Source organism: Loxodonta africana, chromosome X (assembly GCF_030014295.1).
Source record: "Loxodonta africana isolate mLoxAfr1 chromosome X, mLoxAfr1.hap2, whole genome shotgun sequence".
NCBI classification, from domain to species: Eukaryota; Metazoa; Chordata; class Mammalia; order Proboscidea; family Elephantidae; genus Loxodonta; species Loxodonta africana.
Genome location: NC_087369.1, coordinates 128,143,601 through 128,262,084, shown reverse-complemented (window position 1 = coordinate 128,262,084; position 118,484 = coordinate 128,143,601). Strand labels below are relative to the sequence as shown.

The following is a 118,484-nucleotide window of genomic DNA, read 5'->3' as shown; positions in this document are numbered from 1 at the left end:
GCCTCTTGATCTACATACAGGATCCTCATGAGCACAATTAAGTGTTCTGGAATTCTAATTCTTGGCAATGTTACCCATAATTTGTTCTGATCCACACAGTTGAATGCTTTTGTATAGTCAATAAAACACAGGTAAACATCCTTCTGGTATTCTCTGCTTTCATCCAGGATCCATCTGACATCAGCAATGATATCCCTGGTTCCACGTCCTCCTCTGAATCTGGCCTGCATTTCTGGCAGTTCCCTGTCAATATACTCCTGCAGCTACTTTTGAATGATCTTCAGCAAAATTTTACTTGTGGGTGATACTAATGATATTGTTCTATAATTTCTGCATTTGGTTGGATCACTTTTCTTGGGAATAGGCATAAATATGGATCTTTTCCAGTCAGTTGGCCAGATAGCTGTCTTCCAACTCTCCTGGCATCCATTTGTTGAAACATCTCAGTTGATATTCCATCAATTCCTGGAGCCTTGTTTTTTGCCAATGCCTTCAGTGCAGCTTGGACTTCTTCCTTCAGTATCATTGGATCCTGATCGTATGCTACCTCTTGAAATGACTGAACTTTGACTAATTCTTTTTGGTATAATGACTCTGTGTATTCTTTCCATCTTCTTTTGATGCTTCCTGCATCATTTAATATTTTCCCCATGGAATCCTTCACTATTGCAACTCAAGGTTCAATTCCAAGCCAATGCACCTCAAGTGCAAGCACTATCCGTCTGTCCGTAGAGGCTTGTATGTTGCTATGATGCTGAATGGACTTCAGGGGAGCTTCCAGACTAAGGCGGACTAAGAAGAAAGGAAGAAAGGCCAGGTGATCTACTTCTGAAAATCAGCAAGTAAAACCCTAGGGATCACAGCAGTCCGATCCACAACCGACCATGTGGATGGTGCAAGACCAGGCAATGTGCCCTGTTGTGCATGGGGTCCTCATGAGACAGGGGCCAACTGGATGGCAGCTAACAACAAAAACATGAGGCCATGAAAAATGCAATAAAAATGAAAGGATCTGGGAAGGGACGTCTTGAGGGTAGAATGCAGAGAGAAGAAAGGCTAGGGGCAAAAAAAAATATATGCGGTGCAGGAAGGTCTGTTGGACCTCAGGCATGAAAGGCAAATAGAAGCCTGTGATGGTCAGTTTGATGTGTCAACTTGGCTAGGCTGTAGTCCTAGTTATCCAGTCAAATGCTTATCTTGGTGTCGCTGTGAAAGGATTTTGTAGATGTGATTAATGTTCATAAGCAGTTGATTTGAAGTAAAGGAGATTATCCTAGGTAATCTCGGTGGGTTTAATACAACTGAAAGGCCTGAAGAGTAGAACAGCGATTTCCTTGAGGAAAAAATTCTGCTTGTGTACTGTAGCTTCAGCTCTTGCCAAGAGTTGCAGCCTCCCCTTCCTGACTGCCTGCCCTAAGGATTCTGGACTTAAACCAATTTTTTGCAATAAATCCCTTAATGTATATCTCTTATTGGTTCTATTTCTCTGAATTCTGACTGATACAAAACCAATTATGGAAACGTTTGGATGCCAGTTTGAGGGTGCTGAGGGTAAGGGCTGAAGTCCTGATGAAGGGATTTCTGATCCCTGAGGTGGAGGGAAAGGGTGGGGGAAGACAGTGGATTATTTTATTCTAGAAAATTCTGAGGACTGCCTTCTTGCCCGTATTTTATGTTTCTAGCTCCGAAAACTCAGGAGAATTTTGTAAACATCCTCTTCATTGGAAGTGCTCACTCCCTCTGCCCCTCTCCGGGGGGTGTTTCTGCCCTTCTAGTTTCATCTCTCTCTGAGATCCCAGGCATTCTAAAATCTAAATTCATCCATTTGTTCAATCAATCATTTCTTCCGCAAACATTTCTTGGGCAACGACTATGGGCAAAGTACAGTGCTCAGACTTTGGATTATAGAAATGAATAAAACACAGTCCTTTTCTTCAAGAAGTCACCTCCTAATATATCTTTAGGTCCCTGGGTGGTGCAGCCAGAAAAAAATCCTCTTTCTGTCCTCCCAGCCCCCATCCTCGCCCCGCAGAACTAGAAGAAGCTTCTTGCAGCAAAATCTTCCTTCTCTGGGCCTGCCACTTCAACCCCAGAGCACTGGGCTTTTTCTAGCATCAGCTTTAATTGATTGAGCTTCCTTGGTATCTTTAGACAACCTTTGCTGCTACTTCTGGGTATTATCCTTTCTTTCAAGATACTTTCTCTTTTCTGTCTCCTGCCTATGTCTGCGTTGATTTTTTCCTCTCGAGGCTGGTGTGACCTGTGCTCATTGTTTGTATTCTCTCTTCCTCTTCTCAACCAACTCCCAATTCAGTGCTAAAGTGATGGCAGGTGGGTGTCTCACTTGTGTAAGCACACCAGAGATCCTTCAAAGGCCACCACAAATCCCATCACATCTGCAGAGACTTTTCAACCTGCTGCAGCCCAGGTTGAGCTCACCAGCTCTCAGGAGTCAGCCCTTCAGTTGAACCCCAGACTCCCAATCTCACAACCACTGTGTCTTCAGTAAGAATGGAAGTTGCTTGAGGAAGAGGCCATGCATATCTCCTGCTGTCTGTAGCATAAACCCAGCCTCAGGGTGGTTGTATTTTAAATGCTTAAGGATTTGAATTGAAAATCTGGATTGACACTGAAAATAACATTAAACCATTTGCCATTCAGTCAACTCTGACCCATGGGACCCCACCTGTGTCAGAGTGGAACTGTGCTCCACAGGGTTTTCAATGGCTGAGTTTTAGGAAGTAGATTGCCGGGACTTTCTTCCAAAGTGCCTCTGGGTAGACTCAAATCTCCAACCTTTCTGTTAGCAGCTGAGTGCTTTAACCATTTGCACCACCCAGGGACACCTGAAAATATACTTCACAGAAACCAAACCCATTGCCATGGAGTCCATTCCAACTCAGGGCGACCCCATGTGTTACAGAGTAGAACTGAACTCCATAGGGTTTTCTTGGCTGCAATCTTTATGGAAGCAGATTTCTATGCCTTTCCTCTGCAGTGCTGCTGGGTGGGTTCGAGCTGCTAACCTTTCATTTAGTAGCCAAGCAAAAACCATTTCGCCACCCAAGGACTTGAAGATACATTAGCAGGTGACTATGAATGCTTTGCAAAAGGATTCAATGTAGGAGTTCTCTGAAAGAGCAAAGGACTTTGTTATGGATTGAATCGTGTCCCCCCAAAATATATGTTGTAAATCCTAACCCGCATACCTATGGTTGGAATCTTGGTGGTGAAGTGGTTAAGAACTTGTCTGCTAATCAAAAGGTCAGCAGTTCGAATCCACCAGCTGCCCTTTGGAAACTCTATGGGGCAGTTCTACTCTGTCCTATAGGGTTGCTATGACTCGGAATACTCAATGGCAGGAGCCCTGGTGACACAGTAGTTAAGAGCTCAGGCTACTCACCAGGCAGTTCTACTCTGTCCTATAGGGTTGCTATGAGTCAGAATTGACTCAACAACAACAGGTTTAGTTTTGGGTTTTACGGTTGGAGCCCCAGTGCATAGTGGTTGAGAGCTATGGTTGTTAACCAAAAGATTGGCAGTTCAAATTCGCCAGCTGCTCCTTGGAAACCCTGTGGTTATAACTATTATTTGGAAATGGATTTTCTTTTTTATGTTAACAAGACATTATTAGTGTAGGGTGTGTGTTAAGTCAGTCCCTTTTGAGATTTATAAAAGACATTAAACAAGCAAGCAAGCAGAGATGGGGGAAGATAGATGCCAAGCCACATGAAGATCGCCAGGATCAGAAGCTCAAAAGAGACAAGGACCTTCCTCGTGAGCCAAGAGAGAAAGCCTTCCCCTAAAGCCGGTGCCCTGAATTAGGACTTCTAGCCTTCTAAACTGTGAGAAAATAAAGTTCTGTTCCTTAAAACCACCCACTTGTGGTATTTCCATTATAGTAGCACTAGACAACTAAGACAGAATTATATTATGTAAATTATGGTTTTTATTAACAAAGTCTATCTTTACATGGAATCTTGTTCTGGAAGAAGTACCTCATTTTACTTATGCTTATTTTTACCTTAGGTAGGATTTGACTGAATCCTTTAGATGGTGTGTCATTCTCCTCAGGTTTCTGTGAGTTGGTTTCTTGTGAATGTAGGCTTTATTGTGCAAGGTCAGTACCACAGGGAGCTAGAATCGTCTAGGGATTTAAACAATTAGAGATTTCTGACCCCCTTGACAGAAGTAGAAACCCTGGTGGCATAGTGGTTAAGCGCTATGGTTGCTAAGTAAAAGGTCAGGAGTTCAAATCCACCAGGCGCTCCTTGGGTTTTTTTTTTGTGTGTGTATGTGTGTGACAAAAGTGGCCAATGAAAGAAGGCAATTAGATGAAAACAGTGGGGCCATGTGGGCTTTGTGGTTTGTTCTGGTAATTTTTTTTTATGGGCTGGACGGTTCTCCCAAGTTAATTACTGACATAGGGAATGCTTTCGAGCCCTGGTAGCACACTGGTTAAAAACTCAGCTGCTAACCAAAAGGTCGGCAGTTTGAATCCACCAGCTACTCCTTAGAAACCCTATGGGATGGTTCTAGTTGGAATCGACTTGATGGCAGCAGGTTAGGGAATGTTTGTGTGTTGCTAGAAGTACTTGCTCTTGTTTAAAAATGTTTAAATGAAAGAATGTAGAGAAAAAGCTTTTTTTTTTTTTTTAAGCTAATAGGCCCTCCAATTCATCCCGCTTATTTTAGAGAGCTAGAAATTGATACCCGGAGAAGGGATGTGAATGTCCAAGGTAACACAGCTAGTTCTTGGAAGAGGCGCAAGTAGACCCAAGTCTTTTGGATCCTGTAAAGGGCTCTTGCTTGAAGCCCTGTTACAGAGCCAAACTAGCCTGGGCTCAGAGCTGCAGAAACTGCAAGTCAAATAAAAGTCCCTTCCAATTTCAGCAGGGAAAATCGTCTGTTTTCTACTTGGTTCTCTGAATTTTTTCAGGTCCCTGGGGGAAATTGGCATTGTACATTCCCATTACGCCAGATAAGGAGAGGGGCAGGAATGCTTATCCTTGCTCTATTGCTTTTTACCAATTCCTCTGTCCTTGGTGATCAAGAATCCTGCCATTGCTATATAGCTTTTTTTTTTTTTTTTTGGTCTGTGAAGTCGTACTTGTTGTTAGTTTGCTGTGGACTTGATTCTGACTCATGGAGAACTCACAGGGTTTTCAAGACTGTGACCTTTCAGAAGTAGATCACCAGGCCTGTCTTCTGAGGTGCTTCTGGGTGGATTCAAACCAGCTAGTAGTAGAGCGCTTAACTTTTATGCACCATCCAGCCACCTAAAGTCATACTAGGAAGCAGGACTTTCAAGAAATTGCAAATAGCTTACTCATACTGCAGATTTATCCTCAAATCTATATGAAGTCGGGTGGGGCAAATGACCACATTTAGTTCACATGTGGGCAGGCTGAGGGGTGGAATGGTTAGGATATGAGAGAGGGCAAAGACAGTAGATGTTATTTTAGTGGTCAGGGTACTCCCCACTGTCATAATCCCATAACTGAGAGGAGGAATTTCTGACAGCCACATTACCAAGGTCACAGGGCATGCAATTAAAAGATTGGATTGACTGCATCCTGCATTGGGTATGGCTAAATTTGACAAAAAAATTGGTTAATGTTCAACCATTTCAGGGGGTAGCATATGATCAGGAACCAGTGGTACTGAAGGAAGATGTCCAAGCTGCACTGAAGGCACTGGCAAAAAATAAGGCTCCAGGAAATTGATGGAATACCAACTGAGATGTTTCAACAAACAGATGCAGCGCTGGAAGTGCTCACTTGTCTATGCCAAGTAATATGGAAGACAGCTCTCTGGCCAACTGACTGGAAGAGATCCATATTTGTACCCATTCCAAAGAAAGGTTATACAACAGAATGCTGAAATTATCAAACAATATCATTACTATCACACACAAGTAAAATTTTGCTAAAGATCATTCAAAAGTGGCTGCAGCAGTACATCGATAGGGAACGGCCAGAAATTCAGCCGGATTCAGAAGAGGACATGGAAGCTGGGATATCATTGCTGGTGTGTCAGATGGATCCTGGATGAAAGCAGAGAATACCAGAAAGATGTTGACCTGTGTTTTATTGACTATGCAAAGGCATTGAACTGTGCAGATCATAAAAAATTATGGATAATATTGAGGAGAATGGAATTCCAGAACACTTAATTGTGTTCATCAGGAACCTGTACATAAACCAAGAGGCAGTTGTTTGAATAGAACAAGGGGGATAATGCGTGGTTTAAGCTCAGGAAAGCTGTGAGTCGGAGTTGTATCCTTTCACCATACCTATTCAATCTGTGGAAACCCTGGTGGTATAGTGGTTAAGTGCTATGGCTGCTAACCAAAGAGTCAGCAGTTCGAATCTGCCAGGTGCTCCTTAGAAACTCTATGGGACAGTTCTACTCTGTTCTATAGGGTCGCTATGAGTCGCAATTGACTCGACAGCACTGGGTTTGGTTTTTTGGGCTTATTCAATCTGTATGCTGAGCAAATAATCCGAGAAGCTGGACTATATGAAGAAGAACAGGGCATCAGGATTGGAGGAAGATTCATTAACAATCTGTGTTACGCAGATGACACTACCTTGCTTGCTGAAAGTGAAGAGGACTTGAAGCACCTACTGATGAAGATCAAAGACCACAGCCTTCGGTGTGGATTACACCTCAACATGAAGAAAACAAAAATCCTTACAACTGGACCAATGAGCAACATCATGATAAAAGGGCAAAAGATTGAAGTTGTCAAGGATCTCATTTTATTTGGATCCACAATCAACACCCATGAAAGCAGCAGTCAAGAAATCAAAAGACCCATTGCATTGGGAAAATCTGCTGCAAAAGATCTCTCCAAAGTGTTGAAAAGCAGAGATATCACCTTGAAGACTAAGGTGCACTTGACCCAAGCCATGGTGTTTTCCATTGCTTCGTATGGATGTGAAAGGTGGACAATGAATAAGGAAGGCCGAAGAAGAATTTAAGGCTTTGAATTATGGCATTGAGGAAGAATATTGAGTATATCATGTACTGCCAAAAGAACAAACAAATCTGTCTTGGAAGTACAGCCAGAATTCTCCTTAGAAGCAAGGATCGTGAGACTGTATCACACGTACTTTGTACATGTTATCAGGAGGGATCAGTCCCTGGAGAAGGACATCATGCTTGGTAGAGTACACGGTCAGTGAAAAAGTGGAAGACCCTTAAGAAAATGGATTGACACAGTGTCTGCAACAATGGGCTCAAGCATAGCAACGATTCTGAGGATGGTGCAGGACAGGCAGGGTTTTGTTCTGGGGTACATAGGGTAGCTATGAGCTGGAACTGACTCGATGGCACCTAACAACAACAACAACAAATTTGACTTTGTAGGAAGCCAGAAGCCCAGTGTAAATTATTTCATTCAGTTAATCAGATGGCTCAAAACTTAACATATGCCCCAAATACCACTTTTTACTTGGGGAGAGGAAGAGGTAATTTTGAAGGGAGGGTAGGCCTAAGAGGCATGCCTAGGGGATTGTCACCATGTAGGATACTGAGAAGCCAGAGGAACCCATGAGGACCCAGGGTATCCTGGCAAGACAGGGGTGAGGAGGGAAATTGAGGGGCAGGAGCCAAAGCCAACTTTGCCTTCTAGGCAATTTTTCCATGATCCTGGGACAGAACCCTCACCCAACCCACCCTGTAGGCCTTTGAAAAATAATTTCTCCTAGTACCCTTGGCATACTGCCATACCAACCAACCAACCCAATCTGGTGCTGTTGAGTCGATTCCGACTCATAGCGACCCTATAGGACAGGGTAGAACTGCCCCATAGAGTTTCCAAGGAGTGCCTGGCAGATTTGAACTGCTGACTTTTTGATTAGCAGCCATAGTCCTTAACCACTATGCCATCAGGGTTCCCCTACTGCCATAAGTTTGCAAATTACTAGGGCCGGGGTTGGACGCATGGGAATTAAACGCTGGGCCAAGTAGGTAGAACTCAAAGCTGTCACTGGGAATCTGGCTAAGACGTTGGAGTTTAAAACCCTTTCCTCTTAGTTGAGCTTAAATGTTGAGGGAAAATTAGAATTTCAAGCAAGAGAAAGAATCAGGGTGTTGGACAAAGGCCAAGGAGAGCCTTGGGTCTGCCTGTGTCCACCTGAGGATGTGGGTTCTCCACTGAGGTAGTAGGGGTTCCCAATTTCAAAAGAAAGGCCCAAGGGAGAGGAGGCCTTGCCTGGCCCTTTTGAGGGAAACTGACAGGAAGACAGTTTCTACTGAGAGCCATAGATATTTGGAGAGAGCAGGCCCCCAAAAGACTGCAGGCCAAGTTTCTAGTTTCAGTCCCTTGGTGAAGCTTAATTAGTTTCTGTGGACCAGCTGCAAATGTAGCAGTTCGATTTGTACTTGTTAAGCTTGTACAGCTAGGACTCAGCATCACCTCATTAATTCTCACAGCCACAGAGGGAGGCTGGAGACTCAGTCATTTTCATTTTAGAGAAAAGGCCCAAAGAGGTGAAATGACTTGTACCCCATCATATGGCAAGTCAGCAGCTAGGGTGAAAATAGAACTGAGCCCTGATTCTGGGGTGAACGGCTCAACTCCTTAGCCCACACAGCTTCCCTGCTTAGCTTGTTCACTGCAGATACAGAAATCTCCGGCTTGCAGGGAATTTGGCTTCCCTCAACTGATGCTCGAGGCTGACCCTCTGCTGAAGTGTGTGATAGGCAACACTGGGGGGTGTGGGTGTCCCTGGGAGGTGCAAATCGTTATTGTGCTCAGCTGCTAACCAAAAGGCTGGAGGTTCAAGTCCACCCAGAGACATCTTGGAAGAAATGCCTCACAATCTATGTCTGAAAAATCAGCCATTAAAAACCCTATGGTGCACAGTTCTACTCTGACACACGTGGAGTCACCATAAGTCGAAACTGACTCGACAGCAACTGGTACTGGCACTGGTGTGTGTGGGGGGGGGGCGGTGAGAGTTGGGGGAGAGGAGGGATCCTTTTAAAAAATTATTTCTTTTCTTTTTGTTGTTGTTGACAATATACATGGCAGAACATTCACGAATTCAACAATTTCTATATGTACAATTCAGTGACATTGATTACATTCTCCAGGTTGTGCAACCGTTTTCACCCTCCTTTTCTGAGTCACTCTGCCCCCCATTAACATAAGCTCACTGCCCCCATCTAATCTCTTGAGTTGCTGTTGGCAATTTGATCCTATATAGATAGAACTTAAAAGAGCACAATGCTCAAGGCAGACATTCTTTACTAGTTAAGCTAAACTACTGTTCGGTTTTAAGAAGACTTCAGGGGATATTTTTGGTTAGAGGTTTAAGGTTTAAAGATTATCTCAGGGCAGTAGTTTCATGGGTTCATCCAGCCTCTATGGATCCAGAAAGTCTGGGTTCCATGAGAATTTGAAATTCTGTTCTGCATTTTCCCCCTTTTGATCAGAATTCTTCTACTGAATCTTTGATTGAAATGTTCACCAATGGTAGCTGGGCACCAAGGACAGATTACCCAGTAAGCAAGGTACAAACAGGCTTACTTGTGCTTACTTACTAATCCATAGTGCACAATTTCACCTGTTTTTCCCCACATCAAAGATGTGCTGAAACCCATGTAAAATTGTTCAGTACAGATTAGTAAGTAAACACAAGTAAGCCCATGCATACCCTGCCTACTGGTTAATCTGCTCCTGCTGGGCACCATCCAGTTCTTCTGGTCTCATGGCAAAGGAAGAGGAGGGATGCTTTGATAACACTCTCCTATGTCTTTCTGGTGTCCCTCTCTGGCATCCTGTCACTCCAGGTCTCTTATCCCTGAAGAACTGCTGTCACCTCACACCCTACACTTACCCACCATCTGTCTGTTGCACAGGCTGCCTGGACCCCGAGCAACAATTACAGATCATCTTTTGTAGAGGGTGTCTGCATCCGTGTCTCTGGAGGTCCATGGGAAGTGCTTCAAAGGTGAGGTGGGGTTGGGCTGTAGGGCAGTGATTGAAAGCATGGGCTGGCCTTGAAAACTGGCTGGCTGCACCACTTACCAGCTGTGTGACCTTGAGCTTAACCTCTCCAGGCTTCAGTTTCCTCATCTGAGAAATGGAGATGATAATAGTACCTCTCTCAAAGGATTGTTCTGGATTAAAAGCGATGGCACAACGTAAAGTACTTAGCATGGTGCCCGGCATATGGCAAGTGCTCATCCACAGTTGGTTTTGCATATTTAGGGGCAGAGATCAACTTTTCTGTGTTGTGGAAGGCTCCCAACATAGTACGGACACATCTTTTCTTTTAGCCAAAGTCTTGAAAATAAGAATTAGGACTAAACACCCAGAGGGAAAGACATCAAATCAAAGATAGAATAGGGAAGCAAAAAGTGAGCTCGTCCCTAAGTGGTAGGTCTATAACCTGCAGTGTGAGCACTGGAACGTGTCCCTGGGATGCTGCGAGTGTGGGCAGTGCCCAAGGACTTGGTGTGTGGGTGCTTGGGCATGGCTGGGAAGGAGTCACTAGAAACACTCAAGTGAAACAAGCAGTTTCAAAGGCAGGCCTCTATAATTTTCCCCTAACATTGGCTTCCAGCAGGTCAGGACCCTGGAACAGAGCCCCACATGGACTCTAGAACATTTCACCAAGGCCCAGGATTGAACTCTGAGGGGTCATTTCCCCCCATTCCATGAAGGACCTCTTGACCCTAGACACATCCCCACAGCCTGCTTTTCAGCCTGCAGGATGGTGAAGGGGATGCAGTTATGACTGGAGAAATTTGATTCTAAGACATAAATTTATGCCCCCTTCCAGTGCTGGCAGCTGATTCTCCCCTACCCTTTTGGCAGGAAAAGTTCTGGCTGAGGCAGGTCCTTTCAATTCATTGTTGATGAAATTGCCTATTATTCACAATGCCTTGACAACAGCTTGAAAATATGTGACTGTGCCAGCACCGCTGGCATCCTGGGCCTGTGCCAACAGTATGAACCCATTTTCCTTTAATTGGCTGAAGCCGGAAAGGCAGGATTCAGACTCTGAGGGACTCATTTCTGGTATGCAGTGGCTGGAGAGCATCAGCCTTGGGCTCCAGCTCAGGCTGCAGGAGGCGAGGAAGATGTGGGTGGAAGTAGAGCCTCCCTCAGAGCTCCAGCTACTGCAGAGAATGACCCTGGGTCCCCAAAAAGGGAGACCATCAGAGTCACCTTAAGAGAGTTTCAGAAATGTTTGGAAAGTAGTTGGTGAAACTCAGCTGAGTCAGCGGGACATTTGAAGATGGTCTCAACTCCTCATCCTTTGACAGGAGGATGCCAGACTGACTAACTAAAAAGCAAACCAAACCTATTGCCGCTGAGTCAATTCCAAGTCACAGTGACCCTACAGGGCAGGGTAGAACTGCCCCATAGGGTTTCTAAGGCTGTAAATCCTTATGGAAGCAGACTGCCACATCTTTTGCCCATGGAGTGGCTAGTGGGTTCAAACTGCCAGCCTTTTGGTTAGCAGCCAAGTGCTTTAACCACATGCCACCAGGGCTCCTCCTCCAGACTGCCTAGTCCCATCCAAATGCCCAACTGTGGTGCCCTGGGTGAACCATTCCCAGGGGAGTGAGAACTCTTCTCAAAAGTTACAGAGTCTGGGAGAGCTCTCTTGTGACAGTCACCTCATTTAACATTCATCCATTCTTCATTCATTCAACATTTATTGAAGACCTACTGTGTTCCAGAGAGGCAGCGGTAGTGCCGTGGGGGAATTCTCACCTTCTATGTGGGAGATCTGGGTTCAATTCCTGACCGGTGTACCTCATGCGCAGGGACTGCCTATAAGTCAGCAGAGATTTATGTGTTGCTATGATGCTGAACAGGTTTCATTCAGTACAGCTTCCAGACTAAGACCAGGAAGAAAGCCCTGGTAATCTACTTCTGAAAATCAGCCAGTGAAAATCCTATGGATCACAATGATTTGATCTGCAAGGGGTCATGGGGATGGCCCAGGACTGAGCAGTGTTTCATTCTGCATGGAGTCGCCATAAGCCAAGGGCTGACTTGATGGCAGCTAACTATGTGCCCGGTCCTGGTGTGGATATCCAGGATCTAGAACTGAATAAAAATGCTTTCTGACCTTAAGGAGCTACCAGGGTAGCAGAGGGCCATAGGGGCCCAAGTTTCTGGACTGCCCACTTGGGTCATTTTGAGTGGTAGCAGGTTTTACTTTACACTGGTATTGACTTCCACTGGATACCAACCTTGAAGTTGGCAGGCAGCACCCAGATTTCTGCCACCCTTCCTAGGGCTGTCACCCCTGGTTCCCTCCCATGCACAGAGGCAAAGCTCTGATTTGTTGCTGGGGAACACACAGGGCAGCCCAGCCTGATTATGCTGTCTCTGGCTCCTTCAGAAGGCTTTGCTTCTAAATTCTAAATCTCTTGTAGACATTAAAAAACAAACAAAAAACCTTCAATCAACCTTTGAGGGCAAGTGACTAATCAGGGCCACTGCAGATGATTATGTAGTTTGTGCACCCAGCCAAAGAGGCAAGCAGGCTGGAGAAGGCTGAAATTACCAAGCCATGTACCCACAGGGTTATCACCTAGTTGTCATTGCTGTTAGTTGCTGTTGAGTTGATTCCAACTCATGGCGACCCAAGTATACAGAGTGGAACTGCTCCATAGGGTTTCGAAAAGATCGCCAGGCCTTTCTTCCGAGGCACCTCTGGGTGGGTTTGAACCACCAACCTTTGGGCTAATAGTCAAGCACTTAACCATTTGTGTCACCCTAGAAAGTGAGTCTTTTTCTAATTCGTCCTCAGGGCATGGTGGTAGGGGGAGGGACAACTTTTTCTAATTTGCACAGAGGCTCCACATTGGTGAGTGGTGGACCTGTGACTAACAAAAGGAAATCAGAGAACAGGAGAAACAGAGTAATTTCTCACCATTAGGTCACTCTCTGCAAAGCCAGAGCAAGCTACTCTGCTTAGGGTTGGGCTGTTTCTATCCTATCCAAGCCACCCTCCCCACCTGCCTCAATGAATTGCCAAAGGCAGTTGCAAGGGATTCATTAGTCTAAACTACAAGGTAGTCAGGTAAGCTCTGAGGCAAATGGGCAAGTTTCAGAGGGAGAGACCCCATTTCCCAATCCCAACCTGATACCAAAACCCAAAGCCTTTGCCATCAAGTCGACTCCGACTCACAGCAGCCCTACAGGACAGAGGAGAACTGCCCCACAGGGCTTCCAAGGCTGTAATCTTTACAGAAGCAGGCTGCCACAGCTTTCTCTCCTGGAAAGGCTGGTGGGTTCGAACTGCCGACCTGCTGGTGAGCAGCCGAGCACTTATCCACTGTGTTACCAGAATCCTCCTCATCCTGATAGCTGGCCTAAAACCCTGTCTCCTAAGTCCCAGGCCATCTGGTATACTAGGCATGCAGCACATAGTGTTCCTGTGCTTAAACCCTTCAGCTCTGAGGTCACAGGCATGGTGGCCAGGTGAGCCAGAGACCTCATGGGCCAGAGAAAGGAGTAGATGATATCCAACTCCTATGACAAACAGGCAGCTTCTAAGAAAAGCAAAAGGGGATCTCTTGCATGTTGGGGAGTTGGGAGGAGCTGGGTCCTCAGCTCCCATCACCCATCAGTGCCCAGGTACATGGGAGCAAAGGCCCAGGAAAAGCACTCAATGGGACCACCACCAACCAACAATTCAAGGACACAAGGACACTCACAAAGAGGCACCGTGAAGCCTTACTGGGATAGTAAGATGAATAGATTTATTTGTTCTTGTTTGAAAAACAAGACATAAGTTAGTATATATATAATTTATATATTTTTATGTAGTATATATACTATATACAGACATTAGAAAATGTTTCCTCTCCATGAGGCTGAGGGAGAGGTGAAGGATGGTGGTGGGATGACACAGGTGGGAGCTGAGTGGCAAATGTGTAGGATCAAGAAGTTGGGAGAAGAGGGAGACCAAGTCAGCACTCTGGCTGGCAGTGGTCGCGGGGGAAAAGGATTCCCCACTGGCTGCATCTCTGGCCCATTAAACAAGTTGGTCCTGTGGGATGAGAGGCACGGAAGAGGGGGGCTGGCTTCTGCAGAAGGAGCTCCCCGCATCCCTGCCCTGAGAAATCACCACTCAGAGGGGCTTTATTGCACTGGGGAGGGTACCAAGGACGGGCAGAGGGTGGAGGTTAAAGCACAGTGTATATTTTTATAAAACTCACAGAAGAACGAGCGATTTCACATGGGTCTGTCACATAAGGGTGGAAGAGAGGCAGACACAGGGGATGAGTGTGTGGGAACAAAGGGAGAGATGGAGAGGTGAGCGGTAAGCAATCTGTACAGAAGAAACATTGGCTTTCTTTGTTCCCTACAGTGGGGTCATCCGTAGGGACTCCGTGTCTTCACTCCCAGGAAAGTAGAGGGGTGGGGGGTGGGGGGGGTGGGAGAGCGGGGAGGGGCAGCGGTGGCAGCAATAGATGTGTGTCAAGAAGGATGCTAAACAGTGTGAACCCCCTTCCAGATTGTTCTGGAGAGGGGGAAGAGAGGTGCAGGACTGCACTGGGTAAGGCGCTCAGCTGCTTTTCTTAGAGAGACAAATCCACAGGGTCAATACACAGCCAAAAGCGTATACTCGGGATTAACATATCACGCTAGCTTCCAGAAGTTTAAGATATAGTGATCAACACCCCCCACCCCACCCCTCCCCTCCCCACCCCTCTCCCTCCCCACCCCTCCCCCTCCCCCCCTCCCCCCCACCCCCCACCCCCCACCCCCAATCCAGAGCTAAGTCAAACTCCTAAGGACAGTCTGTCTGGTAGAGATGTTAAGGGAGGTGCCACAGGCAGGCAGCAACAGCCCTTGGGCTGGGCTGGGCTGGGCGGGCTCCAAGGCCTGCGCTGGGTCTCCCCAGGGCAGAGGTTTTCACCTTACCCAAAACAACTGGGGTGATCCCAGACGCTTGCTCCCTAGTGGACTGAGTTGCCCTGCCCACCAGTGAGCGGCAGGGCACTTTGGGGATGGCTGGTGTGGAGCTACGGGACCTGGGGGCGAGAGCTCCCAAGGTTGCCAGCAGTGAGGCCGGCTGCGAATAGCCCTGTGTGGCTGCTTTCTGCAGATATACCACCAGGGCATGTGCCCTCTGCAGTGGCTCCTGCCAGGTGACTGTGAGCCCAGGGTGGGTGGGCACATCTGGCTAGAACGCCCCCTCCCCTCTGCTCTGCGCTGTGGCCTGCTGCTACTGCCACTGCTCCCTGTCGGAAAGCAGATATCAGGAAGAGCGCAAGGCCCTTGGGCCTGCCTGCTTCAGGCCCCGGCCCCCCTGGTGGAGCAGGAAGTGAGCCTGATGTCACCTCTCAGCCCCTGGGAAGAGAGAAAAGATAGCTTTGCCAGTGGGCGTGGCGACAAAGGGCCTTTGCCCTCACAGTGACACACAGAGGCCAGGGAAAGGTGGAGGACACCCAGGGCAAGCAGCTGCCTGGAGCCTCAGGGAGCGTCTCAACCAAGGGAGTTGTCACTCCCTGGAGACTAAAGGGCTCTTGGACCCTGACAGGCCCAGCAGATACACACACTCACCACAAGATGCAAAGACCACAAAGCTCAAAACCTGGGGCCTTGGTTCGGGGAGGGCAGGGTTGGGCAGATGCCCTACTGAATAAGGGTTTTTAAGGAGCGGGTGAATGTGCTCATAACAGTCGCTGAGGTTGGGGAGCCTGGTGGGTGCTCTGTGGCTGCCCCTATAGCTGCTGCCTGCTGCTGTTGTTGCTGCTGCTGGTTCAGGTTCCGGGCTGTGGACTCCTCAGCTGCGCGCAGCAGGAAGGTGTAGTTCCTCACCACCTCTTCTACCTTGGCCAGCAGCTCTTGGCGCTGGGCTTCAGAGCGCACGATGAACACCAGCCGCACAAAGGTTTCGATGAGGCTGCTCAGCACCTGGAAGCTGCCTGTGATGGCTGCCAGCATGTGAGTTGGGCTCTTGTCCACGTTGGCCACACGGCGGCAGGAGGCCCGGAGCTCCTTGAACTTGAGAGCCAGCTCGAGCTTGTACTCGGAGATCTGGGAGACGTAGGGCTTCGGGGCGCGGGCCTCGGGGCTGGCCACACATTGCCTCAGGACTGTCAGCAGCTCATTGGTGTCCAGCTGGGCAGCCAGGAAGCCATCGGGCAGGCCATAGGCATGGGCCCGCAGAGCATTGATCTTGGCCAGGCTCCCCTCAAAGGTGGACACCCGCAGGTCAATCTCCTGGGTGCGGGCAGCCTCGGGGCTGCTGCTGCTGCAGGTGGCTGCATCCAGCACCTGCAGGGTTCTGCTCACCACAGGCACCACCTGCTCATCCAACTTCATGCCTGGCAGAATCTTCATGGGGATGGAGTAGGAGAGCTCATCCCTGCCGTCACTCGCATCATCGGCCATGTCGCACTTGCGGTAGTAGAAGCAGTAGCGGATGGAGCAGCACTTGCTGCTCTCACTGTCCTCGTCCAGCTCGGCAGGCTTGCGGTACACCTCCTCTGGCAGTGAGAACATGGCCATCTGCCTGGGGCCTTTGGTCTCAGGGGCAACCTGGACATAGGAGGGCTCTCCTAGAGTTGGTGACTCCAGAGACTTGCTTTTGGGACCCAAGGCTAGGGGGAGGCCTGCCTCTACCTCCTTGGCCTCCCTGGGCAGCATCCCCAGGGGTGGGTGAGGGTAGACATCCGAGGTCAGCGAGGCCCTGTCGCCCTGGTCCTGCTCACTAATACTGTAGCGGCGCATCAGTTTCCTGTAGTTGGGAGCTCCCAGACACTCGCCCCCTGAAGCACACGTGCTCAGGCATGAAACACCGCTCTCAGGGTCTGATCGGCACTCCCGGGATTCCAGGCTGGTGGAGCGGATGCGCTGCATGTTGGTAGGGCTGCTGAGGCTCAAGCCTAGGCCAGCCTCTGGCTGCTTCTGGGTAGGGGGGACCTTGTCCCTCTCCCTTCCCTGGAGGCTGGGCATGGGGGTCTGGGCGGCCTGAGGCCGGCCCCCCCGGCAGATGCGCTTGCAATCGCAGCTGCGCCTCTGCTCCCGCGACATGCCAGGTCCCTGTTGCACAGGGCTGCTGCGTAGCTGGCAGCTGCAGCGGCCAGGTGCTGGAGGTTGCAGGTACTCAGTGCCCGGCAGCTCCCCCTGGCTTGGGGGCTTTAGAAGTTCCTCTAGGAACTCCAGCTCATACTGCTTTACCTTCTGCAGCTGGGCCTGCCGCTCATCTGTCTCCTTCTTCTGGCGGGTTGGGAAGGTGGCAGAAAATAAATTGCGCAGCCGGAAAGGACCTCGGGATGACTTGGGCTTTACAGGGCCTTCAGAGACTGAGTGGGCTCCATCCAGGGTTGTTTCAAGCTTCAGGGAGGGCATGGTGCTCACCTGTCGGCTGTCGACCTGAGGCCTCAGTGGACTCTGGCCTCGCGGCTGGCAGCTGGGGCTGTGGCCTCGTGGCTGGCTGCTGGGGCTGTGACCACGGGGCTGGCAGCTGGGGCTGTGGCCACGAGGCTGGATGCTGGGGCTGTGGCCACGGGGGTGGATGCTGGGGCTGTGGCCACGGGGCTGGCAACTGGGGCTCTGCAGCGCTATGGGGTAGCCAGCTCGGGGAACCAGGCTGGTCTCCTCGAGCTTGCTGCTTTTGGCTGTGTTCTCCAGCTGCCCCTTCTCCCCCTGGCCTGAGGCTGTGCCTGGCTTGTGCAGGGCTGGCTTAGTACCCTCAGGCCCACCCTTGCCTGCCCCCTCCCCTGCAGCCTGCTTGCCCAGTGACTCTCGACTTGCTCGTGAAAGATAGCTCTTGGGAGGAAAACTTTGACCTAGCATCCTGTCCTCTTGCGGGGAGATGTGCAGGCTCTCAGCCCGGCTGCCTGTGAGTGCTCTGGGGCTGGAGGAGGTGCTCTGCTGCTGGGAACTCTGTGAGCGCTCTGGACCACCGGGATTCATTTTGAACTTAAGATTCTTATTGGCACTGCTGCTTGTCATGCTGACCTCTGGCCTCGCCATGCTGGCCTCCAGCCTCCTCTCCCCCCTACTGGGGGGGTTCCCTAAGGGCCCCCCAGGGGTGGCTAGACTTTTACTGTGAACCACCTGCTGTAGGGCAGTGGAGATGATGGCTGGGGTCACACTGCCCTTGGGGTCCAGGATAAGCTTGGGGCTCAGCCTGACTTCCTTGGGCAGGTTCTCCCTCAGCTCAGAGGTCTGCTCTTCACTGAGGGATGGTGTGGCTGCCCTCAGTGACATCTCTAGGCCTGCCCTGGCATGGCCAAACCCTTTGTCCTCAGGAACTGGGGGCAGCAGGCTCAGATTCTTCTGCTCACTAAGCTGGGGGGGCAGCGCTGGGTGCACTGCCAGGGCGTAGGTTCGCTCACCCTGTAGCTGGGCCTCGGACTGAGGCAGCTTCCTCCGAGCACCAGGGGGACCTGGACTCTGGCCTGTGACAGCCGGCTGGCGGGATGGGTTGGGATCCGGGCGCCCAAGAGAGTAAGGGGCTGTGAGAACAGCCTGGGCTGCACAGGTCTGGATCCGGAAGGGCAGGTCCTTGCGGGCAAGGAGGCTGTCCTTGTTGAGATGCTGGGCCAGGAAGTAGGTGGTATTCTGATGTTGTTTCATGGCCGACATCATCTCCGACATGTCTGTGAGCTCTGATGAGTTGGTTTCATGGCCCGAGTCCAGTGATGATTCAGGGGTGATTGTGGCCAGCACAATCAGACCTGGAGGAACAGGGACAGGGCTTGTTACACTGACTGAGATCAAGTCCCTTTCAAAACAGAGAGAGGTAGAGAGCTTATGGAGGCCAAGGCCAGCTAGCAATGTTTCAAGCCGAGTAAAAACACTAAGGCCTAGAGGCACTGCAGGGCTGAGGGTGGAGGGGCGCAGAGAGGCAAGCTGTGACAGGGATTGTGAAGGAAATCACAAGAGAAACAAAAGATGTAGAGACTATCAGGGCAGATTGATAGCAAATTAACATGCAAATCACACACAAAACAACATGCTAATCAACACTATTTTTAGATTCAACAGCTAGGAAATTTTTTGTTAATTGCCCTGAAGAGGGCTGGCAAAGAAAGGCCCCTCCGTATCCCTCCTCATCTGGACAAACTTGCTTACCGTCCTTGCAGCTGAGGCCATTTAGCTTAGCTTGTTCTCTCTCTGGCTGCCTCAAGCCTGGGAGCAACTAGTGCTTGGAGCTCCAGACTTGGAGCAGAGAGAAATGCCAGACCTAGGGCCAAACATGTGGGGTGGGTTCCAATGCCAAGGATGATGCTCATGTGCACAATAGGGTGGCAGGACCCTCACACCCAGAAAAGCCAGGAATTGGTACTCTCCCTGGTCAGCCAGGCTCCCTCAGACCCCAGTCTCTTTACCCTCTCTTCCTGCCACCTCATGTGCTTTCTCATATTCCTTATTCCTCCATATTTATCTTTTGTTTCTATGTCATTGATCTCTTCCTCTTTGTTTTCAGGTGTACATGTATGGAGGTAGGTATGTGCGACTATAGGTATATGTAGGACATGTGTGTTTGTCCACAAGATGTATGTATGTATATATATCAAGGAATAGCATGCATGTTGCATGATTCTCCTACCAAATAATCATTAATAATGACAGCTACAACTTACTGAGTCCTTACCATGTGCTTAGTATAAGCAGTGGTTTGCATGAATGATCTCATTTAATCATCACAACCCTATGTGATATGACTATCATCAACTCCGTTTAAGATGACAAAACTGAGGCGCAATGAGGGCAAGTGCCTTGCCAAAGGTCACACTGCAAGTGAGTCAAGAGGCCAAGACTTGGATGTTTTTGACTCAGAGCCCATGCTCTTAGGCAGGATAAGACCTCAGCCCTGAGCAGTGATGACTCTTGACTCCCCTGATCCCAGGTCTCTAGGTGGTTAGTTGGTTGTTTTGGTTTTCTTCCAATCATATGCATATTGGATGATCTTTGCCCGTCTTCTATATCTCTCACAATTTTTCTCTGATCCTCCATCCTTGCCTGGCTCCGTAGCTGTCATGGCCCCAATCCCTGAGGTCCATCTGTTAGGCATTTCCAAAGAGACAGAATGGTGAGAGCAGAGCTCTAGCTAGAGCTGAGCAGCCAATCACTGCTGCAGGATCACTGCCCCCTTGACCCTATCTGAACTACCTCTGGCCCATCCACTGCCCTGACATACAAGGGTGACTTTGACATCTACTTGGGAAGAAGCAATGTCACCTGCTGGCCCTGCCTGGCCAGGAGAGGGGAGGGGAGGCAAGAGGGAGGAGGAATTGGCCATTACCTGCAGTCTGTGGGGGTGGGGGGTGTGGTCCATCCTCTGAAGCAGCCAGGGCTTCCAGAGCCTGCAGAGTAGACACCAAGGCATCATCTAGCTCCTGGGCATGATCTCGGACTGTCCGGGTCTGCACGCTGTCAATCAGTGTCACTGGAATCTCATCGTACAGGAGCCCACGCAGGTGGCGTCCTTGTTCTTGGCTCTGGACGGCCCGGCGCTTGGTGTCATCCTCGTCAGAACTGTTGTCTCGGAAACCAGGGGGTGGGGCAGCAATGGCAGGCAGCAGAGAAGTGCTCTCATCTTCCTCCTCCTCCTCCTCCTCACTCCCAGGAGGTGGGAGGGACATTAAGTCTACCATATTGTCACGACAAGAGCCAGGCCTTCCACCTTTGCGAGGGCCCAGCTGCTCCTGGAGTTTGGCTTTGCAAGAGTCACAGTAGAAATTCAGGGATTCAGCCCCAAGGGAATTGTCCAAGGTATAGGACCTGGCCCTGCTGGCACAAGGCTCGTGGTCTAGGCTGGCTACGTCAAAGTCATCTGGGATCACCTCATAGCCTTGGCCAGAGCTTTTGGATGTGGGGTCAGACTTGGTCCGGGGCCTGGTCTCCTCAAAGAAGATTAGGTTCTCGTTGACATCCATCCGGCTTTCCTGCTCCTTCCTTTGTTCGCGCATATGGAGGTAGCAGAAGCTGACAAGCTCAGAGTCGGCAGGCGGGGGCGTACAGTGGCTCGACCTCCTGGGGCTGGTGGCCACGCTGCCCAAATAACTACTCTCCTTTTTCCCCAGGTGGCCCCCAGTGACAGGGCGGTGGGCGCTGTGCATGTAATCTAAACTCAGAAAGAGAATCAATAGATGAGCCCTGGTGCTGAGGATTGTGGCAGAACTCCCTTGGCATCTCTGGCCCATGTCTCTGCAGCACAACTGGGTGGCAGGTACCAAGACCAAGCATTACCTGGCTGCTGGTGATTAGGGGAATGGGAGTTGATGAGTTATGTCAGTGCTGACCCTGGAAGCAGAGTGAGTAGAATATAATGGACTGTGCTACTAGTAGCCCCATTCACCTCTGAAATGGGAAAAGGCATGCAGTGAAGTAGGGTGGGGGTGAACACTTTGGAATCTGGGCCCAGCTGGACTCTTGCATGGGTATGTCTGGTCTGAGAGTCAGCTGTATGCATACTGAAAAAGGTGAGATTTATTTTATGCCCCCTTTGAAACTGTCCCTGCCCTCGCCCTCATCCTTTTCAGAGTCTTTCCAATCTTCAAATATCCAATGCTTTAGTGTTTTCTTGAACCTCTTCTAGAAGAAGGAAATAAATCTGACAAGTACTAATGCTGGGTGATACAAATAGTTAAGCATTCCCTACAAACCAAAAGGTTGGCAGTTAGAGTCTACCCAGAGGTGCCTTGGAAGAAAGGCCTGGCAATCTACTTCTGAAAGATCACAGCCATTGAAAACCCCATGGAGCACAGTTCTACTATGACACACATAGGGTCGCCACGAGTCAGAATCAACTCGATGGCAGCTGTTTCATTTTTTAGTAGAATTCTAGGCACTAGTACGTATGAAGTGTATGGGAGATATGCCATGATATGCCATGAGATATGGGGGAAGAGAGTCGGGAGAGTAGTCTTATAATTCCTCAAATCGTATCAGTAAAGTGATGGGCTTCTTTGCATTCATGCAGGGCCAGCTCTGTCTGCTACACATGCATGTGGTAAAATGTTCTTAGAATTGTCTTTAGGCAAATGCTTTATCTCTGAATGGCTTCTCTCTCTCGTTCTGTTTTGGGATCCCCTCCCTATATTATCTATGAGAAAATATGCAGAAAATGCCAACTCACTTTGCTATTAGCAGACAGGCAGACAGATGGCAAGCAAATACTAACTTAGGCTAAGATCATTACACACGATCCCATGTAATCCTCACAACAACCCAATGAGGTAGGTACTAACATTGTCCCATTTTACAGAGGAAGAAACTGATCCAGATGGCTTTGTGACCGATATAGGTCATAAGTAGCAGAGTCTGAATTTGAGCTCAGGTCTGAGTGACTTCAAAACCCATTACTCATTAGCTTAACATGGTGGTCAAGATGCTGGAAAACAAAACTTCAAAATATCTTTCAAATTCCAGTTCAGCAAGGTCAGTGTGTCAGTGTTGCCTTTCACTAGAATTTAGAGGCATCAGAAAAGCACAGTACTGGCACCTAACAATAAAAACAACAACAACAACAAAAAAAAAAACAATAGAACTCCAAAATACATGAACCAAAAATGGACAGGATTGAAGGGAGAAATAGACATCTCAATAGCAATACTTGGAGACTTCAATACTCCACATTCAATAATGGATAGAACAATTGGGCAAAAAGGATCAGTGAGGAAACAGAAGACTTGAACAACATTTTATAAACCAACTAGACCTAGGAGAAATTTATAGAACACTCCACCAAATAGCAGCATTCTTCTCAAGCACACATGAAACATTTCTAGGACAGACCATATGTTAGGTCACAAAACAAGTCTCAATAAATTTAAAAAAGACTGAAATTGTAAAATGATTTTTTCTGACTACAATGGAAAGAAAATAGAAATCAGTAACAGAAGAAAAACTGGAAGTTTCACAAATATGTGGAAATTAAACAATACACTGTTAAAGAAGTTAAAAGAGTCACAAAAGGAATTAGAAAATACAGATGAATGAAAATGAAAACACAACATACTAAAACTTATGGATGCAGTGCTCAGAGCGAGATTTATAGCTGTAAATGCCTACATTACAAAAGAAGAAAGATGTCAAACCTATAACCTAAATTTACACCTTGAAAAACTAGAAAAAGAAGAGCAAACTATGTTTTCTGATCACAATGGAATTAAATTAGAAATTAGTAACAAAAGGAAATTTGGGAAATACACAAATATGTAGAAATTAAACAGTACACTCTTAAATAACCAATGGATCAAAGAAGAAATGACAAGGGAAATTAGAAAATACTTTGGGATGAATGAAAATAAAAACACACATACCAAAACTTATGGAATACAGCTAAAGTAGTGCTTAGAGGGAAATTTATAGCTGTACAAACCTACATTAACAAAGGAGAAAGATCTCAAATTCATAACCTAACCTTCCATCTTAAGTATCTACAAAAAGAAGAGCAAATTAAACTCAAGGCAAGCAGAAGAAAGGAAATAGTAAAGTATAAAGGGTAGAAAAACAATATAAAAAATCAATGAAACTAAAAGTTGATTCTTTGAAAAGAACAGCAAAATTGACAAACCTTTAGGTAGATTGGAAACCCTGGTGGCGTACTAGTTAAGTGCTATGGCTGCTAACCAAAGGGTCAGTAGTTCGAATCCACCAGGCGCTCCTTGGAAACTCTATGGGGCAGTTCTACTCTGTCCTATAGGGTTGCTATGAGTCGGAATTGACTCGACAGCACTGGGTTTGGTTGGTTGGTTTCGGTAGACTGAACAAGTAGAAAAGAGAGGAATCAAATTACTAAAATTAGGAGTTAAAGAAGGGTATCACAATGGACTCTATAGATATGGGAACCATTATAAGGGAATACTATTAATAAGTTCATGCCAACAAAATAGAAAACTTAGATGAAATGAACAGATTCCAAGAAAGACACAATCTACCAAAATTGACTCAAGAAGAAATGGAAAATTTGGATAGACCAATAACTGGTAAAGAAATTGAATTAGTAATTTAAAATCTTCCCATAAAAAAGCCCAGGCCCAGATGGCTTCACTGGTGATTTCTACCAAACACTTTAAAAGAAGAACTTATACCAATCTTTCACAAAATCTTCCAAATAACAGAAGATGAGGGAACACTTCTCAACTCATTCTATGAGGCCAGTACTACCTTGATATTAAAACCAGACAAATATGCCACAAGAACACTACAGACCAATATCCTTTATGAATACAGATACAAAATTTCTCAACAAAATACTAGCAAATTCAATCAAGCAACGTATAAAAATAATTATATACCATGACTTATCTCAGGAATGCAAGGTTGATTTAGCACCCAAAAATCAACTAATGTAATACACCATGTTAATAGAATAAAAGACAAAAACCACATGATCTCCCAATAGGTGCAGAAAAAGTATTTGACAACATCCAACACCCTTTCACGATACAAGTCAACAAACTAGGAATAGAAGGGAACTTCCTCAACCTGATAAAGAGCACCTACAAAAAACCCACAGCTAACATCATACTTGGTGAAAGACTAAAAGCTCTCCCCCTAAAATCAGGAAAAAGTCACGGAGGTCTGCTCTCCCCATTCCTATTCAACATTGGACTGGATATTCTAGACAGGGCAATTAGGCAAGAAAAATAAATAAAAGGCATCCAGATTGGAAAGGAAGAAGTAAGACTCTCTCTGCAGGTAACATGATCTTGTATATAGAAAATTCCAAAGAATCCACTAAAAAATTATTAGAACTACTAAATAAGTGCAGCAAGGTTGCAGAATACAAGATCAATGCACACAAATCAACTGTACTTTTATACACTAGCAATGAACAATTTGAAAATAAAATTAGGAAGACAATTCTATTTATAATAACATCGAAAAGAATTAAATACTTAGGCATAAATTTAATAAAAGTATAAGATTTGTACACTGAAAATGACAAAATATTTGTGTAAGAAATTAAAGAACATTTAAATAAATGGAAAGACAATTCTATGTTCATGGACTGGAAGTCTTAGATGGCAATACTTCCCGAACTGATCTAAGGATTTGACACAGATCCTATTAGAATCCCAGGTGACTTGTTTGTAGAAATTGACAAGCTGATGATTCTTAAATTCATATGGAGTTGCAAGGAAGGAAATGCTAATGTACTTCCAGAATAAACTAAACAATCTTGAAAAAGAATAGCAAAGTAAGAGGACTCACACTTCCTGAGTTCAAAACTTACTATAAAGCAATGGCAATCAAGATAGTGTGATACTGGCATAAGGACAGACATATAGATAAATGGAATAGAATTGAGTATCCAGAAATAAACATTCACATTTATGGTCAAATAGCCCAATTTAAAAATGAGCAAAGGATTTGAATTGACACTTCACCAAAGAAGATATGCAAATGGCCAATAAGCACATGGAAAGATGCTCAATATCATTTGCCATCAGAAAATTGTAAATCAAAACCATGAGATACCACTCCACACCTACTATAATGGCTATAATAAAAAAGACAGACAATAACAAGTACTGGTGAAGATGTGGAGAAACTGGAATTCTTGTACATTGTTGGTGAGAATGTAAAATGGTGCAGTCATTTTGGAAAAGAGTTTGGCAGTTCCTCAAAAAGTTAAACATGGGGTTACCATTTGAACCAGAAATTCCACTCCTAGGTATCTACACAAGGGAAATGAAAACATTTCCGCTCAAAAACTTGTACATGAACGCTTATAACATTATTGTTCATAATAGCCAAAAGGTGGAAACATTCCAAAAGTCCATCAGCTGATGAATGGATAAAGAAAATGTGGTATATCCATACAATGGGAACATTATTTGGCCATAAAAAGAAATGAAGCACTGATATATGCTACAATATGGATAACCCTTCAAAACACTATGCTAAGTGAAAAAAAAAAAAAAAACAGACAAATAACCATATATTATATGATTCCATTTATACAAAATGCCCAGAACAGGTAAAATTACAGAGACATAAAGTAGATTAGTGGCTGCTTAGGGTTGGGTGGTAATTAGGAGGAAAATGGGGAATAGCTGCTAATGGGTACAGGGGTAAAAATATTCTAAAATTGGATTGTGGTGGTGGTTGTGGAATTTTGTGAATATACTAAACATACTAAAAAAACAACACTAAATATACTTAAAAAACAACATTGAATTGCACACTTTAAATGGGTGAATTTTATAGTTTGGGCATTATATTTAAATAAACCTGTTTATTAAAAAAGCACAGAGCTGGACACTACTTATAAAAAGAGCTAAAATGTGCTATGCGCTGTGAAAGGACCTCATGTAGTTTATCTCACATAATCCCCTCAAATACCTCACGAATTATTATCCTCAGTCTACGGACAAGGAAACAGACTCAAAGTTTATGGGCCTTACCTATGATCACACAGCTAAGACGTGGCAGAGCGGGGTGGGAACCCAAGTCTCTCTGACTTCAGATCCCAAGCTCTTGCTGTTTTCCGTAGACCATGTTTTCCCTCTAACTATAGATTCAATATAATTACATTGAGTGAGTTCATTTTGGGCCTTAGTGACTATATTAGCAAACTCTGCATCAGTTGGGGGGAATATTATCTAATAACCCCCCACCCAGGCCTCTGAGACTTAGGGAAGTAGCACTCTCGGGGAGCACCAAGTCAGGAGTATGAACTGTCATTTCAGGAGGTATCTCTATCCCAAGGCATTGTCCACAGCTCCTGGGGATGCAGCAGGTGCTAACTACCTTTGAGACAGCTGAACAATCGGGGTAGCCAGCCTGGCAGTAAGCTTCCATCGGGGGCTGGCACTCAGGGGCATGTTCAATAAGCAGGTGATGACTGTTCTCAGACAAGGGCTGGAGGTCGAAAGGTGGCTTCCCTCCCTGCAAGATGGAAACATCTCCCAGTACTAGGCTGTCAAGGCCAGGTGATGCAACAGCCCATCACTTGGTACTGGGACTTCCAGATCAGAGGAGCAGCACGAGGCTGTACAGAGGAGAAAATGTGCCTAGAGAAGCCCAAATCTCCTCCAGACAGAAGGTTAGAAGTGCCAGTAAAGCCAGGTGCAGTCGGCTGATGGCTGGGACAGCGTGCCTCCCCATTTGCAAATCTGCTGTAAATTCCTCATCAGTTTCCCCCAAGGGGGATGCTCCAGTTTATCCCTCTGTACTCAGCCACTCAGAAGACTTTCTTAAAAATGTTTGCAAGGAACAGAATGGTGTCCAACTGGAGTTATGTTCAAAAGCATATGCATATATATATGTGTGTGTGTATATATATACACACACACACACACACACACACACATACATACATACAGTCAACATGGCATCAATGCAACTCTATGACTCTATGACTTGGTCCTGTTGTATTCTACAGTCCAATGGGTGTTACTGGTCATAATGATGACCCAGCGGCCTTGCGAGAACCTTGGGTTCTTTCTGAACCATCAACAAAAGCGTCTCTTATATCCAGTCTAGCTTTAGTACTCTGTGCATGTTACTGAGTTTTAACTACAGGAAAATTAGTAGGTCATGTGTGGGATATATAGTAGCCATTAGCCAAAATATTCAGTTCACCAATCACACTGCTTTCTAATCACAGCGGAAAATGTAGAGCTAGTTCCTCCGGCTGAGAAACTAGGGCCCCAAAGTCTTATTTTCCTGGATTCCCTCAGATACAGGGAGCTCAGGACTAGAGAGACAGAGCAACTGCCTGTTGGTACAGTGGTTAGGTGCTTGGCTGCTGAACAAAAGGTCCGTGGTTCGAACCCACCAGCCACTCTGTGGGAGAAAGATATGGCAGTCTACGTCCGTATAGATTTATAGCCTTGGAAATGCTACAGGGCAGTTCTACTCTGTCCTACAGAGTCACTATGAGTCAGAATCAGCTTGACAGCAATGGGTTTGCAGTACAGATGGAAAATAGGCATGTTCTGAGACTTTGTCTAAGCTATGTCCCTCAAGCCCAGGTGCAGGTACTATTCTGTTGTACCTGTTGAAACCTCATGATGTAAATACAAAGGTACTTACCATACTCTATTGGCATTATCCCTTTAATTATCTGTTTTCCCCCACTAGATTGTGAAGTATATGAGTGTAAGGACCATGTCTATTATTCACGGCTATATCCTCAGTGTACGGCACATAATGGGTACTTGAGGAATATTTTTTGAGTGAATAAGTGATATACTTACTTTGGTGAAGCTACTGATAAAGCCCAAGAGGTAATCCCTTCCCTACCATTTCCCCATTTTCTTTTTCTGGGCCTTGAAGGAGAGGTGATAACATTCTCTTTCGAAGTTCCTGGTTTAACAGTATATATATATATTTGTTTTTTTGGCCCAGTAGTTGAGTATTGACTTGGGCTAGCTGGCAGCCAGCAGCTGCTGTGGAACAAGAATATGGAGCCAGTCAGAGACCCCCCCTTTTTAGAGAGACCAAGCCCTGAGTGGGCTGGAGCTTTGGCCCTGGAGGATGCCTGTTTCCTGTAGGCCTTTGCTAAAGAACAACAGTTGATACTGGGGCTTCTGTTCTGGGATGAAAGTGAGGACAGACAGAGGAAACCAATCTCAGTTTTGGACCTTGGCTCTAAAGGTCTGCAAGACCAGTAACTAATAGCCCCTCACTATAACCTGAAGTAAGGTCTCCTCAGTGGTGCTGCTTGCTCTCCACCTTTTCTTCTGAGGGGCCATGAGATTAAGATGTGCAAACCAGCCCCTGAGCTCTGCTGCTGCTGTGGCAGCTAAATGATCACAGGCAAGATGATGAAGCTCATCCCACCCCACCCACCAAGAGCACTTGGAGGCTGCTGTCAACCCAGCAGCCACCAGTCTAAAAGGCCAAGAAACTGGGCCCAGACCTCTAATCAAGCTCTTGGGAAGGTGGTGTCAAGCTCAAGTTCTTGCCTTTCTAGCCAAAAGAGATGGGGAAGGGAACAGCAGACTTTCTCCTGCCCTTCTACTCTTGAGCTGTTTACACATCAATGTGGAGAAACACTACAAACAGCAGAGACAGCACAGTGGTCCATCTGGCTCCTGCATGGACACAGAGTCCTTGTGCTAAAAGCAGCCCAAGTCCCCATTAATCTGCAGGCCCAAGGAGCCTCTCAGGAATCAGGACAGGGTCTCTAAAGACATTCCTAGCATTGATAGAAACCTCATTTCCAGTCAGCAGCATCCCCAAGGGAATCCAGTTAAATAGATTTTCCTTTGGAAAAGCAACAGGAAAACAAAATAGGATGTATTTAGGGAGGCTGAGTCCCTGACTTGGTGCCACTGTCCCCACTGCTAGGATAATATTTAGGGGACTGCACTGTTCTAGTGCTGTCTGTGATGTGAAGATAGAAACCCTTTGTCAGGCATGGTGGGCGTACAGAGTCATCTCTGGTGCGTTTTGACAGTGGATCCCCAAAACAACCCTCACTTCCACATTTGGTTCTTGGCTGGGCTCCAGGCTCTTCCTTCTGTCTTCCCTGTTCCCCTTCTGCCTCTTTATCCTGCTCAGTAAAAGTATAATTTCCTTGGATGTGATTACAAAAAGGTGGACCAATCACAGGAGGCACTGATAATGCTAATGTTGGCTTCACATTTGGCCATCGTTAGGTTCTGTAGTATGGCTGGCTACCTCAGAGCTATTCACCTGAATACCTGCAGCATCTCACCCGCTCACCCCCCAACCCCGGTTTTCTCCTATTCCAAGTCAGTTCCTTTGCTTCTCTATGCGTAGCCTCCTTCATATGCCTCGGGCCACCTAGCCTTTTCCAAACACAGGTGGGTTGCTTTTTAATTCCTGTAGGACATGTTATGAGGTGTAAACATGGGTTTGTCATTGAGGCGTTCATAATGAAGAGACTGCGAGGAGAGAGGAAGTGGGGGTACAATGGCCCTCTGGGTGTTGGGCCATCCTTCAGGAGCATGGTTCTGCTCTCAAACACCTCAACCTAGATGAGATGTGACCATGCTGAATACTAAGACAGTCTTGATGAGAGAAGAAATAGTCAAGTGGCAAGGGCAAGCAGACTGAGAATTTTCAGTGAGAAGGGCAACTATGGGGTAGTAAGTCTCAGCTTCACCCAACATGTTTGGGTGCTGGGGTGGGGGCAGCACTTACTGCATATACATGAGCCTTAGGTACTATTTGCGTACTTGCTTCTTTTCCTCCTGTTTCAGTTCTGGGCAGCAGTGCCTGGACTGGGCTGATTTTTCCCAAGGCCCCTGTTTGTGCCATCGCCAGGAAAGCTCTGAGGGGTGGCTGCACTGAGTTGCCTAACTGGGAAGCCTTCTGTTTGGGGGCTGCGTTTAAGCTTGTTCTTTGTGATCGTCCCCTCCTATCTCCAAGCCTCCTGCTGGGCTGTACTCTGGCCCTGCGCAGTCTTCCCTACCGCAGCCTGCCATGGCCTCTTATTTCAAGCAGCTCTGTCAATCTCCCTATGATGAACAAAAGAAAGTTTTAAACTTTATTTTCAACTCTATTCAACTATGCAAGAACACCCATGGGTCTACCCTAGATACTGTACCTATAAAGCTTTGTCTTAGAGCCAATGAAATTATTGAATTGGCTCTATTTATCACTCATTTCCTGTTTTTATCTTACGTTCATTCACTGACTCAATCACAATGTGTTGTCACAGTCATCCTTTGCATAACAGGCACATCTGAAGGCCAGCTGACTTTTCTGCTGGGTTGGGCCAGGTAGGATGCAGTGGCACAGCATTGGCTCCTGGTAAACCAGGCACTGTCAGAATGGGGTGAGCACTAAGGCAGAGGAGCTCCTCCCTCCATCTCTCCAGGGTTCAAAGGGCTTCTGGCACACTGAAAACAGAGGCTGAGCCCTACCTGCTTTGATCATCGGAAGTGGAAGAGGCTGGCTAGCAGGCCTAGAAAAGACCATCTTCCTGGAATCCAGCAGGAGGCGGCAGTATCCCGCAATCAGGCAGGCAAAGTTGGTGGCTTCTGGCCACTCCATTAACAGCACCAGAGGCTGGAGAAGAGAGGAAGAAACATGAGGACACAAGGGGGAGGGAGGCAGGTGCATTTCCAGAAGGACAGTAGTGAAGAAAAGATGACTTGCATAGTTATAGAAACCATACTTCCTGATTCAAAATTTGAGGCATATGGCCTGACAAGTAATTTCTTCTGATTTGTGAATTTATTTATAGTAAACTCTTACCCAAGTATAAAAATTAAATCAACCTTTAATTACACATTTAATGAACCACCTTTACTGAAAACACCTAAAATTACATAACATCTTGTGACTGCTGTGGGGCTGTATTTGTGTTTGTCAGGGCTTAGCAGATGTGCATGCAGGCCAGCTGAGAGAGCTGGGGTGAAGCTGGGAGCCTAGGCTAGACTAAGGAACAGCCTGGAACACTCTTTATTTATTTTATTTTGTTGTTGCTGAGAATATACATAGCAAAACATACACCAATTCAACTGTTTCTACATGTACAATTCAGTGACGTTGATTATATTCTTCAAGTTGTACGACCATTCTCACCCTCCTTTTCTAAATTGTTCTTCCCCCATTAATATAAACTCACTGCCTCCTAAATTTCCTATCTAAGCTTTCAGGTTGCTGTTGTCACTTTAATCCCATATGGTTTTTAATAGAACGTAACGCTCAAGGCAGATATTCTTTACTAGTTAAGCTAAACTATTGTTTGGTTTGAAGAAGGCTTTCAGGGGACATTTTTGGTTTCAAGTTTAAAGATTATCTCAGGGCAATACACTTTTTGTTTGTTAAGAAATTGATTGAAGTTTATTTAATATATGATTTGCAGATCAGGGTAACACTTCAGGGAGTCAAAATTGTTTCCCAGAGGATAGAACTTCTGTTTATATAATAACAATTTACCTTAAAACACAGCTTCTAGTATGAACTTAGAGTTTGTTTCTTTTTTACATAATTTATTTTTGTTGTTGTTGAGAATATATACAGCAGAACATACACCAATGCAACAATTTCTACATGTACAATTCTGGAACATTCTTTTTTTTTTTAATTTTTATTGTGCTTTAAGTGAAAACTTACAAATCAAGTCAGTCTCTCACACAAAAAGTTATATACACCTTGCTACATACTCCCAATTGCTCTCCCCCTAGTGAAACAGCCTGCTCTCTCCCTCCACTCTCTCTTTTCGTGTCCGTTTCGCCAGCTTCTAACCCCCTCTACCCTCTCATCTCCCCTCCAGGCAGGAGATGCCAACATAGTCACAAGTGTCCACCTGATCCAAGAAGCTCACTCCTCACCAGTGTCCCTCTCCAACCCATTGTCCAGTCCAAGCCCTGTCTGAAGAGTTGGCTTTGGGAATGGTTCCTGTCCTGGGCCAACAGAAGGTCTGGGAGCCATAACCACTGGGGTCCTTCTAGTCTTAGTCAGATCATTAAGTCTGGTCTTTTTACGAGAATTTGGGGTCTGCATCCCACTGTTCTCCTGCTCCCTTGGGGGTTTTCTGCTGTGTTCCCTGTCAGGGCACTCATCGGTTGTAGCTGGGCACCATCTAGTTCTTCTGGTCTCAGGCTAAGGTAGTCTCTGGTTTATGTGGTCAATTCTGAAACATTCTTGATGGTAAGTTTCTTCAGCGCAAGAACTAGCTCTTGTTCATTTCTCTACCCCCCTACAAAACCCAGAATTGCTCCCTGGACATAGAGGCCATTCCATGGAATCAAGTGTTAACTGTGCCTTCTGGGCCAAAAAGTCTTTCTGATCTGCAGCCATTCACAGATTTTCATGCTCTCCCCTTTTCCTCTATTCCCCAAAGTGTCCTAGAAATGCTATTTGGTGTTCCTTATAAAAAAAAAAAAAAAAAAAAAGAGTTCCTTGGTCAAATAAGTTTGTGAAACAGCTATGCAGATATTTTTACTACGGGAATTCTCAGACTCTTTAATATAGCAATGTGCACTGTGAAACTTCAAGGGAGGGCTTTAGTATCCCAAATTTATTTGACCAAAAAAAGTCTATTTTCACTGAACATCTCATAGTAATAGTGTTTTTTTTTTTTTTAATTCACTTTGGGAAATATTAGAATACTCTGTTGGCTTCTGTTCCTGACCCTGGGATTAACCCTGGGGTTAACTGGTTGACTGTTTCTCTGATATATATAAAAAATGATATAACAAAAGTATCAGAACCTTTGTTAAAAAAATAATTTTTGCATCATGAGATATACTGTATTTTTATGGAAATAATGCATGTTTTCTACGTTTGTTTGCCAACTTGCACCCTCCCTGTGACGTATTTTCATAAATGCTGCTATGACAATTTTTTTTACATGCTGCTGCTGCCGCAAAAAAAAAAAATAGCATAGCGTGTTTATAAAAATACCTGTGTGGGGGGGAGGGCAAAAAAACGTAGAAGGCATATATAGGTTGTTTGTGTAAAAATATGGTATTAAGAAATAACAAGACCAAATGCTGGTTTTATGAAAAATCTAAAAAATTGATAAACCACTGGCCAACCTGACAAAAGGAAAACAGGAGAGGAAGTAAATAACCCGAATAAGAAAGGAGATGGGTGATATTACAACAGACCCAACTGAAATTAAAAGAATCATATCATTACTATGAAAAACTATACTCCAACAAATTTGAAAACCTAGAAGAAATGGATGAATTCCTAGAAACATACTACCTACCTAAACTAACACAAACAGAGGTAGAACAACTAAATAGACCCATAACAAAAGAAGAGATTGAAAAGGTAATCAAAAAACTCCCAACAAAAAAAAGCCCTGGTCCGGACGTCTTCACTGCAGAGTTCTACCAAACTTTCAGAGAAGAGTTAACACCACTACTACTAAAGGTATTTCAGAGCACAGAAAAGGATGGAATACTACCAAACTCATTATATGAAGCCACCATATCCCTGATACCAAAACCAGGTAAAGACACCACAAGAAAAGAAAATTACAGACCAATATCCCTCATGAATGTTAGATGTAAAAATCCTCAACAAAATTCTAGCCAATAGAATTCAACAACATATTGAAAAAAATAATTCACCATGACCAAGTGGGATTCATACCAGGTATGCAAGGTTGGTTCAACATTAGAAAAACAATTAATGTAATCCACCACATAAATAAAAGACAAGAATCACACGATTTTATCAATTGATGCAGAAAAGGCATTTGACAAAGTTCAACACTCATTCATGATAAAAACTCTCAGCAAAATAGGAATAGAAGGAAAATTCCTCAACATAATAAAGGGCATTTATACAAAGCCAACAGCCAACATCACCCTAAATGGAGAGAGCCTGAGAGCATTCCCACTGAGATCGGGAACCAGACAGGGATGCCCTTTATCACCACTCTTATTCAACATTGTGCTGGAAGTCCTAGCCAGAGCAATTAGGCTAGATAAAGAAATAAAAGGCATCCAGATTGGCAAGGAAGAAGTCAAAGTATCTCTATTTGCAGATGACATGATCTTATACACAGAAAACCCTAAGGAATCCTCCAGAAAACTACTGAAACGAATAGAAGAGTTCAGCAGAGTATCGGGATACAAAATAAACATACAAAAATCAGTTGGATTCCTCTACACCAACAAAAACAACATCGAAGAGGAAATCACCAAATCAATGCCATTTACAGTAGCCCCCAAGAAGATAAAATACTTAGGAATAAATCTTACCAGAGATGTAAAAGACTTATACAAAGAAAACTACAGTACACTTCTGTAACAAACCAAAAGAGACTTACATAAGTGGAAGAACATACCTTGCTCGTGGATAGGAAGACTTAACATTATAAAAATGTCTATTCTACCAAAAGCGATCTATACATTTAATGCAATTCCGATCCAAATCCCAAGGACATTCTTTAATGAGATGGAGAAACAAATCAATTTCATATGGAAGGGAAAGAGGCCCCGGATATATAAGGCATTACTGAAAAAGAAGAACAAAGTGGGAGGCCTTACTTTACCTGATTTTAGAACCTATTATACCACCACAGTAGTCAAAACAGCCTGGTACTGGTACAACAACAGATACATAGACCAATGGAACAGAATTGAGAATCCAGACATAAATCCATCCACATATGAGCAGTTGATATTTGACAAAGGCCCCAAAACAGTTAAATGGGGAAAAGATAGTCTTTTTAAGAAATGGTGCTGGCATAACTGGATATCCATTTGCAAAGAAATGAAACAAGACGCATACCTCACTCCATGCACAAAAACGAACTCAAAATGGATCAAAGACCTAAATACAAAATCTAAAATGATAAAGATCATGGAAGAAAAAATAGGGAGAATGTTAGGAGCCCTAATACATGGCATAAACAGTATATAAAACATTATAAAGAATGTAGAAGAAAAACTAGATAACTGGGAGTTCCTAAAAATCAAACACCTATGCTCATCCAAAGACTTCACCAAAAGAATAAAAAAACTACCTGCAGACTGGGAAAAAGTTTTTAGCTATGACATTTCTGATCAGTGCCTGATCTCTAAAATCTACATGATACTGCAAAAACTCAACTGCAAAAAGACAAATAACCCAATTAAAAAATGGGCAAAAGATATGAATAGACACTTCACTAAAGAAGACATTCAGGTAGCTAACAGATATATGAGGAAATGTTCACAATCATTAGCCATTAGAGAAATGTGGATCAAAAACTACAATGAGATTTCATCTCACTCCAACAAGGCTGGCATTAATCCAGAAAAAAAAAACACAAAATAATAAATGTTGGAGAGGCTGTGGAGAGATTGGAACCCTTATATACTGCTAGTGGGAATGTCAAATGGTACAACCACTTTGGAAATCGATTTGGCGCTTCCTTAAAAAGCTAAAAGCTAGAAATAGAACTACCATACGATCCAGCAATCCCACCTCTTGGAATATATCCTAGAGAAATAAGAGCCTTTACATGAACAGATGTATGCACACCCATGTTCACTGCAGCACTGTTCACAATAGCAAAAAGATGGAAGCAGCCAAGGTGTCCATCAATGGAAGAATGGATAAATAAATCATGGTATGTTCACACAATGGAATATTACGCATCGATAAAGAACAGTGAGGAATCTGTGAAACATTTCATAACATGGAGGAACATGGAAGGCATTATGCTGAGTGAAATCAGTCAGTTGCAAAAGGCCAAATATTGTATAAGACCACTATTATAAGAAGTTGAGAAATAGTTTAAACTGAGAAGAAAACATTCTTTTGTGGTTACGAGAGGGGGGAGGGAGGGAGGGTGGGAGAGGGGCATTCACTAATTAGATAGTAGATAAGAACTACTTTAGGTGAAGGGAAAGACAGCACACAATACAGGGGAGGTTAGCACAATTGGACTAAACCAAAAGCAAAGAAGTTTCCTGAATAAACTGAATGCTTTGAAGGCAGGCGTAGCAGGGGCAGGGGTCTGGGGACCATGGGTTCAGGGGATGTCTAAGTCAATTGGCATAATAAAACCTAATAACAAAACATTCTGCATCCCACTTTGAAGAGTGGCATCTGGGGTCTTAAATGCTAGCAAGCAGCCATCTAAGGTGCATCAATTGGTCTCAACCCACCTGGATCAAAGGAAAATGAAGAACACCAAGGACACAAGGTGATTATGAGCCCAAAAGACAGAAAGGGCCACATGAACCAGCGACTACATTATCCTGAGACCAGAAGAACTAGATGGTGCCCGGCTACAACCGATGACTGCCCTGACAGGGAACACAACAGAGATCCCCTGAGGGAGCAGGAGAGCAGTAGGACCCAGAACCCAAATTCTCCTAAAAAGACCAGGCTTAATGGTCTGGCTGAGACTGGAAGGACCCCGCTGGTCATGGCCCCCAGACCTTCTGTTGGCCCAGGACAGGAACTGTTCCTGAAGCCAACTCTTCAGACATGGATTGGAGTGGACAATGGGTTGGAGAGGGATGCTGGTGAGGAGTGAGCTTCTTGGATCAGGTGGACACTTGTGACTATGTTGGCATTTCCTGCCTGGAGGGGAGATGAGAGTGTAGAGGGGGTTAGAAGCTGGCGAAATGGACATGAAAGGAGAGAGTGGGGGGAGAGAGCGGGCTGTCTCATCATGGGGAGAGTAATTGGGAGTGTGTAGCAAGGTGCATATGGGTTTTTGCGTGAGAGACTGACTTGATTTGTAAACTTTCACTTGAAGCACAATAAAAATTATTTTAAAAAATACGGTATTAATTAGTGGTTTTCTTTGTTTGTGATGTTTTTGTCTAATATCAGGGTGTCAGAGAAATAACCTCCTTACAGAATGAGTTAGGAAGCTTTCCCTCTTCCTCTGTTCTTAAAAAAAAAAAATCAGCACCTTTTCAAGAAACCTTCCCACTATGTGTACTATAATTTCAAAAGCACAGCTTGAAAATAAGTTTGGGTCGGATTGAAGTCGGCAGTGGGGGCAGTCTCCCTAGGATAGGGCAATGGTCTCCACATAAAGACCACTAAAGACCAGCTGAAGAGGGAGTATGGGGCTGTGGGTAGCCTTGATATTTTGGGGTTCCCAGACAAGGTATTAAGAGCTAGAAAAATTGAGAGGAGGGAATGAGACCCTCCTCTGACCAGTGAGAAGGCTACTGCCATAGTGTAGGGTAGTGACAGTACCAGCAAAAAGGAAGTGATATCATGAAGACTTGATAGAACTTGGTCACCAACTAGATTATGCTTCTTTGGCTGTATCATCATCTTGGGAATAATTCTGAATTGAAACCAGTTCAGCTTTTTAGCTAATGTTGTACCAGTTTTCTTTGCTATTTCCCAGGATCTCAACACATGAGTTGAATATTTTGTGATTCATAGAGATCAAGAGCTGTACACTTTTTCTATAAAGGGTCAGATAGTAAATCTTTTAGGCTTTGCAGGCCATATAGTTTCTGTTGCAACATTTCTGCCATTGTAGCTCGGAAACAGACACAGACAATTTGTAAACTAAACAAACAGGTGTGACTGTGTTCTAATAAAATTTTATTTATAAAAACAGGTGGTGGGCTAGATTTGGCTCATGGGCTATAGTTTTCCACCTCATCTAGAAATTAAGCTTCTTTCCAGCTAAATGCACTGGTTTTTATTTATTCTTCACAACTCTCAACTTATTTGCCAGCAGTGATCCCCTTCTCTGGGAATTCTCTTGGATACTGTTTATATGAGATGATATTATATTCTGGTTCTGTAACTTCTGACCATCCTTGTCTCTAACTCTTTGGCTAGCTTTTTGTGTGCAATCACCCAGTCTCAGTCCTCAACCCTCAGTACTTCTCCATCAGGGTGTCAACTTTTTAAAAAATTATTTATTTTATTGTAGTTGTCGATGAGTATATACACAGTAAAACACCAATTCAACAGTTTCTACATGTACAATTCAGTGACACTGATTACATTCTTTCAGATGTGCAACCATTCTCACCCCCGTTTCCTGAGTTGCTCCTCCCCCATTAACTTCAACTCACTGTCCCCTAACATTCCTATCTGTTCCTATCTAATCTTTTGAGTAGTTGCTGTTGTCAATTTGATCCCATAGAGACAGATCTTAAAAGAGCACAATGCTCAAGGCAGACATTCTTTACTAGTTAAGCAAAAATGTTGTTTGGTTTTAAGAAGACTCCAGGGGATATTTTTGGTTTAAGGTTTAAAGGTTATCTCAGAACAGTAGTTTCAGAAGTTCTTGTAGCCTCCATGGCTCCAGGAAGTCTGGAGTCCACGAGAATTTGAAATTCTCTTCTGTCTTTTCCTTCTTTTGATCAGGATTCTTCTACAGAATCATTGATCAAAATGTTCTGTAATGGTAGCTAAGAAGCATCCAGTTCTTCTGGGCTCATGGCAAAGGAGGCAGGTTGTTCATGGTGGCAATTACCAACACATTCCATTTCCTCCTCCTATTCTTGACTCTCCTTCCAATGTTGTTCCAGATGACTAGAGACCAATTGATGTGCCTCGGATGGCTGCTTGCAAGCATTTAAGACCCCAGGTGTGATGCAAGGAACCAGGAAGTAGAATAGAAACACTAAATATTGGCCCAATTAACTGGGATGTACCATGAAACCATGACCCTAACCCTCCAAACCAAGGAATCAAATCCTAGGAGATGTTTGGTTGTACATAAGTAGCCTCAGTACCTCTTCATTCTTTTTTGTCTTTGTTGTAAATACATCTGCCACAGAACTTTTGCCAATTAAACTTTTTACAGGTGTACAACTTATTGACAGCAATTACATTAATTGACTGTGCAACCCTGCCCTTAATCAATGAGATTTTTCTATCACTGTAAACCGAAACTCAGTACTCCATAAGCAATAACCCCCAGAGTGTCAACTTTTACCTCTATGCTGGGGATTCCAAAATCAACATCTCCAGACTATTTCCCTCTTGAACTCTTTTCCTATCTCAGAAGTTGTATAAACAGCACTTATGTCTATATCACACAATCTTGTGCTGGATTGAATACTAACTTGAATTACTGAATAGTTATTGTACATCCAGTTAGACTGCATACCACGGTAAGGCACTTGGATTCTGCCTTATAGATGACAAGTTCATGACGCTCCTATGGAACCCATGCAATGTGATTGAGAGGAAAAATGAACAGTCATGCTATTTTCTCCAGTGAGAAAGGGGCCAGGGATGAGATGTTGCTTTTGGGTCATTATTAAAAGGGGCAAAATGAATGTTTGTATTTTCAGTTAATGGACAGTTCTCAGTTACAACAACAATGGTCAACTTTGTATACAACAAAGTAAAGACAGAAGAGGGGTGGAACGGGGAGAGAGTAAGATACCCCTTTCTGCCTTACCCCCTTGTCACCAGTGCCAGAAGGATATGCAGAGGTTTGGATGTGGATAGCATTTGCTAGGCTTGTCTCAGAAGCTTCCACAGACATCATGGCCATCGCACTGACATTGCTTTATTTCAGGCCCTCATCATCTTCCTCCAAGACCAAAACTTCTCAAGGTATGTGTGAGTGGGTTACGAGCGTGCTGAGATACTGAGCTTCTCAGGCCCTTGGTCCTATTACCTCTGACCACAAGAAGTCTCATCTGTTTGTTCCAGTGTGCCATATAAATTGTGGCATTTTCTTATGATATGGAAAATGTTGGGACACACTAACCTAAGGAACTCCAATAGCCTCCTGTCCTAGTTATCCAGTGCTGCTACAACAGAAATATCACAAGTGGATGGCTTTGACAAACAGAAATCTATTCTTTCACAGTCTAGTAGGCTAGAAGTTCGAATTCAGGGCAGCAACTCTAGGGGAAGGCCTTTTCTCTCTGTTGGCCCTGAAGGAAGGTCCCTGTCATCAATCTTCCCCTGGTCTAGGAGCTTCTCAATACAGGGGCCCTAGGTCCAAAGGGTGCGCGCTGTTCCTGGCACTACTTTCTTGGTAGTATGAGGTCCCCTGTCTCTCTGCTCAGTTATCTCTTTTATACCTCAAAAGAGACTGACTTAAACCAACCATAAACCCGTTACTGTGGAGTCATTCCAACTCATAGCAACCCTATAGGACAGAGTAGAACTGCCCCATAGGGTTCCCAAGGAGCAGTTGATGGATTCAAACTGCTGACCTTTTGGTTAGCAGCCTAAGCTCTTAACCACTGCACCACCGGGGCTCCAAGATACAACCTAATCTTGCAGATTGAGTCCTGGCTCATTAACATAACTGCCTCTAACCCTGCCTCGTTAACATCATCAAACTAAAAAACCAAACACAAACTGGTTGCCTTCGAGTTGATTCTGACTCATAGTGACCCAATAGGACAGAGTATAGCTGCCCCCATAGGGTTTCCAAGGAGTGGCTGGTAGATTCGAACTGCTGACTTTTTGGTTAGCAGCCATAGCTCTTAACTACTGTGCCACCAGAGCTCCATAAACATCATAGAGGTAGGATTTATAACACACAGGAAGATCACATCAGATCACAAAATGGTGGGTAACCACACAACACTGGGAATCATGGCCTAGCAAGTTGACACAAATTTTGGGGGGACACAATTCAATCCATGACACCTCCTGATTGGTCTCCCTGCCTCTAGCCTCTACTCACTTCACTCCACTTCATCTCCATATTGCTGCCTTAAAGGTCTTTCTAAAACACAACTCTTATGTCACTTAAAATCTTCAACAGCTCATCACCTACAGGAAAAATTACAGTGAAGGTCCCTGGGTTGCGCTAACGGTTTGCACTCAGCTGGTAACCAAAAGGTTGGTGGTCTGAACCCACCCAGCAGCACTGTGAAAGAAATAGGCTTCTGTAAAGATTACAGCCAAGAAAACCCTATTGAGCAGTTCTACTCTGTAACACATGGGGTCTCCTAGGTCACAAATCAACAACAGACACAAAATCAACAACCAAGTGTCTTACAATGGAATGCAAAGCCCCTCAGGACTTGGACTTGACCTACATCTCCACCCCCCTCTAACTGTGCCTTCCTCCCATCACTGCTCCTCACCTTATGCTCCAGCAATGACGATCATTTACAGTTCACCAGCTATGTTCTCTTACACCTTCATACCTTAACCTATGCTGATCCCTCCAGCTGAAATGTTTCTGCTCCCCACTTTGTGCACCTGGCAAGCAGCTACCAACTGGCTAGAGGACTCATGGGCAGAATGACTGAAAGGTGCATCCGTTTATTCTAGAACAAGGCCAACACAGTTCCTGCTCTCATGGAGTTTATACTCTAAAAAAAAAGATAAAACATAAAATTATCACACAAATGAATATGACTGCAAGCCATGATAAGAGCTATGAAGGAAAAGTACAGCGAGCTATTAGAACATAGAAAGTCCTGGAGCGGTGGGTGTGTGGGGTGGGGGGCATGAACATGAGCATGTGTGGCTAATTTGAATTCAGAAGTTGAAGAGAGCTTCTTTGAAGAAATGGCAATGGCTGACAAATGGAATGGGGGACCATTTGAAAAAAGGACTGGCTGACTAACTGATGGACAGACTAAAGGGCTGACTGGCTAAAGGGCAGTCTGGCTCACTGACAGACTGGCTGACAAGCTGGCGACAGGATAGGCAGAACGCCTAACAGCCTGACATTCTGACCAGTTAGCTACGTGGCTGGCTAGTTGGCTGGCTAATGGACAGAATTATTGACTGGAGGCTGAGTGACTAATTGGCAGATCGACTTAACTGTCTGATTTCACTGCAGCTTCCCCTCTTATTTCTTATCCCTAATATAGCCCCGTGTCGGTAATAAAACAGTATGATGGTAAAATCCTGTGTACAGAGAGGGCCAAGCACATCCTCAGCTGGCTCAGCACAGCACATCGGGGGCCTCTGCTCTGCATCCCCAAACAGCCAACTAGGCCCCAGCACAGGCCAAATGCAACTTGTAAAAGGAACACAGATGTGCTTATTGCCAACAGGGGTAAAAACCAAATCCAAGGCAGGCGAGCAAAGAGGATGGATAGATTTTCTTAGAAACCTTCAAAAAACATTTTATTTTAAATAGAATTTTAATGATCATGATGTCTAATGTAATGCTTGTCCCTGCAGAAAGCACTAGAGCAATAAAGCTCAAACACAAGAATAGCAGACACACTGGTCCACAAGAGATCCCTTGGGACCTTCCTTTGATGCTTTCTTTTCCCCCTTATGTGCTTCTGTAGTAATGGGGTATGGTAATGGCACAGTGATGTCTCAGTCCCAGACTGCTGTCTCTTGGAGAAAGATATTTGAACACTACCTCATGTTCGCTTCACTACAATCAAATAAGCTGAGTGAAAACTGTAACTAAATATGCCTGGGCCATTTTCAAATGGAAAATGAGAAAAGGAGAATGGATTTTGATGCATGTGTCAGCTGTAGGAAGGTACAGTAGGGATTAATTTGACATGCTCCAGCCCTGTCTCCTTCTCAGGGTGCTCTGGGAGCTTTAAGGCACCCAGAACTTTGGGATGCCAACCAGGGAGAAGATTGGCCCTGGGGTAGCCTCAGCTCACTCTAACATCCCCAAAAACAGGATAATGGTGGGAATACAAGATACTGAAAGGGGAAAGGGGAAAGGGTCTTTGAGCGCAGGAGACTGGTACATTCGGGTTCTTGCCTCCACAGCACTGGGAAAGGCTAATTGGGCACAACCAACAAACTTGGAGGCAAGGCAGAATATCACTTTAAGACAGTGGTTCTCAGGCTAGATGCACATTAGAATCACCTGGGAAGCTTTAAAAACACTATACACCCTTGGGCCCCACCTCCAGAGATTCTGATTTAAATTATCGCATGCACACACACACACGCACACACACACAGTGGTTTATAAATCTCCTCACATGATTCTAATGTGCAGACAGGGCTGAGAACTACTGCTTTAAGTGAATAATCTTAGTTTTACCAGGGCTCTTCCAGAATACTCCCAGATCAGAGTAGCATTATCTAGGGGGAAATGGGTCAAGTTTGGTTTTTAACTTCCACGTCCCCCTGTTAAGGAATTTCAGACAGCCTTTCTTAAGCATCCCTGTGTAGCAGTGTACCGGTAAATATTTAACAACCAGTTCTCTGAAGTCCTGATCTGTAGCGTTTGCCAATTAAAAAAAAATTTTTTTTTTATTCAATTTACCTGGTGTAAATACTCCCACTATGGCCGCTTTCAAATTACTGTCACAAAATCTTTGAACACAGAGTTGGGAGCGATGTGCCCAACTGACTCTTACGAGCCCGTGCAAACCAGCTCCAGAGTGCTACTGGCCCTACGTGTAGACTCCTACCTTGCCCAGGGAAGCCATTCTCTAGTAAGGAGCTTCCCAGACCCTGTTCCCCCAAATCCTGCGCATTATGCACAGATATGGAGAGAGGCACCTCTCCATAACCAGAGATGCTGCTGACATATAAAGCGCCTCCAGGAAGCCTTCCTTAATCCCCAGCCAGAATTAATGTTACCCTCCTCTCTACTCCTATAACATTCTCTTGGTACCTCTCCTATGCCACCTCCTCCAGTCTGCCACATATTTGTGTACTTCTTTCTCTCATACAAAATGGCAAATTTCTTGAGGACAAGGAGCCATTTTTTGTTTTCAGCTTTGTATCCCATTCAGTGCTTAACATGGTTCCTTGTAACAATAAGTTCATACTAAATGACTCTCAAATTGAAACCTTGATTTGTTTTTTCCCTCAATATTCCCCTTTTTCTCTCTCACCACTATATCGCTGATCCTGTCTCTACTCATTTATGTGGGAAAGGGATAAAATACTGCCTTGTCCATTTCATAGGGCACTGACTTGTAACTAGTGTTGCAAATAGCAGACATCTCTGATTACAGGTGCATCAGATTTTATGTAACAAAAGTCGGGTGTGAGCAGAATGGTCATTATATTGTGAATGTGGTATCTAGGAGCTTGCTATTTAATGGAATCTCATTAGTTTTCTGTTGCTGCTGTAACAAATTAACACAAACTTACTGGCTTAAACAATACACATTTATTCCCTTACAATTTGGAGGTCGGAAGTCTGATACCAGCCTCACTGGGCTAAAATCAAGTGTAAGCAGGACTAGGTTCCTTCTGGAGGTTCTAGGGAAAGATCCATTTCCTTGTCTTTTCCAGCTTATTGTGGTCACTCGCATTCTTTGGCTGATGGCCCCCTATCCCCATCTTCAGAGCCTACAATATCAGGCTGAGCTCACATCATCACATCACATCACATCACATCACATCACATCACATCACATCACATCACATCACATCACATCACATCACATCACATCACATCACACCACACCACACCACACCACACCACACCACACCACACCACACCACACCACACCACACCACACCACACCACACCACACCACACCACACCACACCACACCACACCACACCACACCACATCAATCACATCACATCACATCACATCACATCACATCACATCACATCACATCACATCACATCACATCACATCACATCACATCACATCACATCACATCACATCACATCACATCACATCACATCACATCACATCACATCACATCACATCATATCACTACGATCTTCTTTTCTGCCTCGCTCTTCCGTGTCTAAGGACCTTTGTGATTACACTGGGCCCACCGGGATAATCCAGGATAATCTCCCTATTTTAAGGTCATCTGATTAGCAACCTTAATTCCATCTATAACTTTAATTCCCTATTACGTAGTATATTCACAGGTTTAGGGGATTCAGGCAGGGACAGCTTTGGGGGCGTATCACACGTGGTACATCTTTTTCAAAGTGGAAAAATCCTAATATAGATTATTGCCCTGAGATTTTCATCTGAATTTTATCGACTGCTTAAGGTAGGACATACCTGACTAAACTACCACCTGACGGTTGCACCTCTGGGCACTCATCTCATCTACCTACCTATTCGCTGTTTCCCACTCAGCAAAGCGCAGCCTTTTCCTGGCCCCCAGTCCATTCACTGACACATCTTTTGTTTTTCCCGTAGTGTACTTGCTCATCTCTCCCCCACCCGTGATTTAGACCCACTGTGTGTTGTGCACATAGCACTGCCCTTTGGTGTGCTTCGGCTACACTCAGTAGGGAATAAGTGATTAGATGTAATAAGACATGTGTGTGATGTCTGTGCAAGAGAGGCGTGTTGGGGGATATGTGTATCACTCTCAATGACGCTGCATGTTTCACATTCGCTCTTCCCTCTGCATTACCACTGCTGTCCCTCCAGCTCAGGCTCTGATCACTTCACCCCTGCACTGGCACCACGGACCCCTTCTTGCCTCCGTGGCTTCATACTAGCCTGACTCCCAGCCATACTGATCAAAGTCAGCTTTCAATGTGTTACTCGTCTGCTCAAGAATCTACAGTGGCTTTGCACTCTTCTCTCACATTGAATCTAAATTTTTCTAACTGGCCTTTGAGACTCTTAACCAACTTGCTCTGCCCACCCCCGATCTCTCCAATCTCTTTTATTATTCTCCTCTCCAGCCAAGCAACTATGCCTATCGACCTGCACATATGGCTTGCTTATTCCTGTGCTCGCTCTCTGCCTTTGAACACTTGCCACCTCTCTCTGCTAATTCATGCCTATCACTTCAAGATCCAGTTTACAACACCCTCTTGCAGGAAGCCAGTTCTGGTTAACCCTTTCCTGTTCTTTTGTTCCATGTATGTTCCCCTTCACACTTATCTACATGATTTACCTCATATTAGTTTTTCTTCACCGATGTTTTGCTTTTGAAAAAAATAACAGGTCTCATTTATTGAGTACTTGACTATGTGCCAGGCATGGTGCTGAGACACTTTATGTACATTTTTTTCATTTAATCCTCACAACAACCTTTAAAAAAAATTGTCATAAATATATATACATAATAAAACATTTGCCATCTCAACAATATTTGCATGTACAACTCAATGACATTAATTATGTTCATCATGTTCTCACAAGAACCTTTTGAGATAAGTGCTCATTTTGCAGTTCAGGAAATCAGAGTTCAGAGAGGTTAAGACACTTTCTCAAGGTCACACAGCTAGGAAGTGATAGAGCTGGAATTTAAACCTGGTGTATCTGATTCCAGAGCTATATACATGTTCTAAGGAGCCCTGGTGGTGCAATGGTTAAGTGCTCTGCTGCTAACTGAAAGGTCGGCAGTTCAAACCCAACAGCTGCTCTGCAGGAGAAAAAACCTGGAGATCTGCTCCTGTAAAGATTACAGCCTAGGAGACCCCATGGGGGCAGTTCTACTCTGCCTTATAGGGTCGTTATGAGTCAGAATAACATGATAACAACAACATACATGTTCTGAGGTTGTGCTTTTAAGGCAGGTCATGTATCTTTGTAAATCTGGTCTTCCCAATAAGAATGTATCCTCTCCAGGGCAGCATTCATGTCCACAACTGTGGAAGGATTGCTCCTAGAAATGAGCCCCTAGGCAGTCGCCACTGACCCCTGCTCTACCTGTTTCCTTCCAAAGCTCTGGTTCCATAGACCAGTGGTTCTCAGACCTGGCTCTACTATGGAATCACCTGGGGAACTTAAAATAAATCCTGATGCCCAGGCTGTACTGTGGCCAATTAAATCAGCCTCTGGGAGTAGGACCCAGGTATCTGTACTTTTTAAAAGCTCTCAAGGAAATTCTATTGTGCAGCCAATGTTGAGAATCACTCATGGAACATAGGAGTCTCAGCTGGAAAGCCATTTCCCTGCTATAAACCCCTTTTATTTCTCAGGAGGCCACATCTCCCCTGCATGCTGTGTCTTCCTCCCCTTTCCCTACCTGTCCATTTGGGCTTTTACCCAACGACATCTGAGGAGGGCAGCAATCATTGGTTTAGGGACTAGCCCCATGCCAATTAAACAACACCTCCAAGTGGGTTCCTAAGCCAATGGGAATCCTGTGAATCACAGGTGGAAAAACTAACATAACGAAGCTTTCTGGGTTTCACAAACACAAAAATAAAGCAAATGATTTACTCTTTTAGAAACAGCAAACACTCCACCTCTTACAACAACAACATCTGCTAACACATCTTTCCCTGGGAAATCCTTTAGAAAGACAGAAAAGTTGTGCCTCTTTGAACAGTGTCCATCAGCTGGCAAGCAGGCCTACTCCCCAACTCACACTGGTCACTAGGTATTCAAACAGGAGAACAGTGGAGGGGTGGCTGACCACGGCTGCCAGACTTTGCACAGGCAGTAGCTGCCTGCCAGTCCGAAGGAGCTGATCTATGGGAAAAGTCCTAGGGTTCTGGAAGAACTGAACTCTGGGAGGTTAAATGGGGACCAGGCTCTGTCTTCTTCTCCTCTCTCCAGGTCCCCTTGATTCTGTCCACATACTCAGACACCCTCTCCTCCATGATACAAAGTGCATGTGACTATGGCAGGGCACCCTGCCCTAGGGTGTCCAAAGTGTCTGGGGCTGGTCCATTTACCCCAATGTTCCACACACACATACATATAATTTTCTACATGTGCTATGACATAAGAAAGATTGGGAAGCACTGAGCTGGGGTATAGCTCCAAGTTCTCTAATTCCCCTGCCTTTGGACTCTGCTTAAGACCTCTCTTGGATTGATCTGGCACTCCCAAAAGCCTTCCCTAACACTGATTGACCTTACTATGTGGCCAGAATACCATGTCCCAGAAGGTTGAGAAGGGAAAGAAAGATGAGCCCACAGGGGCCCAGCATCTAAACCACTTCAGAATCACTGAACCCCTCACCTAACGAGTTCAAACTCTCTAACTTGGTCAGAGCCCCCAGTTGACTTCTTCCTCTGTTCTCAAGGCCTGGCCCTCCCCCACACTCAAGGAAAGAAGCAGCCCTTCAAAGTAGGGCTTACCTTGGCATCCATGATGCTGGTCTCCACCCGGGCCACGCCCTGGTTCTCCCGGAACAGCTGGATCTTGCTGATCTTGCTGAACTCGGACAGCACAGTGGTGAGGTTGGTTTTGAGGTCAATAACGTGGCTGATGCCGTGACGGGGCCCCACCAGGAGAGTGGTGGCCGACTGCTTCTCACCCTGGTGCCCAAGTGTGGCAGGCATATTCATAGAAAGAAGGGCAGAGGAGGTGGGGTGAGGAGGCAGGAGAAGGAAGTAGCAAACATGCGTTGGATCAGTTTTACTGGGAGGTCTGGAAACATCTAAGGCTGAGTGTCAGGGCATGAGGACAAGCTTGAGGGAAAAATGGTCTTGGACACCTCACTTCCCAGGGTAGGGCCCTAGGTCGCTGGTCTAAATGGACACTTTAGCCTCAGTAGTAGGTTGATTTAAGTGAACAGCAGCAGGGATGATTCTAGCGAAACTGTCAAATCGGTGAGGATTGTTTTGGTGCCTTTTTAAAACTCCTTTGAGCACCCTCTCCCTACCAAGCCCTGGGGACTTGTTTCAGGCCATTCAAGGCCCAGTGCTCTGCCTGCCCAGGTGGCATCCTGTGCTTGGTCTTTATCTTGCCCCCACCAACAGCCATTAAAACTTGGATTTCTCAGTCAGTGCCTGATTTCCTTAAGACCTTGCCAAAAGCTAAACTGACAAAGTAATTCTGCCTCAGGTGTTGAGGGTTGATTGGGAGCTTAACGGGTTTCTCCATCTCTAAGAAGATACTTGCCTTCTAATAGACATTATAGCAGTCTTAACCCAAAGGAATAGCCAATAAATATTTCAGCATTGGCAGGTGGGTGGAAGAGACATTTAAGGGTGTGTATGGGGGTTGCTATGAGTGGGAATCGACTCGATGGCAATGGATTTTGGGTTTATGGGGGTGGAGGAAGGGGAAGTGGACTTGTAGTGTCCCTCAACTCCCAGTACGTAAATGGCTACCAGTGTGCCTGATGAACTGGACTCCCTTAACTGGTACTGGCAGACTCCTTGGAGCCATCAAGCCTGAGCTCTCTGCCAGCCTATTCCCTGGCATTAGCATCACCCTGAGGAACCTCTTCCATCTTCTATAAACCCTTTGATAAGTGGCTTTCTACCAGTGTGCCCCACGAGCATGACAGTGTGCTCCCGAGGACATGACAAGCATCTGGATCCAGTCAGCAAGATAATTTGGATTTCTTCTCACCATGGCTCACTAGGGTAAACTAGCCTGGGGCATAGTCTTAAGGGGACAAGCTGTGACTTGCCCCAGAGGGGTATTGCTACAGTGGAGGTGCTGGAGACGCGGGGGAAGTAGGAGGACTCAGAAGCCTGGGGTGGGGGAACTGCAGGAGTATGCGTAAGGGCAGTTAAACAGAGCAGGAGTCGGTAAACTATGGCCCGTGGGCCAAATCTGGCCTACCACCTGTTTTTACACTGCTTGTGAGCCATGAAAGGTTTCTACATTTTTAAAGGGTTGGGGGGAAAAAAATCAAAAGAACCATATTTTGTGACTCGTGAAAATTACATGAAATTCAAATTTCAGTGTCCATAAATAGTTATTGGCACACAGCCACGCTCATTTGTTTATGCACTGTCTACAGTTGTGTTTGTGATGCAATGGCAGAGCTGAGTAGCTGCGACAGGGACCCATATAGCCACCTACAAAGCCAAAAATATTTATTATCTGGCCCTTTACAAAAAACAAATTGCTGACCCCTGACATAGATGAAGGGAGACACAAAACGGTCATGGAGGGATGCTGAACACAAATTTCTCCTCCTACTCTACCATTTTACCAGAGGCAGGGCCAGAGCACTACAGGAGGGGAGAGGCAGAAGGAGGAGGAAGAGGTAGGAAGGCCTTTAGAAATATTTGCTGACAGAAAATGCCACCCTAAAGCCCTAGTGAAGTCCCTTTTGCCTCCTTCCCCCCACCCCCATGGACGACTACCAAGAAAGCCTCCCCCTCCCCCACTGCCCTCACTGACCAGGCCCACAGTGTTGAACAAAACGCCCGTAAAGGTCGGAAGTTCATTCAGGATTCGGAGATACTGGAGCTTTGCCTGTATTGCAGAGCCCTGTGGAAACAACCCACCCAGAAATATGAAGAGCCTGAGGAGCACAGGAAAAACAAACCCATGTTCTCAGGAAAAGTCTTAAGATCTTAGGACAGGCACGAATCAGCAAGCTACAATGTGGGAGTGTGAGGAGGCCCTCAGTAAAATGGCAGGAAGGTTCCAGTTTGGACTGCTCTAACCTCTAGTATCCCATCTCCTCTTTCTAAACACTTCTCCTGCCTCCTCATCCTTGTTCCCAAAGTACCCAGCTTACTCATTTTGTTCTTGGTTTAATTCCAACATCTTTCCCATCTCTGGGGCAGTTCTACTCTGTCCTGTAGGGTCGTTATGAGTCGGAATCGACTCGACGGCACCGGTTTTTCGCATCTGACACTCCACCTCCCTGGACTTCTCTCCTGAGATCTTTCAGACTGTCATAGCTACCTAGGTACTGGCCATCCCCTGCCAGGGGTCCCACTCAATACCTTTAATACTGAGAACCCCTTAGTCCCAAGCCTGCTCTTTTTCTGGCATTCCTGGTATCTATCAGTGGTCCTGTCATGCCCCTGGCATTCAAACCAGAAACCTGATACTCACACTGGACTCCTCCCTTGGCCTTCACCTGAGGGCCATCAGTCATCAAATCATCTTCTGCCTCCTAACTCCCTCTCCAATCTCTCCTTCTTCTCTATCCCCACAGTCATTGCTTCAGTGTTTCCTATCTGTATCAGGGTGACAGCCAGGCTACCTTCAGTACTGACACCCCTTTCCCTCAACCTTCTCTACACTGCTGTTAGAAGCACCCTAAAACATAAATTTAATCACATCAGCTTCCTGCTTAAACCCTTCAACGGCTCCCCACTGCCTTCAGAATGAAGTACAAACTCCTTTTTACAGCACATGAGGATCTCCATGGATTGGCTCCTGCCTCCCCTCTTGCCACCAGTGCCCCCCATGCATGTTCCTTGTACTCTCTGTACTTGCTTACTCTGAACTATTTGCATTTCTTTCCATGTATCACATTCTCTCATATCTCCGGGCCTTTGCACAGACTGATCTCCCTGCCTGGCAGTGTCTTCCTCCCACCTCCACCACCCAGCTCATCTAGATAAACTCCTATTTGTCCTTCAAGACCCAGCTCTGGTATCAAAGCCACCAATTCCTGGCCTTGTCCGCCTCCCTCAGGTTGGGCTTGGTGTCCCTCCTCTGTTTCCAGAGCACCCATGCCTATCACACGGTATTGTGACTATCTGTTTTCCCAGACTGTGGCTGACTTGAGGGCAGAAACCATATCTTCTTCATCTTTGTGCCTCCAGTCTGAGCACTGGGGTGACTCAGAAAAATGTTTGCTGAAGAAATGAGTGTGAGCACTGATACTCTCAGCTGGGAAGAAAACAATTTGATTAAATATGCACAGCAAGGTAGGAATGGCTTAACTCTCTGGGGAAATTTGCATTTTAAAAGAGAAGTTAGTTGGTAAAGCAAAGAATCTGGGATGGGAGGAATATATGGGGGCAATGGTATCCTATGTTTACATCTGCAGGCTGATTCTAGCGCCTCTCACCATCCTCCTGCCTCTTCGGCAGGGAGCACAAGCTGACCGACCGACCAAGCCTTACAAGACTAAGAAGGGCCTGCGGGACTGGGGAAAGCAGGGACTGAGAATCCCTCAGAGGGCAAAGGGATATGTGCCTTAGAACGTGAAGGACAGCACAGCAGTGACCTGAGTCCTCACACACCTCCCAGTGACCTATTCTCTAGGTCAGGCCTTGTCCCACTTTGGCTGGGGTTTTATCTCCCAGAATCCCATATCCCAGGAATCAGAAAGCTAGTGAGGGACAGATCAATCATTTCCATGGAAAACAATCCCCTCCCCAGGGCCCAATCCTTTCCACACAGTAGGTGCTCAATCAGCATTTACTAAAACAGTGCAAGGACCTGAGAATTATCTCCTGAGTCTTAACCCCTTTGCTCTCTCAGTGACTTGCCATTGAGCTGTTTCTTGGAGGGGATCAGGTTTGGGGAAAACCCCTCTCAGGCCAAGCTGGATCTGTATTTCAGTCAAAGAGAGCAATGAGGTTCCCCAGAGGACCAGGCTGTGCTGGGAAACCAACCAGGAGTCCCCTGTGGCCACTAGTGCCTGAGCAGGACACCAAATGGCCTACTCTGGGTACCTTGGTGCCGCTGGAAGGATGTGTTTGGTGAGCCTTCAGTTGCTGAGAGAGAGATTTCCGGAGGTTCTTCTCTTTGATGCCCTGCAGGAGGGAGGGGGGAAGAAAGGGTTCCAGGCCCCACTCCTTCCTGAAAGCAGAAATAAAGTAAGGAATTAGTTAGAGAGACAAAGTGGGGCAGAGAAAGGAAGATGGTAAGACAGAAGTTGAATCTGAGAGACAGGAATGGAGGGATAGAGACTGGGAGAAAAAGAGGGATAGGGCCAGGGACTTAACATTGGCCACAGTTTCCTAGTAGAAGCTGTAGTTCAAAGGCATGTGGTCTAGGTGTGAGAAACTCCAAATCCTTCTCACTTCCATCCCATGCCCTATTTTCCTGAAAAGCATAGCATAGCTCAACCTTTGCATCTTCTTCCTACACAGTTATTTGCCACCCTCCCAAAGGGCCCCAGCACAACTCACTCCACATTCTTGAGTGAGATCTTCTGACTAGGTCGAGTGGCTGAGACAGTGATGTAGATGTGAAGGGCAGCCAGGCACAAAAGCATCTCTGGCTTGGGCTCCATTCCAAAGCGTTCTCGGATAACATCATTCCGACTCTGTGAGAGAGGGGAGTCCAAATCTATCAGTTAAAGGAGATGTTCCCTCCCCACCCTCCCTCGTCTATTCCCTTACATCCCAGAGAAGATTTCACGGTGTCAGTAAGCCATCCTAGATCAATGGAAAGAGAAAGATGCTGCCCTTGGGGAAGATACAACAGAGGAGCCTGGAGTCTCAGAAACACTATTCGCTTCATTCAGCAGATATTGGACAGCCTTCTTCTCAGTGACAGATAGATACAACGTCAAGGCCCAAGTGGACAGAAAGTTTAGATTGCTGCAAAAGTGAGACATGGTACCACTCCCTTTTTTCCCTCTTGTTATAAGAGACCTTTTCTCTGGGGATTCTACTCACCCCTTAACCATACAGGGCTCCTCTATTAGCTCACATATGATCAAAGGGAAAGACACATCGGGAGGGATTCTCCACAGTGCTGTGGCCCTGAAGCCCAGGGTGAAGGACAGATTGTGGGGATGGGACAGACATTCTGTTCCTTGGAGTCTAAAGGACAAAAACAGTGATGAGTCAATCTTCCCTACACTATCCTGAAAAGGGTCCCCTGGAACTACTGACCAAGGGCATGACAACCCCCAAACCCTGAGATGAGGGTCAGAGTCCCAGTTATCAATGATTCAGCTTTCGTTAGACCAGTTGTCCATTTTGTTGAGGTGGAACCAGGATGGGCTAGGGGACTAGGGACCTGTGGTGGTATCACTACAGCATAGGAGAGACTGGAAAAGAAATGCTTCATCAATGATCATCTATGTAGAAAATCCAATGGAATCTACAAAAGAATCTACTAGAACTAATAAGTGAGATTAGCAAGGTTGCAAGACATAAGATCAATATATAAAAACCAAATATATTTCTATATGCTAGCAATAAAAATTGGAAACTTAAATTAAAAATCATTACCATTTATAATAGCACCAAAATTTTAAATGTTTAGGGATAAATCTGAAAAAAGTATGTAAAAAAAACTTTGTTGTTGTTAGGTGTCGTCAGTTCGGTTCTGACTCAGGGTGTCCCTATGCACAACAGAACGAAACACTGCTCGATCCTGCGCCATCCTTAAAATCGTTATGCTTGAGCTCATTGTTGCAGCCACTGTGTCAATGCACCTCGTTGAGGGTCTTCCTCTTTTCCACTGACCCTGTACTTTACCAAGCATGATGTCCTTCTCCAGGGACTGATCCCTCCTGACAACACGTCCAAACTATGTAAGACACAGTCTCACCATCCTTGCTTCTAAGGAGCATTCTGGTTTTACTTCTTCCAAGACAGATTTGTTCGTTCTTTTGGCAGTCCACGGTATATTCAATATTCTTTGCCAACACCACAATTCAAAGGCGTCAATTCTTCTTCCGTCTTCCTGATTCATTGCCCAGCTTTCACATGCATAAGATGCAATTGAAAATACCATGGCTTGGGTCAGGAGCACCTTAGTCTTCAAGGTGACAACTTTGCTTTTCAACACTTTAAAGAGGTCCTTTGCAGCAGATTTACCCAATGCGGTGCGTCGTTTCATTTCTTGACTGCTACATCCATGGCTGTTGATTGTGGATCCAAGTAAAATGAAATCCTTGACAGCTTAAATCTTTTCTTCATTTATCATGATGTTGCTTACTGGTCCAGTTGTGAGGGTTTTTGTTTTCTTTATGTTGAGGTGCAATCCATACTGAAGGCTGTGGTCTCTGATCTTCATTAGTAAGTGCTTCAAGTCCTCTTCACTTTCAGCAAGCAAAGTTGTGTCATCTGCATAATGCAGGTTGTTAATGAGTCTTCCTCCAATCCTGATGCCCTGTCCTTCTTCATATAGTCCAGCTTCTCATATTATTTGCTCAGCATACAGATTGAATAGGTATGGTGAAAGGATACAACCCTGACGCACACCTTTCCTGACTTTATACCAATCAGTATCCCCTTGTGTTTGAACAACTGCTTCTTGGTCTATGTATAGGTTCCTCATGAGCACACAATCAAATGCCTTTCCATAGTCAATAAAACACAGGTAAACGTTTTTCTGGTATTCTCTGCTTTCAGCCATGATTCAACTGACATCAGCAATGATATTGCTGGTTCCATGTTCTCTTCTGAAACCAGCCTGAATTTCTGGCAGTTCCCTGTCGATATACTGCTGCAGCAGTTTTTGAATGATCTTCAGCAAAATTTTGCCTGTGTGTGATATTAATGATATTGTTCTATAATTTCCACATTCAGTTGGATCACCTTTCTTGGGAAAAGGCATAAATATGGATCTTTTCCAGTCAATTGGCCAGGAAGCTGTCTTCCATATTTCTTGGCATAGACGAGCAAGCACTTCCAGTGCTGCATCCATTTATTGAAACAACTCAGTTGATATTCCGTCAGTTCCTGGAGCCTTGTTTTTCATCAATGCCTTCAGAGCAGCTTGGACTTCTTCCTTTAGTACCATGGGTTCCTGATCATATACTACCTCCTGAAATGGTTGAACATTGACTAATTCTTTTTTCTATAGTGATTCTGAGTATTCCTTCCATCTTCTTTTGATGCTTCCTGCATCGTTTAATAATTTTCCCATAGAATCCTTCATTATTCCAACTCGAGGCTTGATTTTTTTCCTCAGTTCTTTCTGCTTGAGAAACACCGAGCGTGTTCTTCCCTTTTGGTTTTGTATCTTTAGCTCTTTGTGCATGTCATTATAATACTTTATTTTGTCTTCTTAAGCCATCCTTTCGAATCTTCTGTTCAGTTCTTTTACTTCATTTCTTCCTTTTGCTTTAGCTGCTTGACGTTCATGAGCAAGTTTCAGAGTCTCCTCTGACATTCATCTTGGTCTTTTCTTTCTTTCCTGTTTTTCAGTGACCTCTTGCTTTCTTCATGTATGATGTCCTTGATGTCATTCCACAACTCGTCTGGTCTCTGGTCACTGGTGTTCAGTGTGTCAAGTCTGTTCTTAAGATGGTCTCTAAATTCAGATGGGATATATTCAAGGTCATATTTTGGCTCTTGTGGACTTGCTCTGATTTTCTTCAGTTTCAGCCTGAACTTGCATATGAGCAATTGATGGTCTGTTCCACAGTCGGCCCCTGGCCTTGTTCTGACTGATGATACTGAGCTTTTCCATCGTCTCTTTCCACAGATGTAGTCAATTTGATTCCTGTGTGTTCCATCTGGCGAGGTCCATGTGTATAAAAAAAAAATGTGTATAGTCGCCGTTTATGCTGCTGAAAGAAGATATTTCCAATGAACAAGTCAGTCTTGCAAAATTCTATCATTTGATCTCTGGCATTGTTTCTAGCACCAAGGCCATATTTTCCAACTATTGACCCTTCTTCTTTGTTTCCAAGTTTTGCATTCCAATCACCAGTAATTATCAATATATCCTGATTGCACGTTGGATCAATTTCAGACTGCAGCAGCTGCTAAAAATCTTCTGTTTCTTCATCTTTGGCCTTAGTGGTTTGTGCGTAAATTTGAATAACAGTCGTATTAACTGGTCTTCCTCACAAAAGAACTAGACACTGAAAACTATAAAGTATTTTTTTTCTGGTAGAAATTGACAAGCTGATTCTAAAATTCACATGAAAATGCGAAGGACCTAGAATATCTAAAACAACTTTGAAAAAGAACAAAAAAGTTGGAGGACAAACATGACCTGATTTCAAGACTTATTATAAAGCTACAATAATCAGAAGATTGTGATACTGACATAAACATACAGAAGTAGATCCAACAGAATACAGAGTTCAGAACCAGACCTACACACATATATAGGCAGCTGATATTTTACAAGGTTGTAAAGGCAATTCAGTGGAGAAAGGATAGTTTTTCAACAAATGGTGCTAGAACAATTGGATATCCATATGCAAAAATAAATAAATAAATAAACACCCCAAACCAGAACTTTGATCCATACTTCACACCATATATAAAAGTTAACTCAAAATGGATCACAGGCCTAATGTAAAACCTAAAATGGTAAAACTTCTAGAAGAAAAAAAAAAACCAGGAGAAAGTCTTTATGAGCTTGGGTTAGGCAAATATTTCTCGGCTATGAAATCAAAAGCACAATCCACAAACAAACAAACTGATATATTAGACTTTATCAAAATTCAAACTTCTACTTTGTGAAAGATACTTTTTAGAGACTGAAAAGACAAGCCACAGACTGGGAGAAAGTAATTGCAACAAAGGACTTGTATCCAGAATACATAAAGAACTTTCAAAACTCAATAATAAGAAAACAAGCAACCCAATAAAAAAGTGGGCAAAAGATCTGAACAGACACTTCACCAAAGAAGATGTAAGATGGCAAAAAAAGCACATGAAAAGGTGTTCAACATCATCAGTCATTAAAAGAAAAATAAAAGTTGTCGTCGATTCCCAATCATAGCAACCCTATAGGACTGAGTAGAACTGCCCCAAAGGGTTTCCAAGGAGTGGTTGGTGGATTTGGACCGCTTACCTTACATACATACATACACGTACACACATATACATACACACACACACACACACACACACACACATATATATATATATATATATATATAAACCCTAGAAAATGCAAACTCATCTATAAGTGACAAATAGCAAGTCAGTGGTTGCCTGGGGGAACAAATTACAGAGGCGCCTGAGGAAACTTTTGTTAGTGTTGGATATGCTCAATATTTTGATTGTGGTGATGATTTCATGGGTATATACATATACCAAAATTACCGAATTACACATTTTAAGTATGTGTAATTTGTTGTGTGTCAATTATACCTCAATAATGCTGTTAAATTAAAAAAAAAAAAAAGAAGGAATAGATTTGAAGTCTGTATCATCACTAAGGGGAAAGACAGGCTGGACATAGTCTTGTCATCAAATTCCAAAATATTAGAACCAAGGCAAATCCCAGAAGCTTGAATAAAGAAAATTTAGGGCAAACAAAATGAGAACTAAACTTACAGAATTCATTGCTCCCTAGAGTGCTGTTAAAGGAACCTGAGGATATTTGAGAAATGTTCCTAACATTTAAGGTTGTCAGAAGGGGCAGAAAGGACAACCATGATGTCTCATAGCACATCCCCAGGAATCATCATCAAATGCAGATCAGTTTCCAGGTTTTTTTTTTTTTTCTCTCAAGTCCTCTGTATGTCCTACGGGCACCTAAACTCAACATATCCAAAAATGAACTCATGTTTTCCCAAAACCCATTGCACTTCTTGTATTCTCTAACTTGGGGGATGATGCCATCTCTACCAGATACTCATTGAGTCAAGGTCTACTGATTCTACCTCATAAATATCTCTTGAATCCCACCCCAGCCCTTCCATCATTACCCTTATTCTGGCCCTCATCATTTTTCCTCCAGATAACTGTAGTAGCTCCCTAGTTGGTATCTTTTCTCAGGATCTTTCTAAATTGTTTATCTGACCAGGTTATTTTTCTCCTTTCTGTGACCCTACCCACCAGCAGAATTTCTTGAGCTTGGCTGTACCTTAGAATCACTTTTTTGTTTTTAGGTGCCTCAGTTGACTCCAACTCATAGCAACTCCATGTATAACAGAACAAAAACGTTGCCCAGTCCAACACCATCCTCACAATTGTTGCCATCTTTGAGCTCATTGCTGTAGCCACTGTGACAAATCCATCTCGTTACGGGTTTTTCTTTTTTTCGCTTACCCTCTACTTTACCAAGCATGACGGACTTCTTCAGGGATTGGTCTCCTGATAACATGGCCAAAGTAAGCAAGACAATCTCACTACCCTTGCTTCTAAGGAAAATTCTGGCTATACTTCTTTTTTTTTTTTTTCTTCAGAATCACTTTAGGAATTTAAAAATACTCTTTGGCTCCTACTCCCATAGATTCTGATTTAAATTGTCTTAGGTGGGGTGGAGAAGTCTCTGGGTGGTACAAACGGTTAACATGTTTGCCTGTTAAGCAAATGTTGGAGGTTTGTGTCCACCCAGAGGCTCCTTAGAAAAAAAGACCTAGTAATCTACTTTTGAAATACAAGCCATTGAAAGTCCTATGGAGCACATTTCTACTCTGACACATATGGGGGTCTCCATGAGTCAGAATGCACCCCATGGCAACTGGTTTTTGGTTTAGGTGGGGTGGAATTTTTAAAAAATCTTTCCAGATAATTCTAATACGCAGCTAGGGTTAAGAACCACTGCCCTAAAGCAGTGTTTCTCAAATTCCTGCACGCCTCAGAATCACCTGGAGGGCTTGTTAAAACACAGATTGCTGGGCCCCTGCCCCAGAGTTTCGAATTCAGTTGAATTAGGGTGGGGTCTGAAAATTTGCAATTTCTATCAAGTTCCCAGGAGATGCTGATGCTATGCTGCTTGCTGGTCCAGGAATCACACTCGGAGAACCATTTATAGCATAAAATCCAAGCAGGGGCCTACCTAAGGAAAATAGCGCCTAGGGCAATTAGTGTTAAATTGCTGAATGATCTCTCATAGCTGGTGCTGGAAACTGTGATGGCCAATAAGAAACTGCTAATTGGCGAAGCAGTGCCTGGGGCACATGCCCTACCTGTGCCCCCCTTAAGCCCCTGAGCCTGAGCGTGTCACAGACGATCAAGCCTTTCCCCACCAGCCTCCTGTTTCTCTGACTTCGTTTTCTACTGCTCCTTACCTCACATCCTGTACTCCAGCCACAATAAATTACTTGCAGCCCTCCCAATACACCATGCCATTTCATGCCACCATGCCTTTGTAAATGCAAGTCCCTTGCCTAGAGAGTGCCTCCTTCACTCCATCTCTTTACATAGCAAACGTCTCCTCACTCTTCAAGGCTCAGAGCATGCACATGTCGCTTCCTCTGTGCAGCCTTCACTATCACCCTCCCACGTCAAAGTGGCAAACTGCTGCCTGGGTGCCCCCGCTGGTATTGTACTCTGCCACTATCACAGTGCCTATCACACTGCCTTATATTTATTTGTGTGTCTATCTGTCTAGTGGCATAGTCGTTAAGCGCCAACGGCTGCTAACCAAAAGGTCAGCAGTTTGAATCTACCAGGTGCTCCTTGGAAACCCTATGGGGCAGTTCTACTCTGTCTTATAGGGTCTCTATGAGTCGGAATCGACTCGATGGCAATGGATTAGATTTTTACAACAGCCTATCTGTTTATGAGCTCTAGTGAACTGGGACAGTTCTTTGTTCATCAGTGATTGCTAGCACCTAGCGTAGGGCTTGGCCCAGAGTAAGTTCTCAGCAAATGTTTCTGGATGAACTGAATTGAGAATCATCCTTATTAGAGATGGGTATTGGGGGTTGAGATCCTCTGAAACTCAAAGAGGTTTGTTAAAACCTTGGGATCCCATGAGAATGTCAGAGCTACGAGGGTTTCTTGTTCTTGAAAACTGACATATCTGGAAGATTAGACAGGACTTTGAGCCCCAGCCAGCTCAGGTCACCAGGCCAATCAACTTGGCCATGGACTACAATGGTACCAGAAGAGGAAAGGGCCTTCAGAGTTACCTGGAGGCTGAAAAAACTTACAAAGCAACTTCACTCTGATGGCAGACCAGCCTGCTAGCTTGTTTGCCCAAGCCAAACTCTACCTGGATGTACAGGTACTCAAAAGCAGCAGGATCCCGATGTAGCAGCTCCACAGGGTCTTTGGGAAAGAAGCTTATTCGGAAGAGGCATTTCATTCCTTGATAGTGTGTCCGCTGCACCACCTAAATCCCAGGGATGAGAAGTAGGAGGAAAAGAGATCCAGAATCAATGGCTGGGGTGATAGGAAGCCAGCTTGGTGGCTCCTCAAGGTGGGGTTTGCGGCAGAGCTAGGTTGCTTTTTCCCCACTCTGTCTCGCACCTGAACAATTCCAATTACCCTTAGAGGAAAGTGATGAGGAGCCACGTCTCTTCTGCAGCCCTTCTGACTACAGCTTTTGGAATCACTTATCCAGGATGTCCCCTTTATTAACAATTAGGTCTAAGCCCCAAAACATTAGGTAAGAAGAGAGGGATTCTGGGAACTTCTCAGACTCTTTTCTTGCTATGGAGCTAATGTCTTTACCTAACATAGGGGCTCAGCTTTGAGCAGTGTAAGTTACCAGTTATAAGCCAAATTAAAGATATAAAATTCCATTTGAAAGTAAAGAAATAAGTTGGCACTATATTGATAATTGTTGTAGCTGGGGATGGGTAATGAGGGTTCATTATATTATTCCTTCTACTTTTGTGTATGCTTGAAATTTTTCAAAATAAAAAGGTTTAAAAATCCCCATTTGGAACAAGAGACCAATTGAATTCAAAAGGCCTCTTGAGGGTAGGAGTGGAAAGTTTAGGACTCCCTCCAAGCAAGACACCTACAACCTTCTCTTCTTACCTGTGAGTATCTGGATTGCATTTGGCTGAGAACTAAACATGAATCTTTTTTTTTCCCTAAAATCCTTTCATGTTTTGTGTCTGATTTTGGTTTAGCTTTCATTTAGGCTCTGAAATTGTATTTCTTCCCAACTGTCCTTCTCCAACTCTTTCCCATTCTACCCTGAGAACACTGGCTGGCCCTGGGTGCCTCTGACTCTTCTTGGTGCTTCATAGTTGGTGAAACACTATCTAGCAACTCTGGATTTCTCCATCCTTTTCCCATATGGCAAGGGCTAGGAAACATACTGAACAGAAACTTTTTCCTACTCTACCTTGGAAGTTGATCTGGGTGACATGGTGCCCATTCTTGGCCCTATTCAGCCCATACCCTATCCCCACATGTTCTAGTCTCACTAGGTAGCTGTCGTAGGCAATTCCATTTCCTGACCCTTCCAGATTACAGCCTTCATCTGAAGGGCCATGTTTCCTCTCAGGAGGTAGAAAAATCTAGCAGGTAGGGCTTTTAGGAGACAAGAGATTTGACACTACTCTTCAAACTTCACATTCCTGGTACTGTGCAGTGAATAATCACCCCAAACTCTCCCTACTAGAGACCAAGACTAATAACCTTCATGCCCTTCTTGGGTCACAACAGACATTTCCAAAAGCCCATTCTTAGGTGGGTCATACTGACCTCAGTTGAAAACTGTGGGTCTGAGTGTATCATTATTAATTTTCTAGACAGGGAAGGCTTGGATCTTCCTCTCTAGTGGAGGCCACACGCATGCAAAGCAATTAAGCCAGGACAAACGAATTGCTTACATAAGCCAGGGGCTGCTTGTCCTGGAGAAGTAGGAACTTGTGATTCTGTTCTGTCCCGGCATACTCAAGGACGAGCGCAAAGTGCTCAATGTACCTCAAGGAAAGTCGGTCCTGCAGTGTCACCATAACATCCTGTGGAAGAGAAAAGAGCCCTGAAAGGGAGACTCATTTCAGCTCTAAGCCACTCTAAATGTCAAACATAGGGGAGAAGGACTGAACACCAAGAAAGTTAGTCCTGAGGAGAAAGCTGAGGCTGTGAAAGTGGGGCAAACAGAGACACAGGGGCTCTAGAGAAGCTGCCTGGGCCTCTGTGGTGGCCCAGGCCCTGTGTTCCAGGATGAGTAAAGTGACCCATCAGTGCCATCAGAAGCCTGAGCCCTGGGGAACACCAAAGGCGCAGGGGCTGGAGGGAGGTGTTTCTGAATTTTGCTTGGTCCTCCTCCTCCCTCCCTCCCTCCCTCTGGTTCTCACTCCTCCCCTTCAACAGTGCTTACTAAGTGCCAAGCCCCTTGTTGGTTCTTCCCTTACCTTCTCCGGTAAGTCAGAAATGTTAACTCTGGTTTGTCTGTTAACTATTTTCTTAGGCATTCACAAAAACAAAAGCTGCATTTACATGATTAAAAAGTTTACTATTTCTGGATTCATAATCTAAATCAAATGATTGGAGTTACTAGTGAAATGTTCATTTTTAATTGTAGCTGGCTTTTAGAGATGATCAATTTAGCAACTTGAAAAATGTATCCATGCAGAGGAACTATGTCATGTGTTTTGTGTACAGCCATAAATCTGACTACTTATGGGTTCCATCTGCTCTGCTGCCCTACTTTTTCTTTTCATTTAAATAATGTATTTTATTTAATTCATATATCCGAAGTAATTAACATTTCAACATGTAATCAATATAAAAAGTTATCAGTGAGATATAATTATGTAATGTATATGGATATATCTGCATCTTAAAAAAAAACTGTTGCCATTGAGTCAATTCCAACTCCTGGTGACCTCATGTGTTACAGAGTAGAGCTGCTCCATATGGTTTTCTTGGTTTTAATCTTTATGAAAGCAGATCACCAGACCTTTCTTCCATGGTGCTGCTGGGTAGGTTCAAATTGCTAACCTTTAGGTTCGCAGTAGAGTGCAAACCATTTGCACCCCCCAGGGACCTATCTATATCTATATAGATATATGTATATACTATGTCTTCTAAATTCAGTATGTATTTACACTTACAACATGTTTCAATTGCCCTATTTTAATATTAGGGTGTCTCGAAATGTATCCATGGGGGCTGTTCAAATGTCAGTTTTGAGATTTCTGTCATCTATTTGCTGTGACTTCACGTACACTGGGCTCCAGTGTGTATGTTTGTAGAGCTGGCATCACTGAGCTCCCAAAAGCTTGAAAGAAACAGACTTGGGAATGAGAAGCTCCCTTACAGTCAGCATTGCCAAACAAGCCACTCTGAACATTAAAATACATTTAGCCATTCAAACGTTAGCATGGAAATTGGTGGGTACTTGAGAATATCTCTTCGTATTATTCAAGTAGTCACAGAGGTGCCAGTGTTGCTGGCACTCTGGCAGGGACAGATGAGGTTTTCTTTGCAGTTCGGCTGCACTGGGATTGTAGACAGCCAAGCCAGTGATTGCCAACTGGTGTTACAAGTGTAATGGCCTCCTTGCCAGGCTGTCAATTCACCCAGGTACCTCTCTGGTATGAGTGGCTTGGCAGCCTGTCAAAGTTCCAATGAATAACCAGCACACCCTCCATGAAGTCAGAGTGAGATCACAAGCAAGGGGAACACCACTGTCCTGGAAGGCTAAGGCTACCTGGAAGCAACGATAGCTGTGATGGTGTGAGGTGGGAGAATGTTCAACGAAGCCTTTGAGAGGGAAGGGAGGTAAGTAAACCCTGCAGTGCAGAGACATAATATACAATGGACTTATCAACCCATGGGTAATCGCCAAGGAGAATTCTGACACAAAGATATGCATATCTGGAGAGGAACCCCCGGGTGGTCTAGTTCTGTTTCAATGCCTCTTCCCATAGCCTGGGACCTTCAATCACCAAGAGACATCCCATGACACCCGAAAGAATGTGTTTTGGTCCTAGGTGAGTTCCTGGTCCGGGGATCCATCCAGGCCTAAGCCTTCCAAAGAAACCCCGGGTTCAATCAATGTGGTTTGGGCACAGTGTTTCTCAACTAGGGTGCTACTGGCACTTTGAACAAGACTATTCTTCATCATTCAAGGACTATTCTACTTCCTGAAGGACACTTAACATCCCTGACCCTGAGACACTAAATGTCAGTAGGACACCAAATCATTGTGACGATCCAAAATACCGTCAGACATTTCTAAAAGCCCTCTGGGAGTAGGCAGTACAGACCCTGGTTGAGAACCACCGGTAAAGCCATTTCTGAATACCTAATAACTCTTCTTAGCAAAAGTCTTCCTAGATCAGGGTTTTTCTTTTTTTGTGTAGGGTTTTCTTTGCCCTAGCATAGGTACCTCAGGACCTGTGGGCCAAGGTGGGCTTTCTGGGTAGGCACTGCAGGTGCTCAGGAGTTTGGGTGGCACTGGTTGCATTAAAACATTCCTTCTGGGGCTGGCGTTCTCTTTCTGGCAAGAGTCCAGAAGAAGTAGGAGTGGATATTTTTGTCCCAAAGCAAAGTGAACCTGGGGGTTAATCATATCATCACCTCTACTCCTCAGGACTAAGAGACTCGCTACAACTTTTAGACGCCTGGCTGAGCTGTTAAGAATCACAGCTCAGTAATTGCTCTTCCTGTGAAAGGAATAGCCAAATGGGCAGTTGCTGGACTTTTCAAATCTTGGTTCAGTGTTTAAGGTCTGGTTGTTATTTAAAAAGCAAGGCATGGCTAAGCTAATCTCAGAGACTGCATTTGTTGATTTCTGTGTGTAAACTTGTGTAGGTGTTATTTTATCAATATAAATTGCATTTGCTTTATAAATGGCTTGCTTAATGATCTTCACACTCCTTGGCTCCTAAGAGTCTCGAAGGACCTAGTGTAACACAAACACAAAGCAGTTCACAAGTAGATGTGCACCCATGTGCTCATGAACACACACACACACAATCACCAGCACACAGCTGGGCATATAAATTTCCACCCCTCACCCCCATCTGGGAATGGTGTTTTTACAGCCTCATAAACAGCAGGGGCTAAAAGGCCACCTTGCTCCAGCAGTGAGCAGCTATGTACAGACTCGGTGGAACATGAAGACAAGCAGCTGTGTGTCCTCTGGAGAGGCTAACCCAAAAAGAGACTCTGTATGTACCTTAACAGTGGTCCGACCATCAAATGTGAATGACTTGATCTGCCCATTTTCTAAGAAAACCTTCAGGACGTTGGGGATAAGGAGAAGACCTTCTTTCTTCATCATTTTCTGTGAACAGGCAGGGAAAGGACAAGAAGAAGGGCTCATTTAGAAGGAGGAGGGAAGCCAGAGGAGGAGTGTAGAAAGGAAAAGGAGGAAGAGAAAGGAGAAAGCAAAGGAGACAGGGAGCCAAAGGTGTGGGAGGACAAAGAGACAGAGGAAAAGCAAATCAGTAATGATGTTACATGGAGACCAGAGCCAAATTCCCCAAGGAGACATTGATTGGTCTATGTCAGAAGTTCACCCTTCATTCGACATCACAGCACACCCACATGATAATGTGGTTCAAAGCTCCTTCTGAGCCCAACTCACTCACCTGACCTTGTCTCCTGAAACATCCCTACACACAACATTCTCCTTCACATATCAAGATCACTTCCACATCCATGCCTTTGCTCTGCCATTCCCCCTCCCTCATGGCATCTAAGGCTTTTTCTGGCTTGGGCCCCTTCCACCTCTCCAGCATCATGTCTTACCATTCTTGGTTTGTACACTGCTCTTTCATGCCTCCATACTTTTCAATAGGAGGTGGTACATGTTAAGTTCTCAATAAATATTTGTTAAACAAAGGCTGTTCCCTCTGCCTAGAATACCCTTCCTCTTTCTCTCCTTGGCAAACTCCTACTCATCCTTCAAGACCTAGCTCAAATATGTATTATTTAAAGCCTTGTCCAAATATCCTGAGGTACTTGGACCTGCTCTTCCCATGTGTTCTCACTGCAATTTATGTGCACCTCTCTCTCTACTCTTATATTTCTGAAGAATATTTGTCTTTCTCTTCAAATGGTGAACTCAGAGCACAATGACCATGTTCTCTTCATCTTTGTAGTCCCAACACTGAGCAGAGTTCCTGGCACACAATTGGTGCTCAATAAATGGCTGCTAAATGAATGAGCAGTAGAGTGGAAGTGCATTCCATAGGGTTCTCAAGGCTGTGACCTTTGGGAAGCAGATGGCCAAACCTTTCTTCTGAGGTGTCCTTGGGTGGGTTTGAATCACCAACCTTTGGGTTAGTAGTGGAGTGCTTAACCATTTGCACCACCCAGGGACTCCAGTAGGTGTTTAATATGTGTTTACTTGAATAATTAGGAGCCCTGGTGGCGTAGTGGTTAAGAGCTATGGCTGCTAACCAAAAGGTCAGCAGTTTGAATCCACCAGCCACTCATTGGAAATCCTATGGGGCAGTTCTACTCTGTCTTGCAGGGTCACTATGACTCAGAATCAACTGGATGGCAAAGGGTTTTTAAATCATTAGACTTAGCAGAAGAGTTCAACCATTTCTCTGAGCCTACATCGTTAGTGCTATAGGAACTGAAAAGCGGCATAAGGTGGCCAGATTCCTTAATTCAATGGACATTCATTGAGCCTCTACTATATGCCCAGCACTATGTTAAGCCCCATGAGGACTATATCAAAAATAGAAGATCTGGGCCCAGGCTTACACTTTTGTTGTAGTGACCTGGCATACACACACAAATCCACTAGGGACTAAAACAACCCAACAAGGTAGATATTAAGGATTCCTAGATAGGTTGAGGAAACCCTGGTGGCGTAGTAGTTAAGTGCTATGGCTGCTAACCAAGAGGTCGGCGGTTCGAATCCACCAGGTGCTCCTCGGAAACTCTATGGGGCAGTTCTACTCCTATAGGGTCGCTGTGAGTCGAAATCGACTCAACGGCAGTGGGTTTGGTTTTTTTTGTTTTTAGATAGGTTGAATTGGATTTTGATTTTGAAGGTGATGATGGGTGTGGATTATCAGGTCAGAAGAGAACAGTCCAGATCAAGGGACTGTCATGGACAAACCATGGGAATAAGCGAGTCCTCTTGGGTTGGGGTGTGGCTGGTAGTGGTGGGAGCCAGGAGTCAGGTTTGACTGGGGTGAAGCCAAAGGTGGGAAGTGATGGTATACTGTATCATACTGGAAAAGTGTGACTCCCTGGCTCTCTCACTGATCCCGAGAATCCTGCCAAGTTCAGAGGCCCTGGTCCCCAGGCTGATGATGCTCAGTGGTGGCAGGTTTTATTTAGCACACTGGGTTGGACTCAGATAATTACTTAATTGATTTTGCTTAAAAATAGAGTTGGCAAGGAACGCCCACAGGATTTATTTTTGCTGTGGCTGCTTAATAAAGCCTTGGAACAAGAACGGAAAAGGATGATAGGCTAGCCAGGAGTCACCTGGGCCTCGACACCCCTAGTTCCTGGCCAATGGTGAGGCTGCTACGGTCTGCACTGGTGGTAGGGAAGGGAGGGAGGTTGCTATTGTGGCATCAGGTAATTTCCTGAGCGCAGCCAGAGTCGGAAGATTGATGTCTGTTTCTCTCCCAGCCAAGAGCCTCAAACCGTGCCTGGTGGCCTGTCCAGGAGAGAAAGAAGTAACTCTAGGTGGGTCCTAGCTACTCTGGTGCATTTATGTTCAGATTGGTCTGGAGTGGGAGCTTGATTCTGCCCGTGGCCTAGCTGAGAAGTATAAAGAAGGGATTCCTAATGGGGGAAGGATAAAATGGAGAATGGAGAGTAGAGGAAAGAGAAGAGAGGGGAGGAAAAAAGGAAGGGGAAGGAGGGGAGGGGAAGCGAGGGAGTTCTTTGCTGAGTGGCTTGGCCTTGGTTGATTATTCTGTAATGTTGGGGTAGAATACGATGCATCTGCCTATACTTTCCAAATTCAAGTCACATTTCCTCTGAGTTTTCAAGGGCTCAGGACACAAACATCTGCTTAGTGACTTAGACCTCAAGGTCTGCTTCACCCTGATCTGCAGGGACTCCATACTGCTCCCTTTCCTCTCTGCTCACTAACCTACCCCCTCCCCCCCGCCCGCTTCTCTTCAACCTTTTCTGCTAGGATTGACATGACAATTTGCCTAGTGGGGTCCTGTAGTCCCCTGGACTTCCCATACTTCCTTGGATAGGGATCGGGGAGGACATGAGCTCAGTTTGGGGATAAGAGTCAGGGAAATGGGGATGGGAGACATCTGTGTCCTTTATCCCTTTTTCTGAGTGACTCTGCCTCAAAGAACTCTATAAGTGCCTGGTGCCCCAGTGATTTCCCTGTTCAGTCTGGGCTTGCTATCTTCTCTCAACAACTGCAGCTGTGCCTCAGTACGTAAATGACAAGGGCCTCCTGAGAGCCCAGCCAGCAACAGCCTGAAAAAGCACACAAGTGCCTATTAGCTCCAGCTCTCCCCACCCCCCTCCCCACCGGGATATCACCAACTTCCACAGATTCCTGGGGGACTCTGGGCCCCAATCCACTCCTGCTTAATATACATGTTTCTGCTCTCCACCCACCTCTTCACATTTGCACATCTGGGGCAGACAATTTACTTCATGCAAACCCCACAAGCAATGAAAAAGGTTGTGGGCTGCCCATGACCCTTAAAATCCGCAGGTATGTGGTATGGGCTATTGAACATTACCTGCTCCTTGAGACAATGCCACCCAGCAGTATTGTATTGTCTCAATCTGAACCACTTATCCCCCCAACATCACTGAGAGCTATCCAGTGCCAGGGAACACATATCTATTTTGCATTCTATGCGGGCCTGGGAACCCAGCAAGTGCCTCCTAAAGACTTTGTGATTTAATGAGCGTCTGTATCATTTTCCCTATGGAAGCTTCATCTACCACTGCACAGTCTTCTCCAGTCAAGATGTGGAGTTGCAGGATCACTTAAATGTGAAGAGAGCTCAATTTCACCAGCCGCTCCTCCCATGGATCTTAGGAAAACCACTCCTCCTTCCTGCTTCTTTCAAACAACCAAAATATGTTTATGGAGTATCTGTTCTGAGTATAAACTACTATGCTAGGGATGGGATTTCTCGAAGCACCATGAGGATCCTGAGTGACTCAGTACGTACTCCTTCTCCCCACCACGCCCAGGGCCTCTCTGGACATCACTCACTCCTCACTCATGACCCACCTATATAGCACTAGGGTCCTCCCACTCCAACCCCTTCCTAACACTGTCCACTTCTGAGGAAGAGTGGACAAGCAACTGCCCCCAAATGAGGACTTGACATTCAGACCAATTCTGGCCAAGGGCCCAGGAGACGGAGCTGAGGCTGCACTTACTGTATCTGTTTCTCCAAATGCCGCTTGCTCAGAAAATTGGACCTTCACAGGTTTGGACCTCAGTTTGGCCTTCTTCGCAGCACTGATGAAGGCAGATTTGGGGGACTGAAAAAAGAACAGGGGACTGGTTATTTTTCCATCCCTGAGGAAAAACTCCCCTTTATCACGTTGGAGTTAAGATGTCTCAGTACACATACACTTTCCCTTATTGATCAGTAAGTCAATAAATAAGTATTGATTACCTACTAGGTGCAAGGTAATGTGTTAAGTGCTTCCTTATATAATTGGTGTGTTCCAAGAAAACTGGGCATGAATTGAATTTGGGTAAATTGAATCCCATTGTTAATGCTCTAGGCCTAGAGGAGTTTGCAAAAATTCTTTAGTAATAACAAATACTGAATTTTTATATATTTGGTTTTCCTAATATGAGATATAGCTAAGTGGTGGTTTTTATTACATCTGAATACCAGCATCCCAAAGGATTTATAGAAACGATCTTACTCATCTCACAGATATGCCTTGCCCCTAGGAAGGAGGCTTATAGCAAATGTTATTTCAGATGTGGAAGAAAAGAGGCCTAGCACTCCAAAGTGATTTACCCACAGTTTCTATACTATTCAGGAATAGAGATGTTAGGGATTTAACCCAAGTCTCCTGGCTTTCTAGTTCTAGGCTGTACACCAATTTGTACAACCAATTCTATAAGAAATGCTCAAAGAATTGGCTAGGCTCTCTAGTTCTTGAAAATTGTCCCACAAATTCCCCAGGAAGCGTGGCTAGCAAACACTGGAAACTAAGCCTTTCCTGGGTGCTCCCTGGGTGCTTACCCCTCTCCCCACTGAGCTCTATACAGCCCATTGTTATGGATTAAATTATGTCCCCGTAAAATATGTGTTGGAATCATAACCCCTATATCTGTGGATGTAATGTAATATAGTATAATCTCCTTCCATAATGTAAATGTAATGTAATGTGATCAATCAGTTGAGGCCATACCAGTGTAGGGTATGTCCTAAACCTAATCACTTCTGAGTTATTAAAAAAAACAGCAGAGACACAGAGACAAGAGAGCACAAATGAGGAAGAGAGACACTATCTGATGATGATGGAGGTAGTTGAATCTACAACCCCAGGAACTCCAAAGACTGGAGCTACTAGAAGCTGAAATAGATAAGGAAGGACCTCCCCCTAGAGCTACACTCTGAATTCGGACTTATAGCCTCCTAACTTCTGAGAACTGGTGGCGTAGTGGTTAAGAGCTTGGCTGTTAATCACAAGTTTGAATCCACCACCTGCTCCTTGGAAACCCTATGGGGCAATTCTACTCCGTCCTATAGGGTTGCTATAAGTTGGAATTGACTAGACGGCAGTGGCTTGGTTTGGTTTAACCTGTGAGAAAATTAATTTTTGTTCTTTACAGCCACCCCCTTGTGGTATTTCTATTTTAGCAGCACTTTAGATAACTAAGACATCTACCAATCAGGAAATACAAGAGTCCTGGTAAGGGCCAGCCCCATGTCTTTGGGGCATTTACTCATTCATTCAACAAACTTATAGAGAACCTATTATGTGATGTCAGGCACTGTTCTACATGAAGGATACAGCAATGAACAAGACAGACAAAATTATGTGCCTTCATGGAGTGTACATTCTATCAGAGACAGGTGATTAAAAACAAATACCTGTTAGGTAGTATCTTAGTCATCTAGTGCTGCTATAACAGAAATACCACAAGTGGATGCTTTTAACAGATATTTATTTTCTCACAGTTTAGGAGGCTAGAAGTCTGAATTCAGGGTGCCGGCTCTATGGGAAGGCTTTCTCCCTCTGTCAGCTCTGGGGGATGGTCCTTGTCTCTTTAGCTTCTGTTTCCTGGTTCCTTGGAGAGCTCCACATGGCTTGGCATCACTCTTACCCCATCTCTGCTTCTCTCTTTTGGTTGCTTAATCTCTTTTATATCTCAAAAGAGATTGGTTCAAGACACACCCTATACTAATCCTGCCTCATTCACATAACAAAGACAGCCCATTCCCAGATGAGATTATAACTACAGCATCTAAACCCCAAACCCACTACCATCCAGTCAATACCGACTCATAGCAATCCTCTAGGACAGAGTAGAACCACCCCAAAGGGTTTCCAAGGCTGAAATCTTTATGGAAGCAGATTGCCACATCTTTCTTACACAGCAGCTGGTGGGTTCAAACCGCCGACCTTTTGATTAACAGCCAAGCACTTAAGCACTGTGCCACCAGGGCTCCTTAAACCATAGGCATAGAGGTTAAGGAGCCCATTTATGGGGACAAAATTCAATCCATAACATTCAGTTTTTTGGCCTCCAAAAATTTATGTCCTTGCCCATGCACAACACATTCACCCCATCACATCATCGCAAAAGTCTTACATCAACTCCAAATCCAAAATCTCATCTTCTGACTCATTTAAATCAAATATGGGTGAGACTTTAGGTGTATTCCATCCTGGGGCAAAATTCCTTTTCATCTGTGAACCTGTGAAATCTAGACTATAAATTATCTACTTCCAAAGTACAATGGTGGACCAGGCACAAGGTAGATATTTCCATTACAAATGGGAGAAATTGGAGGGAAAGAAGGGATAACAGGCACCCAGCAAGTCCAAAACCCAGTAGAACAATTTACATGAGCTCTCAAGGCTTGAAAATAGTCTTCTCTTCTCTGAGGCTATCTAGGCAATGGCCCTGCCCTCCAGACTCAGGGTGTTGGCCATGCTCTCTGGATTTGGGGTGGAGGCCTCTGAGCCCTGGGCTTCAACTCTGCCTTCTATGCCCACTAAGGTGGCAACTCTGCTCCCTCAGCTTTGGGGAGCCCCATTTTCCTAGTCTATCTGAATGGTACCCCAGCCCCTCGGCCCCATTCTTCTGCCCCTTGGGCATGGCAGCCACACCCCCTCAGCTTTGGACAGTGGCCTCATCCCCCTGGCACACATTAATGGCAGCCCCATACTTCAGAACCAAGCTGGCAAATCTCTGACTCTGAAACCTAGGAGGCTGTGGCCCCACACTTTGAAACTGAAAAGGCCCTGCTTCCCATATTCCTTCCAACAGTTCTTCTGCTCTCTGAGCTGCTCCAGGGATGGTCCTTTTCTTTTCTTGGAGGGCAACAGATGTAGCTCCTTTGGCCTGTTTCCTGCCTGTAGAATTCCAAGAGGCAGACAGCTTTCCTTCTTTTTGTCCTATCCCTGTCCCCTTCAGTCTAAGCTGATGGGTTTTCTGCTATGGTAGTTGGTTAGATCCATCAGTCACAGGTTTAATCTCTTTAACAAAAGATTGTGTAGTTACATCCGTGGTGAAAATTCTAGGACACATGTCCTTAGTTTGTACAACAGAATTTTCCAAATCTTTAAGTTTCATTTTCACTTTCCACGGTTCAATTTTAAGTCCATCTCTTTCCTCCCACATTTTACTATAAGCAGCAAGGAGAAACCATGTGGCCCCTTTAAGATCTTGCTTAGAAATCTTATCAGCCAGATATCCACATTTATCACTTACATGTTCTACCTTCCACCAAACATTTGAACACAGTTCAGACAAGTTCTTTGCTGCTGCATATAAAGCATTGCCCTTCCTCCATTGTCCAATCACATATTCATCATTTCCTTTAAAAGCCTCACTGGAAACACACTTAATGTCCACATTTTTATCAACTTTCTGTTGCTGGTGCCATACGTATTCTCTAACACTACAGAGACCTTCTCTATGGCTCTCCTTACTCCTTCTGGGCCCTCATCAGAATTGCCTTTGACGTCCATAATTCTACCAACAGACTCTTCAACGCAATCTAGGCTTTTACTACTAGTCACCTTAAAACTCTTCCAGCCTCTACCCATTACCCAATTCCAAAACCACTTCCACATTGTTGGTATTTGTTAGAGCAGCACCTCCACTTCTTGGTACCAAATTCTGTTTTAGTTATCTTGTGCTGCTATAACAGAAATACCATAAGTGGATGGTTTTAACAAACAGATATTTATTTTCTCACAGGTTAGGAGGCTAGAAGTCTGAATTCAGAGTGCCAGCTCTAGGGGAGGGTTTTCTCTCTCTGTCAGCTCTGGGGGAGGGTTTTCTCTTTCTATCAGCTCTGGGGGAAGGTCCTTGTCTCTTCTGCTTCTGTTTCCCGGTTCCTTGGAGATCTCCAAGTGGCTTGGCATCAATCTTGCCCCAGCTCTGCTTCTCTCGTTTGCTTGTTTAACCTTTTTTATATCTCAAAAGAGACTGACTCCAGACATAACCTACATTAATCCAGCCTCATTCACATAACAAAGAAAACCCATTCCCAGATGGGATTATAACCACAGGAATAGAGGCTAGGATTTACAACACATATTTCTGGGGGACACAGTTCAATCACAACAGGTAGCAAATAAGGACTATGAGGGCAAAAGGAGGAGTGAGTGAAGCTGGGAATGGTGGGGGTGTTATTTTAGACAGGGTGGTCGGGAAAGACTTCTCTAAGGAGGTGATATTTAAACAGAAACCTGAAGGAAGTGAGGGAGAGACAACCATGAGGCTATCTGGGGAAAGAGCCTTTCAAACAGAAAGAACAGTAAAGGCCCTGAGGTGGGTGTAGGATTGAGGCGTATGAGAAACAGCAAGGAAGCCCACTATAGCTGGAGTAGAATGACGGAGAGGGGATGGGAGGAGATGTGATCAGAGAGGCAGATGGGGGCTGGATCATGTAGGGCCTTGAAAACCATGTTAAGAACTTTGAATTTTACTCCATTGGAGGGTTGTGGAAGCCCTGGTGGTGTAGTGGTTAAGAGCTATGGCTGCTAACCAAAAGGTTAACAGTTCGAATCCACCAGGTGCCCCTTGAAAACCCTGTGGGGCAGTTCTACTCTGTCCAGTAGGATTGCTATGAGTCAGAATTGACTCGACGGCAGTGGGCTTCATTTTTTTTTTTTTTGTGGTGTAGTGATTAAGAGCTTGGCTGTTAACCAAAAGGTCAGCAGTTCGAATCTACCAGCTGCTCTTTGGAAATCCTATGGGACAGTTCTACTGTGTCCTATAGGGTTGCTATGAGTCAGAATTGACTCGACAACAATGAGTTTGTTTTTTGGAAGGTTTTGAGCAGACCTGATGCGACTTGCATTTTAAAAGGATGCCTCTGGCTGTTGTGTGGAACACAGACTGTAGGAGGTAAGGACAGAAGTAGGGAGAGCAGTTAGGAGTTTACTGCAATAATACAGTCAAAATACGATGGAGGCTTAGGCCAGGATGTTAATAATGGAGATGATAAAAAATGATTTGAGTTCTGGATATATTTTGAAGATAGAACCAAGATATGTTGATGGATTGAATGTGGAGGGTGAGAAAAAGAGAGGAGTCAACTGGAAGAATGGAGTGGCCATTTACTGAGATGAGAAAGACTAGGAGGAAAAACAGGTTGGGTGCTACTTCAAACCACCATGGAGCTTGAGTCCTACAATCAGAATTCCTTCAGGTTAAAGCCATGAAGGTCTCTGCCAGCTGGGGAGGCAAATTATTAAGCCATTGTCTATCATTAATGCTGTTGTTGAGATTCATTTACCAGATTAGCCACACGAAAGCAGGGCCCAACAATAAAGACACACCAGAAACAAACATCCTCATCTTGGGCCCTCATCCCAGCTGTGTTTTCTTTCAGGCCCAGCAATCTCATTCCCTCAGAGGTCAGATTGCAGCAGGGCTTCGGAACTGGTTCATTCCAGTTGGAGCCCCTGCTGAGAATTTGCATTCTCACCCCAGATATACTGAATCGGAAGCTACAGTGTTTATTGAACAAGATCCCCAGGTGATTCTTATCTTGTTAAAATGTAGCTTCTCCCGAAGACAACTCATCAGACATGGAAGGGACTGGACAATGGGTTGGAGAGAGATGCTGATGAAGAGTGAGCTACCTGTATCAGGTGGACACTTGAGACTGTGTTGGCGTCTCCTGTCTGGGGGGGAGACGGGAGGGTAGAGAGGGTTAGAAAGTGGCAAAACCGTCACGAAAGGAGCGACTGGAAGGAGGGAATGGGCTGACTCATTAGGGGGAGAGTAAGTGGGAGTATGGAGTAAGGTGTATAAAAGCTTATATGTGACAGACTGACTTGACTTGTAAACTTTCACTTAAAGCACAATAAAAATTATTAAAAAAATGTAGCTTCTGATTCAGTATATTTGGGGTAAAAAAAAAATGGAAATGCAAATTTTCAGCAGGGGTTCTAACCGGAATGAACCAGTTTGAAGCCCTGGATTGCAAACAGCCACCTGTTCCACCTGAGTCCAGCAGGAACTCAAGCGGTGGGTTTTAATCCTGGCTGCACTTTGGAAACACTAGAGAGCTTTGAAAAAATCCTGATGCCCAGGCCCCACCCCAGACCAATAACACCAGAATTCCTGAGGGTGAGTACTGGGCATCAGTATTTTTTAAAACTCCTAGTGATGTCAATGTACAGTCAAGGTTGAGAACCACTAAGCTAAAGGAACCTTCTTAGACTTCTCATCCTGAGCTACAGGGACAATTTGTTGGTAGCAGATGATACAGCACGATGAAATCCAGAGCTGGAGATCCTTGCAGAAAGTGATTACAGTATTCATTGTTTATGCACGTCAATAAATGCCTTTGTATGTTGCACCGCCTAGTGCTCAAATCCTAGGAGGGGGCTGGTGGGCCGGGGGCTGGTGGGCCGGGGGCTGGTGGGCCGGGGGCTGGTGGGCCGGGGGCTGGTGGGCCGGGGGCTGGTGGGCCGGGGGCTGCAGGCTGCAGCGGGAACAAAGGGAAGGGGGAAAATAGAAAGATCTGTAGCTATGCTCAGGCAGCTCTGCTTGACTCTATCCCCACCAAAACTAAACCTGTTGCTGCCAAGTTGATTCTGACTCATAGCGACCCTATAGGACAGATTTGAACTGCCCCGTAGAGTTTCCAAGGAGCGACTGGTGGCTTCGAACTACCCATCTTTTTTTTTTTTTTTTTGGTTAGCAGCCAAGCTCTTAACCACTGCACCACCAGGGCCCCCATCCCCACAGTAGTCCAAATTTCCACCAAAGGTGCCACAAACATGACGGAGGTGAAATTTTCTTTCCACCTGACGGTTACCCTTTCCTTTCTCTGTGATCAGTTACCATCGGACATCTCCATGGCTCAGTGTGAGATGAGGTATCCCTAGAGACATAAATGGGTCATGTAGTCCATGCTTCATTTTTATATGTGAAACTGAGGCCCGATAAGAAATATGGTTTACCCAAAGTAACAAAATAATTTGGTAGCAGAGCTGAAACCAGAAGCCAGATTTCCTGAGTCTTCAATTAATGACCCACTGCAGCAGCCTGAAGCTGGCAGTTTCTTTCTATTCTTTCATCCATTGGTTCTACCTTGGTCCTGGTTAATGGGTTTAACCAAATGAAGAAGAATATCAAATGGTCTCCTTTTTTGTATTCACCCACGGTGGAGGTGAGTTAGATCCTGTCCTAGAGATGCCACTACATATTATTCAGATATTTATAGAAGCAAAAGCACCAAGGAGGAAATGGAATTGCCAATATTTTCAGGGATTATAATTATTTCCAGGTGTCTGTTTTAGCACTGTTTTCAGCTTGTTTGTGCCTCATTCCACATTGACCCCTGTCCTGTTGGTCTCCAAGAGACTCCATGCTATTCTTGGACATCAGCCTTGATCACTGATGGTGATTCACTCATTGCCAGCTGGTCTCTGCTAGATGTCACAGAGTCATGTCTAGCCTTATGCTCAGACACAGATGAGGCCTGCCTTGCAGTGTAATATGAGGGGCCCTTAAAGGCCTGGGAGAGTAGGGCCCAGGAATCTGCATTGTTTAAATGCCTAACCCATGAAGCACAGATTAATTGAGTGCCTTTGGCTGGGACATCTGAGTTTTTCACTGACCGTATTTTTCCTCCAAGGAGTTGGGAATCTTTTTGCAACAGGCACCCTTTCTGGCTAAAATGAATTTTGGCTTGAAACACGGGACTAGAATGGCTAAGTACCTCCGGGGCCGTTGCAAGCCCCTTGAAGCACATATGCAGCCAGCAGCTAGGTGAAGTAATAGAAGAGAGCCTGCCTCTGCCCCAGGGCTGAATTCAGCAGATGGTGATTCTTTGACCATTTTTTAATTTGTTGGCTCTATTATTACAAAAAAAAATTTTTTTTTTATTATTACAGATTTAAGGGTTGTGATCTCTCATATCTTAGCCAATGTCAGGTGTCTGGCCAACAATTTTAGTGCAAGATAGCACTCTACTGTGATAACTATGAAAGACTTTTAAGACAATGGGGCACTTGTTAAAATGTCACCAGATCCCCAGGTATACGTAAGAATCACCTGGGGATGTTGTTAAACTGTAGATTCTGATTCAGTATATGGGGTGGAAATGCAAATTCTTTGAACTGGAATGAATGGGTTCAAAGTCTTGGTTCCCACTTCTGTGCCTGCCACATTCTATCTCCTCTCTGTCGCCACCCTTCAGGGCCCCCAGTTTCCCTTTTGCCCAGCTAAATGTCATCTCTTCCTTAAAGCCCAGCTCAAATTTCACCTCTGTCCTGAAGCCTTCCCCAACTTCTACATTCCCATCCCCTGATTTCCTACAGTACTCCTTGATAATCCACACTGCCTTATCTCATCCCCCCAACCAGGTTGTAAGAGAAGAGATGACATTTTATATTACTGTGTCTCCTCCTAACACCAGGCAAATAGTAGTAACAGAATAAAATAGATTAGTTGATTGTTATGAATAATAATTCATTAATTCAGCCAAGTATGGTTTGAGTACTTACCATCTGCCAAACATTATACCTCAAACAGCTTGTGGAAAACCAGTTCTTCTACAGCGGTTCCTAGTATTTGGGCTTTTTTTTTCTGGAGTGGTGGCTCCAAGCAGAGGGGATTGAAGCTCTTTGGGTACAGGCTAGGCTTTCAAAACCAGAAAACCAGGGTTCCATTTGAAGGAGTTGTCTGTTTTCTTTACCAGAGCCATTCTAGGTTATAACCCAGTGCTTTGTTGCTCTATTTAAAAGACACTTATTGAGGACCTACTATGTGCCAAGGTCTAAGGGTTGTTGTTAGGTGCCGTCGAGTCGGTTCCGACTCATAGCGACCCTATGCACAACAGACCGAAACACTGCCCACTCCTGAGCCATCCTTACAATCGTTGCTATGCTTGAGCTCATTGTTGCAGCCACTGTGTTAATCCACCTCGTTGAGGGTCTTCCTCTTTTCCACTGACCCTGTACTCTGCCAAGCACAATGTCCTTCTCCAGGGACTGAGCCCTCCTGACAACATGTCCAAAGTATGTAAGATGCAGTCTCGCCATCCTTGCTTCTAAGGAGCATTTTGGTTGTACTTCTTCCAAGACAGATTTGTTCATTCTTTTGTTAGTCCATGGTATATTCAATATTCTTTGCCAACACCACAATTCAAAGGCGTCAATTTTTCTTCGGTCTTCCTTATTCAAACTATTTCTGATGACCGACTACTTATTAACCTTGGTAACCCTTAGACCTTAGACAATGAATAAGGAATAAGGTCTAAGGGTTACCAAGGTTAATAAGTAGTCAATCATGGGAAATAGTTTGTCATTCAAAAATTAAGGAACACACTTAAATACATATAGGCTTAATAAGGGTCTATTTATGCAGTATGGTTTGAAGGGCCCTAACAAAGGATCCCTGTGTCCCCAGAATGCCCCCCAAATGGCCTGCCATAGTAAGAGTCACTCTGGTAGAAGGAAAATATTTTCTGAAAGAGACAGTATATTAGACCAGCAGTTCTCAACCTTGGCTACATATCAGAACCATTGAGGGAAGCCTTGTGAAGACCAATGCCTGGGCCCTATCCCCAGCTTTTAATACAGTTGGTTCAGGGCAGAGCCTGAGTAGTAGTAGTATTTTTTTAAAAGCTTCTCAGGTGGTTCTAGTGTATAACCAGGGCTCAGAACCACGGTATTAGATCATTATCAGCCACAGAATGTAGGAGCTAGAAGGAGTATTAGAGATTGCCCAGTGTTTTCCCAGATCCTACTGATCACCAGAATCACCTGTGGATCTTGTTAAACACAGATTCCAGGCCCCGTTCTTAGCCCTATCGATTCCCAGTTTCCAGGAGATTGTCCTCTGGAGGATGTGGTCATCAAACTTTAACACAACAGGAGTTTGGTGGGAGGCAGCAGTCTCCATGCACCTGTAAGATGTCAAGTGCCCACTGCGGACACAGAACTATATTCTGTGATCCAGAGACTATAACATCAAACATACGTTGGAGTCTTCAAGAAGCTTTCGTTATACCTTCAAGATACAAGATACACATGTATGCAAGGCTGACATTGTCGGGATGCACTGGTATGGCCCATTGTAAAATTTTGAGGGATTCTTTCACATTGATTGGTAAGTAGCTGCCCTAAGCTTCCTGGGTACTACTTGACCTCTCCCCTAAGACCCCCTTACCCCTTTACAAACCATCAACTGAAGGGTTAACACCTTCCACTGTTGGGAGGCCTCTAAGACTAGCTTATATTCTGAATGGTTGACCCCTGCTGTACAGGTTGTTAAATATTTTGACTATCACCCTTGTGTGTATGTGTTCACCCACTTCTATGCTTTAGGGGCTTAGAGAGCACAAAGCCAGGAACTAGAACGTAAGCTCTATGAGGGCAGGAACCATGTCTGTACCATGCACTGCTATATCATCAGTCTAGAATAGTGCCTAACATATCATAAATATTCAATAAATGCTTGAAGAAGTAATGAATGAATAAATTAGAAACTCTCATTCAGGTTAGTCTGGCAAGCCTGCTTGTAAGCCCTGATTCTCAAGCCAAGTCTTAAAAGAAACAGGCATGAATTAGAAGAGGTGTGGACCAGTATGAGGACAAAAGTTCGCAGGGCAGTTAAGACCAAAGAAATGTGCAGGGAGGAGAAGGAAAGCAGCCTGTCCATAGCAAAGAGGCTAAGGGACGGAACATGTGGAGACATTAGAAATGGGGGGCAAGGAAGTGTTGGGGGCACTGGGATGTGAGAGCTGAGATGGAGATGTGGGGGTAGGCTCTTCATTCTGCACCTTAGTTTGGGCACTAGAGTTTCATTTATTTTAAGTTGCTATAATGGCCGGATGCTGTGTTTCCTTCATTCTTTCAACAAATATTTGTTGAGTACCTACTCTGTGTCAGGTGCTGTTCCAGGTGCTGGGGATGCAGCAGTGAACAAAACACAATCCCTACCCTCATGAAACTGACATTCTAATGAGGGAGAGCACATATATATATATATTTGTTGTTGTTGTTGTTAGGTACCGTTGAGTCGATTTTTGACTCCTAGTGATCCCATGTGACAGAGCATAACTGCCCCATTGGGTTTCCTAGGCCGTAATCTTTACAGAAGCAGATTACCAGGTTTTTCTCCTGCAGAGCCACTGAGTAAGTTAGCAGGTGAGCCCTTAGCCATTGTGCCACCAGGGTTCTCTCTCTCTCTAGAAAACAAAGAGCCTGTTGCCATCGAGTCGATTTCAACTCATAGAGACCCTATAGGACAGAGTAGAACTGCCCCATAGGGTTTCCAAGGAGCGGCTGGTGGATTCGAACTGCTGACCTTTTTTTGGTTAGCAGCCGCAGCTCTTAACCACTGCACCACCAGGGTTCCTCTCTCTCTCTCTGTAAAATCAAAACCAAACCTGTTACTGTCAAGTTGATTCCGACTCAGGGTGACCCCATGTGTTACAGTGTTACAGAGTAAACTACTCCATGGGGTTTTCTTGGCTGGGTGGCGCAAATGGTTAAGCACTGGACTATTAACCAAAAGGTTGGCAGTTCAAACCCATAGGCACCTCAGAAGTAAGCCCTGATGATGTGCTTCTGAAAGGTCACAGTCTTGAGAACCCTATGGAGCGCAGTTCTACTCTGCACACTTGGGGTTGCCATGAGTCAGAATCACTTCAATGGCAACAAACAACAACAACAATCTTTACAGACTCAGAGAGCCAGAGCTTTCTTCTGTGGTGCCCCTGCGTGAGTTCAACCTTCACCTTTAATCCTTTAGGTTAGTAGACCAACCAAACCAAAAAGCAAACCCATTGCCATCGAGTCAATTCTGACTCATAGTGACCCTTTAGGTCAGAGTAGAACTGCCCCATAGAGTTTCCAAGGAGCACCTGGTGGAATTGAACTGCCGGCCTTTTAGTTAGCAGCTGTAGTACTTAACCACTATGCCAGCAGAGTTTCCAATAGACCAACATTTACCTTTAAACCTTAGGTTAGTGGTTGAGTGCCAACCATTTGTGCCACCCAGGGATTTTATATGTATCATCTTTCGTGGGAATATAAAATGGTACAGCCACTCTGGAAAACAGTTTAGCAGTTCCTTAAAAAAACGAAACATTTACCTTCCAACCTAGCAATCATACACCTTGGGCATTTACGCCATAGAAATGAAAACTTAAGTTCACACAAAAAGCCTGTACGTGAATATTCATAGCAGCTTTATTTGTAATAGCCCCAAACTGGAAATAACCCAGATGTCCTTCAATGGATGAATTGTTAAACTGGGGTACATGCATACCACGGAATACTATTCGACAATGAAAAGGGACAAATTGGACATGAAACAACTTGGATGAATCTCGAGGGCATTACGATGGATGAAAAGAGCTAATCCCCAAAGATTACCTACTGTATTATTCCATTTATATAATATTCTTCAAATGCCAAAATTACAGAAATGGAAAACAGATTAGTGGTTGCCAGGGATTAGGAGTGGGATGAAGGGAGGGAATTGGGTAGGGTTATAAAAGGGCAACATGAAGGATCCCTGTTGTGATAAAACTGTTCAGTATCTTGCTGTGATGGTGGATACATGAACCCACACATGTGGTAAACTGACATTGAACTATATGCACACATTATATCGATGTCAATTTCCTGGTTTTTATATTATACTGTACTCTTTGCAACTTCCTTATTATTCTATAATTATTTCAAAATAAAAAGCTAAATATATATATATATATATAAAATATTTTAGCTCTGAAGAAAAACTAAGCAGTATGAGGAGGTAGTGATAGGTAGATTCTACCTTAGAAAGGGTAGTCAGGGAAGGCTTCTACAAGGTGACATTTGAATAGAGACTTGATTAACAAAGCAGCCCACAACAGATCTCTGATCAGAGCAGTGAATTCTAACCAGACAGCAAGCATGTTTTTTTTTTTGAAAACCGGTTGCCATTTTCATGACAAGAGTCCAGGGGTGAGAATGGTTGTATAACTGGGAGAGTGTAATCATTGTCACTGAGTTGTACATGTAGAAAAGGCTGAATTGGTATATGTTCTGCTGTGTATATTCTCAAAACCAAAGTATTAAAAAAAAAAAAGCATATCTGCCAGGGAGCACGTGTATGTGTGTTGCTCACACTAACACAGAAGAGGGCTTGGAAGCCATGGGGTGAGGTAATTAGTACCAGAGCTTGATTTGAACTCCCATCCTGCTGACTCATGAGCCCATGCTTTGCACCTCTGCACCATTCCTGGCTTTGGACATAAACATTCTCTCTCTCTCTCAAGGCATTCTTTTCCTCTGTCTCTTCCTGGGAAATTCTACCCCATTCCTGAAGGTCCAACTCTGGTGCAGCCTCTTCCGTGAAGTCTCCCCTGATTTCATATGCCCCACCCCTACCAGATGTGACCTCCCCTGAGGCTATGGGATAGGGGTAGGGATGGGGCATCAGTGCTGTGGTGCAAGGGAGTGCTGGGGACACTGGGAAGGGACAGCTGAGTTGGAGGTGGAGAAGGGGCTCTGAGTTTTGCACATGAAGTTTTGCACCTAGGTTTGGGCACGTGAGTTAAGATTGCTATAAGGATGTAACCTAGTAATGGATACTGGGCCTTCTGAATCCACCTCTTGAGGACAGAGGCCTGGGAATTGTTATTTTTAATAAGTAGTCCTGGTGACTGTTATGATCAGGCAAGTTTGGGAAATACTGTTCTAGTCTAAACTCCTTAAAGATGAGGAAGCTGAGGCTCAGAAAAGGAAAGTGACTTACCCAAGGTCACACAGCCAGTTAGTGACAGAACTAGGACAAAGATTAACCCTTTTGTCCAATTGTACCTCCCCTAGCAACTTTATACTAAATTCCCCACGTTACACTGTCTCATACATTGAAGGTCATTTAGTAAATACTTGTATGAATGAATAAATAAGATTAGCACCCACCACCTGCCGAGACTTTACGGGAGGTGGACCCTGTGCAAGTAAATTTTGAAAAAAAGAGGTGGAAAATAAGTCTGGAACTGAGGCAGTGGGCAGTGTAAGTAGGGTAAAGCAGAGGGTACAGGGCAGAACTGCCTACTGTAAAGCCCTTCAAAATCCTGAAGTCTTGGATGTGAGAGCAGACATTATGTCCAGAAGGTATTCTTTAAGTTCCCCTCTAAATCCTTGACTCCCAAGATGTTGGTCCTAGTCTCTGCTCCCTGCTCTCCCATCACTATCTCTTTCCAATATGGGGTCATCTCTTCTCAGTCAGGAGGAAGAGCAGATGGAAAAGAGGCTCACTTACCTGATGAGTATGCAGAACTGTAAGAACGATGAGTTCCTTAGCACTCCTACAGAGAAAACAGGGAACAGAAGAGTAGTGTATCACGCACTAGGTATTCATCTAGCACAAGAAGCAACAACAGGATTTTCCCATGGGCTGCATTCACCTATACGGACTAGGAGAGAGGGCAATATGAGTATCTGTATGAATGCCTCAACTCCCATCACTTGTGGAGGCCAACATAAGCCATCCAGATAGGTTCACACAGGCACCTGAAGACGGTATTGCCATTACCTCTGGGGTTGTTATTTTTCAGGTCTTCTTTTTATATTCCTTCTTACAATTCTCTCTGTAGAAATCCCCAAACCTTAGGAGCAATTTTATTTGAAGGCTAGAATATTCTCAAGGAAAACTAAAGGTCTGAATTATGGAACTCAAAGGACATACTTTCAGGGAGTCCTGGGAACCATGTATGATGATTACTGGTAATTTGGTATTTAAGCAAGAAGAGAAATTCAAAGGAGAAACCCAAAGGAGGTCATTTGGTCATCATGACTCATACTTAGCAGATTTGTTTTAATTGAAGGACCAAAAAGTGAGAGCCAGGGAGCAACAGATGGAAGCCAAGACTCCCCAGATAGCAAATATTCAAAAGGGTGAAGAATTTGAAACTCTCCCGACAAGCATTATGCCAATGATCAAACAGGCTGTGAGGTATGAAAAACTCTCTCCCAGGAATACACAATCCTTCAACAGAACTAAAGGAATGAAAATAGTTTGCCTTGAAGCAGCTTCCTCTCCCCTTTTTGGCCCTTTTCAAATGTTTATTAGAACAAAGGTATTCAACAAGCAGAGTCAAGATGCCCTTGATTCTGGGTATTCAAGAAATGCCAAGGCCCCCTACTCAAGAACTTTGAACATTTCCTATTTTTGGTGAAGCACAGACCAGGGATAAATCAGCTCTCAGATCTGGGAAGCTCCCATGAGATGTAAGGAGTTGCGTTCCAGGAAAACACTAGGGGAAAAAAAAACCTTTATCTTGAACAGGAAAGGGGCATAATGTAAGTCAGATTAGGTGACTGGTCTGCTCCAGCCCCTGTCATGTCTCCCCATTTCATTTAGAATAAAGCCAAAGTCTTCACAGTGGCTTAAGGCTCCACATAATCTGGACCTATCTCCTACAATCCTTCCCCTTCTTTACCTCCACTCCAGCCACACTGGCTTCTTCAGACATGCCAGACACACTCTTGCCTTAGGGCCTTTGCATGCCTGTGTGCTCTTTTTTCTCCAGCACCCGCACATCCTACAAGTTTTCTAAACAAAGCTGACACTAGCCGTGTTATTTAAAATTGCATTCTGCACCCCTGCACTCCTAATCCTCTTTGCCCTGCTGTACTTTCTGTTCTTCAGTAGCATTTATCAACTTCTAATATACTGTAAAAACAAAAAAAACAGTTTCCATTGATTCTGACTTGTGATGACCCCATGTATGTCAGAGTAGAACTGTACTCCACAGGGTTTTCAATGGCTCGGATATTTTGGAAGTAGATTGCCAGGCCTTTCTTCCGAGGTGCCTCTGGGTGGATTTGAACTTCCAACCTTTCTGTTAGCAGCTCAGCATGTTAACTGTTTACATTACTCAGGAACTTCAATACAGTATACAATTATTTACAAATCATGTTTACCACTTATGGTGTGTCTCCTTCCACAAGCATGTAAATGCCAATGGGCCAGGGATTTTTGTCTGTCTTGTTCACTGCTATGTCCTCAGTGCTTAGAACAGTGCCTGATACATAGTAGACACTCAGTAAATATTCACTGAATGAATGAATAACTTACTGGCCCTGAGGTTATCAAAAGAGAGTGATTCCTGACCCAGATGGAGCTCTGAACTTCCTAAAAAAATTGAGCTGCCATTTTCTAGGGTGCAAAGAAATCCACTAGAAGCAAAACAGTTCTGAGGGGTCAGGCTAAAAGGACTCCAACATGGCCTGCTGGGGTTGAAAGCCCTCATCCCATATTGGTGTGGTGGTAAAGGGTGGAGAAATGCAATGGACAACTGAACTTGGAGAAGGGGCAAACTAAACGTTGTTAGGGACTAGACACATTCCAAGATATTCACCTGGAGGAGGAGCATGTCAAGGAAGACCTGCTCTAGCCTTCAGGAGGATGCATTCCAAACCCCTCCTGAGTTAGTGATAGGACTTTGTTCCATACACAGAATGCTAAGTCTGCCTTTGAAGGGAGAGGGGCTCTGAGGGCAGGTGGACCTTTGGGAGCCCAAGAAATATAAATGGGATGAAAATACTCCAAACCAAGAGGGGTTGAAGGAGATGGAGGCAGAGATGGAGCCAGATTACACAAGGCAGAGAAAGAGGGGGCACAAAGTTCCATTTGTGGGGAGATAGCCAAAGTCTCTAAAACTGAGGTCAGCCCAAGGACTTTAGAGCCTTCTACCTGTCTTCTCATTCCCCATCAACAAATCCATACAAGTGTTTGTGTTACGTGTGTGTGTGTGTGTGTGGTATGTGATGTGCATGGTTTGTGTGTGTGGTGTGTAGGGGTAAGGGATAGGAAAACTCAATGCGATTATTCCCCACTTACAGATGGTAGTGGTCCTCCTGATACTCCCGTCTTTCCCTCACCTGCTTCCATCTTGGGAGGGCGCTAAGGAGTAACAAACACCTTCGGCAGAACCCACTGGCCAGGGATTGGGATTTTCCTTGCCTTGTATTTTTTTGGGGGGGGGTAGGACAGGAAACAATATCTTCCTCATACATTTTCATTGGTCACTTGGTCTGTTCCACTGTGTGGTAAATCAAAAACAAAGAGGCTTGAGTGAGGGGATTAGTTGGGTGGAAAGAGGTGAGGGTGAAGCTCTAGCAGGTGGCTGTTCTTTGTGTATATTCACACTACTGGAGAAGATCAACCAGAGCGTGTGAGGGTCCTTTGTGACCCTGACTGGCTGAGCCCTGAAGTTCTAGGAAGCCAGTAGACCTGGCTAGGGCTGCTCTGCCTAGAAGGGCTCCTCTATAGGGGGCAGGTATGACAATGGTAGCCTTATACCACTGATGGAACAGGGGTCAGGGTACTGCTTAGCTCCTGCCAAGGCCCAAGAGGCCCCTATTACCTGATGAGTCTATGAACCTCTCCCAGGGGGATTCACTCCCGTCCTCCTCGTTAATAGCCACAATCTGGTCACCAGCCAGGAGCTTGTCCTCAGAGGGACCTCCTGCAGAGGAGAAGAGAGAGGCTACTGCTGGGAAAGCTCAGATCTGGGCAAGAGTCACAGTGCCAAGCCCACAGGCTGAGTGGTGGTGGTGGTAGGGCATGCTATTCAAGCTGTCTACTGCCACCACTTTTGGTAAATGGAGGGCAAAGGGATGAAGGAAGAGAATGGAGAGGACCTCCTTTAGCTGGGAGTGGTGTGTGGCAGTAAAAGGTTCAAGACTGGGCCTAGCACTCAGACAAGGTTAATAAGTACTTCACTGGCTGGGTTCTAAAGAGGAACATGGACCTCTGTTTTATTAGGAGGGATTTATTTAGGTACAAAGAATGACTCCCAGACTACTGGAGGTGGCACAGGTGACAAGAGGAGGCTGAAGAATCATCTTACTTGAATATTATTCATACTCACTTGTCTGGAATGATTTAGGCATTCACTTGCCTGGAGACAGGGGGATGAACTAAAAGACCTAAGTGATTTATTTTCTTTCAACACTGAGAGAAGCTATTCCCCAATAAATGAGAGGAGCAAGGCATAGACCCTAAATCACGGGCAGCTAGAAATTTGCTTTCTCGCCTTCCCATCTCTACTGCCAAGGTTAAGAAAGCAGACTGTCTGAGGACCATACCTTCTTGGATGGGTTGTAGAGAGGTGCAAATAAGGCTGTACTGCCTCTAATGTTTAGCAAAGTTCTTGGAGAAAAGCTTTTCAGAGACTCAGGAGGAACACGAAGTCAGATCCAGCCTAACTCAAACCCAAAAGAAATATTTAGTGACATGTCCCACTCTGAAGCCAGCCTTGACTTTTTTTTGTGTCCACTTCAAAGGGACAAATCCGATTGCTCACTTGCTCTACAAAGAAGTATGCACCCCAATTCCAAAAACATTAACATACAAAGCAAGCATGTCATTTGAGCACAGCTCAATGGCTCTGAAGTATGGGGCCTGTGTGCTGAGGGTAGGATTCACCACCTGAGCTGGAATGGCTCTAAACCCAATAGGCAAAGTCTGACAGCATAGTGACTTCAGGACCGGATAGTGTGGTGGTTAAGAGTACATTCTTTGCAGCCAGATAGGCCTAGACTCTAATCCAGATTCTGTGCAAATCATTACTTGTGTTATCTTGGGCAAGGTACTTCATCTCTTGGAGTCTCTTTCTTCATCTGTAAAATGGGAAAAATAATAGTACCTACGCATCATAAAAATGTTGGGAGGATAAATAAGATGATGGATGTACAGCACTGAAAACAGTGCCTGATGTTAGTAAGAATACAATAAAAGGCACCTTTTAGATCCTCTAAGGGACAATTTCTTTAACTCATTTTACTTATTTTATCTACTTCTGCCGAAAATGCCAATCTTTTAGATGGAGGCTATCCTTTCTTCCTTCCTTCCTTCCTTCTAAGGGGCCCTGGCTCTTTGATGGCAGCGGTAACATCAATCTACTACTGCTTTCAGGAATGGCTTGTTGGCATGCTCAACCATAACTGCTCCACTATTGGATACTTCCTGTCTTTTCTTACGGCTTCAGCTACAGCACCAAATGAGTCCTCTGCATTCAGGGACGCCTGGGCCAGCAGCAGCCCTGTGGGTCAGCCCAAGTCTTTTATGAGGCTATGCCTGCCAGCCCATGGCTTTCTGTGATGCTCACCTGTGACTTTCCTTCTCTACTCCTCCAACTCCTTCCTCTTCATTCTCTTACCTTTTGCAGCTGACGACAACTTCCCTTCTAAGCCTGGGGGCTTCCTTCAGCCCTGGGAATTCTAACTGCCTTCTTTGAAGTTGAATCAGGAGTTCCTGGTGTTCTTCACTAAGTTTTCTTTGGTCCCCCTTTCCCAGGACAAATTTGATTTCTGATCAGAGATTCAAAAACATTTTGCCCAACTGCATGACTGACTCCGGAGCCTTAGGTCAGCCACTAACTCCTGTACTGAATTGTTCTTTTTTTTTGCTCTGTGCCCTCTAGTTGCAGAGCTCACAAAATCTTTTTCTTTTCCTTTGAGGACTGCAAAATTCATCAAATTTCTGTAAGACCAGTTTGTACTCCAAGTGCTCCTCTTTACTGAGCGAGAAACTGCTGTAAACATCTAAAGCCTCAGGCCCAGCAAGTCAGGAAGAAAGCTTCTTTCCGTTTGTCTTTTCTGTCAATGCCTAGCAGATTTGGAACAAAACAGTGCTTAGGTTCTTTGCCATTTCATTCATGATGGCACAATTTCACAGTTTGGGGGGGCTTTCACTTGTTCCATACTACATGGTCCCATTCAAGCCCCACATTCCCCATGTGGCATCAGCAGGCCCAGGTGCAAATCCTGGCTCTGCTGCTTCATAGTTGCGTGACCTTGGGCAAGCCATTTTTGTTCTCTATGCCTCAGTTTCCTCCTCTGTAAAATGGGAGTGCTGTGTCACTTACCTTGCAGGCATGGCTGTGAGGATTAAACAAGGTGATATAAAGCATGTTGTGGTTGTGTGCCATCCAGTCGATTCCCACCCATAGTGACCCAATGTGACAGGGTAGAACTGCCCCATAGGCTTTTCTAGACTGTAATGTTTATAGAAGCAGGCTGCCACATCTTTCTCCCGTGGAGCAGCTGGTGGGTTCAAATTGCCAACCTTTCGGTTAGCAGCCGAGTTCTTCAGCATGTAATAGGTGTTTAATCAATGGTAGCTGTCGGTATTGCCACTCTGACATTTAGATATTTTTTTTTTCTCCTCTCCCCTCCTATGGAAACCCTAGTGGTGTAGTGGTTAAGTGCTACGGCTGCTAACCAAAGGGTCGGCAGTTCGAATCTGCCAGGCGCTCCTTGGAAACTCTATGGGGCAGCTCTACTCTGTCCTATAGGGTCGCTATGAGTCGGAATCGACTCGACGGCACTGGGTTTTGTTTTGGTTTGGTTTTTCCCCTCCTATCGCACCTATGGTCTATATTTTGATTCTGGTCTTCAGTGGCTGACCTGTTTCATGAGTACGTAACAGTTTCCACAGCCTGATTGTTAGATTCTTGAGGGCAGGAACTGTGTTTTGTACTTCCCTACAATATTTCTGGGTTTAGAGTAGGCAATCTATAAATACTTGTTGAACTGAATAGGTATCTACTTTCTCATCCAAGACATGGTGGCCCTTCTACGAATGTTCTGTGCAAACGAAAGCTTTATGAAGACCCAGACCCTACTAACCATCAACTACATCCTGACTAGGCTCCCAAAGAGCCTCAAATCTATCAGTCTTAAAAGGCCATGCTCCTTCACCAGTTATTAGTTGGTGAGACTGCACCTACTCTTCATGAATTTTTAGGCAATGGGTTGCTATGAGTTGGAATCGGCTAGATAGCAATGGGTTTTTGGTGGTCTAGGGTATACTGGGGAGCTCTGCTCCTTGGAAAGAGTGGATGTTGGGGGACAGGAGCCAGGGCTAGGGGGACACTCTGAGGGACACCTACCTGGCCTCACAGATCACACCACCACAGGCCTCTCACTGCCAGCCACGAAGCCAAAGCCACATATAGGGTATCGGTGAATGGTCACTTGTCGTAGTGTCTCTGCTGGCAGCTGCTCACATTCCATATCATTTGTGCTCTCTTCCTGCATCACATGACTGGGGGAAAAGGAAGATGGGGGCAAAACAAGACACAAAGGGAACTAAGCCTCAGAACCACCTGGGAGGGACACAGATTAGTGTTCTGGCCGTGACACCCAGGAGTTCCCACGCTTAGCTTCATACATCCTCTGGAACCTGCAGAGGCGATGACTGCCTCATTTTTCAGATTGAAGAAAGAGGAGTCTAGAAAGGAGAAGCCCACTGTTTTCAGGGCTAGGGTCAACAGAAGAAACTGGTGCTACAGAGCTTGATGTTAGAGTCAGTCCTTTCCTCTAAGATATTGGGACTCTAAGAAGGACCCTAACTTCAAATGTGTTATTCTGAAGGTTCACTGTTATCACCCACTGAATTGGACATTAACTCTCTAAGTGAGGCCAAACCTTGACAGGGCAAACCACAAAATAGGTAAGTAGGTGGGGAAGGAATGTGAAGTCATTCAGAATGTGCAGGATCTTCATCAAGTCCTTGTGCAATTTTAAACTTTAATATCTCTTAAAAACCCAGTATGGTTATGTATAAAAATAAGCTATTTAAATGGCATATAATAAGCATATTTGCTAATGTTGAGGACCATTCATTACTTTACACAATTATACATAATGCCAACTTATTTCAGTGAATGGAGCAAATGGAAAATGGCTTCTGTGGGCAAGAAGGGGTACTGCTCCTTGTGGCTGCCAGCAGATCTGGAACCTAGATGAGCTGGGAGAAGATAAATCTCTGTTCCAGCACCTGGGAGAGATTACAGAATCGTTCTCCTGATGCCTACAACTAAAATTACTAATGCTTAGAAATCACACAAGGACTTTATAAAGATTCTATATCAAGGGTCAGAGCAAGGCATATCGCAGGCAAGGATGAGCCTGAGTGCAGTATTCAAACGAAGAGCCCTGAGGAATGAGGGTGGAGAGGCATTGGGGGTTGTGAGGGTCCTGGGTGCCAGGGGCAGGGAAGGAGGTAAAAAGGAGAATGAATGGCCCTGCGAAAGGGCAAGGCAGGTAGTGGTGGAAGAGAGGGGGCCAGAGCCAAGTGACCCAGAGCCTTAGTTCCCTGATTTGGCACTACTCTATTCCCAGGCTTTCAGGCCTAATAAGCCAAAACCCATTGTGTTGGAGTCAATTCCAACTCATAGCAACCCTATAGGACAGAGTAGAACAGCTCCACTGGGTTTCTAAGGCTGTAAATCTTTACGGAAGCAGAATGCAACATCTTTGGTAACCCTTTGGTTAGCAGCTGAGCACTTAACCACTGCATCATTGCAGTTCCTTCAGGCCTAATAGATGGGGTTAAGTTCTCTAGCCTCGATATGTGCATTCTCTAAAATTAGGGCTCTAGGCAGGGCCCTTCAGAAAAAGATACCGAGGGAAGGGAGCTAATGAATCAAATAGTATATACAGCTAATAGAAGAAGTAGGAGGTTTTGACACTATGAGAGTGAGGCAATGGTTGACTAGCTAAGAATACCAAATTCTTCAGTAGCAAATGGTTTCAAGTAATTAGGTTGTTTATCGGGGCACAAATTCAGTAACTAGACAGGAGCTTTAGGACTATTAACGGGGGAGGGGGAGCAGATTTACAGTAACTGTTAAAAGAGAAATACATAGCTCAGCAAAGAACTCTGCAGTTGTCTCTATCATACAAGAACTTGGGAAGGAAGACAGTACATGGCTGGTTTGAATCCAGCCACATGAACTCTGGCTGTCCCCAAGCTGGCCTAGAATCTTTCTATCGCCCCTTAGGGAGGTGGAAGGGGCTGCTAGGATGAGGTCAAGTCCCCTGAAGGTGACTTCAGAAACTGGATCATTCCCTCCTGCTCTAGTAAGACTAATAGTCACCTTTCAACAGAAAGCCGGAATGTGGCTCGTTCGTGCTTCTCTCATTTCTGCTCCTGGTGGCAGAAGCTCAGCCTTGAAGAGAGCCAGAGAACATCTTGCAGCTGCCTTCCTGCCTCACCCCAGGGGCTGCTTCTGAATTGAGCCCTTTGCCTCCTGTTATCCAACCTCATCAGCTCTAAAGTGCCTCTTCTTGGGATGACACCAGCTCATTTCTGACATGGGCTCCAGCCAGGGCAGGATGACAGCCCGTGGGTCTGCACAGCCTGTGGCACGGGGAATAGGGACACTGGCAGGAAGATGTAGGCATGCCATGGCCATGCTCTCTCCACTGTCCTTACTCAGGGCCCCTGGCCACAGCAGCCTCAGCTTTGCCATCTCTTTATTTTTCTGAAGCTGGGGACACTTCGGTACCCACTGGGCCTTGAGGCACTTGCTAGTACTGATGAAAATGGATACTCCTGAGCCAGAGGAACCAACTAACAAAGAGCCTTTTGTGATACAAGTGTTTCGCTTTTCTTCTTTAACTGATGTTACTCAATCAACAAGTATTTATTGAGTTTTTTTTTTTTTTTTTTTTTTTACTGTCAGTCAGAGAGTCCAAAGCTTCTGGGGACACAAGAGAAGCTACAGATCTCTGCCTTCAAGGAGTTTCCAGTCTAGCTGGGGTGAAAAGACTAGTGGACTCTAAACAAGATAATTAGAGGGGTACCTGAGAATACCCAGCCCACCCAGTGCTGTCCAGTCGATTCCGACTCATAACGACCCTATAGGACAGAGTAGAACTGCCCCACAGAGTTTCCAAGGAGCGCCTGGTGGATTTGAACTGCCGACCCTTTGGTTAGCAGCCGTAGCACTTAACCAACTGTATATTCAGAAGGAGGATGGAGGAGCTGGAAAAGGCTTCATGGAGGAGGTGGAAATTGTGCTGGAGGGTCAGGAATGGCAGCAATGGGAAGAGAAACAAGAACCCAATCTCTGCCCATGGGTGACCCCCATCTTCCCATGGGGAGGGGGCAGACTATTTCTCCCTCAGCACAAATATGTCTCCGGGTGTAACTGGAGCACATTCAACCCTGGGTTGTCCCTGCATTGGACTAACTGTCCCTAACTAGATCCCCCCCCCCATCCCAAATTCTCCAAGCAGCCCTTTCCTCACACTGCCTGGGCCTTCCAAACCATCCTTGGTCAGGGGAGAAACACCTCCATTAATAGACCAGAAGGCCATTTTAAAATTCAAATGGAAGTTGTTCCTTCCTTCCTTGGCTGTGCATCTCTTAGTGTCTACAGTTCAGTCCCTCTGAAATTTGCTAAGTGCCTGGAGACTTGGGAGTGACACTGAAGGCAAGCAGTGATGGATGACAAGAGCTCAGCTGGCCATGAGTCACGTGACCGCCTTCCCGGGGGGAAACGGCCAATTTGACTTTGAAAGATGTTTGGCTTCTGGTCCCTTCACACAGGGCAACCCTGAACTAAATTATAAAGCAGCCAAAGCTATGCTCCCCAGCTTTGTTTCTGGGACCCCCTACTTTATTCCATTGTTTGTACCAAATCACAAAATGTTTTCGTTCTCCCCCCTTCCTGCCCAAAGCCTCCAAAGATACCCCCTCACCCTGCTCCAGTCTTGCCCTCTCTATTCAGTGAGCCAGGTAAAGGGCTTGCCTGTTTCTTCGGCCTGACAGTGTGATTCTTTTCATTTTTATATCCATTACCTCATTTGACAAACAGTGCTTTCACATCCATTATCTCCTCACAGCCTCTCACTGTCCTGCCAAATAGGCTAGGTGAGTGTTCTCCTCCATCACAGTCTCCAAGGGTGGAAATGAAGAAATGGAGGCCCACAGAGGCTAAACACGTAAGCAAACCAGCTGGAGCCAAAACTCACACACAGAGCCCACAATCCCCGCACCCTCACCTACACCCACTCAGTGTCCCATCCCCTCTGACTTTCCAGGGTCTCCCTTGCAGGGCTGCCCCACTCCTCTGCCCAGCAGCCTTCCACATTCTGGCCTGGTCTGGATGCTTGGCCCCCATCACAAGTAACCTGTCTCTGGTCCCATTCACTTGAGGTTGTTGGAAGAATGAAATGAGATCATGGCTATAGAGGCACTTTGAAGGTTAAACACCACATAAATGTAGAGGTGGTGATATTACTGGTTGCATTATTTGGGGTGGCCAGAGGAGCAGAGAAAGGGAGCCAAAGATAAATTTCACCTGCTTCACAGGGTCTAGGCCCTCCTCCCACCAGCTCGTTGCCTCTAAGAGACACAATGCACTCTGTTCCCTCATTTTCCAGGCAGCTCTTTCTCTGACCAAACTATCAGACAACCTGAATCTCTCTGGACTCTCTGACTCCCAATTCCTCTGTGGGCTAAACTAACACCCCCACCCCCCATCACTGTCTAAAGAGGAACTGGAAACTCGAGCTCATGCTAACAACTGTTGCTAGGCAGGGCCTGGCTAGATGGCAAGTGAACTTTGGAAAAGATGGATTGGCTCTAAGCTGATGCTTCCCCCCGCTGTGCTTTTGGGCAGGAAGATAGAAATGTAACAGCTAAACTTCCAGGCATCAGCTTTTAGGTCTCCATCCCTCCTTGCCTTTGGCTCGTTTTTCTTTACATTTGGTTGGCTCCTTAGGGAGTCTTGTCACTTCCCTTGAAATTGGCAGGGATATGGAGCCATGTGGGGCCAATTAGCCCTCTGATTCCAATAAAAGGAACCTGACTCTTCTGGAAGCTCCAGAGATCCAGCATGGCAGATGAGCAGTTGAGGCCCCATGAGATGCCATCTTCTCTTGGTGGTAGGAATGGAGACTCCATCCCTGAGGCTCTGAATTAGCATCTCTGGGTGCCCTATTGTAAGGAGCTGGGACACAAACCCTTCTTCCTATAAAGGAGCCCTCACCTGCTACTTCAAGGTAGCACTAACTCCTCCTTACATGAGTAGTGCTGCTCAAACTTTAATGTGCATCTGAATCATCTCAGGATATTATTAAAATTGTTCTAAGGCAGTAAGTTCTGGAATAAGGTCTGAGATTCTAACAAATGCCAGGGTGGTGTCCATGCTGCTGGTCCTTGACCACACTTTGAAATGCAACGATCTAAAAGAGCGCTAATCTAAGACAATGGGACAGCCAAATCTGGTGGGAAAACTGAGGTGCTTATGGCACTGAAGGCCCCAATTAAATAATACACAAATATTATCTTGGAGAAAGGATACATAAACTCATGCAAACGAAGGACTCACTGGCTCAAGCAGATTTGCCCCAGGAGAGAATAAGGAGGGCTCTAAATGGATACCAAACAAGACAGGCGAAGTCGCACTGGGGACTAGGAGAGAAAAATCTGAAAGATGGAGCATTGTTGGGGCCTACTGAAGAGTTTGGTCAGCGAAAGAACAGCCTGAGGACTTGAGACATTTGGGAGTAAGAAGAAGAAGATGCTGAAAGAGAGGTGAGTGCAGAAAACAATAATTTCAGCTGCCATTTATCGAGGACTTAACTTTGCTCCAGGCACTGTGCACATATTACCTCATTCCATCCTGACAACCCCATGATCTAGAGAGTATTATTGTCATTTTACAGATAAGGAAACTGAGATTTGGAAAGAGAGATGAAGTAACTTGCCCAAGGATATATACCTAGTAAGTAGTGGAGCCACAATTTTAACCTACACCTGACTGACTCCAGAGATACTTGTCCATCCTCCTTGACTTTTGCCAAGTACTTGTGGACTAGTTTCCCAGAAGGCAATGAGGTAGACTCAGTGGGAATATTCAGTAGCTTATTTTTCCTCAAGCAAACTGAGGGTCGCTCTGGTGCTATCTGTAAGAGCAGCCTCCCTTGAAGCCACCACACCACCAGGTAACATATTGGAGACCCCAGCCCCAGAATTGACTTCCTACATGCCGCTAAGTCCACTCTTGGGACCAATTCCATAAGTCCTCACATTGCTGTTAACCTCAGTCACCGCCAGAGAGAAGTCCAAGTCTTCTTGGACTCTGGTCATCCCTCAGAACCCAGACTCTCATTGCCATAGTGGTCTTGTTCATATTTTAATCCCACTCTTCCTCTCCCTTTCAAGCCCTCCAACTGTGTCCTCTGGAATTCACAGTCAACAGCAAACTCCTGTATGTCTTCAATATAATTTTCTGAAAGTACCCTTAACCTTCTTTTCCAATTGAAGCCTAGTTACTCCTTAAGGACACTATTTCCCCACCAGCCCTTTTAAGTGGAATTTGTTTTTTCTTCCTCTCAACTCTTAAGTCCTTCAGGACCTGGAGGTGGGATAAGGTGTCCTCTTTGCTCACCACTGTTGCCACCAGGCCATTATCACCGCTCCCGTCTGCAAAAAGCCTGTTCCTTTAAGGAACATGCCTGACCTCTACTTCTGCCACTTGTTTTCCCTCCTCATTATTATTTATGGACCTCCTGGCAGTCCCCGCATTCACTGAGGACTTGAGTTCCTAGTCACATGTGATCTTCCCCTCCACTCCAATTCTTTTTTAAACTTTGTTTTGTTGTTGTTGAGAATATACACAGCAAAACATACACCAATTCAACAGTTTCTACATGTACGATTCAGTGACACTGATTACATTCTTTGAGTTGTGCGATCATTCACATCCTCCTTTTCTGAGTTCTTCCTCCCCCATTAACATAAACTCAGTGCCCCCTAAGGTTCCTGTCTAATCTTTCTAGTTGCTATTGGCAATTTGATCCCATAGACATGGTTCTTAAAAGAGCATAATCCTCAAGGAAGACATTCTTTACTAGTTAAGCTAAACTACTGTTTGATTTTAAGAGGGCTTCAGGGGATATTTTTGGTTTAAGGTTTAAAGATTATCTCAGGGCAATAGTTTCAGGGTTCATCTACCCTTCATGGCTCCAGGAAGTCTGGAGTCCATGAGAATTTAAAATTCTATTCCACATTTCCTACCTTGTCATCAGGATTCTTTTATAAAATCTTTGATCAAAATGTTCAGTAATGGTAGCCAGGCACCATTCAGCTCTTCTGGTCTCATGGAAAAGGAGGTAGTTGTTCACAGAGGTCCACTTCAATTCTTGATAACACTACTGGTGAATTCTACATCCACATGGTGGTGAGGAGGCCTTCAACAACTGCTTCCTCCACTTAATCACTCAACTCCATCATCACACCTAAACTTTGGGTCACCATCAGATATCATACCACTTCCCAAATCTGCATCGTCAATATCCCACTGTTTACTACACCATCTAGCCTGGCAGCTTACCTCTACAGGGATTCCTACTACAGTAATAATTGGACATGTCACGATCACCTATTCAGTTCTTACTTGGTATTCCTTTTTCCTGGAAATCTCTTCCCTCATTCTTTGCGGGGCTGACTCTTTATCCTTCAGACCTCAGCTTAATTGTCACCTCTTAAGAGAGGCCCTTCCCTAAGCACTTTCCCCTAATTATTCGCTTTCTTACTTTCCTTCAAGCTCCTTCCTATCTTCAAGTCTCTTGTCCAGATTAGAACCCCTGGTCTATTATTATGATCTTTCTCTTGCAAACACCTTCAACTTCCTTGTTTCCTCTCCCTGTGTCGTATCTTCTTTGCAAAACCTCACTCCTTGATGTAGCTCTTAACCACTGAGCCTCCAGGGCTCTACCACAGGCACAGAGGTTAGAATTTACCACACATATCTTTGGGGGACACAATTTAATCCATAACATGGGGACTGCTATTATGCCATAATGACAGCATGACCACACTCTCCCCATTTCACAGATGGGGGTGTGGCAGCCTGGGGCAAATCAAAACAGCATGAGGAAAAGACCCAGTGTACCTTCCTGACTTAGGTCAATTCGCCAGTCACCAGAGGAAGAAAGGCCTGGTGATCTACTTCTGAAAACTCAGTCACTGAAAACCCTATAGAGCACAGTTCTACTCAAGTACACGTGGGGTTGCCATGAATCAGAATCGACCCCAAAGTAACTGGTTTATATGCAGATAATTCCCAAATCTGCTCCTCTTTGGTGAACTCCCGAACTTATATATTCTAACCACCTACTCTGACATCCCCACTTTTATGTCTCACAGGAATCTCAAACCTAACATGTCCAAAATTATACTCTTGATTTGTTTCCCCCTCAAGCCTAGGCTTCCTTCATTCTTCCTCATCTCAGTACATGGCACCATTATCTCTTCAATTACTCAAGCCAGAAACCTGAGAGTCATTCTTGATTCCTGCCTCTCCCTTTACATCGAATCCCTCAGTATCATCAGCTGTTCCTTCAAAACACACCCAGAATCTGACCAACTCTCTCCATCTTCACTATTATCACCCAGTTCAAGCCACCATCAACTCTCCTCTAGACTGCTGCAGCATCTCCTTACTGGTCTCCCTGTATCCATTGGTGTTGCCCCCTTCCAGTCTGGTATCTACAGATATTGCCAAAGTCCAAATCAGATCCTGTCACTCTCCTGCTTTACAAGCCTTCAGACATTTCCTACTGAAAGTGAAGAATATCCAAACTGCTTTCCATGGCCTATGAGGACCTGTGTGATCTGCTCTCACCTTCCTTACCAAACCCCTCTTATGCTAGTCTTACTCTTGCCTATTACAGTCATGACCCACTGGCCTCCTTTCAGTCTCTGAACAACCAAGTTCTTTGCCACCTCAAGGCCTTCCCACGTGGTATTCCTTTTTTTCTGAAAACCTCTTTCTGCATTCTTCACGTGGCTCTTCTTCAATCCTTCAGGTATCCACTTAAATATCACCTCCTCACAGAGACCTTCCCTGTTATGCCCTGGCTATTCTCTGTTACTGCAACCTGTTTGTTTCCTTCATGAGACTCATCGTAATTTGTAATTAGATGTGATTATTTGTGAATCACTATGAGTCGGAATCAACTCGATGGCACTGGGTTTGGTTTTTGGTTTATTTGTGATTCATGTAATTATTTGCCTGTAAACCCCATAAGGGTAGGGACCCTTTGTCTTTTGTTCAACACTGTATCCCCAACACCAAGTATGGTACCTGGCCCATAGTAGGTACTTTAATAAATTAAAAAGTAATTAATAAATATTATCTAAATGAATGAATGCATGAATGATACTGAGCAACATGGATTAGAATCATTTGGCCATTCCATGCAATTCATTATCAAATACCTACTGGTTCTGTCTCAGCCTGTGAAAAACAGGTTTCTGGAATAGATGCCTATTCCATGGGAGAAACCTCCCAATGTCTCTGGTCAAAGAGAAAAGTGAGGAAAGAATAGAGTCCAGGGAAGAGTATAAGGAGGGCTACAATCTAAGAAGAAATGAGAGAAAGTGTGGCTGGGGTTTGAGCGTGGGGAATCCAATAGCTATTCCTTTTCAGGGAAGGAATTTTTCTCGAAAGGACAATTATCCTTTAAGAATGGCAAGAGGCAGAGGGGTAGACAAGAATGACTTTGGATAGTCCTTCCCACTCCTGAGAGTCTCTGGTTACTTTACTGGGGCAGCTTCCTTCTTTCCTTTCCAGGCCTTCATGGCCCTGCAACTTCCTCCTCAGCTGAGCTTGGAGAGGAATCTTCTGGAAAACCTGCTATTGTCTGGATTCTTTTTCTGCTTGTCTGAACAGTTGTTTTTCCCAGTAGGCTGGAATGGAGACACCTGTCAGTCTGTTCTAGTAGGTCACAGGGGAGCAGGCAGAGAGGTCAAGACCATCTGTCCTTCCACAAATACCTGGGAGCCTAGAGTCACCTCATGAAAGACCAACCCCATAATACTTCTGAGAAGATGCTGCAGAGGACACTTTTGGCAGCCACCCTTCCCCTTTCTACTTCTCCCCTCAAGGGCTACACATCCAATAGACTCAGACATGTTGTCTAATAGGCCCAGACACGTTCCTAAACCCTCCCTGCTGGGGCTGCCAGCCCAGTGACAGATGCAAGGACTGTGCCAGATGTGAGGTTGATGCCATATGGCACTATGGGCCACAAGGTCTGAAGCTGCTGCCACTGATCTGTGGTGAAGTTAGTGGGGAGATCCTCACATTTTAGCCCCCACTCACCTGTCACTGGCAGAGGCAGTAAGGGGAAACTGGAGCAATGAAATATTCATGGGAGCTTGAAGGAGTTATCTTGTAACTCTGAAGAGCTCTGGGCACCCCAGCCCCCACCCTTCATGTACCACACCAAGTGTTTCTGAAGAAGGCAGAGACAGGGACTGACTGAGCCAGAGGTGGAAAGAGGAGGAATGAAGGAAAAGACAAGCAAGGGGGGAAGACAGCTGCACAGGAAAGGGGGCCAGACAGAGCCAAGAAGGAGAGGGGAGGAAAGGCTGAGAAACAAGGCAGAAGAGAAGAGCTAAGAGTCGGGCCTAGGAGTCAGCAAAGGAGAAAGAAAAGGCTTGGGGGAACGCAAGCAGTACAGAGAAGCTGTGCCACCAACTTTGGTTTGCTTTAGCTTTTTGTTGTTGATTTTGTTTTTGTTGTTGATTTGTGACTTAGGAGAAGGCCCATGTGTTACAGGGTAGAACTTCTCCACAGGGTTTTCTTGGCTATAATCTTTATGGAAGTAAATCGCTAGGCCTGTTTCTTCCATGTTGCCACTGGGTGGGTTCGAACTGCCAACCTTTTGGTTACAAGCCAAGCGCAAACAGTTTGTGCCACTCAAGGACCTTTGCTTTAGATTTTTGGAGGCCCTCTCCAGTTCCTCACCTGTTCTGTAAATGTCCTGAAATTGCCCCCTAGTGCTGCTAAAAGGCCACATGGTAATAACAGCCTTCTGGTATAGGACTTCTGGTGATCAAGCTCTAGTGCTGCTGTAACAGAAATACCCCAAGAGGATGGCTTTAACAAATAGAAATTTATTTTCTCACAGTTTAGGAAGCTAGAAATCTGAATTCAGGGTGCCAGCTCTAGGGGTGGGCTTTCTCTCTCTCTCAGCTCTGGAGGAAGGTCCTTGACTCCTTGAGCTTCTGCTCCTGGGCAATCTTCATATGGTTTGGCATCTCTCACACCCCATCTCCGCTTCTCTCACTTTCTTGTTTGATCTCTTTTATATCTTGTAAGAGATTGACTCAAGACACACCCTGCACTAATCCTGCCTCATTGACATAACAAAGATAACCCATTCCCAAAAGGATTATAACCACAGGCATACCAAAATCCATTGCCATGGAGTCTCATAGCAGAGTAGAACTGCCCCATAGGGTTTCCAAGGAGTGGCTGGTGGATTGGAACTGCCAACCTTTTGGTTAGCAGCCGTAGCTCTTAACCACTGCACCACTAGGGCTCAACCACAGGCATAGAGTTTAGGATTTACAACACATATTTTGAGAGGACACAATTCAGTCCATAACATAGGGACTACTATCATGCCATACTGACAGCATGACCGCACTCTCCCTGTTTCACAGATGGGGATGTGGCAGCCTAGGGCAAATCAAAACAGCTCGAAGGAGAGACCCAGGGTACCTTCTTGACTTAGGTCAATTTGCCAGCCACCAGAGGCTGTTATTTTTCTTGTGCGAGAGAATGAGATTGAGATGAGAAAATAGGAAGGGGAGAGAATTCCAGAAGGTGGGAGGGAATGGTCATAATGGGAAAAGTGGATTTGGCAGGGAAGGGAGCAGCAGGCCTGAATTCTTCCCCTCAGTGAACACATCTCTCTGAGGCCAGGCTGGGCCGTGGAGTTCTCACAGAGTGCTAAGCCAGGAGAGGGTCCCTGGCCACCCAGACCTCTCTCTCCTCTTGGATCCCAGCCTCCAGTCTGCCAAGTGCTGAACTGTAAGCAAAGCTTGGAGGCTGAAGGGGGAGCAGGTGTCAGCAGGAGCTTCTGGGAACTTACCAACAAGTAGCTGCCTCCAGCAGCCAAAGACCCAGGACTCAGATAGCGCCCCTCTGGGGGCTGCTTGGCAGGCGCCGGCTGTACAGGGTTCTGAGCAAAGCCTCCTGAAGCCAAATGAGGGCCTAGTCAGCTGGATGGCTGTGCCTGTTCCCTCCTCTCTGTGAGGTTGATAGGCTTCAATGGCCTGGCCCATTAGCCTTGGCTGTGCCCAATCCCTGACTCTGGTCAAACAGCCAGAGAATCTCAGTTGGCAGGGACCTTGAAAGGTATTTACTTCAATCCTTGTCCACCCTCTGCTGATTTCCAGAAGCAGCAGGGGAAGGCTTTCCAGAGGAGGACTGCAGCTGGGTATTGCAGGAAGGACCAGAATTTGGATAAGCAGAGAGAGGTGGAGAAAGCACCCAGGACAGGCCCAGAGACAGAAGTGAGCAGGGAATATGTAGTAGGAGGCATGAAGACCACAGCCTAAGTGGTGGTGGGAGGTTGCTGGAGAGAGGTTAGCTGGGAAGCAAGAAGCTGTAGTACACCCTGAGTAGACAGTGAGTAGGCCTCTCCCTCACTCCCTCTCTCTTGTCTGGCTCTGCTGGGCTACAAGGTCCTCTCCTCAAGGGAGCTTGTGAGGAAAGAGGCTAACCAGTCTAGTCATAAAACCAAAAAAAAAAAAAAACAAAAACAAAAAACCAAACCTGTTGCTGTCTAGTCAATTCCGACTCATAGTGACCCTATAGGAGAGAGTAGAACTGCCTCATAGAGTTCTTGTCTTAGTTATCTAGTGCTGCTATAATAGAAATACCACAAGTGGATGGCTTTAACAAAGCGAAATTTATTCTCGTACAGTCTAGGAAGCTAGAAGTCTGAATTCAGGGCACCAGCTCTAGGAGGAGGCTTTCTCTCTCTCTTGGCTGTGGGGGAAGGTCCTTATCATCAATCTTCCCCTGGTCTAGGGGCTTCTCAGCACAGTGACCCCAGGTCCAAAGGATGCACTTTGCTCCTGGTGTTTCTTTCTTGGTAGTATGAGGTCCCCTCCTCTTTGCTTGATTCTCTCTTTTATATCTCAAAAGAGATTGATTCAATACAACCTAATCCTGTAGATTGAGTCCTGCCTCATTAACATAACTGCCTCTAATCCTGCCTCATTACATCATAGAGGTTAGGATTCACAACACATAAGGTAATCCTATCAGATGACAAAATGGTAGACAATACTGGGAATCACGGCCTACCCAAGTTGATACACATTTTGGAGGGACACAATACAATCCATAACAGTTTTCAAGGCTGTAATCTTTACAGAAGCAGACTGCCACATCTTTCTCCTGTGGAGTGGCTGGTGGGTTCGAACCGCCGACTTTTGGTTAGCAGCCGAGCTCTTAACCACTGCACCACCAGGGCTTGTAAGTCTAGTCATAAACCAAAAAAAAAAAAAACACACCCAGTGCTATCGAGTTGATTCCAACTCATAGTGACCCTATAGGACAGAGTAGAACTGCCCCATAGAGTTTCCAAGGAACACCTGGCAGATTCAAACTGCCGACCCTTTGGTTAGCAGCCATACAACTTAACCACTACACCACCAGGGTTTTCAGTCTAGTCATAGCTGAGCAGAAAAAGGTCCATCCATCCCACTGCTTTGCCTAGATGTCCCTCTGGCCTACTCCAGCCTTGTGTGAGATGATGCAGGTCGTAGCTGAAGCTCATACGCTATATCAAGCAGGAACCAGGCTGACCTCTTGTGAGGGAACTAACAGGAGGACACCTCCACCCCCCACAGCCCAGGTTTCCTCCCTGTCCACCATCTTCAAGCTCTCCATCCAGGAGTACAGAGTAGAGGCAGAGCAGAAATGAGGCCAAGGAACAACTGGACAGAAAAGGGTATGTGAGCAGAGGCCTGGTTAACTCCTATCACCCAGTCAGGAGGTGTCCAGAGATGCCAACTGCAGCCTCAGGGCAATAGGGCACCTTTCATTCTGCCTAATTGCAGCTTCCTGCTGAGAGGAAGGAAGGATAATAAGGTCTTTCCTAAGCTGGGGTCAGAAAAGGGAGAGGGAGGCTGGGAAGCCTCCACATAAGAATAAAAGCCAAGGGCAAGAGCGCATGCTGAGTTACTATCACAGAAGGCACGAGTTAGCACTCAAACACTACACAATTCCCCCATGCTGTTTGTTGTGAAGCCCCTGTCTGTGTCCTAGAGGTGAGTGGCAGTAAAACTGTAAACCTCAAAGGGTTTGTAGGCTTGTCTTTGTCTTTGGAGGAAGCAGGGAAGTGGGGAATGAGGAGATTATATCCTACACTGCAACCAGAACCCTAGGGAATACCAAGACCTTGCAGGCTCCTTCTTGTGGGCACAATTTGATAATGGACCCCAGACTAGATTCACTAAGGCAGAAAAGCAGACCCAGGCATTTTAGAAAGAACAAAAAAGGGTAAGGGAAAAAAATGTGTATATACTTTTTCTTTTTCCCTAACCCTCAGTTACCAGAACATTCTATTAACCAGGAGAGCCCTTCCCCAAACATTTGAGTTTCAGCATTATCACATATTTCCATTTTTTCAGTGATTAAAAATCCACAGAGCTGGGACTCTCTGTTGTTGATAAATGTGAATTCTGCTCTCATTTCCCTTCTTATAACGGAAATAATAGCAGAGTCCCTTGTTGTGAATCAAGGGCTCTGTCCAGCAGCTTTTAGATAGCATTCATTTATTCATCCGTATAGTCAACAAAAATTTCCTGAGCACCCACTATGTGCCAGGCATGGTGCTGGGTACCGGTGACACAGAAATAAGTAAGTCCCAGTCTCTCTCCTCCGGGAGGTTGCTGTCTAAAGTGGGGGTCTAGTTGACTGGAGTTGGGTGCCTTTTTGACTCATAGCAACCCCATGTGACAAGAGTAGGACTCCCCCATAGGGTTTTCTTGGCTCTGATCTTAATAGAAACAGATCACCACGTCTTTCTCCTGTAACAGCTGGGTGAATTCGAATCACTAACCTTTGGGTTAGCAGCAGAATACTTAACCATTTGTACCACCAGCGCTCCTTCTAAGGTGGGGGACAGGTATGTAAACAGACATACAAAACCATGTGTCATCTGGCACCACAAGGGGCAGCAGAGGATGCTATGGGAGCTTGGAGGAGGCTACCTTCCCCTGCCTGGTGACTCCTAGCAGACCCTCGAACTGAGTCGTGAAGGTAAGTAGGAGTCCAGCAGATAGGCAAGGCAGAGAAGGGCATTCTAGAAATGGAATGGCAAACATGACAGCACACAAATAATACGATTTGGTGAAGAGTGAAATCTAGGTATTTAAGGTGTTTAAGGCACTGCAACTAGAAGAAGAAATCATAGAACAAATTCAGACAAAAGTGAAAGGCAGTTTTAATTCCTGGTTGCAGAAATGAGGGCAGAGGATGTTACCCATTGACCCCTTTCTTATGAAATGACTCAATGTATTCAGAAGAGGCCGTAGAGACAACCAGAGACACAGCCCAGCACTAGGGTTATCAGCCAAGGATCTTATGAACCACTAAAGCTATATATGGAAGGCCCCCCTCTCACAGGAGGCAGGAAGGGTGGACCTCCCCTAGATGCACTGAGAAAGAGCCATAGTAACTGGAGACCAAAGCCACAAAGTTCACACACCCCGGTATGGCCACACTGAAGAGGTCTGTGTGCAGCTAGATCTAAGAATGGGCAACAGCCAATGGTGGGAAGTCACAAACAACTCAGCCTCAGGGCGAGATGTAGACACAGGAAGAACCCCTTGGGTCCTGGCCACATTCCCTGTATTTCAGCTCACAGGGGCAATGTTCGGGGAGGGGACTGAATATCAACAGGCACAGCGTTAACACTATTCAGGTAGAGACTGAGCGCCCCTCCCCGACAGGTGGGAAGATGGCCTTATCCGGCATTGCAACTAAGGCTCTAAAAACTTTGTAGAAAATAATTCCTAGCCCAGCTACTCAGATAGAGCCATAACATCGGATTAACAACTCCAAGTCAGCAGACCAGGCAGTTGTCTAATTAATAAAACTTATAAAGCAGAACAACTTATTGATGTTACAGGCACGGCACTTAGTGTAACAACAAAACCCAAATCCATGCAGAACACTCCACCTTCTCTAGGAAGCCCTTTCTTCACCAACCTGTATAATCCCTTCCTTAGTGTAACTGCAGGCTGGGAAATGGAGGGGACAGGACAATGCTCTGGGTAACTGGCTGGGGGTACTGAGAGGGGTAAAAGCCAATTCATCATATTTGTAGTGGTTAAGAATGGGGATGCTGAAGTAAGACTGGATTGAAATCCAGCTCTGCCTCTCACTAGCTGTGGGACCTTGGGCCTGTCGACCTTTCTGCGCCTCTATTTCCTCATCTGTAAAATGAGGATATTAGTATTTACCTCAGAGGGTTGTTCTAAAGATTAAATAAGACAAAGTATGCAAAACACTTAGAACTGTGCCTGGCACACAGAAAGCTCTGAGTGAATGCCAGCTACTGTTATTATTGGGCAATAATTCTTATTATTACATAAAGAGCTTAGCACACTGCTTGGCACATAGTAATAGTAGCTACTATGACGGCAGTGGTCTGGTTATGATCATCAGTACTCTCGGTAAGGTGAGCCGCTGAGAACAGAGGAGCAGAGGGAGATCTGGGTCTTCTCTGAGAAGGGGACTAAGTGACTTAGGATAAACTCGCCTTTGTGATCTCAGAACCCCTGAATCTTACACAGCCCAAGCAAAGAAAATGACCGGGATGTGCCAGTATATTCCCACTTGCCAAGGTTTCTACAATTAATGCGCCACCTCTTTTTTTCGTATGGTGGTCTTGTTTCTCAGCCCCACAGGAGCTTCCAGAACTCTGAGGCTTCGCACCCCAGGGAAGGCCATGAGAGGGTAAGCCAGCCAGAGTGCCCCGCCCTGGGGCAGCAGAGACGCTGTGGGCGGGGGGTGCAAGCTCAAAGCCCACTGCACTTCTGACGCAGCCCCCCCAGGGGGTGGAGCTTCAGGGCAGAGCGAGGGCGAGGGCGGGTCCCAACACCTGGAGGGGGCGCCCTGCCCTGGCCCAGCGGTGGCTGCCCTCTCAGCTGCTCACTCCTTCTCTTCTTCCTCTCTCCCAGCTTCCACAGTTCTCCCCAGCTGAAAACTTACCGCTACCACCGCCACTTTCCACAGGCAACCAAACAAACCCTCAGCCCCACGCATCTTGCCTTCCAATTTCCTCGTAGGCAGCGCTGCAAGGGGCGTCATGGGCTGTCCGGTGGCCTGGACGAAGCCCTCGGGACTTGGGGTGGAGGTAAAGGTGCAGGTGGGGGGAGGGGAGAGGATGGGGGGAGGGGATGTCGGCTCCCAGCGCGCCAACTCCAGTCCAGGGACTGCGGGTGCTGAGCGGGCGCGCACCCAGGAAGAGGGGGCCCAAGCAGAGCACCGCCACAAGTCACTTGGAGGGGCCGATGAGGTGCCTAGCACTCAGCTGACAAGCCCTCCCCCACCCCGGACCCCTGCCTCAAGTGCCCGACGCCCCGCTTTCTGACATGTCCCAGGCGAGCCCAGCCCTGGCTGCCGGCGAGCGTGGTACTTACTGTCGGGGCCTCTCCCGGAGCTGGGCTGGGCAGCTGCCCGGCACCGGCACCCTCTCCGGCTTGCGCGCTGCCCCTGGCTGTGCCCAGCGCCGACGGTAGCGGCAGCGGAGTCTGTAGGAAGAGAAAGATTACGCCTGCCTTAGAAACCCAGCCCCTGCTGTGACCAGAATCTTAAAGAAGGAGGCGACTGGCTGGGCCCCAGAGCCGCGGCTGAGGTGGCGAACTAGCGAGAGAGCTGGTAAACACACAGCGTCTGCCGCCTGTCGCCCGCCCCGCAATCTAGCCGCCTGAGCCTCCTGCGCTCCCTGGAGGATCCTCCCTCCCCCCATGGACTAGCCCCACGGGGGAGTTGAGGAGGCGGCGGCTCAACTACAGACTCCTGCCGCTTGGTGAGCACTTACTAAGTGCCGGGCATTGAGCTTTACATCCGTTTTTCTCATTCCATCATCCTCTGTGTAGTAACAATCACGTCTACCCATTGTACAGAGATAAAACTGAGGCTCGGAGAGCAAAGCAAATAGCTCCAATTATAGGAGCTAGTAAAGGTTTAGTAAAGGAGCCCTGGTTGTGCAATGGTTAAGCGCTGGGCCGGCTGGAATTTACCAGCTGTTCCACAGGAGAAAGACCTGGCGATCTGCTCCCATAAAGATTACCAAACCAAACCCGTTATCCTTGGTAGCAACCCTATAGGACTGAGCAGAACTGCCCCATCGGGCTTCCAAGGTGGTAATCTTTACTGAAGTGCACTGCCACATCTTTCTCCTGTGGCTGGTGGATTCGAACTACCAGCCTTTTGGTTAGCAGACAAGTACTTAATCATAAAGATTAAACAACCTAGAAAACCCTATGGGGCAGTTCTACTCTGTCATATGGGGTTGCTATTGGCACCTAACTGCAACACCAACAATACTACAGAGCAGCATTTAAATACCCATGTCACCACTGTCTGTTTCTCCATTTTTTTGACTGGCCTAGGGACAAAGTGGCAACTCCAGGTCAGTTTGCCTGACGCGGAGGTCCTGGGAGGCAGGGATCCTAACTGTAGTGCCTAGTACCAGGGAGCGCTCATCCCTCTGTACCTCAGACAATTCATTCATTTAACACTTACTACACACCTACTATGTGCCAGGCCCTGCAGAAGACAGAAAAAGGAATAGGAGGCAGTCTCAGTCCAGGTAACAGTCCAGGCAACAGGCACTGGGCCATCTATTATGGCCAGGTCTGGACTATGCTAGATGTGTCAAAGGTGGGGGTTGTGCAGAGGCCCTACAGACACCTTTCCCTCTGCAGAACCTCAAGGAGCCACTGTCTGGGACAAGGGGAAAAAAGAGGTTTGTAGAGACAGTGGGGAGCATGCTCCACCCCTAAGGCTGATTCTGTCTCCTTGCTGGTACTGTTGGGAGATTAAGTCCCCGTGGCTTCCCTATGGGAGCTATCCTACTCTCCATGCCTTGGCAGTGACATCTGAAAAGATCTCCTACTCCCTCTTTCCTGGTCAGAATGAAGACATAACACAGCATTCCTGCCCTTCTATGCTGATCATGGAGAGAGAGAGCCGTTTTAGAACTTGCATTCCTCACTGCCTTGCCCTCACTTATCCATTCATTTACTCAGTTAGCAAATATTTATTAGCATCATGGAGTTCAAAGTTCCTGGGTGTCGAAAACAATTAAGCATTTGACTACTAACCAAAAGATTGGCAGTTTGAGCCTACCCAGAGGTGCCTCGGAAGAAAGGCCTGGGCAATCTGCTTCCAAAATGTCCCAACCTTGAGAACCCTATGGAGCACAGTTCTACTCTGTACACATGGGGTTGCCAAGAGTCGGAATCAACTCAAAGACAACTGGTAACGGATATACGGAATGAAGTTCTACTTTGATACACATGGGGTCAATACGAGTCAGAAACACCTCGACAGCAATGTTTTTTTTGTTTTGTTTGTTTTTATTTGCCAGGAACTGTGCAGGTATGCTGGGCACCTCCCCAATTCTGTGGAGGAGTCCACATAGGAGGTGGAAAGAATGGAGGGCTGGAAGTTAGGAAACACATTTTAAGTCTTTTACATCTTTGACTAAATAGCTGTGTGACCCTGGATGAGTCATGTACCCTTAGTTTCCTTGTTGGCCGAACAGGGATAATAACACCTTCCCATCCTACTTCACCGGGGTGTTTGTGGGGCTCAGTGGAGATAATGGATGTGAAGGAGCTTTGAAAAGTATAAAGCCACTAGGCAAATGTCAGAAATTAGTCTCTCTCCAGGGTGGGAGGGGGCTATCGATGTTAAGCTTAGAAGAAATCCTGGCTGATTCTCCCAAATTGATTGCACTGAATTCCATCTTCCCCGAATCACTGATCCTACACCTGGTTGGGAGTCTCTGCACTGTGAAATATCGTCCTTCCTCGGCAGTGCTCGTGACATATGGGTTAGTGATGACCTGGCCTTAAGCCTGGGAGATTGTTTGGGGGACTTGAACAGAACCAGAGGAACAGTTTTGGCTCTGGGTCTCTAATTCCTGGCAACAGCAGCAAATCAAGTTGTGCCACTGCAGCCCCCTCCCCCACCGAGCCCACCCAACCCCGGGACTGCACATGTTTGGGCAGAAATCACTTGGGGCCTCCAGGGACACCCTTTCAGGAAGCATACAGCTCATGTAAGACAGCGGAGGGTGGCCTTGATGATTGATTCTTATTTTTTCAAAGCTGTAGGTTCTGGGTTCTGCCCAGATAGCTGAGTCCTACAACAGAACTAGTAGGTGCTTTGGGAGAGTCTTTAGCTTGCTCAGGTCACCCCCAAGCCACCCCAAATACACCTACAATGTAAGTTAGAATACCTATGCTTGTTCTGCAAACACAGAGTCAAGGTAAATCCCCAACTTTCCAGAAGCATTTCTTCCACCCCTGCCACCCCAAGTAAACACATACTCAAAGGAAACAGGGGGGCTGTGCCAGGCAAACAGTTTTAGACAAATCCGCTAGCCTCCTCCCTCCCCTCCCCTTCCTACCAGCTTGGCACACTGAAGCCCCTCCAATATAAATATACTAGAACTGACGCTGAACAGGGAAGGCTCAAGAGCCTGGGAGCCACGGCCAAGCCCAGAGCTGAACTACATAGCTCCGGAGAAGAACTAGGATGGGAGTCCGAGGCAGTGACAGAAAGCAGCCCAGTCTCAGCCCAGGCCACCTGCAGCCAGCAGGTCTCTGGGGGAGGCGCAGAACAGACAGATCCCACACCCAGCCTCTCTTGGCAGTCTCGGAGCCCATCCCTCTTGCAGCTAAGGCTCCTCTCAATGTCTTCATAGATTGCCTTGTCACATCCATCTCGCCCAGGCTGCTCCTCTTAATAAAGTGCCCCTGCGGCCACACCAGACAGCCTGATGTTATCCTTCACTCTGCCGCCCTTCGCCCACACAGCAGTGATGCAGGCCTCCCCGGTCACAGTACAGTCTCTCGGGGAAATGCTTCCTGAGTGCCCAGGCCAGGGCCTGACAGAAGCTTTGGGTGAGGGTGTATCAAATACTCCTTTCTTGCCCTATCAGGGCTGCCTGAGCTCTGGATTCAGATTCTTGCCCTGAGTCCCCATGCCTCTCCTAGCCTGTATCTTCCTTCCTGATGAGCTGCTGCTGCGCTCCCCCAGCTGCATAACCTGGGTCCAAATTGCAGAGCTTTTCTCTCAGTGATTGTCAATAAATCCCCAATCTAGACTTCCCTGAAAGCCCAGAAAGCTTCAAGATCCAAAAGAATGAATCACCGATGGTGGAATTTCAGGCACAATGACAGGCAATTGAGGAGACTTATTTGGTCACATCGTGTTTACCTATGTATAAGGCTGGCCCTGAGGATATTCTGGCATTTTCCCTCGACTATAATGAAGACATGGGATAAGAGCAAAGAAGGTAATGGAAAATACACCAGGCTGGGAGTAGGGAAGCCTTGCTGCTTGTCCCAGCTCTGGCATTAATTAGATGTATGGCTGTACACTTTCCCTTTCTAGGCCTCAGTTTCTCCATATGTCAAAAAAATAACACTGGATTAGCTTGTTTCCAGGGTCCCTTCCTGTCCTAATAGGCTAGGATTATAAGCTATTTGGCACTGAAATAGCCTTAGGTTTCCTCCAGAGCGGGCTCCTATTCCAGGACTCTGGGCATGGCACTGTGTGTGCATGGAAGTTAGACAGGAACAAAGGGTTGGCACTATGGACAGGGAGGGGTTATCCATTAAGCAAGGTATGCACGGGCTTACTTGTGCTTACTTACTAATCTGTAGTGCACAATTTCACCTGTTCACACATTACAGATTAGTAAGTGAACACAATTAAGCCCTTGCGTACCTTGCTTACTAGTTAATTCTCCCCTGACTACGGGCATGGGCCTGGCACTGCTATTCAATGTAGCCTAGCAAAGGGAAAATTTGTTGACTGTCCCCCACCCTGTCCTATAGATAGAATCCCTCAGTTTCCCAGAGAAACCTGTCCGCCTGTGAATCCCCTATGCCACCAGGACTGATTCCCTCTGCTCCGGGATCAAGGCTGACATTCCACCAGCAAACACCAGCACCACCACCCTACTTGTTCACATCTTACATTCTTGCCTTAGTGATAGGTAAAGAGCTCCTGCCCCAGTCCCCTCTGAGTACCCCTTCTGCTGCTCTGGCAAACTCTCACCCCTCACCTGCTCCTGATCCAGTAACTAAAGGGTTAATGCCTGACACAGTAGGGGACCTCCAGAACACTGCTCTAGTTCTAGGGCCAGCATTCTTTCTGACTGGTCAGTGCCCTTGCCATATAGGCAATACAGTGTTTTTAATATCACCCTAGTCTAGTTCAATCACTCTAGTTCAACCACCCTCCCCCTTCCCAGGTCAGTTCTCTATAAAGATATGTCAAGGGCTTTCCAAGTTGAGGTATGCCTAACTCACTGCTCCTGAGTCAGGTGGGCCCTGGTTGTTTCACAGAAGGAAGAAAAAGAAGGTGGGGAGGGGGCATTCTGTAGTTAGCCGCTGCCCTGGTGACCCTTTGCTCTATGGTCTGGATCCTGTTACCAGAGGAAGAAGCCAAATGTGCTGTTATTACCTGAACCAGGCAGTGATTCTGCACCCAGTGGTTTCCCATGAACGGCTGTCAGCTGCTCCTGCCTGCTCCCCAGGCCCTCCTGGGGTACTTGCCGCCATTTTCTTTTCCCCCTTCATAGCTGACCCCTTTCTTTCTGCTCTTAGCCACAGAACTGAAAACCCTCATCACTTGGCCCCTCTCTTCCCTCTCTGCTATTCTACTTCCTTCTCCCTGCCAAGGCATAGCTTCTTCAATGGGTGCTTTGCCTCTGCGGTGTGAATGTTCTGTTCTCCCTGGGCCTCATATTAATTTGCTCTTATTTGTGAGCTGCTTTGTTAATGTGAGTGGCCTTTTCTCAATGTGTATTGATGCTCCCTGCTGCCTCTGTTGCCTCCCCACCCACACTCTCCTTAACCTTGTAATAACAGGCCCTCCCATGTGCAGAAGGGGCTGGGCTTTTTCAAAGCACTTCTTGTACAGGATTTTTAGTTCACTACAACCTCACAACCACTCAAGGAAACAAGGCAAATGTGATTACTGATCCTTGTGGGATGGGTGAAGAGACCAAGGCTCAGAGAGGTGAGAAGTCCTACCTGTGCGAATAGATACTGTGTGATGGCTGAGTTTGCCTAGAGCCACAGCTCTTTCCCATAGTACCCCACGTGCTTATGTCATTCATCTTTGGCACTGCCCTTCGAGGCTCTGACCAATTCCCCCAGAAAAGTGCACATATGCACATACACACATATACATTTTTGCTTATGATTGTATGAGGGGTCATAGAACCTCTGAGGCTCAGGCCCCTGTATTGGTATTTTTAAAAAGCTTCCCAGGTGATTTAATGTGAAGCCAGGAGTGAGACTCATTGCTTGAAAGGAAGATGTAAAATAAAAGATGAGAACATAACAGCTTAAGCAACCAAGAACTTTCTTTAATGGTGGCCAAATTATTTTCTGCTTTGAATTTTTTTTTTTAATACAAAGTGTTTTCAGCAATGGAAGGCATGCTGAATCATTGAGTGTGTCTGAATTTTTGGTAGGTATTATGGGTAACATGTGGGACACCTATATCCCTATGGATTCTGGGGGGATGATTAGTTGGATCATAGGTACATACTATGAATGGAGCCTGAAAATGAGGTATTCACACAAACACAGAATCATTGCGAGTAACACAACTTCCAAATAACACACCCAAACCCAATAAAAACACACAGGAACATGGAAATACAAGCTTATCTCCCACTAAAAATGGCGAAAGAGACAAAAGTTTTGCAAAATCACACCTCCAGGACACACAACCTAATACCCTGTAAAAAAACTAATTTGCGGCACACATCCGTTCCTTCAGTTTCAAACGTTATACAGGCCCCAGCCTTGCAGTAGTATGCATTATAAGTGGGGAAAAAGCTTCCCAAGAAACCCAGAGGCATAAAATTTAGGTGGGAGCAGTATGTCCCACAGATCACCAAAGGGTTCAAACCTTGGGCATCACCAGTAAGAACTGAAGGTGGAGGGTGATTTGAAGCATGGCCTAGCCTCCCTGCCTCAGTTGCCTGCATCCTGCCTTAAGGCCTTCTCAGTCCCTCCTCAGTCCTGGACTGGCTTTGTAAATCAGTCAGCACTGAGTTTGCTGTGTGAAGGGGTATAAAGAAAGAAACACACACATGTATCTTTAGTATCTTCTGCCTGCAGGAGTGGAGCTAAAGTCCCGAGTAAAGCATGGGGTCTCTCTTGAGGTGAAGGGTAAAGACTTAAATGTCAATCACCAGGAAAGAGATGCTCCTCAGATAAGAGAATGAAACTATGTGGACAGCTCCTAGGTAATAATAATCATCCTCACAGGTATCATGTATCAGCCATGTACTATGTGACAGGCATTTCACTTATATTATCTCACTCAATTCTCATAATAACCCTCTGAAGTAGGTATTATCCTTATTTTACATAGGAAACTGGGGCTCAAAATGTTAAGTTACTTGCCCAAAGGTCAACCAGCTAGTAAACAGATGTGTTTTGTTTGGCCTGCGCAGCGTTTTCAAAAAAATGTTAAATACACTATCAGCATTTTAAAACCATATATTTTCATATATGAATCCAGATTTCTGTTTTCTACTGAAAAATCATCTTTGGCAACCCTAGGCCTTGAAGTCCCACCCAACAATAATCAGCTGGAGCTAAGTCACAGTGTCCCTTTTGGATGATGGATGGGCTCTCCAGGTCACCCCAGTCCCCACCACTCCTTCGAGCACCCTCATCATGGGGTCATATAGTTGCCACTTAATGTTGTACTTGCACTGTTGTGTTTCTGTTTTTATTAAACTAATAATACAGGGGAAAATGAAACAGTCCTTGGGCATACATGCTGATCTGACCTCAGCTAATACATTTATTCATTTGTGTCTGGCCCTGTGGGCATGTGAGTTTATGATCCCCCCACCCCACTCCTCTCTGGTGCCTCTTTAAGGTGGTAAGAGAGAAGGTTGGGCACCCCATCTTAGCCTGGTCTTTTTGGAGTCTCAGTGTTAGGAACGCTGGGGACTGAGACAGCCCCTAGTCTATGGAGGAAGGAGGAATGGGTGCCCAGAGGGCCCTAGCAGCAGAAGATGACTGATGAAGATGATCATCTAGTCTAGCTTCCTGGTACTTTTCCTCATCTGTAAAATAGGCGTAATGATAACAATAGTACTCTGCCTACCTCATGGGGTTATTATGAGGATTAAATAGAATAGTGCCTGGCTCAGAGGAAGCGCTCAACAAAAATTAGCAATTTTTATTACTATTACTCTCTGTATTGGTTTCCCTTTTGTCATCCTCTAACCTTTTTTTTGAGGGGGGGCAGCCTTTAACATATGATTTTGCCTAAAAGTTTCAGCTTGATCCAAACAATACTGTGGAGTACTAAGGAACTCCTGGAGTTCCTGGGTGGTGCAAACGGTTTAATGTGCTTGCCTGTTAACTGAAAGGTTGGAGGTTTGAATTCACCCAGAGGTGCCTTGGAAGAAAGGCCTGGTGATCTACTTCACAAAGAACGCAGCCATTAAAAACTCTACGGAGCGTATTTCTACTCTGACACACATGAGGTTGCCATGTGTCTGAGTCGCCTCGACAGTAACTGTTTTTTCAGAGGCCTGGGTGGTACACACAGTTAAGTGCTTGGCTACTAACTGAAAGGTTGGCGGTTTGAATCTACTCAGAGGCACCTGGGAAGAAAGGCCTGGCAATCTACTTCCGAAAGGTCAACAGCCATTGTAATCGCATGTGCAGTTCTACTCTGAAACACATGGGGTAGCCATGAGTCAGAATCGACCCAACAGCAACTAGTTTTTTGGTTTGTGATGGGTCAATAGTAGAGAAGAAGGTGAAATTAACAGATGTGTCTTCTCTCTATAACAGTCTCCTTCTAGGTCCAATCATGGAGGTTCTGGGTGACGTTTTGTTAAGGAAGATAACATTTCCTACCCTAGGGAGAAGGCAGTCTTGGCTTTCTCATGGGGCTCATACCATGCTCTTTCACACATTTTACATTTGCTGTTTCTTTACCCAGGATGCCCTCCACCACCTTGTCTACCTGGCAACCTCCTACACATCATTCTGGACTCAGCTCAAGAGCACTTTTCTGAGAAATGCTTTCTGAATCTCATCTGAATCCCTAGGCAGAGTTAAAGTCTACCCTGCCCCATTAGAATGTCAACTCGTTGAGGGCAGGGCAAGACATACATCTTGTTTGCTATATCCCTAGTACCTGGCACAAGAATGTTGCTGTTGAGTATGGTTGAGTCAATGCCAACTCATAGGAGCTCCATGTGACTGAGTAGAACTGCCCCATAGGGTTTTCTTGGCCGTAATCTTTACGAAGCAGAATGCCAGGTTTTTCTCCCACAGAGCTGCTGAGTGGGTCTGAAACACCAACCTTTGGGTTAGCAGCCAAGTGCTTAACCATCGCACCACCAAGGCTCCTTAGAAAAAAGAATAGTACTTAGTATATATTCATTGAATGAACTGGGAGGAGGAAGGTGTAGGAAAGAGAAAGGTTTAAAGGGATACCCTAGCAACAACATTTTCTGGGGCTCCCTGGCGCCTAGCAGACATCTGCATCTGCCTGGTCCCCCAATTTCCTTAAACTAGCAGTGCATATTCTCTTTGCCCCTCCCAAGCCTATTCTAAGGCTCACCTGTAAAGGTGCAGGTGAATTTGACTGTTTTTAGAACTCTTCCCAACTTTCAAGAAGCCCTGGTGGTACAGTGGTTAAATGCTCACCTACTAACCAAAAGGTCAGCCATTGGAACTCACCAGCCACTTCGAGGGAGCAAGATGTGGCAGTCTGCTTCCGACCTGGAAACCCTATGGGGCAGCTCTACTCTGCCCTATAGGGTTGGTATGAGTCGGAATCAACTGATGGCAATGGATTTTTGGTTTTCCAAACTTTCAGCATACCCTTACTCCTCTGAACACCCCTTCATTATGATGTGCTCCCCTCTCCTAAGCTGTTCAGGGTACCCCCAATGCACTGATCATTTCCTGGGGATTCCTCCTGAGCATCAAAACTTAAATGTTCTATGTCCCCATTCCCTTCAGGTCCCTGCTCTCCCACTGGATCTTTCTTCCCAGACAACATAATTGAATTTCCAATGCCTCCATCTAAAGGGGATTTCTAGCCCTGGGAGGCTAGGTAGGGAGCTATTTCCAGGCGAGTGGGATTCCGGCACCCCTTCAGTCACATCCCACAGCCCGCCCCCTAGTTCTATGATCCCCAATGCCAGGAGGGGAATTTTCCTTACTTTTGTTAGAAGTACCAGTCCTTTGTGGAAGAGCAGGCTAATACAGCCACCCTCCATTAACAGTAACACAGTGTAGTTGTTGAAGCCCCTCAGCCCAACTTCTCCTACCCTCACGCGGGGTGGTCCTGGTCATCATCTCCTATCCCAATGCAACCTCTGTGCCCCATTTCCTCTAGCTCTAGATCTGAGTTCTTTTGCCAGGAGCAACCTGCCTGTGTGCAAGAACAACTTGAGAGCCATTAACGGGAAACTACATCTTTCAGAAAAGCCGGATGATTCTAAGGCATTAACAGACACCTTTGTGATCCTGTCTCAGGAGGAGCTAATATCTTGTAAGCTGGCTGGCACTGGACCGAGAACTGCTCTGCACAGCAGCCCTCCAACTCTGAGAACAAATGCCCTAGGACCCCAGTGTGCCAGAAGAACCAGGCGA

General features: G+C 45.5%; 1 protein-coding gene across 1 annotated transcript; it reads right to left on the bottom strand.

The window, feature by feature from the left end:
• Positions 1-14,799: 14,799 nt before the first annotated feature.
• On the bottom strand, positions 14,800-108,343 carry FRMPD3 (FERM and PDZ domain containing 3). Its single transcript, XM_064278661.1, is given in 15 exon segments — positions 14,800-18,681; positions 20,253-21,074; positions 30,805-30,949; positions 48,224-48,403; positions 50,229-50,318; positions 52,472-52,598; positions 52,931-53,067; positions 60,615-60,734; positions 62,191-62,322; positions 65,493-65,600; positions 69,662-69,766; positions 84,216-84,270; positions 87,333-87,426; positions 90,856-91,010; positions 108,225-108,343. Coding segments are annotated over 14 exon segments (5,319 nt in total). The 5' UTR covers positions 91,004-91,010; positions 108,225-108,343; the 3' UTR covers positions 14,800-15,625.
• Positions 108,344-118,484: the final 10,141 nt, after the last annotated feature.